Source organism: Lagenorhynchus albirostris, chromosome 19 (assembly GCF_949774975.1).
Source record: "Lagenorhynchus albirostris chromosome 19, mLagAlb1.1, whole genome shotgun sequence".
Taxonomy (NCBI): Eukaryota; Metazoa; Chordata; class Mammalia; order Artiodactyla; family Delphinidae; genus Lagenorhynchus; species Lagenorhynchus albirostris.
This window is the reverse complement of record NC_083113.1, coordinates 5,967,173-6,071,267: the sequence shown is the minus strand read 5'-3', so window position 1 is coordinate 6,071,267 and position 104,095 is coordinate 5,967,173. Positions and strand designations below refer to the sequence as shown.

Below are 104,095 nucleotides of genomic sequence, written 5' to 3'. Positions count from 1 at the left end.
TTTTGTTTTAATACAGCTTTGACTGCATGTTATAAATTTTAGTATGTTGCGTTTTTATTCTCATTCAAATATTTTTAAAATTTCCTTGTGATTTCTTCTTTGACCCATTGCTTCTTTAAGAATGGGCTGTTTAATTTCCTCATTTGGGGGATTTTCCTGTTTTCCTTCTGCTCTTTATTTCTAGTATCTTTTCATTGTGGTTGGAGAAGATACTTTTTATGATCTCAACCTTCTTAAATTTGTTAAGATTTGTTTTGTGGCCTAAGATGTGGTCTTTCCTGGAAAATGTTTCATGTGTGCTCTAGAAGGATGTGTTTTCTACTGTCATTGGGTGGAGTGTTCTGTACATGTCTCAGGTACAGTTGTCGTATATTGTTGTTTAAGGCCTCTGTTTCCTTATTGATCTTTTTGTTTCTATCTGTAGGTAGAATAGGGTGTTGAAGTCTCATACTGATATTGTGCTGCTGTCTACTTCTCTCTTCATCTCTATTAACGTTTACTTCATTTTGGGGGGAGCTCTAATGTTATATGTATTTATAATTTTTATATCTTCTTGGTGATTTGTACCTTATATCATTATATAACAGCCTTTGTTTCATGTCAGTTTTTGTCTTCATTTTGTATGGTATAATATAGTCACCTGTGCTCTCTTTAGGACGGATTATCTCTTCCATCCTTTAACTTTTTGCCTGTCCATCTCCTCAGATTTGTGAACGTTAACTGTTCCAACTCTCTGACACATTTTCTCTGTTTTTCTCACTCTTGTTCTCTGTTTTTCCTGTTATTTCTTCTAGTTGCCTCTACGCAGGCATGTCGTACCGTGGCAAAAGGCAGGAGACCTAGTCAGCCCCCTTCACTCCAGGGTAGTTACAGAGAAACGCATCAAGTGTTTTCTTTTGATTATGGTGTATGGTGAAATGTTCTAGTTAACTCTGTTTTATATTGATTAATACCTTCATATGTCAATTTTAGTGGATAAAATTGTATTTATATTTTTGAATATAGGTATCTATTGAGATCAGAGTTAAAGTATCCTATGTTTTCATGTTAGTACCATTTACTATAGCTGATACGTTTTCATTGTCCCAAAGATGCTGAAATTCGCTTGAATAAAATTGATGATGAAAAAAATGATGCAAAAATATGTCCAGAGACAGCTCTCATTTCAGTTAATTGTGTGTTTACATATTTATGCAAGAGTTTGTGAATGTTCAAGTGCATGGTTTGATAAAGGACATCATGATTTTATTACTGCGTAAAATATCTTTTTCAGTTGAAATGATGTCTTAAATATATTCCATGGCCTTGAATTTTTTCTACACTCTCCTGTTAATGTTTTTTGTTTTCTCTTTCATGTTTTAAATGTTTTTTGGCCACACTGCTCGGCTTGCAGGGTATTAGTTCCATGACCAGGGATTGAACTTGGGTGCTCGGTAATTAAAGTGCAGAGTCCTAACCACTGGACTGCCAAGGAATTCCCTTAATGGTTTAAATAGTAATAATATTACTGACATTTTATGTACATTTTTGTGTGTGCCCACATCTGTAGTGACCTTTCAAGGTTTCTCCAGGAATTCTCTGTCAGTGTACTTTCACTGGTCTTTCTGTTACTAAATTTTCTGCTTCTTTAGCTTCAATTCCAGAGCCCAGCCACCTTAGTTCATATGCTTGCTCTGTCATTTCTTAGCTTCTTAACCTCAGTTGAGTTGCTCAGACTGTCTCTGACAGTTTTCTCCTCTGTAAGATGGGAACAGATCTTACTGTAAAGAGCTGTTAGGTTGATGACAAGCTCACATGTATAAAGCCTTTAGAGTAGTTTTTTGCATATAGGAAGTATTCAACCACTGTTAGTCATTGCTGTTGTCGTCATCATCATAATTTAAGATTTTGACTTTTTTTAAAGCCACTGTGGACTTAAGACATCACTCATTCTATAGCTCATCTAGATATTGAGTATCACTCAGTATGTAAAACATAATATGTAATACTTCTGCATATATATAGACAATCCATTCTTGAATTTTATTTGTATGTATTTCGTATATTTTCCACAAAAATGAAAACTCCACATTAATTGGAAGATACCATAATCTCATGAAAAAGCATAAGAAATTAAAATTAGAGACTGATAATTTGCTCCAAATACCTTTACGTGGATTTGTCAGAACACGTACTTCAACTGAATTCATCCTTACCCCTCTCTTCTTGTCATTTTATGTGCAAATAAGAACTCTCCTCAGGACCCCCTGGTGAAATGTATTTTCATTTCAGGAACAGTTGACATTCAAGGATATTGACATAGAATTCTCTCAGGAGGAGTGGGAATGCCTGGAACCCGCTCAGCAAGCCTTGTACAGGGACGTGATGTTGGAGACCTACAGGAACCTGCTCTCCCTAGGTGAGGATAACTTCCCTCTAGAAGTAGGGATCTTCCCTTGGTATCTTTGCATTTCCTTTGTGTGCCTCATTTGAGCTGGTTTTCCTTGACTGCTATGAAATCCCTGTTGACTCAGATGTGAAACCCTTCATGATATGGCATCAGGAGCATAAACCTACCTTTTCTTACGATGACCTGCGCACTTCATGATGCATCAGGGGTTGTTCCAGAGCTCACGTAGTTACGGCAAGCTTTTGATATACCCACTTTCCTGTTTTCTACCCATGGGCTTTTGACTATGGAGTTCTAGGAAAAGAACTATGTTTCTGCATATTATACTGTTCCCTGTGTATTCAGAAGGAGGCAAGTAGTGGATGAATTTTTGAAATATTTTTCTAGACCCATTGGTAATGTCCTCCATCCTCTGGTGAACAAAGAACTAAGTTTCCGGAAAATCCACAGCTAATCATGTTTCTTTGTTCTTAACTGGAGGAATTTCTGTTTCTCATCTGAATATTTTACCCACTTTGTAGCAAGAGAAAGAGCCCTAGGCTGTAGATAGTGAGGTGAGTGCCTTTGGGATTGTATCAAAGTTTGAATATAGGTCAGATCTCAGAAGGGCTGAGGGGAAGCCTCATTATTGTAATAGTGTTTGAGAAACTCTGAACACTCCTGTTGGAGAGTTCTGTGAGAATACCAATGTTTGTTTATTATTATGAACTCTCAGAGGGAAGTTTTTCTTCTCCATAACTTATCACTCTTTCAACATGTAAAATGCATTCTTTCACCCTGCAGTGGTGCTGCAGCTCCTACAGAGACAAAGGCAAAGTCTTTATCATGATCTGCAACGCTCCGTATCTGGCTCCCGCGAACTGGTCGTTGCTTGACATTGAGGAGTGTGAGGCGGGCTGTTTTTCGTTTCTCTTTTAAATAGTACCACATTTTATTAGTGTCATTTATTGATGTCTGTGTGTTGTGTTGGCAGCAGGGGGAAAAACGGTCAGCTTTCTCATGCATTGAATATGACGGTAAAATTTCCTCAGTGTGCTCCTGCTGGCTAAGGGTGGCCTGTGGTGAAAGTTGAAAGCCAGTTCCCATTCCTGGAACATGCCCAGCATGGGCTAGGAGGCGCTTTGTGGAGGGAGGAATCCATCCCCTCCCTGGCACTCGTATCTTGCCTAGGGATGTTCAGCAGAAAAGGTTGCCAGTCGGGCTGGCAGCGGCCCTGAGCAGAGAAATGCCCACCAGGAGGGTGGAGACCAGGCCGTGAGTCTGGCAGGCTGGCGGTGAGTCCCTGCTGCCCAGTGATCCCAAAGCCTCCCGCTCAATTGAGTGCCAGTTGTCCGAAGCGAGCTGTTTTATTGGGGTTTCTGGCCCCCTCATCTCTCCCTCAGGGCATGATTTTATTGGAAGCTCAGTTCTCAGTCCATATAGGTAAGAGCTGATGCCTCCAGACTCAATACCTGAACCTTTCCCAGTTCCATCCACATTTGATGTTTCTAGGATACGTAATCAGAAGATGGGAGACGCTGGCTGCCCTCTTACTCCATCTGGCACCTCAGAACCTGCATGGAGCTGTCTCAGGCCCTGCCTGCTTATTTAGATCCCTCAGCCATTTCTTGTGTTCTGCTTTTGCCACAAACTGCAGGATGTGTGTAACAGCCAGTTTGAATGGATCGTATGTAACTTTTACTTAGGAAAACTGTAAAGATAATGGACAGAGAGATGCTTTTTTTAATCCCCAATCTTTCATGAGGTGACTATGTGAATATTTCAGGGTTTTACTTTGGCATCTGTGGGTAAAGCTCATGGTTCCATCTGAAGGTCCTATAGAATCTGACACACATATCTTGCATTTTTTCCACTCGTGTACTGTGCTACCTAGTTGGGAAATGTACACCCTTCCTGATTTTGTACTCCTCTAAGTTTGTATGATTGTGCCTCTATAACTCTGTTTTTTTGTTTTTTTTTTTGCGGTACGTGGGCCTCTCACTGTTGTGGCCTCTCCCGTTGTGGAGCACAGGCTCTGGACACGCAGGCTCAGCGGCCATGGCTCACGGGCCCAGCCGCTCCACGGCATGTGGGATCTTCCCGGACGGGGGCACGAACCCGTGTCCCCTGCATTGGCAGGCGGACTCTCAACCACTGCGCCACCAGGGAAGCCTATAACTCTGTTTTTGAAATACATAGTCCAAGGCTCTGAAATTTTTCTAGTTTGTTTGCTGTGATAATCCACCCTTAGTTAATGGACAACTTCTGGTGGACTCTCTATGGAGTGGGTTTACTGGGTAACAGAAAATTCTTACAGAGAATGCTTTTCCTCATATCTTGTAACATTTTCCTGCTACCCACAGAATCACCACTTCAGGCTATTTAGTGGAGAGTTCAGCATGTTCCAGGTTACCATCAGAGCCTGGCCGATTAGTCTTTCCACATTCTTTTTTCTGCTTTTGTGGAGTGACACAAAGGCACGTCTCAAGGGCACTGTGACAGTGTTTTATATATGCTAATGACCATTCCCTTTCAGCCTCAGTTAAATGGTATAGGAATTTCTCCTAAGAAAAGTGTCCAAGTTCACATCCCCGTATTTGTGACACTGTTGAGTAAATTTTTGTTGATGCCATATTTTTCATTACCTGTGTGTGCACCATCGTTCATTCTACGTCTACACCTAATTTTGAAGCATCTTAATGAGAGAGCTTATGAGGTGGAGTGACACCTCCAATGATGAACCAGAAACCATTTCCAGGAGGGATGCCTGAACAACATTTTTAGTTACACAGCTCACGTCTTCTTGCATCTCCTTTGAAGTTTTCTTTTTAAACTCTTGGAATTTTCTGTAATATTACGTAATTTATACTGCTTGTCTGGGTAGTCATGCTTAAGTGATGTTGTCTTAGTCTGTAGGTCTAGGTTCAAATCCTGTTTCTCTCACTACTTTCTGTGTCAGTTGGGATCATGTACAGAAAACTGTGAGTCTTCTGTCCTAATTTGAAAAATTGTGGTAAGTTTCTTCAAGCCATTTAAAGGAAATTATTGCTGTTAGATGCCTTAGAATAGTGCACGTTTTTAGTAAAGACTCAAAAGGTAATTTTGTATATCAAGATCTATTAATAGTGTGTCATGTTTATTGACGTCCCTTTGCATTTTATATCGTATGCTTCTTTTGTTTGTTTGTTTTGCAATTTGTCTCAACGACGTCGTTTCTGAGCGTAGTTAATAAATTTACCAGTTGCTCACTCTTTATTGTGTATATTGTGGAGCCAATGAGCTGGATGTTTAAGGGCACTTCATAGGTTGGGAATTGCTCCATTAATTGGTTGTAAATGTAAATGGAGAATATTTTATTCATAAATATCTAATTTTGATTTACGGATGATTGGCTTTTAGATGTTTTATGCTTTTTCATGGATACATAGTTTTATAGGAGGTACTGAGAAAAATACTTTGTTTTTTAAAAAGTTGTTTTATCAAATTCTTCATTTTCTCTATGCTATATTTGTTTCCCAGTTCTATCTGCAACTCATTTAGATTATTCATCAATATGCTGGTTTTCTTTTTTTCCTTTTATTTTGGCCATGCTGCACAGCTTGTGGGATCTTAGTTCCCTGACCAGGGATTGAACCTGGGCCCTCTGTAGTGAAAGTGTGGCGTCCTAACCACAGGTCCGCCAGGGAATTCCTGCTAGTTTTCTATTACTGACTGTTACAATATATTGTCTGCTATTTAGCAGTTATTTATGAATAATAGGTATGCAGAATATACGCATAGTGTAATGTCTTTTTCTCCTCAGCTATGAGACAGCAGTATGTTTACTGTTAATTGGTGTGTGCTTATACATCATGGTGGAAATATACTTTCTTTGATAGCTAACAGAAGTTATTCCTATGTGAGTATTTTTGGCATATGTTGTTTGAAAGTACAGTACCCTAAAATTAATCACTTTTTCTTTAGTGAAGAATCATTCCTTTTGTGTTCCTAAAAACTTTGTTGGAAAGTTAATAACTGTGGTATAAGTGTTAGTTTTGGTGTAATATCAGGTATTTAACATGAAGCGTTTATTTATGAATTAAAATGAATAGGCTACTTATGGTTCTTTTATCTTCTAGACATCTCTCCTACACACGTGATCAAGAAATTACAACTAAAAGTAAACACTGGTAGAGGAGAAGTATTACAAAAAGTGATGTTGGGAAGACATGAAAGGAATAAAGTGAAATGTTTTAACCTCAGGGGAATCCAGGAAAATATATCTGACTTTGAGTCTCAGCAGAGAGATGAGGTAAGAAATTACAAAGAAACTCGTATGTCCCATAATGAAAATCCTACTGATAAGAGAGATGGACTTGGTAGGAGTGTTGCAGGAATTAAGCCTATTGAAAATAGGCTTGCATCAAGCTTTCGGGATGAATTGCATATATTTAAAAGTGAACAAAAAATTGGTGAATTTAATCAAGCTGACAAGAATATCAACAGTAGTGCCTCATTTTCACCACCTCAGACAGTTACTCCTGTTGTCCAGACAAGCATTTCTGATACAAATGGGAACGATTTTGTGCATCCTTCAGTACTGACACAAGACCAGAGGGCACACAGGGAACAACCTTACAAATGTAATGAGTCTGGCAAAACCTTTCATCAGGTCTCAAACCGCACTCGACATCAGATCATCCATACAGAAGAAAAATTACATAATTGTGATGTATGTGGCAAAGTTTTTAGTCAAAATTCAGACCTTGCAGTTCATCAGAGAACTCATACCGGAGAGAAATCTTACAAACATAACGTGTGTGGCAAAACCCTTGATCATGGCTCACGCATCACTGGACATCAGGTAATCCATACAGAAGAGAAGTTTTATAAATGTGACATGTGTGAAAAAGTCTTTAGTCACAAATCAAACCTTGCAGTTCATCAGAGAATTCATACTGCAGAAAAACCTTACAAATGTAATGTGTGTGATAAAGTGTTTAATCACAACTCGAATCGTAGAAGACATCAGTTAATCCATACAGGAGCAAAACCATATAAATGTGATGTATGTGGCAGAGTCTTTAATCGAAGTTCAATCCTTGCACATCATCAGAGAATTCATACTGGAGAGAAACCTTACAAATGTAACGAGTGTGGGAAGGTCTTTAGTCGAAAAGGAACCCTTGCAAGTCATCAGAGAATTCATACTGGAGAGAAACCTTACAAATGTAATGAGTGTGGTAAAACCTTTTATCACAGCTCAATCCTCGCTCGACATCAGATAATCCATAAAGGAGTGAGAATATATAAATGTGATGTATGTGGCAAAGTTTATAGTCGAAATTCAAATCTTGCAGTTCATCAGAGAACTCATACTGGAGAGAAGCCTTACAAATGTAATGAGTGTGGCCAGGTCTTTAGTCAGAAAGCAGCGCTTGCATGTCATCAGGCAATTCATACTGGAGAGGATCCTTACAAATGTAATGTGTGTGGCAAAATCTTCCGTAAGAGAGCGTACCTCAGGAGTCATCAGGTAATTCATAAAGGAGGAAAATTATATAAATGTGATGTGTGTGGCAGAGCCTTTAGTGTACGTTCATACCTTGCAAAACATCGTAGAATTCATTCTGGAGAGAAACCTTACAAATGTAATGACTGTGGTAAGGTCTTTATTAAAAAAGCAATCCTTGCAATTCATCAGAAAATTCATACTGGAGAGGAACCTTACAAATGTGGTGAGTGTGGCAAAGTCTGTAGTCTAAAAGCATCCCTTGCAAAGCATCAGGTAATTCATACTCAAGAGAGATGTCACATATGTAATGAGTGTGGCAAAACCTTTCATCAGAGCTCAACCCTCACTCGACATCAGATAATGCATAGAGTAGAGAAATTATATAAGTGTGATGTATGTGGCAGAATGTTTAGTCAAAATTCATATCTTGAAAGACATCAGAGGATTCATACTGGAGAGAAACCTTACAAATGTAATGAGTGTGGCAAGGCATTTAGTCAAAATCCAACATTTGCAAAGCATCGGAGAATACATACTGGAAAAAAAACCTTACAAATGTAATTAGTGTGGTAAGGTCTTTATTCAGAATTCACTGCTTGCATCTCTTTGTAGAATACATGCTGTAGAGAAACCTTTCAAAAATATTGAGTGCTGAAAAGCCTTTACTCAGATTTCAACCCTCACTACACATTAGGTAATAAATACAGAGGGGAAACCATATTAATGTAATATAGGTGGGAAGGACTTCCTTGAAAATTGACACTTTAAGTTCATGGGAGATTCATAGTGGTAGAAATCATGCAAATGTCTTCAGTGTGGCGAAGCCTTACCTATGATTGGATAATCCATGCTAGACAGAAACCATAGAAATGTAATGAATGTCTCAAAGTCTTTAGTCAGAATTGATACCTTAATATCCACCGAAGAATTTATACTGGAGAGAAATCTTTCAAATATAATGTGTGGCATATCCTTCAGTTTACTTTCAGTCCTACCTTACCATCAGGTAATCCATACTGGTGAGAGACTTTAAGTGAGGGTTTTAGCAGGTGTGCACATGTTACGCTTCCTTGGAAAAATCACGCTGGAAAGAATCAGATAAACGTATTTAGTATGACCAGGCCTTTGGAGAAGAAATTCATTCACCAAAGAATTCATTCTGGAGATTACCTCACAAATGCCATGAATGGGAAAAACCTTTACTCAGGGCTCACGTCTCACCAATCATCAGATAATCTATACTGGACAGGACATTCCAGATGTAATGAATGTGTCAAAGCTTTTGTGTTGTGCCTTAAACTGAGTGTTCACCAAATACTTCATACTTGAACATTCAGTGAGTATTGCAAGGTTTCAAATTATTGCTCATTCATCACTAGATATCAAAATACTTATCCTGGAAGGAAACCACACAAATGTAATGTGTGTGTCAAGAAATGTAAAGGTTTTCATCAAGTATCAACACCTTTGGTGTAATGATATGGAAAGTTTTTGAGCCCTTCTGACAACAGACTGTATCAGAGAATCCATACTAGAAACAAATGTCTTTAGTTCTTTGAGAGTAATCTGAGATATTGCATACAAGAGAATAATTACAAGTCACGTATGGTAAAACGTATGACATGATGTGTATGACAGGAAGAAGGACATGTGTGGAAATGGCCTGTTATCTTCAGTGTATAAATATTTGTCTTTTCTTGAAAAGGCTATGTTGCTCTTAATGCCTTTCAACCTGAAGTTTGAAGTGTGTTCATTTTATGCCTTAACTACAGGACTTTCAGAATGGTCTCTGGGAAAGAGTCAATAAGATGAGGGGGCTGACTTCATTAACTGTAGTTCATCCACATCCATGTCCCCTGGTAAAAGTGGGACCCTTTACTATCAAATTCAGTAGCGTGTGAATTAGCATTAGTTGGGGGGTGGCAGTGAATAGTATAAAACTGTGACATGACTAATCATGCTTACTATGTTCAGGCCCTTCTGTAGATAGGCCATTACAGGTTACAGCACAGAATGGTCTACCAACTGGCCGTGAACAGAGCAGAAGGGACATTAAGGAACTGGGCTTTTCCCGGGAGGAGAGTGACAGGTTCCTAGGGGCTGATTATGTGGTAGAAACAGTACAAAGGAAAAGCTGATCACTTTTTGCAGTGAATGGGAATAGCTGTTGTATATATGTGTGTTTAATGAAAAATTAGTTTTTTTCCTGGAACTTGAAAGAGAGCAGTTAGTGTGAGAAAAACAGTGTGTGCATGTGTATGATTTACATTTGACTGTTGCCATTACATTTTGCTTTGGTTTAATTCTGAATCAATTGAAATAGGTGTTCTTTAATTAATAAAATCAATCGTTTTTCATAACCCTGGATGAATCATGTTTCTTCCACCAACACAGTTTTATTCCACCTTAATACTTTATAACAGAAGCTAGCATTGCATCATTAGGCTCTCAGGGTTGAAAGAATCTGTAAAAATTTCTTTCCCTGATGGAATCAAACAACATACAATTTATGGATTATATATTCATAATTTGTATCTGATTTATTCTCTGCAAACTCTGCTCCAGAATATTTATGCGGCTATAGTGAAAATACCGTAGGAGTGCATTTCAGACTCTGCCTTCTATTAAAGAACAGAAATTGAACGGAGTAAATTTAAAGAACTAACTGGCTTTCATGAGTGATTTGTGAATCAGTGTGCATCCCATCTAGTATCAATAAATAAAGAGGGGCTCAAAGCAGCTGTACAAAATGCAAATCATTTGTAAATAGAAACCAGGCAGGATAAGAAAGATATTTCCAAAAGAAGAAAGTTTTTTTGGCAAGGTTACCTTTTGCTGGGGGAGGGATTGCAAAGGTCTTTTCCTGTAGGTTACATCTGTAGTGTTGTTCAGGAAATTCCAGAGTGATTGATTTAAGGTCACATTCCTGGAAGGGGTGAAACTGCAAGTAAGTCTTGGTTTGCTGTCCTGGGGGCAGGCGACTCCACATTGGGGCTGTGTTTTTTGAACATTCCTTAAAACCTGCTCCACATCCATGAGTATGCATTACGTGAACGTAGTGCTTCATATTCTTTATTGTGTCCAAGGTAAACCTAAGGCATGCACCTTGATTTACATGACGGGAAAATAACAAATATAGTACGCATATGCAAAATATTAGAAAACTTAAAAATCATAAATCTCTCTTTTGTGCTTGAATCACTCAGTGAAATAATTTGAAAATATTGATGTTCATGCGTTTTCTCTTAAAAATGAACAGTGTACAATGGGAATATTTTTGTTTGATAGATAAACTTGAAATTTCATACATTCACTCCCCAAATATTTTTTGTTGTTGCTAATTGTAATTGTAGCCATTCAGTGGAAAAAGGTGGGACCCCACTAAAGGTCATTTAGATTGATATTAACGTTGAAGTGTTATGAGAATGTGTGTTACATTATTCAGGTTTCTAGGGGGACAGGGGAGACTTCTAAGTTGTTCAAAAAATGATTTGAGACAACAGGGAATGGTCACTGGCTTGGTTTGTTAACGTGATCACTATTTGAGGCTTGTTGGAGGATATGCATATGGTTTGAACTACCAGTTTGCATCGCAGGAGGGATCCATCAGGCTTCCTCATCAGCTTGCCCAGAGAAGCAGAATAGGAAGAGGTTGTGAGACTTAGAAGGTGTCAGTAATCAAGCATCAAAAACTGGAGTCAGACGCTTTAATAAAACACTGAATGTTTACTCCTGAAACTCCTGATTTCTTGGTTAGGATACACCATAGTTTTCTTTTCCTTTTTAAGAAAAAAGTATTTATTTGGCTGCGTTGGTCTTAGTTGCGGAGCGCGGGTTCTTCGTTGCTGCATGCGGGCTCCAGAGCCCGCAGGCTTATTTGCCCCACGGCATGTGGGATATTAGTTACCCAACCAGGGATCGAACTCACATCCCCTGCATTGGAAGACGGATTCTTAACCACTGGACCACCAGGAAAGTTCACCATACTTTTCTTCATGCTAATAATTCATTACAGTTTTCCCCCTGCAGCAGACATACGTTCCGTTGTTCAGTAGGGTTGTTGAAAAAGTTTGTAAAATACTATTTAAATAAATTGCCTAAGATATTTTTACCCTCGTTTAATAAAAGTTAATGCGTGGAACTGTTGTTTAGATAATCTAAGCAATTTACCAGAAGAGCAGTTATCCAAAGGCGATTAAAATTTTGATTATAATCATTGTATTAAGCAATAGGTTACATGGTTTCTTTTCTTTTGATTTTTTTGTTTGTTTTTGTTTTGTTTCTTTGGCAGCACTGCATGGCTTGTGGGATCTTAGTTCCCCGACCAGGGAAAGAACCCAGGCGGTGGCAGTGCAAGCACTGAGTCCTAACCACTGGACCGCCAGGGAATAGCCTACATGGTTTATTTTCCACTGTAATACATATATGTTTTAAATACCCCTTTTCTTCTGCATTATTTTTTCCTTCCAGACATATTCCCCTTTTACACCAAGGGATGTATAAATCTGTGGGTTGTTTGGGGACTCTTGTGACATGAATATGCTCACAACGCAATGACATGTACAAAGTAGGGGCACTATAAACATGATAGAAGAGTGTTCTTTTAGGGGTTCAGTTAAATGGAAGAACTGGAATGGCCAAATGGTGAAGTGAAATCTTTTACCTTGTGAGTTGGCTATGGTCAGGTGTTTGAAAATCAAGTCTGTGGAGTTGAATAAACAGTGAACTTGTTACCGAGTCCAAGCTTGCTCTGTTAGCCACACAACAGGCCAGTAAATCGGGAGACGAGGAAGGTGTTGAGTCAAGGAACAGCAACTCTTTCGGAGAGATGGCAGACTAGTGTCTCAAAAAAACCCATCTTATCGGGGTTTGGATGCCAGTTTCTTTTATAGAAAAGAGAGGCAGAGGAGGTGGGGAAGTAAAGTAAAAAGGCCATAAGTCTTGCGAATATCTCCTGGAATGGCCAGCCTTGGGCAGGGGGTGTGTTAATTTCTTCTTTCTTGCAGCCATTCACAGGTGGACAGGGTCAGGGTGCTTCCCTGAACAAAGGCACTTTGGTTTAACATTCAGGCAGATGGGTAGGGTTCCCTGAGGTAGGCCGTTGTGTATAGACAGTATCCTTTTAGTGAACAAAGGCAACAGGAAGCAAAGGTTAAAGTAAAAGAAACAGATCCAACATGGAGTCAGGATTGACTCTTCCCTGTTACAAACTGAATGAAATTTTAAGGGTGGATAACAAAGATCACAAGATTCCAGCTATAGTTTTTGACAAGGAGACAATCTCCATTGCCAGATATCTAGAAGCCATTCTCAGTGATTGGTATTCACATTCAGAGTCAGTGAATTCTGCAGAGAAAATAAGATTTGTGCTACTCATACCATGACAACTGATACCAGATATCCTCCAGTTAGAATTTGATCCTGACCAAAAATAAGATGTTTTCCTTGGATAAGTGATCTTAATTTTCATTTGTATTATCTTTTCTCTCACAGTTCCAAGTAAGAGTCACTGATATTAAGGCTTTATGCCCAAAAACTTACTGAATTTTCATGTCTGAAAAAAGCACTGACGTTTACTTTCATTTCACAAATGAAGGATTTTAGGGCAAAGACAGATTTAGACCCATTCAGTTCCATCCCAGCAAGTGACTGAATCAGGAATTGAGTCCATGTTGTCCAGCTTTAAAAACAAATCTTTTAATCAAGTTGCTACACTAACAAGGCTAATTATGTCTATCCTTCAACTATTCAACATCTGTGTTTAATTTTGCAACTCTTGCCTTTTTTTTTTTTTTTTGCGGTATGCGGGCCTCTCACTGTTGTGGCCTCTCCCGTCGCGGAGCACAGGCTCCGGACGCGCAGGCTCAGTGGCCATGGCACACTGGCCCAGCCGCTCCGTGGCATGTGGGATCTTCCCGGACCGGGGCACGAATCCGTGTCCCCTGCATCGGCAGGCGGACTCTCAACCACTGCGCCACCAGGGAAGCCCCTGCATGCGGATTTTATACCTTGAAAATTTTCTGAATTCATTCGTTTGTTATATCAGGGTGTTTTTTGCGGAATCTAATGGATTTTCTACTATTAGATTATGCTGGCTCTAAGCAGAGATATTTCTGCTTCTCCTTTTCCTAATTACCCAATTTCCTAATTACCTTTTATTTATTTTCTTGCCTGTTTGTCTTGCTGGAACTTCCTGTTATGTGTTCTTTTTATTTATTTATTTTTTTGGTTGAGTTGGGTCTTTATTGCTGCGTGCGGGCTTTCTCTAGTTGCGGCGAGCGGGGGCTACTCTTCATTGCAGTGCGCAGGCTTCTCATTGTAGTGGCTTCTCTTGTTGCGGAGCATGGGCTCTAGGTGCGCGGGCCTCAGTAGTTGTGGCACGCGTGCTCTAGAGTGCAGGCTCAGTAGTTGTGGTGCACTGGCTTAGTTTAGTTGCTCCGTGGCATGTGGGATCTTCGAGACCAGGGCTCGAACCCGTGTCCCCTGCATTGGTAGGCAGATTCTTAACCACTTCACCACCAGGGAAGTCCCCTATTATGTGTTTTATAGAAATAATGAGAGCAGGTGTCTTGTTTTGTTCCTGATCTTAGAGGAAAAGTTTTCAGGCTTTCACTGAGTGTGATGTCAGTTTCAGGCTTTTTAATATATGTTCTTTTTTGTTCTGAGCTAGTTTTTTTTTTTCTGTTTTTAGTCTATGATTGTTTTTGTCATAAAGGCTTTTAACTAGTCAAATCCTTTTCTGCATCAATTGAGATGGCCATTTTTTTTTTCCTGTTATTTTATTTATTTATTTATTTTTTGGTATGCGGGCCTCTCACTGTTGTGGCCTCTCCCGTTGCGGAGCACAGGCTCTGGACGTGCAGGCTCAGCGGCCATGGCTTACGGGCCCAGCCCCTCCGCGGCGTGCAGGATCTTCCCGGACCGGGGCATGAACCCGTGTCCCCTGCATCGGCAGGCGGACTCTCAACCACTGCACCACCAGGGAAGCCCTCATTCTTTTGATGTAATTATAATGAATTATTTCCATATGTTGAACCATCCTTGCATGCGAAGAATATGTCCTCCTTGGTCATGTTGAATAATCCATTTAATGTGCTGTCAAATTACGTTTAATATTGCTTTATTGATAATTTTTGTGTAAGTATTCATTAGAGATATTGTACTCTGGTTTTCTTGTAGTGTCTTTGTCTCGCTTTGGTATTAAAGTAATTCTGGCACTGTAGATTGAGTTTGGAAGTGTTCCCTCCTATTCAATTTTTTTGGTAGGGTTTGAGGAAGATTTGTCTTGTTTTAAAATATTTGGCAGAACTCTGCAGTGGAACTCTCTGGGTTCCCTTTATTTTTTATTTTTTTTTGCGGTACGCGGGCCTCTCACTGCTGTGGCCTCTCCCGTTGCGGAGCACAGGCTCCGGACGTGCAGGCTCAGCGGCCATGGCTCACGGGCCCAGCCGCTCTGCGGCATGTGGGATCTTCCCGGACCGGGGCACGAACCCGCGTCCCCTGCATCGGCAGGCGGACTCTCAACCACTGCGCCACCAGGGAAGCCCCTTTATTTTTGATTAGTGATTTTCAATTAGTGTTCTTCATGACTCAGTCTTGGTAGGTTGCGTATTTCTAGGAATTTATGCATTTCTTCTAGGTTATTCAACATTTTGGCCTATAACTCTTTGTAGTATTCTCTTCTAGTTCTTTTTATTTCTGTAGAATCAGTTGTAATCAGTCCCCTCTTTCATTTCTGATTTTAGTTATTCAGTCTCCAAGACCCCCTTCAATGAGGATTTTATTCAGTTGCTTTAGCAGCAGTCATGGGTCGGTTAGGGTCTCAGACCGCTAGTCTTTTCCACACACTCAAACTGTGCCTGATGAATTATTCCTCCTTCATGTATGGTATTGTCCTTGGACTGCAGCCCCAGACATGCCCACCTACCCAGATTCCTGATACACCTAACTATACAGAATCTGTCTCTCAGTCTGAAATAGAAAACACTTACAAACTGCTTCCTGCTGCCCAAACTGAGCTCAATATAATGATCAAAACAGCCGAAGCATGTGTGTGAGGGAGGATGCCAGAGCCTGGGATATGGTGTAGTGTTCCTATGACCTCATCTCCTCAAAGAATTTCAATCATCTTTTCACCTTTTTTAAAAAAATATTTATTTGGCTGTACCACGTCTTAGTTGCGGCATGCAGGATCTTTTTCTTGTGGCATGTGGGATCTAGTTCCCTGACCAGGGATTGAACCCAGGTCCCCTGCATTGGGAGTGCGGAGTCTTAACCACTGGACCACCAGGGAAGTCCCAATCGTCTTTTCAACTTGAGTGGCAATGGTGATTCACACTTGAGCATAGGAGCTGGGAATAGTTTTGAAAAACTTAAATTTCTTGAATCTATTAGGAATTTCTAGTGAGCATATCCAAAAGGGGAGAAATTCTTCCTTTTCCATTATTCCTGGTGGCAGACAGGGTATCATGTGGACGGAGGAGGAAATACTGAGGTCTGAGCCATGGAAGACCCACAGAGCAGCACATGTGTCTCAGTGGATTCCCTGCCTCCCTGAGAATTTCCTTTACCCCAAATCTAACGCTTTCTGAAATCTCTGAGGACCCCTGAAATACCACCATTTATGGGCAAACAAATGGAATCACACAATCAAGGACTTTCAATTTTTAAATTTTTCAGTAAGTTCAATGAATTTTTAATTAGCACAAAAGAAAGACAGTCAATAATTGAGATTAGACAATATTTGCCCCATTTCTCCAAATCAATACAAATCAACTGCGAAGCCTAGATGAAATGGACATTTTCTACGAAAATATATTCTACCAGTATTGACTCCAGTAGAAATAGGAGTCTAAACAAATGAATATCCATAGAGGTAAGGGAGAGTTTTATGAGTCCCATACAAATAAAAGCACCAGGGTCAGATTAGCAGGTAGATTCTTCCATTCTTTTAGAGAACAGATAAGCTAATGCTATGTACTCAATTCAAGCCTTAAAGAGGAAGTACAATTTCCAAATAGTTTACATAAATCAAATAAAATGCTGATACTCAAATGTCCTAAAGTTTGTACCAAAAAGAATACTATGGAAAGATCTCACAGCTGCGTACAGATGGCAATATTTAAAATAAAATATAGCAAAATAATAGATGACTGTGCATTTTATGTCTGGAATTCAAGCATGATTCAGTGTTTGGAAATCCATTAATATAGTACATCGTAGTAGTGGTTATAAAGAGAAATCAGAGGATCTTACTCATAGTTACAAAAACATCTATTTGGAAGAATTGAACTTGTACGTATGTTAACTTAAACTCAACACTGGGAATTGATGCATTTTTTCTAACATGTCAAAATGAAGTGATTATGTTGCTCTTTGGGAAGCACTAGAGTTATTCCACTAAGGTTAGAAAACCACACTAAAAAAAGCATATGATCACCTGTTCAATTCATTTCTCATGTGTTGGAGGTTTAGCCAGGGCGATTTAAAATGGCATGAGAATGGGAAAGAAAAATATAAAACTATGTTTGCAGATCATGCAATCATACATCTGGAAACACAAAGGAATTGATAGAAAATCTACAAAAGATAAGTCAGGAAGATCATATAAATATACAAAAACAGTAGCTTTCATAGGTGCAAAAAAGAATCATTTTACAAGTTATAGTGCAAGAAACTTTAATTAGAAAAGCATAACCAGAAATGAAATAAACTAATTGGGAGTAAATCTAACAAACTTTTTAAACCTATGTGAAGAAAACTATAAAACATTCCTGAAATATATGAAAGCGGATATAAACAAATGGAAAATCACATCACATTCCTGGGTAAAAAATTCAGTATTATAACAAGGTCAATTCTCCTTAAGCTAATTTATAAACTTAACCTGTTCCCGATATAGACACTCAGTTTCTGAAGCTAGCAATGTTATCGAGAAAATCTTACAGAATAAAGAACAAGTAAGAATAGCCACAAAAGAGAAGTAAAAAAGAGTGGCTATCCGTAGGAGACCTGTTTATTCATGACTGGTAGATCAATGAAGTTAAAAATTCAGAAATATGCCAAAGTGCGTAACAAAAGTTAATAAGTAGCAAAACCTACAGTGGAGATACTAGTATTCGGGAAATGGAAATTCCTATCAGAATGACAAGAAATGGATTTATTTGTCACATCCTATAGTCAGACAAAGGTCAAAGTAAAAAATAATTAAAATATGGTTGAATTATTTAATAAGGCTTGATTCTCAAGCACCTGAGTGCAGCCAACTCCTTGCTCACAGTCTCCAAAGGAGTCCCTCATACAATGACACATTTGGGGTTGAAAATTTTCCTCTGATTTTTTTTTCCGTGCTGCCGGGCTTGCGGGATCTCAGTTCCCCGACCAGAGACTGAAACCCGCCGGACAGTGAAAGTCCAGAATCCTAACCACTAGGCCACAGGGAAATTCTGATATTTGATGCCTCCAAGTGAATGGGGAACACAAGAAAAAGTTATGCTCTGAAGGGAAGTAAGTATAAAATTGCACATTCCGCACAGGCACAATTTTGTATTTCCTGTCACACTCCAGTTTCCATCACCTACTCTAAAACTCAGGCTGTCGCTTAATTGAAATAAGTTGTAACTGCTCTGCACCTAACCTGGGTCCAGAGGACACCAGACACGTTCAAAGGATCCGAAGTAGAGAAGCAGAGCCTCTCAGGAGAGAAGAGGAACAGACCAGAATCTCCCAGGAGCGGGTCCGAGGGCCAGACCCGGCGTCCGCAGGGCGGCACCACCAGAGACACGGCCTCCACCCTCCGGAGCGTCCGAGATGCGCCCCTAGGCGGCTACGCCCCCTGCCCCGGTGGTGCGCATGCGCACGCGCAATTACCTAGGGACGTGGAAGCGGATCCTGCGGTCAGACTGGCGCCCGCGGGTGAGTGAGCCGGTTTTTTGGTTCGTAAGTGCGCTATGCGATCTCCAAGCCCCGCTTCTGCATACCTGGGTTTCGAGGGTGTCCCAGCAAATTAAAACCCCTGAAGACGCTCGTCTCTCTCGCTCTGAGTCCGCCCCCTTCGCCTGTCGCGGCGTCGCCAGAAGACTCGGTTCGGTCCTGGGAGTCTGGGTCCGGTTCCGGTTAAATTCGTTCTGACGCAGGTACCGGCCCCAACTTTTTGCCTTCAGTCCGTAGAGACACTGACCTCCTGCAGCGACGTTTTCCTAGTCTGACTCCCTTTCTCAAACCTTTGTATGACTCCCGGCTCCCCTCCTTCTCCCCCCGCCCCCCCGCCCCATTCCGTTAAGTCCTCACTCAGGAGGTGGATCGCCCTTGACCTCCCTCCAGGGAGAGCAGAGACGGAATACAAAGGCAGACGTATATGCAGTTAGTGAGGCATCAGAACGTTTGGGGAGAAAGAACGACAGGAATTGCAACAGAGATTTCAACAGAGCGAGGCCTAACAGTCTGAGAGGAAGAATAGAGAGGGAGGGAAACAAAATGATGCGTATGAACAGAGAGGAGGAAACACAGAAATGGACACAAAAGGAGAGGAGAGAAACAGAGGACCCAGGGAGACATATACAGGAAACAAAGCGCGTGGTGGTGGAGAAAGCGGGAACCCAAACCCAGGTGAGTATTGAGTTGATTAAATATGGAATATTAAGTTGTGAAATACTAAGTGGTGTCTCTAAGCTAATCTCTTTAACATTTTTTGACATGTTTAAATTATGCAGAAGAGAATGACAGTTGCAAAAGCAGGTGTTTGAGGCGTCTGCATTTTCTAATCATTGCTTCAGATGATAACTCCATTTGCAAGCCCCGTTCTTCCAGAGGGCGGATTCTTAGGTCAGTCAGTTCAGGGTCATTCTCTTCCCTTCTAAGAAATGGGGGGAAGTATTTGTGCCACCACACCGTGCTTTTGTACTGTTGCCTTACTATGGCTCATGTCAATCTTTTTAAGATTTGATATATCCTCACACTTGTTTTAACTTTAATCTCAGAAGCGATTGGGTATGTTTTAAATGTCCAAATTATTTTCACTCTAAATTTCATTGTTCAGATTATGAGGTTTATACGCTTTCTACTGTATCCTGTATTGGAACTATTCTTTGATGTCTGCTAAATAACTTCACTATGCATGTGGTAAGGGTGGTGATCGTCTTTTAACACTCAAAACCTAGTTTAACCAGTTAGTTTAGTACTCAGCAGCTTCTTTCTTCTCTCAGGTGATCTGCTCAATTAGTGAGCTCTGAGTTTAAGTGTCCAACTAAGTAGATTATCCCCCCAAGTCCCCTTTGTCCTTTCTGTGCAGATGTTAACTGATGGGCTGGATTTGTTACTGACCTGGGTTCTTGGACTCTAATCAGTAGAAATTGATAACAGGCCAGACGAAGAATTCAGGCAAAGCTTTATTGGGACTCGTGCTGCAGCACAAGTGAGCGAGAACAAGAAACAGGTGCCCTTGCTCGCCCCCTGATGGGGGGTGGTGGTTTTGCTCTCAGCACCTCAGAAGTGGCAGTTGGGTTTTGGCCTTTTTGTTTCTTATTGTTCATAAGCTGTTTGCCCAAGCTGTGCATGTATGCAGTTATTTTTAGTGCCTTATGGCTTCTTTGTATTCTGTGTTCAGGACACAGCTGTCCAGGTGCAGGCACTGTAGTCAGGGGCCCCAGGTTCCAGCCTTTTCTAGATTGATGTGAAACTTTGTTCCCACAGAACCCATGTGTTCATGATGAAGAGATTGTTAGGGCTTATCTCCACAGGTGACCCTCTTTCTTGTTTTTCTGGAGGAATAACTATTTGTAATTTCATATTTTTTGACTATAACGTTTTCTGGAAAAGAGGAATTAAATGTTTGAATTTGATCAAACCATGAAAGAGAAGCTTCTCTTGGTCAGGAATATGAAAGGTAATCTGGAATTAGGACAAACTTTTTCTATTTAAACCTATCCAGGCTGCCACTTCCACCTAGTTCTGTTCATTCAACTCAGACTTCTTCAGGGTAACTTGGTAAAATTACTCCCCCTCCGAGCCTCAGTGTACCCACCTGTGACATGGAGAAGATAGAGGAGAGCAGTTTGCCTGGTTATAATTGAAATTTTAAACATATTCCAGTCCTCCAGCAATTATGGAAAATGCTTAAAAAAGAGGCCAGGGGCATAGGCCCAGAGATGGAGGCATACCTTTTTCTCAGCTTGTCTGTATCAGGAGTAAATCATAAGTTTGATTGCATCATCTCTTGGCATTAAATCTTTTATGGATTCCCATCACCCTCGGGACAAATTGTTCAATATCGCTCCAGCAGGGAGCTCTGGAGCTGGGGTGGCCCCTCCAGAGTTGCTCCCAGTTAACAACAGGGACAAGCTTCCACATCCTGTGCCGACCGGTCGCCGGACGCTGGCTGCCTCCGGAAGAGCAGGACTTGGAGGAGGCACTGTCCTTTGGATTAGTGCCAGGTGGACAAAGGAGGGAGCAGTTGCAGTCAAGTGGGCGTTTTGGCAGCAAGGAGGGCTTCCTGAAGAAGTGGATGACAAGCTCACTAATTGATCTTCGTGTAGGAGTTTATTGTCCCTGTATCCCTCGTGTTAACAGCTGGCAGCAAAGGACTGTCTTTCCCCCACGTTAAGGTTCTCCTTCTGGTAGCTTTGTGGCGGATGCCAGAAGGGGGGTATGTTGGTTGTAAGCATTAAACAGCGTATTTCGCTCCCACAGAGTCATCTTACCTGAAGAATCTAACAAGAAATTCAGAGGAGGAGGAAAGAAGAAGGAATGGAGCTTTCACAGGTAAAAGTCGTATTCTTTGTTGATTTGTTCTCTCCTTCCTAAAATGACACAGTTTGGGCTCATTAATCTTCTCTGTCTCTGAAATGTCCGATTTACTCACACACAGGGCCTTCCCTCAGTCTCCTCTCACCTCCCTGCAGATTCCATGTCACTGTGACCCAGTGAAAGGGGAACTTGGGCAGAGCCCCCTTTCAGGTGGTCACCCCGTGAAAGGTTTTATGCTCAGGCGTGGATTGGAGATGGGGAGTCGGCTCTGTGGTGTCAGTGAGGTAGGGCGTGAGGATTGTGTAGTGCACCCTTCTGAGTGCCCCTTCATCTCCACGTAAACCAGGATGAAAGCGACTACATATGTAAGTGATGTACTACTGTGCACAGATACCTGAGGAGGTCTGGGAAGGAAGACTGATATGGGGAAACTTGCTTTGTCAGATTTTATAAGTGTGTTGGAAGTTAAAGAAGTCAGTCAGTGTGTGTCTGGCTCTAAAATATGAACACTTTAAAATAGAATGGGAAGTTTCGAAACAGACCTAAGGAATGGGTAGGGTGTCATCTAACAATAAGCGTTCTTTAAATTATTTACAAAACATTCATCTCACAGAGCCTGTAGTGTTCACATAGGGACTCTCATGCAGCAGGTGTTTTAGATAAAAATGGTTATAATTTAGTCAAGACATAAGAGCAGAACTTTCTGTCATCAGAAAGGCTGGAGGCGAATTATAATTTTACTAGTTCTTGTTCAGTGTTATTTTTTTGTATTAAACATCTCATGTATATATTTTCATGGTTCAGCGACACACAGCGATGCAGTTTAGAGACTAAGAAGTAAAATATCCCCTTCCCTGTCGCATCTTACACTGTCACTTACTGTCTCCATCAGAAACCACTGTTAATCCCCACTGCAAATCTTACAAAAATGCATTTATATATGGTAGTGTGATTTTAGAAAGTACTCCTTAATAAAATTTTGTTATGGTATTTTATTCTGCACATTTAAATGTTTACATACCATATATCTTAGACTTGTTTTCGTGTTAATACACTTAGAGTTGACTTTCTTTTTTTGTATCCTCATGGAGCATTTTCTTAATGAAGACACATTGGTCCTGTACAGTTTTTACTGTGATAAAATAAAAGGTCACAGTGGCTGCTTCTGAGCATGCCGACTTTACTACAGATTTCTAAGAATTTCTCCAGAATCGGAAGCTTGAGCATGATTATCGGGTTAATGATGGTGTTCATAAGGAAGCACAGACACTACAGTTACTAAACAGGATTTTAAATCAACTGTCTTAAATGTACTAAGAGACTTAAGGGAAACCATGGAGAACGAACTAAAGGAAAGTAGGAGAACATTGTGTCAAGAAACAGAAAACATCAATAAAGAGATAGAGTTAGAAATTCTAGAGCTGAAAAGTACCAAAACTGAAATTTGTCAACAGCAGATTCTAGAGCTCAAAAGTACCAACAGCAGATTGACAATCAGAATAAACAGTTAGTGAACTTGGGGCTTCCCTGGTGGCGCAGTGGTTAAGAATCCACCTGCCAGTGCAGGAGACACAGGTTTGAGTCCTGGTCTGGGAAGAGCCCACATGCTGTGGAGCAGCTAAGCCCATGTGCCACAACTACTGAAGCCCGTGCGCCACAACTGCTGAAGCCCACGGGCCTAGAGCCGGTGCTCCGCAGCAAGAGAAGCCACTGCAATGAGAAGCCTGTGCACCGCAACCAAGAGTAGCCCCCGCTCTCCGCAACTAGAGAAAGCCTGTGCACAGCAACAACGACCCAATGCAGCCGAAAATAAAATAAAATAAATAAATTAAAAAAAAAAGAACTAGTGAACTTGAACATAGGTTAATTGGAATTATCCACTGTAAACAGAAGAAAGGTGAACTCCTTTACCTCCTATACCTCAAGAACACCTGTACCTCAAGAACCGAAATACAAAGAATCTAATTATAAAATAGAGGACTTTAATAGACCTTTCTTCATAGAAGATATAGAAGTAATCAACAAGCAAATGAAAAGATGTTCAACGAAATTCGTAAAATGCAAAATCAAAACCACCATGAGATATCATTTTACACACGATAGGATGCCTATAATAAAACAGAAAAGAACAAGTTTTGGTAAAGATGTAGAGAAGTTAGAATCCTGATACATTGCTGGTAAAATGTTGTAGCCACTGTGGAAAACAAAACCATGTGACCTAGTGATTCCACTCCAAGATAAATACCAAAAAGAATTGAGAACACGTATTCAAACACATACTTCTACGTGAAACTTCCAGCAGCACTATTAATATTAGAGAAAAGGTGGTTATAACCCAAATGTCCATCAAAGGATGAGTGAATAATCTGTGGTTTACTCATACATTGGAATATTACTCGGCCTTGAAAAGGAAAGCAGTACTGATACCTAACTATAGCATGGCTGAGCCAAAAAAATTATTCACAGTGAAAGAAACCAGACAAAAGGTCACATTTTATACCATCCCAGTTACATGGAAATATCCCAAACAGGTACATCCACTGAGACATTGCATTACTGGTGTCCAGGGACTGAGGCAAATGGGGGAGAAAGAAGCAACTGCTTAATGGGTAAAGGATTTCCTTTGGGGATGATTGAAATATTTTTGAACAAGAAAGATGATGTTTGTTCAACGTTATAAATGTACTAAGTGCCACTGAATGGTACTTTAAAAATGGTTGACTTTATGTTATATGCATTTCACCTCGGTTACATAAAGAGAAGCGTAACTTGCTCAAAATTATCTTACATGGATCAGTCAGAACATTCACCCCAGACAAGTCAGTCCTTACACGTGTCTGTTTCTGTAAGTTTGTGTGAAACTCAGAAATCTCTCCTTGTCCACTTGGTGAAATGTGCTTTCCTTTCAGGGACTGTTTACGTCCAAGGATGTGGCCATCGAATTCTCTCAGGAGGAGTGGGAATGCCTGGACCCTGCTCAGAGGACCTCGTACAGGGACGTGATGCTGGAGACCTACAGGAACCTGCTCTCCCTGAGTGAGGATAACTTCTCTCTGGAAGTCGGTAACTATGGGAGTACCTAACATGCTTTTGGATATATTTCCAGAAGTGGTATTGCTGGGTGATATAGTAGTTCTATTTTTAGTTTTTTGAGGAACCTCCATACTGTTTTCCACAGTGGCTGCACCAATTTACATTCCCACCAACATTATAGGAGGGTTCCCTTTTCTCCACATCCTCACCAGCATTTGTTATTTGTGTTCTTTTTGATGATAGCCATTCTGACAGATGTGAGGTGATATCTCATTGTGGTTTTGCTTTGCATTTCCCTGGTGGTTAGCCATGTTGAGCATCTTTTCATGTGCTCATCAGCCATCTTCACTTCCTCTTTGGAAAAATGTCTACTCAGTTCTTATGCTCATTTTTTAATTGAGTTTTATGTTTTTCTTATGTTAAGTTGTATAAGCTGTTTATATATGTTGGATATTATCCCTTATTGGTCATATAACTTGCAAATATTTTGTCCCATTTAGTAGGTTGTCTTTTCATTTTGTTTATGGTTTCCTTTGGTATGCAAAAGCTTTTAAGTTTAATTAGGTCCCTTTGGTTATTTTTGCTTTTATTTCCATTACTTTAGAAGACAGATCCAAAAAAATATTGCTGCAATTTTTCAAAGAGTGTTCTGCCTGTGTTTTCCTCTAGGATTTTTATGGTTTATGGTCTAATATTTAGGTCTTTAATCCATTGTGTGTTTATTTTTGTATATGGTATTAGAGAATGTCCTAATTTCTTTATTTTACATATAGCTGTTCAGTTTGACCACCACTTATTGAAGAGACTGTCTTTTCTCCATTGTATATTCTTCCCTCCTTTGTCATACGTCAAAGTCCATATTTATGTTAGAGTTCACTCTCGCTGTTGTATATTCTATAGGTTTAGACATATACTGACATGTTTGTAGCATAATAGTACCATAAAAGGTAATTTCATTATTTAAAAATACTCTGCTCTACCTATTCATCTCTCCCTTCCTCCCAAAGTGCAGTTGCTTGGTTATGTGGTAATTTTCTGTTTAATCTTTTGAGAAACCCCCAGACTGTTTTCCAAAGCAGCTGCACCATTTGACGTTTCCACCAGGAGTGAGTGTATGAATTTTTCAGTTTCTCCACATCTTCACCAACACTTGTTATTGTCTCTTTGATTACAGCCATTTAAGGGGTGTGGAGCTGTATCTCATTCTGGTTTTGATTTGCATTTCCCTATTGAATAATTATGTTAAACATCTGTTTTTTGTGTGTTTATTGGATATTTTTCTATATTCTTTGGAGAAATATCTGCTCAGATCCTTTGTCCATTTTTAAATTGGGCTATTTGTCTTTCTACTGAGTGTAAAAAGTTCTTTATATCTTCGAAATATAAGTGCCTTGTCAGATATATATACGTATATATATATATGGTTGGCAAGTATTTTTTATATTCTGTATGTTTCCTGTTCACTTTTAGGGTGCAGAGGTTTAAAGGCTGCAGGAGATATTATTTATTTAGATTTTTTTTTGTATACGAGGTTTCTGTAGTATCCACAGTTAACAGTCCCAAAATGGATTTTCATGACTGGGAGGCCTTCAGGTTAGCCATATGAATTCCTGAGTCTTAACTTTCTGGGATGAAAGGTGCTTAGGCCCACTTGGGAGTGCTTTCTCTTCAACTAATATCAACCTTACCTGCAGCCTCTGAGAACTGTGTTTGCAGAAATAATCATGTTGGTCACAACACCCATGCTGCTCTCCTTAGATCCCGCCATGGCTACTCTCTACTGGCCACATTCATCTTGGCTTTACACTTCCTGTTTACAAAAGTAATTTTCAACATATAATACCTATTTTGACCAAGATAAAAATGTTTCACTCCCAGAAACCTTGGTCTAGGGGGCACAGTGTCACCTCATTTGACAGGAAAGCCACCTTCCATTGACTTAATCCTTTGGGAAAGATGATAGTGTCTTAGTTGATCCTTTTCCTAATATCTGTCTAATAAAGTGGAGCTAAAGTGTATTTGTTTCTTTTTTGTCCATCCTGGCTTGTTACCAGGATGCATTTAGTAGGAAAATTCATGATGGTGAATAATGCCAAAAAGTGAAAATTCAAAAATTAGATGTAGTTTGCTTTAAATACAGCACTGGTTATTGATATCTGTAATTAGCTTTTCTGTAAAAAACAAACAAAAATGCATCATTTATTATAAATACGTTTTTTGAATTCCTAGGGTATAGAAAATAGAAAGCAGCACATTAACAACTTTTTAAAAACTGTTTGATCCCCTTTGTCCATTTTTCCCAACCTCCCCACCCCACGCCTTAGTTAACTACAAATCTGTTCTGTGTCTTTAGGTTTTTTGTTTTTGTTTTTTAAGATTACACATGTAAGAGAAATCTTAAGGTATTTGTCTTTCTGCATGTCACTTCAGGTAGCATAATGCCCTTCATGTTGTCACACATGTCAAGATTTCATTCTTTTTTTTTTTTGCGGTGCGCGGGCCTCTCACCGTTGTGGCCTCTCCCGTTGCGGAGCACAGGCTCCGGACGCGCAGGCTCAGCGGCCATGGCTCACGGGCCCAGCCGCTTCACGGCATGTGGGATCTTCCTGGACCGGGGCACGAACCCGTGTCCCCTGCATCGGCAGGCGGACTCTCAACCACTGTGCCACCAGGGAAGCCCAAGATTTCATTCTTTTTAATGGCTGAATAATATTACATTGTGTATAGATACACATCTCACAGTTTCTTTATCCATTTATTTTTTTATGGACACTTAGGTTGTTTACTCATCTGTTGTAAATAATGCTGCAGTGGGACTTCCTCGTGGTCCAGTGGTTAAGACTCAGTGCTCCCAATGCAGGTGACCTGGGTTCAATCCCTGGTCAGGGAACTAGATCCCGCATGCTGCAACTAAAGGAGCCCGCATGCTCACAACGCAAGATCCCACATGCCACAACGAAGGTCCCGCGTGCTGCATCTAAGACCCGGCGTAGCCAAATAAATATTTTTTTTAAAATGCTGCAGTGGGGCTTCCCTGGTGGCGCAGTGGTTGAGAGTCCGCCTGCCGATGCAGGGGACACGGGTTCGTGCCCCGGTCCGGGAAGATCCCACATGCCGCAGAGCGGCTAGGCCCGTGAGCCATGGCCACTGAGCCTGCGCGTCCGGAGCCTGTGCTCCGCAACAGGAGAGGCCACAACAGTGAGAGGCCCGTGTACCGCAAAAAAAAAAAAAAAAAAAAAAAAAAAATGCTGCAATGAACCAGGAGATGCATATATCTTTTTAAGATAGTGTTTTCATTTTCTTCATGTAAATACCCAGAAGTGGAATTGCTGGATATTATGTTAGTTCTGTTTTATTTATTTGAGGAACATCTGTATTGTTTTCCATGGTGTCTGTACCGATTTACATTCCCACTAACGGAGCACAAGGGTTCCCTTTTCTCCACATCCTTGCCAGCACTTGTTATTTCTTATCTTTTTTTTTTTTTTAAAATAAAAGTCATTCTAAGAATTGTGAGGTGATATCTCATTGTGGTTTTAATTTTCATTCCCCTGATGATGAATGAAGTTCAGCGTCTTTTCATGTATCTGTTGGCCATCTGTATGATTTCTTTGGAAGAAAGTCTGTTTGGATCTTCTGCCTAATTTTTAATCAGAATTTTTGTTGTTTTTGTTGTTGAGTTGTGAGTTCTTTATACATTTTAGATATTAAGTCCCTTATCAAATATATGATTTGCAAATATTTTCTCCCAACCTTTAGGTTGCCTTTGCATTTTGTTGATGGATTCCATTGTTGTCCACAAACTTCTTAGATTGATGTAGACCTACTTGTTTATTTTTGTTTCTTTTGCTTTTACTTTTGATTTCAGATTCAAAAAATCATTGACAAGATATCAAGGAGCTTTCTTTGTTTTCTTCTAGAAGTTTGTTTTTCAGGTGTTACACTCAAGTATTTATTTCTGTTTTGAGTTAATTTATGCATATAGTGTAACATAGTGGTCCAGTTTCATTCTTTTGTATGTGCCTTTCAGTTTTCTCAATACTAATTATTGATGACACTGTCCTTTCCCTCTTGCATATTCTTGGCTCCTTTGTTGTGGATTTATTGATTGAATATGCGTGGGTTTATTTCTGGGCTTTCTATTCTCTTCCATTGACTTATGTGTCTGTTTGTTTTGTTTGTTTTTTTTTTTTGCGGTACGCGGGCCTCCCACCTCCGTGGCCTCTCCCGTCGCGGAGCACAGGCTCCGGACGCGCAGGCCCAGCAGCCGTGGCTCACGGGACCAGCCGCTACGCAGCACGTGGGATCCTCCCGGACCGGGGCACGAACCCGCATCCCCCACATGGGCAGGCGGACTCCCAACCACGGCACCACCAGGGAAGCCCCTATGTGTCTGTTTTAAGGCCAATAGCATGCTGTTTTGATTATGATACTTTGTAACATCATTTGAAATCAGGGAATGTGATGTCTTCACCTTTTTTATTCTTTTTCAAGATTGCTTTGGCTATTTGGTGTCTTTCTGGTTCCATACAGATTTTAGGATTATTCGTTCTATTTCATGTGCATGTTTTTGCATGCAGAGAAGTTTTTGGCTCATTTGTGTAACTTCCAGGTGGTGTGATTGCTAGATCATATTTAAGATTATGTTAGTTTTGTAAGAAACCACAGACTCTTCCAAAGTGGCTCTACCATTTGGCATTTTCATCAGTAATGAATGAAAGTTTTTGCTGCTCCACGTCATTTCTAATGTTTGGTGTTTTCCATATTTTGGATTTTGGCCATTGTCATAGGTGTTTAATGGTATCACATTTGTTTTAACACATATTTTCCTCAATTAAATCTATGGCATTTTATAAATAGAGAATTTTTCATATCTTCAGAACATACTTTTAAAATTTAGTTATTGTCTTAGCCACAGAGATAACATTCAATTGACTTGCCAGAGTTTTCTACCAGTAAGTTTTTAAAAAATATTTATTTATTTATTCGGCTGCACTGGGGCTTACTTGCAGCATGCTGGATCTTCATTGCTGTGTGCAAGATCTCCATTGCAGCATGTGGGATCTTTTTACTTGTGGCATGCAGGCTCCTAGCTGCAGCATGGGTGGATCTAGTCCCTGACTTGGGATCGAACCTGGGCCCCCTGCATTGGGAGCATAGAGTCTTAACCACTGGATCACCAGGGAAGTCCCTATAAATAAGTTTTGATTTCTATTTTAATTTCAATGTTTGGGGATTTTTGCTACAAATAATTTATTCTAATAATTATTCTCCCTGTCTAGATTCTTCTTGCACATCATGGTATACTAATATTTAAATATCTCATTTTATTTAAGGAAGTAGGTAATTTTTGTACACTCCATGGTTTCCTCATTATTATCGCTTCTAACACTTATTGTTTCCCAGAAATTTTCTTACATTCTTTGTACTACATATTTCTAGGAAGCCTCTTTTTTCCCAGTTGTCTTTACAGTTTTATCAAAAGTCACCTGGTCCTTGTTGATATACATCCTATTATCGTCCTGTTCTTCAGGCTGTTAATTGGCTGCTTATGTTGTCAACCACATCTCTGCACATAGAACTCTGCCATGGATCAACATGGCACTCGCAGAATTGTTTCTATGCTTAAACCCTGCTGTGAACAACACTTGTCCATACAAATCATTCTGTGCTCTGGGTCATTTAGTAATGCTCCTTCAGGGTACCGTTTTCTGTTGCTGTTTCTGAAGTCAGAATTCATTACTTTTGGGGACTTCCTTGGTGGTGCAGTAGCTAAGAATCCGCCTGCCAATGCAGGGGACGTGGGTTCGATCCCTGGTCCGGGAAGATCCCACATGAGGCAGAGCAACTAAGCCCGTGCACAACTACTGAGCCTGAGCTTTAGAGCCCACGAGCCACAACTGCTGAGCCCGTGTGCCACAACTACTGAAGCCCACACGCCTAGAGCCCATGCTCTGAAACAAGCCACCACAATGAGAAGCCCACACACTGCAATGAAGAGTAGCCCCCGCTTGCCGCAGCTAGAGAAAGCCCGCATGCAGCAACCAAGACCCAACACAGCCAAAAAAATAAATAAATCTATTTTTTTAAAAAATTCATTACTTTTGGATAAGTACATGTTATTTTCTATTGATTCATTATAAGAGTAAATATTATCTATAGTAATAATATAGTAAGAGCACTTCTCACCTGATGTCTGTTTTATGTTTGGGATTGGAATGTTAAAAGATCCAAAGATATGATTTCAAATACTTTAAAAAATTCCTGCAAAAGAGATCTGTTACTTTTATATGACAAAGCTGTTTGCAGTAAAAAACTTCATGCTAAAATTGATATTCTGATTTAAAAATGTATAAGTAGTTTAAAAGTTATTCTTACCAAATATAATCACATCCACAGAGGTTAAACCTTGGCAAAAGCCTCCTGCTAGCTTTGTTTCCACCAGTCAACCTGTCGCCCCTGCCAAGAGATCATCATCCAGCAACCATGATCATCCTCCATTGCTGTACCCTTGAGAGGGTTTTATTGCATCCACATGTGTTCACACAGAGTGAATTCATTCATTCTCCAGGTTTTGCTTTTAGGTCCCGCAAAGAACATTCTTGTACATATCTTCCGGAACAAATAATACATGACTAGGAACGGAATTTGTGGGATACTCAGCTTCATCATGTTTAGAGCAAATATTGGAATAGATGTAAACCTACAGTCTTCCCATAACAGCACTCTCTGTCTTCCTAATATCTTCCACATTTCCTTCATACCAACAATAGAGTTTCCATAGAATGAGTCATGTTTATGCTTCTTGCTACGACAGTTCTTTTCCCAAGGTTAGGCCTTCATCTGCTGCAGTACAGTCCTCTTCCCATAGATTTGCAAGCACAAGCAGTGCTCCCACATTGCCCACTACTTCACTCTTGCTTTGTTAAATCCCAGTCCTGGCCTTCCCTCAGATTTTCGTGGATCTAAGTGAACTCTATTGGTACTTCTTAGTACTGTGTCAATATTTAGCACTTGGGCTCCCCAGTTCCCATAAGACCCCACCCCTCCCCATACCCCACACACTGCGTAAGGAAGGACCCCTACTTGCACACAGTACAGTTTGCTCAGATCAGCGACTCGGTCTGGTCACTGTGTACATCAACATGTGCTGGACGTGACTCCTATCATCTGGGAATGGTAGAACAGTCACAGTATAAGTGACACAACTCACTGCCCTTATCTTCCTAGAAACATTTCTAAGAAACTGGTATTACCTGGGACCTCTTAAAATCTGTACTGCCTGGATGGGCGGTGCTGCTTAATACATATGAACATGTCAATGTTATTCTGCACATCCAGGTTCAAACCTTGGCCTTTGAATTTCCTTTCTGAGTTAGGGATAGATGTGTAAGCATTTTGGGTCCTTTATTTTTATTTATTTAGGCTGCATTGGGTCTTAGTTTTGGCATGTGGGATCTTTGTTGCAGGATGTAGGCTCTTAGTTGTGGCATGCGGACTTCTCACTTGGCGGCCTGCAGACTCAGTTGCAGCATGCGAGATCTCAGTTGCGGCATGTGCACTTCTCAGTTGTGGCATGTGGACTCTTAGTTGTGGCATGCGTGCGGGATCTGGTTCCTCGACTGGGGATCGAACCTGGGTCCCCTGCATTGGGAGCATGACGTCTTACCCACTGGACCACCAGGGAAGTCCCAGTGTCCTTTATTCTTGTTTCTACTTTTTTTTTTTTTTAAGGACATGCCACGTGACATGCAGGATTTTAGTTCCCTGACCAGGGATCGAACGCATGCCCCCTGCATTGGGAGCATGGAGCCTTAACCCCTGGACTGTCAGGGAAGTCCCAGGCGCTTTATTTTTCTATGAAAATGTGTGATAACTTAGCTCAAGAATAATTAATTAATGCTGTTATGGGGTTTGAAATATTGCATGGCATATAGTAAGGGCTGTAAAGTTACCTTTAGTTAATAACATATGTCATTTTTTTGGTCATATTTATTATGAGATTGACCTTGGCTTACATTATATTTTGGCTGTTGTCTTTTTGTAATTTTTTTCCATACAGATGTTCTCTCTGACTTTAGATAACAAAATTTCAAAGCATGGATTATATACTATATATGCATATATTTTTGCCATATAACTATAATTAAGTGATAGTAGGTAGTTGAACTATGTACTGGCTGTTATAGAACTGCAGGCTTGACATCATGATTGAGATTTCAGACAGTTTTCCCTAATTCTTAAATTTCATACATATGTGTGTTGACCTGAAGCTGATGTTTCAAAATTCAGTGCTTATCAAGATATTTTTTAATTTTTCCTATCGTGTGTTCCTTCTGGAATGAAAATTCTTTGTTTTTTTTTTGTTTTTGTTTTGGTGCTTACTCAAATCTTTTAAATTCCAGAGACTATTATTTTGTTTTGTTTTTTTTGTGGTACGCGGGCCTCTCACTGCTGTGGCCTCTCCCGTTGCAGAGCACAGGCTCCGGACGCGCAGGCTCAGCGGCCATGGCTCACGGGCCCAGCCACTCTGTGGCATGTAGGATCTTCCCGGACTGGGGCACGATCCCGTGTCCCCTGCATCGGCAGGCGGACTGCACCACCAGGGAAGCCCCAGAGACTATTATTTTGTATAACGGTGGTTACTTACTAACTTACCTGCTAGATTTATCATGGTTTACAAAAATGTTTTATCAAGTATTGTTTTGATGTACAGATTCGTAAAAATATTTTTTCTTGCATCATATTCATGTTATTAAACATTATTATAAATTTAAGGATTAGGGAAGACAGTCTCAAATCTCAATTTTGATTTTATGCTTCCACTTCTATAAGCCAGTACGTATCAATAGATAAGCTTTCTAATTATGGAGGATCATTTAATTATCCAGTTATCTGGCAAAAAATATGTGTAGTACATTGTGTGTGTGCTTGAAATTTAATTATCTAAGATCAGAGAAAACATTAATATGGGAAAATGTATAAAAAGAAAACTAAAAAAAACTGTATCACAGTAGTGTTTGAAGACCATGCTTGAAGAATTTCTTTGTTCATTGTATTATTTTTTGTATAATTATCTAATTCAACATATTTTCCAACTCTATATAATAGGAAGCCATTCTGCTGGATTTGCAATCAAGGAATTATCACCAAGAGAGGACATTACTAAAGGAGAATTATGTCATCTAGTGACATTAGAAAGAAGTAAAAGTCATGGCATCAAGGATTTTGACCTCAAGGAAGTCTGTGCAGATGTGCAGGAGTGTGAGAGTGAGTGGGGATGTGATGCAAGAAATGACAAAGAAGAACTTTTGACCCATAACAAAAATCTCACTCATGGAGAAGATCACGATAAGAAGTCCTTAATTAATTTTCCTCAGAGTGTTTCTGTAAGAAGTAATGCACGTGAATATTTCACGCACGACAAGCCATTCATAAGAAGTTCGTTAACAACGAAAAATAACGTCAGCATTGCTAGAAACAGAGATCTCAAGTGTTTGGAAAGTAGACCTGGAGTGAGGCTGCAGGCCCAGGCGGCTCAGCTGCAGAGATGTGCAGCTGAGGAGAAAGTGTATGCGTGCGGTCAAGGTGAGAAGCCAGTCAGCAGTGGTTCCTCAGTTTCACCACTTCACAGAGTTCCTCCTAGTGTGGAAAACACTTTGTCACCTGCGCAGCACAGGAGTACACACACTCGAGAAAAATCTTACAGCTGTAATGACTGTGGGAAGGCTTTTAGCAAAAGCTCAAACCTCAGGAATCACAGGAGAATTCATTCTGGACAGAAACCTTACAGATGTAGTGAGTGTGGCAAAGCCTTTAACCACCAGTCACACCTCACAACACATTAGAGAGTGCATACAGGAGAGAAACCTTACAAATGTCATGATTGTGGCAAGGTCTTTAGTCGAAATTCACACCTTGCAAATCATCAGAGAATGCACACTGGGGAGAAACCATATAAATGTCATGAGTGTGGCAAAGCCTTTACCCAGTTTTCACACCTTAGTAGACATCAGAAAATGCATGCTGGGGAGAAACCACACAGATGTTATGAGTGTGGCAAGCATTTTACGCAGCGTTCAAACCTTATGGCACCCCAGAGAATTCATACAGGAGCAAAACCTTTTAAATGTAATAAATGTGATAAGGCTTTTATTGAACGGTCACAACTTTGAGGTCATGAGAGAACTCATACTGGAGAGAAACTTTACAAATGTGATGAGTGTGGCAAAGCCCTTACAAGACATTCATATCTTACTCAACATAAAACAATCCACACTGGAGACAAACCTCACAAATGTAATGAGTGTGGCAAAGCTTACACTCAATTAGCAAGCCTCACCAGGCATCTCAAAATACATACTGAAAACGAACGTAAGCCTCACACATGTGGTAATGCTGTTATTCAAAACTCAAAAGTTTAGGGATCATCCGATTTCATAGTAGAAAGAAACTTTCAAAATAAAACGATTCAGACAAAATTTATGCGTGTATTCAAGCCTTACTCAACATATGGGACTCTATCAGGGAGAAAGAACACATACAGATGGCCAGCAGGTGCATGAAAAGATGCTCAGAATCACTAATCATCAGGGAAGTGCAAATCAAAAGCTCAACGAGGGCTTCCCTGGTGGCACAGTGGTTGAGAGTCCGCCTGCCGATGCAGGGGACACGGGTTCGTGTCCCGGTCCGGGAGGATCCCACATGCCACGGAGCGGCTGGGCCCGTGAGCCATGGCCGCTGAGCCTGCGCGTCCGCGTCCGGAGCCTGTGCTCCGCAACGGGAGAGGCCACAACAGTGAGAGGCCTGTGTACTGCAAAAAAAAAAAAAAAAAGCTCAACGAGATATCACCTCACACCAGTTTCCGATGGCTGTCATCAGAGAGACAATAACAAGCATTGGCAGTGGTGTGAAGGAAAGGGAACCCTGTGCACTGTTAGTGGGATTGTAAATTGGTGCAACATTTATGGAAAACAGTATAGAAGCTCCTCAGAAATTTAAAAAAAAAAAAAAACCAATGAAAACTAACCTGTTATATGAGCCAAGTATTGCCCTTCTGGCTCTTTGCTGGAAGAAACGGAAAACACTAATTTGAGAAGATACCGGCACTTGAATATTCATTGTAGCATTATTTCCAGTAGCCAAGACATGGAAGCAACCTAAGTGTCCATCAATAGATGAATGCTTAGAGGAGATACAGCGTGTGTGACACACACACACACATACACAGAGGAATCTTGCTCAGCCATAAAGAAATCCAGCCATTTGCAACAACATGGATGGATCTAGAGGATATTACACTAAGTGAAATAAGTTAGACATAGAAAGACAAATACTGCGTTATCTACTTATATGTGGAATCTAAGAAAAAAAAACAAAAGAGAATGAAGACAGATTCACAGATATGAAGGACAAATGTGTGGTTGTTGCCAGAAGGAAGGGCGGTGGGGCGGTGGGTAAACTAGGTGAAGGGGATTAAGACGTACAAACCTCTGGGTATTTAGATAAGTCATGGGGATGTCATATCCAACGTTAGGAACATGTTAAAAAATATTGCAGTAACTGAGGACAGATGGCTACACATATCATTGTTATCATTTCATAAAGTAAACGTTACCTCGTGTGTAGTACAGCCGAAACGAACAATGTTATAATCAATTATATTTCAATAAAAAGAGACTCTACCGTAGAGAGAAACCGTATAAAACTAATGTATGTGATCTTTAATATTTACTCAATTGAATTTTTGTTACAAACACTAAACCTGCAGACATCAATAGGATAGGGACTGTTACAAAAACTCTATACACACATGCTTGACAACATACATGAAATGGTAAAAGCGGAACTGACCACAAATCACCCGTGTGAAACAGATCATTTGAATAAATACTTTGAATTACAGAGTGAATGTGTATTTTTGTCTGTATAGGAATTACTGCGATGTGAAATACAAAACTCTCGTTGGTTAGAATGAGCAATTTCATTCGCACACCCTACAGCACAGCATTTCTGTTTCTATTCACCATTGTGCTCAGTTGCAGAGACTCATAAGGACAAGACCTGGGGTTTGAGGCTTGGAGGACTATGGCATGTGTTACTTTAGGTCACTAACCATTGCTTTAAAAAGAGCAATGTTTAAAATTTTTTTTTTTATATAAATTGCATTGTTCTTTATTTTTTGCTTAGGCATTTTACTTATTTGCCTTTTTAAAACCATCTTTCCCTCATCCCAGTTTTATAATTGTCATATATTAACTTAAAACTACAGCAGAATGGTCTTACATATGTTGTGAAATGATTGCCGAAACAAGTTTACTTAGCATCCATCATCTCATATCGGTACGATGAAAAGAGAAAAGAAACAAAAATTTTTTTCCTTTTAATGAGAACTGTATTGTTTAAAATACTTTATTCCACACTTGTGATGCATTACATTCAAATACCTTTGAGAAAAACTTGTTTACATCATAATATACCTAAATCAGTAATGAATGTCTAAATGTAATGTAATTTCAGATTATACATTCATTTTGAGGGTAGACAGTTTTATTTTTAAAATTGTAATGTATCTTAGCTCTTTTCTCTGTTCTTTATCTCAGAAAGTTTTGTCAAGTGTGGATAATAAAGCCTGTAAAACATGAAGTCATTGGGATTTATTTTTACCTAAAGTATTAATGAAGTTTGCAGTATTTCTGCAAGGGCATTTTGTAGGGAAGTATATTCTCTTTAATATGAACTCTATAGAAAGTAAAACTAGATTATCAACTATCAAATAATTTCATTTCTATCGTCAGGAATTTTTATGGCAGTATCTGTCACTTAACATCTACTAGGTATGTTTTCTCACATCCTTACATGTGAAAGATTTCATGTGCAGGAAATGGTAATCATTTGAAATGTATTGTTTGGATAGGCTAAGTAGCGTATTTAAATATTTTCACATAAAAATGAGCAGAATGTCTTGGCATGGCACACATGAATAGAAGAAGAAATGTCATCACATTTATAAAAGATCTAGCGACTAGGATAGACTTTAGGATCTTTATAAGGTAGATTACTTTGTATTATGTAATATTGCTAACTAGTCATCTTGGCAAGAAAGGCATTTCAGCATGGAGTTGATAGTGGAATTTTTCAGCAAACACAGAACACTACAGGAGAAACTAATTATAGGCAGAAGTCATGAATCCATTTTGTTCCTGGTGAGTTTTGTTTTAATAACAATTTCAAGGCAGCAAAATGGACATATTCACAAGAAAAGGACATGTCCTCAATCACAATAGATTTTGAAACGTCTCTGGTAATATTAAGGAACAGATGCAAATTATTAATGGTCAAAAATGTGAAAACACAACGATCTTGTTTGACCTGTGTATATATATTAAACCCTGCGCTAGAAAACTAAAGAGTATACAGTTTTGAGCACAGATGGAACAACTAAAATATTCACCACTGTCAAATTTAGGTAAAGAGATTTTATTCCAAAGGATTATGACAGTAGAGAGAGTGCTGCAACCACAAAATCTGAAGTCTCAACAACCAGACAGAAAAGAACTTTTCATTTATACTGAGGGCTAAACAAGTCTAGGAAAAAAATCCCATATGCAGAATAAATGAGCAGGTGGCATGACGCACAGTTGATCAGGGAACGTTTTACCCTTAAGTCACCTACTCTTGGGAGTGGATGGTGTGGCAACAGGCTTCTTCTGAATTACAGTGCTCAAGCGTGGTCCAAAATTCAGGGGCCTTGGGAGAGGAGAAAAACGTAAGTAAATGTTGCTTAAATCATGTTTACAAGCATTGTTCTGAGTGATCAATGAGGACAATTCAGTAATCGTTGACAAGGCAAAGGGTGGGATTTTGGAGGGTCTGTATCGGATGGTTCCTAAGTAAACAAAGGGGCCAACGTTAAGTCTCATTGAAACTAATGGGGAAGAGTGGTTCTTAGTAAGCTGTTAAAAGGGGAAAGGAATCCTTTTACCTTTGCTGTTTTCCAGAGTTACAGAATTAGACTGAAGTCCAATGTCACTATATAATGACACCAAGGAAAATTCAAAAGATAATGTATGTTAATTTTGAAAATTTGAACATTAGACAGTTTTTGAAGCTAGTGATGTTATCGAAAAATCTTACGGAATAAAGAACAAGTAAGAATAGCCACAAAAGAGAAGCCAAAAGAAAGTGGCTATCCATAGGAGACATGTTTATTCATTACTGGTAGATCAATGAAGTTAAAAATTCAGAAATATGCCAAAGTGCACATGAAAAGTTAATAAGTAGCAAAACCTACAGTGGAGACATTAATATTCGGGAAATGGAAATTCCTGTCACAATAAGAAAGGGTCTTATTCATCACATCCTATGGCAAGATAAAGGTCAAAGGGTATAAAAAATAAAATATGGTTGAAACACACCATTATAAAGCAATTATGCTCCAATAAAGATGTTAAAAAAAAAGACAACATGAAGAAGGAGGAAAAAAAATACGGTTGAATTATTCAGTAAGGCTTGGTTCTCAAGCACCTGACTGTGTAGCCAGTTACTTGCTCACAGCCTCCAACAGAGCCCCTTAGACAATGCCAGGTTTGGGGTTGAAAATTTTCCTCAGTGATTTTTGATGCCTCCAAGTGAATGGCGAACAGAAGTGAAAATTATGCTCTGCTGGGAAGTGAGTGCAAAATGGCACATTCCGCAAGGCACAATTTTGCCTTTCCTGTCACAGTCCAGTTTCCATCACCTACTCTAAAACTCAGGCTTTCGCTTAATAAGAACGTATTAACTGCCTGGGGTCTCAGAAGTTCCCGGATCAGGCCACGCCCACAACCTCGAGCCCCGCCCCCTCCCCGGTCCCAGAGCTCTCAGCGCCTCGCTGCTCAGAGGACCCTCGTCTTTGCTCGAAGAAACGTTCTCACCTCTCCGCTTCTGCACCTAGCCTGGCTCCAAAGGACACCAGATCAGTTCAAACGATCCAAAGTAGAGAAGCAGAACCTCTCCGTTGGGAAGAGGACCAGACCAGAATCTCCCAAGTGCGGGTTCGAAGGCCACACCCGGCGTCCACAGGCTGCGCCCAGCCATCAAACACCGCTTCACCCACCGGAACGTCCTTTGACGCGCCCCTTAATGGCCCCGCCCTCGACCCGCCTCTTTGCGCACGCGCAGTGAGGTGCAGACCCAGAACGAGGGGCGCTCTCTCGCGAGTGAGTCTCGGTTTTTCGGTCCGAAACTAACGGCGCTATGCAATCTTCAGGCCCCGCTTCTCCACACCTCGGTTTCGGGGGTCTCCCGGTAAGTTAAACCCCCCTGAACGCGGTCGTCGCTCTCGCTCTGAGTCCGCCCCTTTCGCGTCTCGCGACGTCGGCAGAAGACTCTGTTCGGTCCTGGGAGTGTGGGTCCGGTTCCGGTTTAAATCGCTCTGAGGGAGGTGCCGGCCCCAACTTCCTGCTGTCGGTCCGTAGAGACACTGGCCTCCTGCAGCGACGTTTTCCTACTCTGACTCCCTTTCTCAAACCTTTGTGTGACTCCCGGCTCCCCTCCCCACCCCCACTCCTCAGTACTGTTGCCATCACCCCCTTTCTTTGATGGCTCATTGAGTCATGACAGTTGATGTATCCTCACACTTGTTTTACCTTTAATCTCAGAAGCCATTGGGTATGTTTTAAATGTCCAAATTACTTTCACTCTAAATTTCATTGTTCAGATTATGAGGTTTCTGCTGTATTCTGTACTGGAACTATTCTCTTATATGTGGTAGATAACTTCACTATGCATGTGGTAAGGATGTTGATCACCTTCTAACACACAAAACCTAGTTTAACCAGTTAGTTTAACATTCAGTAGCTTCTTTCTTCCCTTAAGTGATCTGCTCAACTAGTGAGCTCTGAGTTGAAGTGTCCAACTAGGTAGATTGTCCCCTTTGTCCTTTCTGTGCAGGTGTCCTTTCTGTGCAGTTAACTGATGGGCTGGATTTGTTACTGACCTGGGTTCTTGGACTCTAATCAGTAGAAATTGATAACAGGCCAGACGAAGAATTCAGGCAAAGCTTTATTGGGATCCGTGCTGCAGCACAAGTGAGCGAGAACAAGAAACAGGTGCCCTTGCTCGCCCCCGATGGGGGTGTGTGGTGCGAGCTGGTCCCTTAAAGGGGGTGAGGGTAGGGGCAGATCGGTGGGTCGGGCCTGAGGTGTAGCTTGGGTGGTCTGCCCACCCCCTTGGTGGTGCTGGGTGCAGGGATCATGTGCAGTACCCTGCTTTTGCTCTCAGCACCTCAGAAGTGGCAGTTGGGTCTTGGCCTTTTTGTTTCTTATTGTTCATAAGCTGTTTGCCCGAGCTGTGCATGTATGCAGTTATTTTTAGTGCCTTATGGCTTCTTTGTATTCTGTGTTCAGGACACAGCTGTCCAGGTGCAGGCACTGTAGTCAGGGGCCCCAGGTTCCAGCCTTTTCTAGATTGATGTGAAACTTTGTTCCCACAGAACCCATGTGTTCATGATGAAGAGATTAAGGCTCATCTCCACAGGTGACCCTCTTTCTTGTTTTTCTGGAGGAATAACTATTTGTAATTTCATATTTTTTGACTATAATGTTTTCTGGAAAAGAGGAATTAAACGTTTGAATTTGATTAAACCATGGAAGAGAAGCTTCTCTTGCTCAGGAATATGAAAGGTAATCTGGAATTAGGACATTTAAACCCTTTCTACCTAAACCTATCCAGGCTGCCACTTCTACCCAGTTCTGCTCACCTAACTCAGATTTCTTCAGGGTAACTTGGTAAAATTTCTCCCCCTCCAAGCCTCAGTGAACCCACCTGTGACATGGAGAAGATAGAGGAGACCAGTTTGCCCGGTTATAACTGAAATTTTAAACATGTTCCAGTCTACCAATAATTATGAAAAAACACTTTAAAAAAGAGGCAGGGGCATAGGCCCAGAGTTGGAGGCATACCTTTTTCTCAGCTTGTCTTTCTCTGTATCAGGGGTAAATCATAAGTTTGATTGTGTCATCTCTTGCCATTAAATCCTTTTATGGTTTCCCATCACCCTCGGGACAAACTGTTCAATATCGCTCCAGCAGGGAGCTCTGGAGATGGGGTGGCCCCCCAGATTTGCTCCCAATTATTGTATCAGATGGTAACTCCATTCACAATCCCTGTTGATCCAGGGGGCAGAGACTTAGCTCAGTCAATTCCACGTCCTCCTCTTAGCTTTCAAAGAATGGGGGAAGAATTTCTGTCACCACATGGTGCTTTTTAAAATGGCTATTATTAACAGTACTATTTTCCTCTCCCCCTTTCTACTGTGGCTCATGCCATCCTTTTCTAAATTTGATGTATCCTCACACTTGTTTTAACTTAATCTCAGAACCCACTGGATATATTTTTTAAAATATTTATTTATTTGGCTGCGTCTGGTCTTAGTTGCAGCACATGGGATCTTTAGTCGTGGTGTACGAACTCTTAGTTGCGGCATGTGGGATCTAGTTCGCTGACCAGGGATCGAACCCAGGCCCCCTGCATTGGGAGCACGGAGTGTTAGCCACTGGACCATCAGGGAGGTCCCTGGATTTTTTTTTTTTTTTTTTTTGCGGTACGCGGGCCTCTCACTGTTGTGGCCTCTCCCGTTGTGGAGCACAGGCGCCGGACGCGCAGGCTCAGCGGCCGTGGCTCATGGGCCCAGCCGCTCCGCGGCATGTGGGATCTTCCCGGACCGGGGTATGAACCCGTGTCCCCTGCATCGGCAGGCGGACTCTCAACCACTGCGCCACCAGGGAAGCCCCCTGGATATTTTTTAAATTTCCAGATTGTTTTCCCTCTAAATTTTATTGTTTAGATTATGAGGTTTATATGCTTTTTATCCTAACTTGGAACTATTCTTTGATGTCTGGTAAATAACTTTACAGTATTTCACTATGCGTGTGGTTAAGGATGTTGATAATCTTTTAACACTCAAAACCTAGTTTAACTAGTTTAACATTCAGTAGCTGCTTTCTTCCCTTAAGTGATTTGCTAAATTAGTGAGCTCTGAGCTGAAGGCTCCAGCTAAACAGATGCTCCCCTCTAATCCCCTTTGTCCTTTCTGTGCAGATGTTGAAGGATGGGCTGGATTTTTTGTTTGTTTTTAATTTTTTGGCCACGCCACACGGCGTGTGGGATCTTAGTTCCCTGACCAGGGATAGAACCCGCACCCCCTGCAGTGGAAGCGTGGAGTCTTAACTACTGGACCACCAGGGATGTCCCAGGATGGGCTGGATTGATGTGGAATTTTGTTCCAACAGAGCCCATGTGTTCATGATGAAGAGACTGCTCAGAGTTCATCTCTACAAGTGACTCTCTTTCATGGTTTCCTGGAGTAATAACTATTTATAATTTTGTATTTTTTATTCTGTTTTTTTGGGGAGTGGAGGAATTAAATGTTTGGGTTTGATTAAACCCCTGAAAGAGAAGCTTCTCTTGCTCAGGAATATGGAAGTTAATCTGGAGTTAGGACAAACTCTTTGTATTTAAACTTATCCAGGCCACCACTTACACTCAGTTCTGCTCACTCAACTCAGACTTCTTCAGGGTAACTTGGTAAAATTACTTCCCCTCTGAGTCTCATGTGCCACCTGAACCATGGAGAAGATAGAGCAGACCAGGTTTTCAGAGTCTGAGCAAATGGGATCCCTGAAATGATTTTGAAAATTGGTCTTGTGTTTGCATTTGGCAGGTTTTTTGGATGTGTGCCCAGTTATCATTAGAATTTGAAACATGTCCCAGTTCTCCAACAATAATGAAATCCACTAAGAAAGAGGCAGGCGCATAAGCCCAGAGAAAGAGGCATGACTATCAGCTTCTTTCTCTATCTATGAATCGTGGGGTAAATCTTTTTTCTTTTTTCTTTCTTTGAGACTTGTGATGGTTTCATAGCATATGCAGATGTCAAATCACTGTTTAGTATATTTGAAACATGTATTGTACATCAATTATACTTCAAAAAAATAGAAAAAAGCTAATGTGACTTAAGAATACATTGATATAAATGCAACATTCGGTATCAATATCATAAAAACAGATGGTTGGTTCTTCATCTCTTCAATAGAATATTCTGTTTTGGACTTTGGGCCAAATTTTAGGAAGAACCTTTGACAACGCAGGATGCCTATATGAGAAAGCAGAACCGGGCCAAAGGACCTGAGACAACTTTCTGAATAACTGCTTGATTACAATCTTCACATAAACACTGGAGCACTGTAACTGAGTTCAAGAAACAATATTTATTGGCTTATGATGTTTGTCATAAAAAAATACACAGTATGTTTTACTGAAGGCAGAGGTTATGAAGAAAAGATTAGACCATGTGGAAACTTGTAGTGTTGGATGTGTTGCTGTGTGTGTCCACGCTAATCAGTATCAACGAGAGTATGAGTGGGCAGGTAATGCAGTCAAATGGAGAACAGTTCCTACTCTGATTACATTGAGGGGGTAAGAAGGCTACTTGTTGAAGATAGAAAATACCTCATCAGTGTGGACTACCCTAGCTCCTTAGGTATTATTATATCCTCATATTTAATGACCTGGGTCCAGGCCCAGCTGGCATAAAATCCACTTTTTAAATAGTGCTCGAGAGTGAACTGATGAGGATGATTATAATTTTTGTGACTTTCTGTTTGAATTTAAAAAGTCCCACAAGGACTCAGAGGCAAAGAATATTCAAATCAATTTTCACTGCAAAGTAAAGGAGCTGTTACAGTGGAGGATTCCTGGACTGAATGTCAATATTATGACATAGTGTGAGTGTGTTTCGTGTTTGGTAATGCAATCATTGTTGCTTCTGTTGTGGTCATCCATTTCCAATGCCTGATGTCAGTTTATTTATCTCTTGTAAAAATAAAATACAGTGTGTATGTGTGTGTGTGTGAGAAAAATAAATAAATAAAAATAAATAAATAAATAGTGCTCGAGGTTGCACCAGTGGATGTGTTGGGAGCCACATCCTTGTACCTTCTGGTATACAGACAAATTTTAGCACTAGTAATCCAGTAGGAAGGTAATAAAATGATATTCATAATAAAATGATATTACTATGAAATAATATTGCTGTAAACACAATGACATCTTCCAACTGGTGTATGCTTACTTCTGCTTCTGCACTTATACCTCTGCTCATTCAATCTCAACAACTTATTTTCAGTGAGACACTGAAACACAGATATTTCTTTCCTAATAATTATGCTTTCATCAAGGGTTACATGATTAAGGATATCGTCTTGGGAGTTCCCTGGTGGTCCAGTGGCTAAGACTCCGCACTGCCAGTGCAGGGGGCCTGGGTTCAATCCCTGGTCAGGGAACTAGATCCCTCATGTTTCAACTAAAGCTTTTGCATGCCGCAACTAAAAAGATCCCACGTGCCGCAACTAAGACCCGACGCAGCCAAATAAATAAATAAATAAATACAATTTTGAAAAAAGGATATCGTCTTACCACTCAAACGCCTTGTTTCAAATGGCCTATAAGCAGACCCCACCGAATGATGAGGAGCTGGGTAAGTCAGTTACCATAAGGTGGGCTTTCAAATTATGTTCAGAAGAGATCTCAGGAGGTGGCTGCCAGCATGTGGAACCGAATGCAAGCTACCAGAGTGGAAAACATGTTCCCTGTTACACAGAGCTTACATTCTTTTAGGGAAAATAGATATGTGAATATTTTTAAACATACCTTGTTAAATGACATAACAGAAGCATGCGTAAACTGCGGAGGTGAATGATTCTGTCTGTGTGGGATTAAATGGGACCGTTAGGGGAAGAGAAAGAATCAGGAGAGGCAGCTCTTACAGCCATTTCATCTTAGTTTATTTTTATTGTTCAAGTTGGATTTAAATAGTTTATATTAATTCAACAGCTAATGAAGGAGAAGCAGCATTCCAAAATAAAGAAAGTAAGTGTATTGTCAGGGTGGAGAAGAGGATATTAGCATCCTGCAATGTTGCTTGGACGCAGAGCGTGACGCAGAGAGTGAAAGAAATGCAGGCAAAGCAGGGGTCCTGTCACCAGGGGACTCACGACATAGTCTCTCCTAAGGAGCTTGATTTGATCCTGTTGACACAAAGAGGTCATTGAGAGGCTAAAACAAGATACTAATAGGTCAGTGTTGCATTTTAAATAGTGAACTCTCGTAAGTATGTGGATTATGGATTGAAGGAAGAAGAAATCACAGGCAAGGGAAACTTCGCAGATCTTTGAAATTATCTGAGTGACACGTGAGGATGCGTGTGGGGTAGAAAGCGTCATATGAAAGGAAAGGATGAATTTGAAACCTATTGAGAAGGTAGAGTCTGTGTCATTTGATGATTTACCAGATGTAGGTAAGAGGAAAGGACGGAGTAATTGAAGATGATACATTGTTCCCTGGAAGAATAGATACTGTGCCACTAATTAAGTTGAAGAAACAAGTATAATTACAGGTTTTAGGGTAAATCTTAAGTTTAATTGTGTCATCTGTTGGCATTAAACCCTCTTAGGGTTTCCCATCGCCTTCAGGACAAAAATCTAAAGTCTTCAGTATAGCTTCAGCAGGGAGCTCTGGAGCTGGGGTGGCCCTTCGGAGTTGCTCCCACTTGTGGGATGGGGCAAGCATCCTATCCTGCATCAGCCAGTCACTGGATGCCGGCTTCCTCGGGAGGAGCCAGGGGCTGGGACGAGGCACTTGCCTCTGGCTGAGGGCCAAGTGGACAAGGACGGCGCAGTTGCAGCGCTGGGCGTTCCAGCAGCAGCAGGGAGGGCTTCCTGAGGAAGTGGGTGACGGGCTCACCGACTGGGCTCCTTACAGGAGGTTATTTGTCTGCATCCCTCCTGTTGCTGTGGCCCTTCTCTCCCCTGTATTAAGGTTCTCCCTGTGTGTATACTTGTGGCGGCGGGGGGAGGAGGTATGTTGATTCTAAGCATTTAAGAACGTATTTTTGTCACACAGAATAATCCTACCTGAGAAAGAAGCTCAGAGGAAGAGGAAAGAAAGGAGAAGGAATGGCCCTTTCCCAGGTGAAAGTCATACTCTTTGTGGACTGTTCTCTCCTTCCTAAAATGACACGTTTTGGACGCGCTGAGCTTCTTGGTCTCTGAAGGTTCCTGTCTAAAATATTTACTCACACACAGGGCCTTCCCTCAGTCTCCTGTCACCTCCCTGCAGATTCCATGTCACTGTGACCCAGTGACGGGGAACTTGGGCAGAGCCCCCTTTCAGGTGGTCACCCCGTGAAAGGTTTTATACTCAGGTGTGGATCGGAGATGGGGAGTCGGCTCTGTGGTGTCAGTGAGGTAGGGCGTGAGGATTGTGTAGTGCACCCTTCTGAGTGCCCCTTCATCTCCACGTAAACCAGGATGAAAGCGACTACATATGTAAGTGATGTACTACTGTGCACAGATACCTGAGGAGGTCTGGGAAGGAAGACTGATATGGGGAGACTTGCTTTGTCAGATTTTATTAGTGCCTTTGAAATAAAAGGAGTGAATCAGTGTTTTTCACTCTAAAATACCAGTACTGTAAAGTAGAATGGGAAGTTGAGAAACAGAAATAAATAATAGGGTGTTATCTAAGAATAAGGTTTTAAAAATTATTCACAGCACGTTCGTCTTACAGAGAGCCTCCTGTTCACGTAGGGACTCTCATGCAGCATGTGTTTTATTCGTTTATTTATTTATTTATTTAGGCTGTGCCAGGTCTTCGCTGCAGCATGCGGGATCTTTGTTCCAGCATGCGGGATCTTTGGTTGCAGCATGTGGGATCTTTTTTAGTTGCGGCATGCATGTGGGATCTAGTTCCCCAACCAGGGATTGAACCTGGGTCCCCTGCATTGGGAGCGTGGAGTCTTACTACCCACTGAACCACCAGGGAAGTCCCAGCATGTGTTTTAGATAAAGATGGTTATAATTTAGCCAAGACATAGGAGCACAAATTTCTGTCATCAGATAGACTGGAGCCAAATTATGATTCTACTGCTTATTGTTCAGTGTTATAGTTTTTTGTTTTAAACACTTCATAGATACAGTTTTGTAATTCAGCTTCACACAGCGATGCAGTTTAGAGACTAAGAAGTAAAATATCCCCTTCCCTGTCACATCTTAACACCATCACTTACTGTCTCCATCAGAAACCACTGTTCATTCTCAGTGCAGATCTTACAGCAGTACATTTATATATGGGAATGTGATTTTAGAAAATATTCTTTACTAAATATTTTGTTATGGTATTTTATTCTTCAAATTTAAATATCTACATACCACGTATCTTAGACTTGTTTTCATGAACAGACATAGAGATGACTTTCTTTTTTGTATCCTCAGTGGAGCATTCTCTTAATGAAGATAAATGGGTCCTTTACAGTTTTTACTGTTATAAGAAAAGGCCGGGACTTCCCTGGTGGTCCAGTGGTTAAGAATCCACCTTCCAATGCAGGGGACGCAGGTTTGATCCCTGGTTGGGGAACTAAGATCCCATATGCCGTGGAGCAATGGAGCCCCTGCACCACAACTACTGAGCCTGTGCACTCTAGAGCCCATCCGCCACAACTAGAGAAGCTGCGTGCCACAACAGTTGTCCGTGTACCGCAACTAAGACCTGATGCAGCCAAATAAGTAAATAAATTTATTATTATTTTTAAAAAAAAGCCACAGTGGCTGCTTCTGAGCATGCCGACTTTACTACAGATTTCTAAGAATTTCTCCAGAATGGGAAGCTTGAGCATGATTATCGGGTTAATGATGGTGTTCATAAGGAAGGACAGACACTACAGTTACTAAATAAAGATTTTAAATCAACTGTCTGAATCGTACTCAGAGACTTACGGGGAACCATGGACAGAGAACTAAAAGAAAGTAGGAGAAAACTGTTTCAAGAAACAGAAAATATCAATAAAGAGAATTAGAAATTCTAGAGCTGAAAAGTACCACAACTGAAATTGAGAATTCACTAGAGGATTTCAACAGCAGATTGACAATCAGAATAAAGAATCAGTGAACCTGAACATAGGTTAATTGGAATTATCTACTCTGAACAGAAGAACGGTGGTAAAAAGAAACATGAACAGAGACTAAGAAACTGTTGAGACATTCCCAAGAATACCAGTATACACATAATAGGAGTCCTAGAAGGAAAGGAGAAACAGGAAAGGGCAGAAATAATATCTGAAGAAATAAGAGCTGAAAAACCTCACAAATTTATTAAAAATGTGAACCTGCAAATCCAAGAAAGTCAACGAACTCCAAGTATGATAAATTCATAGAGAGCTTGGGCAAGACACATAGTCAATTGTTAAAATACAAAAAAAGAATGTAGAGAGTAGCAAGACAGAAATGACTTCTCATGTACAAAGATGCTTAAAAAAATTAACAGCCTCTTTCTCAGAAACTGTGGAGGCCAGGAGGGAATCTGATGATACATTTAAATTTTGAAAGATTAAAAAAAAACTCATTATCAGGCAAACTATCCTTTAAAATTGATAATGAAATTTAGAGACTCCTAGATAAACAAAAGCTGAGGAAGTTCACACTGACAGACTTATACTACATGAAACACTAAATGGAATTCTTGAGGCCAAAATGAAGGGCTACTAGCAGTACCTCAAAGGCACAGGAACAAATAAAGAACAGTGGTAATATAACTACATAGGTGTATATAAAAGGCAGTATTACTGTATTTTTTGGTTTATAACTCATTTTTTAACCTGAATTAAAAGGCAAATATGTAAACAATCATTATAAATCTGTTATTGAATGCAAAATGTATAAAGAAGTAATTTTTGACAATAACAATATAAAGGGAGACAGGATATATATATAAAATATATAATCTGCAGGGTGACCACTAAGAAAATAATTTTAACATATACAGAAATGTGAATATGAAGGGAATCAAAATGTTATGCATGTACAGACATACACAAAGAAGGAAACAAGAGGAATTACAAGACCAAGAAAATATTGGACATACAGAAAGCAAATAGCTAAATAGCAAAAGTAATTCCTCCCTTGTTTATTGGGTACTTTTAATATAAGTAGATCAAACTCTTCATTAAAAGTCAATGATTGCAAGAATTTTTATGAAATGATTCTACTGTATCTTTCTACAGAATGCTTGATTTAAGATACTCAAATAGGTTGAAAGTGAAAGGATAGGAAAAAACATTGTGGAAATAGTTACCAATCTTAGCTACACTAATGTCAGATTAAATAAACTTTAAGTCATAAAATTGTTACCAAAGAAGTTCAAGGATATAGATATATATATATATATATATATATATATATATAATTATATATATGTATATACATATATATAAGGTACATGTAACGTATATGTATTTATATACATAAAAGAGTCAATTCATCAAGAAGATGAAACAACTGTAAACAATATATACATAAGTACAAATCCCCACATTTTTTGAAGCAAAATTTGAGGAGAGATAGACAGTTCAACTATAATAGTTGGAGACCTCAAAATACTCTCCTTTTAAACTTTTTTTTTTGGCTGTGTTGGGTCTTCGTTGCTGCGCACGGGCTTTCTCTAGTTTTGGCGAGCGGGGGCTACTCTTCATTGCGGTGTACGGGCTTCTCATTGCAGTGGCTTCACTTGCTGCTAAGCATGGGCTCTAGGCACGTGGGCTTCAGCAGTTGCAGCCTGCAGGCTCAGTAGCCGCAGCATACGGGCCCTAGGGCAGGTGGGCTTCAGTAGTTGTGGCACGCAGGCTCAGTAGTTGTGGCTCACGGGCTCTAGAGTGCAGGCTCAGTAGTTGTGGTTGCATGGGTTTAGTTGCTCCACGGCATGTGGGATCTTCCCAAACCAGGGATTGAACCCGTGTCCCCTGCATTGGCAGGCGGATTCTTAACCACTGCACCACCAGGGAGTTCCCTCAATACTCTCCTTTTAATAACCAGACAGGAGCTCAATAAGGAAATAAAGGACTGAGCAAAACTGTAAACCAAGCAAACACTGTAGACCTAAGAGAAATATACAGAACACTCCATATAACAAAAACAGAGTGTACTCAAAACTAGGAATAGAAGGGATTATCTTTGGTCTTAAAAAGGATATTTATTAAAATCTCACAGTTAACATCATACTCATTGTTAAAGATGGAAAGCTTTCCCATGTAATCAGGAAGAAGCAAGTGTGGGACGCATTTTGGCACTATATGTCAACATTTTACTGAATATCTAGCCAGATAAATTAGACCCAAAAAAAGAAAGAAAGAAAAGTCAAAATTAAAAAAGAAGTCAAATTATATTCACAGAAAACATGCTCTTATATGTAAAAACATCTGAACAATCCTTAAAAAGACCATTAGTGATAATAAACAAATTCACTGAGGTTATAGAATACAGTATCAGTACCCAATATTCAGTAGTATTTCTGTACACTAGCAATAAACATATTGAAAGTAAGTGAAACAATTCCATTTACAAGACCATCAAAAAGAATAAGAATATAACCAAGGAACTGGAAGATTTGTACAATGAAAACTAAAAGTATTGCTTAAAGAATTGAAGGAAAATTTAAATAAATGTCAAGATATCCTTTGTTGATTGTAAGACTTAGAGTAGTTAAGATGGCAGTACTCACCAAAGTGTTATAAGGACTGACAGCAATCCATGTCAAAATCCCCGCAGCCTTTTCTGTACAAGTGAGAACCTGACCCTTAAATTCATTTTGAATTAGTATGGACCCCAAATACCCAAAATAAGTGTGAAAAAGAGTAAAGTTGGAGGACTTACACTCCCAACATCAAACCTTACTGCAAACCATGGATAAACAAAACTGGTTCCAGCTTGAGAAGAGTAACATAGATGAAAATGACAGACTGAGAGTCCACAAATAAACCCGTATGTCTACAGCCTATTCCTTTTTCACACGGTGCCAGAAACATTCAAGCAAAAAAAGTTGTCTCTTAAAAAGTAGTCTCTCCAGGTGTACTGGGACAACTGGATATCCATGTGAAAGAGAGTGAAATTGGACCTGTGCCTCTCACCATATAAATCAGTCAATTCAAAATGAATCAAAGACTAAGCATAACAGGTAAAACTATAATACCCTTAAGTGGAAGCACAGGGATAAATCTTCATGATGTGAACTGACAGTGGATTTTTTTTTAGATAGGACACTGAAAGCAAAAGATAGAAAGACAAAATAGATAAGTTGAGCTTCACCAAAATTAGTAATATTTGTACACTGAAGGACACTGTCACATAACTGAAAACATAATCTACCAAGTGGGAGGAAGTATTTTCAAATCACATATCTGGTGTCTATTATCTAGCATATATGAAGAACTCCTATAAGTCAAGAACCAAAATACAAAGAACCTAATTATAAAATAAGCAAAGGACTTTAATAGACCTTTCTTCACAGAAGATAGAGAAGTAACCAAGAAGCAAACAGATGTTCAATGAAATTAGTCATTAATAAAATGCAAAATCAAAACTACCATGAGATATAATTTCACACCTGATATGATGACTATAATAAAACAGAATAACAAGTTTTGGTAAAGATGTAGAGAAGTTAGAATCCTGATAAGTTGCTGGTAAAGTGTTGTAGCCATCGTGGAAAACAAAACCATGTGACCTAGTGATTCCACTGCTAGATAAATACCAAAAAGAATTGAGAACAGATAATTCAAACATATACTTCTGCATGAATGTTCCAGCAGCATGGGGCTTCCCTGGTGGCACAGTGGTTGAGAATCCGCCTGCCAGTGCAGGGGACACGGGTTCAATCCCTGGTCCGGGAAGATCCCACATGCCGCGGAGCAACTAAGCCTGTGCACAACTACTGAGCCTGTGCTCTAGAGCCTGCGAGCCTGAGCTACTGAAGCCTGTGTGCCTAGGGCCCGTTCTCCACAACAAAGAGAAACGACCGCAATGAGAAGCCTGCGCACTGCAATGAAGAGTAGCCCCTGCTTGCCACAACTAAAGAAAGCCCGCACCCAGCAACAAAGACCCAACGCAGCCAAAAATTAATTAATCAAAAAAAAGAAAAAGAAAGTTCCAGCAGCAGTGTTAGTAATAGACAAAAGGTGATTATAACCCAAATGTCCACCAAGGCATGAGTGAATAACCTGTGGTTTACTCACGCAGTGGAATATTACTCGGCCATGAAAAGAAATGTGGTGGTACTGATACATAACTGAGCATGGCTGAGCCAAAAAAATTATTCACAGTGAAAGAAACCAGACAAAAGGTCACATTTTATACCATTACAGTTACATGGAAATATCCCAAACAGGTACATCCACTGAGACATTGCATTACTGGTGTCCAGGGACTGAGGCAAATGGGGAAGAAAGAAGCAACTGCTGAAATGAGTAAAGGATTTCCTTTGGGGATGACTGAAATATTTTTGAACAAGAAAGAGATGATGTTTGTTCAACATTATAAATGTACTAAATGCCACTGAATGCTACTTTAAAAATGGTTGACTTTATGTTATATGCATTTCACCTCGGTTACATAAAGAGAAGCGTAACTTGCTCAAAATTATCTTACATGGATCAGTCAGAACATTCACTCCGGCCAAGTCAATCCTTACGTGTCTGTTTCTGTAAGTTTGTGTCAAACTCAGAAATCTCTCCTTGTCAACTTGGTAAAATGTGCTTTCCTTTCAGGGACTGTTTATGTTCAAGGATGTGGCCATCACGTTCTCTCAGGAGGAGTGGGAATGCCTGGACCCTGCTCAGAGGGCCTTGTACAGGGACGTGATGCTGGAGACCTACAGGAACCTGCTCTCCCTGGGTGAGGATAATTTCCCTCTGAAAGTCGGTAACTACTTTTGTATATCTTTGCATTTCCCCTTGGGAGTCTTTTAGGAGCCCCTAGCATGCTTGCGAGAGTTTCAGATCCCTTCAAGAGAGTGATTGAAGCTGTTTGTATTCAGAATGAAAGGCTTCATAAAGTGGCTTATGACTAACTTCCCCTTTCTTCAGAAGTTTGGCACATGCTTGATTAGTGGTGGTTTGTAGAATATTAGCAGTCTGAACGCCTTATGGCAAATTAAAAAAAATTTCAATCTGTGGTTTTACTCTTGAGCTTCTGATTCAGTGGTTCTTGGAAGGGTGCTAGATGTCTACACATTTTAAATCATCTCTAAACATTCAGGAGGCAGTCGGTTACTTTTTGAAACACTTTTCTAGATCCATCTATAATATCCTTTCTTCTTAGCTGAACAAAGCACTGAGTATAGCATTATCATGTTGGGTTTTTTTTTATAAATTGAAATCTCTTTTGAGGTGAACAGTATTTTCACTATGGAACAAGGGGAAGAGCCCTGATCTGTGGAAAGTGAAGTGAAAATACGGAAAAATACAGAGAGGTCAGGATGTATTACTGTTGTTATTTTTTTTGGCCTCACCATGCTGCTTGTGGGATCTTAGTTCCCCGACCAGGGGTTGAACCCAGGTCCTCGGCAGTGAAAGCACAGAGTCCTAACCACTGGACTGACAGGGAATTCCTGGTCAGAATATATTTAGATGTGAATTTAAATGAGAGCTCAGATGGGCACAGAGCAAGCTTCTTCATTAGATATTCTTTGAGAAGTTCTCCTCAAATGGGAAAGAACCATGGGAAAATAAAAGTCCATTTCATATGAGTTCTCAAAGGAAATTTAACCCTGCACAAGCATCCTTTATCACTGTGTTACTCAAATATATACAAGTTTAAACTCGCACTCTGCTATGGTACTCCAGCTCATTCAAAGCCAAAGCAAAGGCTTTATCATGACCTATAACACTCTACTATCTGGCCCCTCCTACCATTTTGATGTCTTGGTTTGAGAGGGATGGAAAGCCCTCTTTCCCCTTCATCTCTTGGTTTTCAGTTAATACATATCAGAGCTAAGTCCCCTATAGTTCTGACCCCAGGACCTATTTGGTTTCCTCCACATTTTATAGTTTTGGGAGAACTTCTCAGGGGATAGACAAAATAGCTGGTCTTCCACTGTATCTGGGGTGCCATGCATCTTCTGGGGCTGGGTCAGGCCTTCTCTGCCTGTTCAGGCTCCTGAGCCATTTTTTCAGTTTGCCACATGTATGTAAAGAGGAGTGGGGTGCACATTTTGAGGCTGTTACTCGGAAGTAATATAATGACTACAGCCTGAGATCCTCTCTGATCCCAGCTGCTACATGGTAGTATATCTGTCTTTCAGGCGTTCACCCTCCTACAGCCTGTGGGTAGAGCATACCACCCCTTCTCAAGAGGACCACAATTTGACCCTGTCATTTTTTTCTCGTATCTTGTATTTTTCTCCCTCTTCCAGCTCTCTGCCTAGTACTGGGACATAGAAAGACCTTAGTCGTTCTGACTTCTTTCTCTCTTCTAAGATTTTGCCTCTGAAACTTTTTTTTTAAATTTTAATTAAAAAAAAATTATTTGGCTGTGTTGGGTTTTCGTTGCGGCACGTGGACTTTCTCCAGTTGCAGCGAGCGGGGGCTACTCTTCGTTGCAGTGTGAGGGCTTCTCATTGTGGTGGCTTCTCTTGTTGCGGAGCACAGGCTCTAGGCATGTGGGCTTCAGTAGTTGCAGCAGCAGGCTCAGTAGTTGCAGCACGGGGGCTCAGTAGGTGCGGCACGTGGGCTCTAGGGTGTGGGGGCTTCAGTAGTTGTGGCACATGGGCTTAGTTGCTCCGCGGCATGTGGGATCTTCCTGGACCAGGGATCAAACCCATGTCCCCTGCATTGTCAGGCAGATTCTTAACCACTGTGCCACCAGGGAAGTCCCTGAAACTTGTTTTTTAAACACACATTCCAGGGGTCTAAAGTTTCAATCTCTCTTTGCGCCTTTAGTTCATAGGCAGCTTATGGTGGACACTTTGATGCAGGGGGTTTACTGTTTAAGAGAAGATTCTTGGAGCAAAACACTGAACAATATGTTACAATATTATCCTGCTCTACATGCAGAAATGTTTCTTGAAGCCACTGGATAGAGTGGTCAGCATGTCCAAGAAACTAAGGTAGAAAGTATCAGGAGACCCTGACCGATAAGAACCTCCAGTTGTCCTTCTAGTTCTTGTGGAGTTTAACAATGCCTCTCTAGGGCAGGGTGACAGTGTGGGTAGGAAACAATATGGTCATCAACTTTGAGGTGGCAATAAAAGGTGTAGGAACTTATCCTAAGGAGAACAGTGTCCAAGTTCACAACCTCATACCTGTGAGACTAATTAAACTACTGTTCATGCCACATTGTTAATCCTGTGTGTGCCATCCTTCATTCACTTTCAACAAATATGATTTTGACATGTTTTATTGAGGAAGCTTATAAATTTGGTGCTGACATGTTTTTTTTAATTGAAAAATTTTTTTAAATTTTATACAATTTTTAAAGGCTACGTTCCATTTACAGTTATTACAAAATATTGGCTATATTCCCCGTGTTGTACAACACATCCTTGAGCCTATCTTACACCCAATAGTTTGTCCCTCCCACTCTCCCACCTCTATATTGCCCCTCCCCTGCTGTAACCACTAGTTATATCTCTGCATCTGCTGCTTTTTTGTTGTATTCAGTAATTTGTTATATTTTAAAATTCTACATATAAGTGATACCATACAGTATTTATCTTTCTCTGACTTACTTCACTTAGCATAATACATTTCAAGTACATCCATGTTGCTGCACATGGCAAAATTTCATTCTTTTCTATGACTATTATTCCAGTGTGTGTGTGTGTGTGTGTGTGTGTGTGTGTGTGTGTGTGTGTGTGTGTGTGTGTGTGTGTGTGTGTGTGTGTGTGTGTGTGTGTGTGTGTGTACAGCACATTTTTTTAATCCATTTGTCTGTTGATGGACCCCGAGGCTGCTTCCATATCTTGGCAATTGTAAATAATGCTGCTATGAACATTGGGGTGCATGTTTTTTTGAATTACTGTTTTGGGGCTTTTTTGGATATATACCCAGGATTGGAATTGCTGGGTTATATGGTAATTGTAGCTTTAGTTTTATGAGAAAACCTCCATACTGTTTTGCTAAGTGGCTGCACGAATTTAAATTCCCACCAGCACTGTAGAAGGGTTCCCTTTTCTCCATATCCTTGCCAGCACTTTCTCTGTTCTTTTTGATGGTAGCCATTCTGACAGGTGTGAGGGGATATCATTTAGTTTGGATTTGCTTTTCCCTGATGGTTAGCGATGTTGAACATCTTTTCATGTACTTGTTGGCCATCTGCATTTCTACTTTAGAAAAATGACTGTTCAGTTCTTGTGCCCTTTTTAAAATCGGGTTGTATGTTTTTTTGATGTAATGTTGTATGAGCTGTTTAAATATGTAGGATATTAATCCCTTATCATTTATATATCATTTGCAAATACTTTCTCCCATTTAGTAGGTTGTCTTTTCCTTTTGTTGATGGTTTCCTTTGTTGTGCAAAAGCTTTTAAATTTAATTAGGTCCCATTTGTTTACTTTTGCTTTTATTTCCATTACTTTAGGAGATGAATCCCCAAAAATACTGCTGCAATTTATGTCAGAGTGTTCTGCCTGTTTTCCTCTCGGAGTTTTATGGTATATGGTCTTATATTGAGGTCTTTAATCCATTTTGAGTTTATTTTTGTATATGGTTTTAGGGAATGTACTAATTTCATTCTTTTACATGTAGCTGTACAGTTTTCTGAGCACCACTTGTTTGAAGAGACTGTCTTCTGCATTTTACATTCTTGCCTCCTTTGTGGTAGATTAATTGAACATGAGTACCTGGATTTTTTTATAGGCTCTCTCTCTTGTTCCACAGATCTATGTGTTTTGTTTTGCCAGTGCCATACTGTTTCAATTACTGTAGCTTGTAGTATAGTCCTAGGGAGCATGATTCCTCTGTCTCTGTTCTTCTTTCTCAAGATTGTTTGGCTATTTGGGGTCCTTTGTGTTTCCATACAAATTAAAAAAATTTTTTTTCTAGTTCTGTGAAAAATGCCATTGGTGTTGTGATAGGGATTACATTGAATCTGTAGACTGCCTTAGGTAGTACGGTCATTTTAACAATATTGATTCTTCCAATCCAGGAACACAGTATATCTTTCCATCCTTTTGTGTCATCTTCAGTTTCTTTCATCTGTGTCTTGTAGTTTTCAGAGTACAGGTATTTTGCCTCCTTAGGTACGTTTATTCCTAGGTTTTATTCTTTTTGATGTGATGGTAAATGGGATTGTTTTCTTAATTTTCTCATTCTAATACTTCATTGTTAGTTTATAGAAATGCAGCAGATTTCTGTATATTAATTATGTATAACTTTATGTAATTCATTGATGAGCTCCAGTAGTTTTCTGGTGGTCTCCTCAGGCTTTTCTATAGACAGTATCATGTCATCTGCAAAGAGTGATAGTTTTACTTCTTCCTTTCCAACTTGTATTCCTTCTATTTCTTTTTCTTCTCTGATTGTTGTGATAATTTATTCAAAATTATGTTGAATAAAAGTGGCCTGAGTGGGCATCCTCCTCTCATTCCTGATCTTAGAGGAAATGCTTTCAGCTTTTCACCATTGAATATGATGTTAGCTATGGGTTTGTTATATCTGGCCTTTATTATGTTGAGGTATGTTCCCTCTGTGCCTGCTTTTTGGAGAGTTTTTGTTTTATCATAAATAGATGTTGAATTTTATCAAAAGGTTTTCCAGCATCTATTGAGATGATCATAAGATTTTTATTCTTTTTCTTATGATCAGTATTTTATTATTATTAATTCATTTATTTATGGCTGTGTTGGGTCTTCGTTTCTGTGCGAGGGCTTTCTCTAGTTGTGGCAAGTGGGGGCCACTCTTCATCGCGGTGTGCGGGCCTCTCACTATCGTGGCCTCTCTTGTTGCGGAGCACAGGCTCCAGACGCACAGGCTCAGCAATTGTGGCTCACGGGCCTACTTGCTCCACGGCATGTGGGATCTTCCCAGACCAGGGCTTGAACCCGTGTCCCCTGCATTGGCAGGCAGATTCTCAACCACTGTGCCACCAGGGAAGCCCTATGATCAGTATTTTTTAATTGAAGTATAGTTGATGTACAATGTTGTGTTAATTTCTGCTGTACAGCAGTGATTTAGTTATTTATAGATATATATTCTTTTTTTAATGTACTTTTCCATTATGGTTTATCATAGGATATTGAATATAGTTCTTTGTACTACACAGTAGGACCTTGTTGTTTATCCAGTCTATATATAAAAGCTTACATATGCTAACTCCAACCTCCTACTCCACCCCTTCCCCAACCCCATCCCCCTTGGCAACCACTAGCCTGTTCTCTATATCTGTGATTCTGTTGCTGTTTTATAGATAGGTTCATTTGTGTCATATTTTAGATTCCATATATAAGTAATAACATACGGTATTTGTCTTTCTCTTTCTGACTTACTTCACTTAGTATGATAATTTCTAGTTGCATCCATGTTGCTGCAGGTGGCATTATTTCGTTCCTTTTTATGGCTGAGTAGTATTCCATTGTATATATGTACCACATCTTCTTCATAAATTCTTCTGTTGATGGACATTTAGGTTGTTTTCATGTCTTGGCTATTGTGAATAGTACTATGGACATAGGGGTTCATGTGTCTTTTTGAATTATAGTTTTGTCTAGATATATGTCCAGGACTGGGATTGCTGGATCATATGGTAATTCTATTTTTAGTTTTCTGAGGAACCTCCATACTTTTTTCCACAGTAGGTGCACCAACTTACATTACCACCAACAGTGTAGGGTTCCCTTTTTCCATACCCTCTCCAGCATTTGTTATTTGTAGAATTTTTAAGGATGGCTGTCCTGACTGGTATGAGGTGGTACCTAATTTTAGTTTTGATTTGCATTTCTCTAATAATGAGCGATGTTGAGGATCTTTTCATGTGCCTACTGGCCATTTTTTCTTTGAAGAAATGTCTATTTAGGTATTCTGCCCATTTTTCAACTGGGTTGTTTTTTTGTTGTTGAGTTGTATGAGCTGTTTGTATATTTGGAAACTAAGCCCTTGTCGATTGCATTGTTTGCAAATATTTTCTCCCATTCTGTAGGTTGTCTTTCCGTTTTATTGATGGTTTCCTTTACTATGCAAAATCTTGTAAGTTTGATTAGGTCCCATTTGTTTCTTTTTGCTTTTATTTCTATTGCCTTGGGAGACTGACCTAAGAAAACATTGGTACAATTTATGTCAGGGAATGTTTTGCCTATGTTCTCTTTTAGGAGTTTTATGGTGTCATGTCTTATGTTTAAGTCCTTAAGCCATTTTGAGTTTATTTTTGTGTATGGTGAGAGGGTGTGTTCTAACTTCACTGATTTACATGTGGCTGTCCAACTTTCCCAACACCACTTGCTGAAGAGAATGTCTTTTTCCCATTGTATATTCTTGCCTCCTTTGTCAAAGATGAATTGACCATAGGCATGTGGGTTTATTTCTGGGCTCTCTCTTCTGTTCCATTGATATATATGTTTGTTTTTGTGCCAGTACCATGCTGTTTGATTACTGTAACTTTGTAGTATTGTCTGAAGTCTGATGATTATGCCTCCTGCTTTGTTGTTTTTCTTCAGGATTGCTTTGGCAATTCTGGTTTTTTTATGGTTCCACATTTATTTTATTTGGGACTCTCTTTACTTCCTGTACCTGGATATTTGTTTCCTTTTTTTGCATTTGGAAATTTTTCGGCCATAATTTCTTCAAATACATTTTCGATCCCCTTTTCTCTTTCTTCCCCTCTGGAATCCCTATTATATACAGATTGGCACACTTTATTATATCCCACAGATCTCTTATATTGCTTTTATTTTATTTTTTCATTTGGTTTTCTGTCTGCTGTCATGATTGTGTGATTTCCATTATTCTATCCTTCAGGTCACTTCTTCTTTCTTCTGCATTATTCATTGGGCAGTTGATTGCCTTTAGCTCAGCTTTCGTATGTGCAAATGAGTTTTCTAGTTTTTATTGGTTCCTCTTAATAGTTTGTAGTTCCTTTTTACAGTACTCTGCATTTCTGTTGATAGCCTTTATTAATTCCTTCAGTATTTTCAGAATCTTCTTTTTGAAGTCGGTGTCTGTTAGACTGAAGAGATCTGTTTCATTGTTTGTTGTTTCAAGGGAATTCTCTTGGTCTTTTAACTGGGAGTGGTTCCTCTACTTTTTCATTTTAATTATATTTGTCTTTCCCTGTGAGTTTAGGAGAAGCAACTGTCTACTGTGGTCTTCGAGGGCTATTTGTATGTGGGGGTTGTGTGGGCTTAATATATTTGGTGCAAGGGCTGTTTTTTAGTATGGATGCCTGTCGCGTGTGTCATCAGTGTGTGAGAATCGTTACCTTCTTGATAGGAGATGTGCAGGTGAGGTGTCTGGTGTCGGGTCCTGGGGTTTTAGGCAGCGGTGGTGGCTCACGTGCACCCCCTGAGCATGTAATGGGAACGGAGGTGGCTTGTGACCATTCCTGGAGTCCAGGTGGGTAGTGGTGGCAGCTCCTGACCACTTCTGGAGTCTGTGAGGGTGGCAGAGGCGGATCATGACGAGCCCTGGAGCCAGCACAGGTGGTGTCCTGTTCTCTGAGAGCAGGCACGTGCACAGGGAAAAAGGGTATGATGGTGAGTCACCCCTTCCCTCGCACACCCCTCAAACAATGGTGCCTGGCCTCTAAGGCACCCCGGGCTTCCTCCACATACATCCTCAGTTGTGGTTGCACCAGAATCCAGTCTCCCCGTGCCCCCCCCCCCAGGCCTGTTTCCACACAACCATCCCCAGTCCTCTTCCCAGGCCTGATCACCAGGGCCTGAGTTCCAGCTCCCAGGATGTGCATCTCAGGCTGGGAAGTGCAGGGCAGTGGCACTGACTATGTGCTTCTCCCTCCACTCTGGCTGCCTCAAACCATCTGCTGCGTTCTCCTCGGAGGCTCTGAAGCTCCCCTTCTGTCTCAGCAGATCTCCCTGCCAATGAAGGGGCTTCCCAGGGTGCAGGAACCTTCCCTCTTTCACAGCTCCCTCCCAGGGGCGCAGGTCCTGTCCCGACTGCTTTCTCACTTCCTTTTCTTTTTTTTTTTTCCTACCCAGTTATGTGGAGATTTTCTTGCCCTTTCAGCAGTCTGAGTTCGTCTGCCAGCATTCAGTAGATATTATGTGAGAATCGTTCCCCATGGAGATGTATTTTTCATGTATTTGTGGGAGAAGGTGAGCTTCACATCCTACTGCTCCACCATCTTGGTTGCTCCTTCTGGTTTTTATTTTTCAGTTTGTTAATGTGTTGTATCATATTGATTGATTTGCAGATATTGAAAAATCTTTTCATCCTAGGATATATTCCACTTGATCATGATCTATGATCTTTTTAATGTATTGTTGGATTCGGTTTGCTAGTATCTTGTTGAGCATTTTTGCATCTATGTTCATTGGTGATACTGGCCTGTAATTTTCTTTTTTTGTGATATCTTTGTCTGGTTTTGGTATCAGTGTGATGCTGGCCTCATTTTTTTTTTTAATTGACGTGTAGTTGATTTACAGTGTTCTGTTAATTTGTGCTGTATAGCAAAGTGATTTGGTTATACATATATGTACATTTTATATTCTTTTCCATTAAGGTTTATCACAGGATATTGCATACAGTTCCCTGTGCTATAATAGTAGGACCTTGTTGTTTACCCATTCTATATACAATAGTTTGCATCTGCTAAACCCAGATTCCCAGTCCATCCCTCCTGTGCCCCCTCTTCCCCTTGGAAACCACAAGTCTGTTCTCTATGTCTGTGAGTCTGTTTCACAGATAAGTTCATTTGTGTCATATCTTAGATTCTACCTACAAATGATGTCATATGGTATTTGCCTTTCTTTTTCTGACTTACTTCACTTAGTATGATAATCTGGAAGTCCATCCATGTTTCTGCAAATGGCAAAATTTCATTATTTTTTATGGTAGAGTAATATTTCATTGTATGTACATACTACAATATCTTTATCCATTCATCTGCTGATGGACATTTAAGTTCCTTCTATGTCTTGGCTATTGTACATAGTGCTGGTATGAACATTACAGTGCATATATGTTTTTGAATTATAATTTTCTCCAGATATATGCCCAGGAGTGGTATTACAGAATCATATGGTAACTCTATTTTTAGTTTTTTAAGGCACCTCCATACTGTTTTCCGTAGTGGCTGTACCAGTTTACATTTCCACCAACAGTTTGGGAAGGTTCCTTTTTCTCACACCCTCTTCAGAATTTATTATTAGTAGACTTTTTCATAATAGCCTTTCTGACCGGAATGGGGTGATAACTTCATTATAGTTTTGATTTCCATTTGTCTAATAATTAGTGATGTCAAGCATTTTTTCATGTGCCTTTGGCCATCTGTATGTCTTCTCTGGTGAAATGTCTATTTAGACATTCTGCCCATTTTTTAATTAAGATTTTGTGTTTGTTTTTTTTATACTGGGCTGTTTGTATATTTTGGAAATTAACCCATTGTGGGTCACATCTTTTGAATATATTTTCTCCCATTCTGTAGTGTTGTCTTTTCGTTTTGTTTATGGTTTCCTTTGCTGTGCAAAAACTTAAGTTTAATTAGGTCCCCTTTGTTTTTATTTCCATTGGTCTAGGAGACAGATTCAAAAGATACTGCTGTGATTTATGTCAAAGAGTGTTCTGCCTATGTTTTCCTCTAACAGTTTTATAGTATCTGGTCTTAACATTCAGGTCTTTAATCCGTTTTTAGTTTATTTTTGTATATGGTGTTAGAGAATGTTCTAATTTCATTCTTTTACATGTAGCTGTCCAGGTTTCCCAGCACCATTTATTGAAGAGATTGTCTTTTCTCCATTTTATATTCTTGCCTCCTTTGTGGTAGATTAATTGACCATAGGTATGTGGGTTTATTTCTGGGCTTTCTATCCTGTTCCATTGATGCATGTCTTTTTTTGTGTATGCCAGTACCATACTGTTTCAATTACTGTAGTTTGTAGTTTAGTCCTTAGGGAGCCTGATTCCTCCAGGTCTGTTCTTCCTTCTCATGATTGCTTTGGCTATTTGTCTTTTGTGTTTCCATACAAATTAAAAAATTTTTTTTCTCTAGTTCTGTGAAAAATGCAATCGGTAATTTGATACGTATTGCATTGAATCTGTAGATTGCTTTGGTTAGTATAGGCATTTTGGCAATATTGATTCTTCTAATCCAGAAACATGGTATATCTTTCCATCTCTTTCTGTCCTCTTCAGTTTTTTTCATCAGTGTCTTACAGTTTTCAGAATACAGTTCTTTTGCCTCCTTAGGCAGGTTTATTCCTAGGTATTTTATTCTTCTTGATGTGATGGTAAATGAGATTGTTTTCTTAATTTCTCTTTCTGATCTTTCGTTTTTTGTGTATAGAAATGCAACAGATTTCTGTGTGTTAATTTTGTATCCTGCAACTTTACTGAATTCAACTAGTAGTTTTCTGATGGTGTCTTTAGGCTTTTCTATGTATAGTATCATGTAATCTACAAACAATGACACTTTTACTTCTTCCTTTCCATGGATTTCTTTTATGGCTAGGACTTCCAAAATTATGTTGAATAAAAATGGTGAGAATGGGCATCTTTGTGTTGTTCTTGATCTTAGAGGAAATGCTTTCAGCTTTCCACTGTGGACTGTAATGTTAGCTGTGGGTTTGTTACATATGACTTTTATTATGGTATGTTCCCTCTATGCCTGCTTTCTGTAGTTTTTTTTTTTTTTTTTTTTTTTTGCGGTACGCGGGCCTCTCACTGTTGTGGCCTCTCCCGTTGCAGAGCACAGGTTCTGGACATGCAGGCTCAGTGGCCATGGCTCATGGGCCCAGCCGCTCCACGGTATGTGGGATCTTCCTGGACTGGGGCACGAACCTGTGTCCCCTGCATTGGCAGGTGGACTCTCAACCACTGCACCACCAGGGAAGCCCAGTTTGCTAGTATTTTGATGAGTATTTTTGCATCTATGTTCATCAATGTTATTGGCTTGTAATTTTCTTTTTTTGTGATATATTTGTCTAGTTCTGGTATCAGGGTGATGCTGGCCTCACAGAACGAGTTTGGAAGTGTTCCTTCCTCTGCAGATTTTTGGAATAGTTTCAGAAGGATAGGTGTTAACTCTTCACTAGACGTTTTGTAGAATTCAGCTATGAAGCCACTGGTCCTGGACTTTTGTTCTTTGGGAGTTTTAAAATTACTGATTCAATTTCATTACTGGTAATTGAACCATTCATAGTTTGTATTTCTTCCTGGTTCAGTCCTGGGAGATTGTACTTTTCTAAGAATTTGTACATTTCTTCTAGGTTGTCCATTTTATTGGCATATACTTGTTCATAGTAGTTTCTTATAATCTTTTGTATTATGGTGGTGTCTGTTTTAACTTCTTTTTCACTTCTGATTTTATTGATTTGGGACCTGTCCCTTTTTTTTTTCATGTTTCTCAGAAAAGGTTTATCAATTTTATCTTTTCAAAGGACCAGCTTTTAGTTTTATTGATCTTTTATTTTTGTCTCTTTCATTTATTTCTTCAAATACATTTTTGATCTCCTTTTCTGTGTTTTCTTCTGGGATCAGTATTCTGCATAGATTGGCATGCTTTATATTATCCCATAGGTATTGTATACTGCTTTCATTTTTTTTCTTTTGTTTTCTGCCTGCTGTTCTGAGTGGGTGATTTCCATTACTTTATCTTCCATATCACTTAATTCATTCTGCATTATTCAGTTTGTGATTCATTGCCTTCAGCTCAGCTTTTGCCTCAGCAAATGAGTTTTCTAATTTTACTTGGTTCCTTTTTATAGTTTCTAGTTCTGTTTTACGGGAATCTGCATTTCTCTCAATAGCCTTTCATAATTCTTTCAATATTTTTATCTCCTTTTTGTACTTGGAGTCTGTTAGACTGGAGAGTTCTGTTTCATTGTTCTTTCAGGGGAATTCTCATGATCTTTGATTTGGGAGTGGTTCCTTTGCTTCTTCATTTTACTTATATTTCTCTGACTCTATGATTTTAGGAGAATCAGTTATCTTCTGTGCTCTTGGAGGGCTGTTTCTGTGTGGGAGCTTCCCTGTGTAGCCTGTGTGAGTCTAATATTTTTGGTGCTAGGGCTGTTTTTAGTATGGATACTGTGCACGTCTCTCCTCACTGTGTGCTGTCCGTTATCCCCTTGATGCGGGTGTGACTGGTTTAGGGGTGACTAGAGCCTACGATGGGTATTGATTAGGCACTCCTTTTTGCTCTGTGGTTGTCACAGCCCTGTTGGGGCAGGGTCTGGTCCCCCGTTGTTGGAGTAGAATTGCACATCTGTTTCTGAGCTGCCATGTGAGGCAGGCAGGACTGGAGCACCCGCATTGGGAGAGGATCCTCTGAGTATTCCTCCGCAGGAGCTGCCCACCGGTGACTGTGTTGTGTGGTCGCCCGTCACGTGTCGTGTGGGCTCAGAGTAAAGTGTTGTCAGCACTGCTCTCGGCCCTGCCTCAACCGTGGGAATGCAGGCAGTAGGCCCTGTTGGCCCTCAGATTCTCTGTTCATGAAGCCACCAGCACAAATCAGTAGATACAGATATACTGAAGTCAGGTACCAGGATCACAGCGCAAGCTACGGAAGCTGCTGAGACCCTGGCCCTGCCTCTACGTGGGTGTACCCACAAAGCCCGCAGCTGCTGATGCCAGACGTGCCCCCGCCATGGGAGCCCCCGTAACCCACTTGGGTGTCCCACAGATGCTGAGTTTATAAGACCTGTGGGGCAGCGGTGGCAGAGTAAGCCCACAGATGGCACAGCTGTGGGGAGAGGGCTCTAACGTCAGCCCCACGTCCACGGGTGGGCAGCCCACACTTGCGTGCTCCGAGAGCTCGTAGAGGCAGAGCCGTGCCTGCCGTGAGCGTGCCAAGAGTGGGGCTGCTGTGGTGGGCACCCCCCTTCACATGCCTGTTGAGGGTAGCACTTCTCACGCAGGTCCGGGCCCTGTCTGGGTACACCCCTGGCTGCAGCCTGTGCCACACTCCAGCTGCTTCAGGCTGTTTCCATGCAGCCATCCCGTCCTCTCCCAGGGTCTGTCCGCCGAAGCTCGAGTTGCAGCACATAGGTGACACAGGCCTTCTGTGCTCATCCGTCTCTGTCCTGCCTGCCGCAGGCTGCTTGTTGCCCTTTCTCCCCGGAGGCTCCCTTCCCGTCGTGGCTGATCTCCCACCAGTGAGGGGGGTTCCCAGGTTGAGGGAACCTTTCCTGTTTCACAGCTCTCTCCCCAGAGTTCAGGTCATGTCCCAATTCCTTCTTTGTTTTTTCCTTTGATCCTGCCCCGTTATGTAGTGATCTTTCTTGCAATTTCAGTTGTCTGACACCTTCTGTCAGCGTTCACTAGGTATTCCGTGAGAATTTTTCCTCATGTATTTGTGGGAGGAGGTGATCTCCACGTTTTTCTGTTCTGCCATCTTGATTCCTTCCATTTCCTATTGTTTATTTAGTCTCTATTTTTGTTCTGATCTTTGTTATTTCTTTCCTTCTGCCAACTTTCGTTTTTGTTTGTTCTTCTTTCTCTAGTTCCTTTAGGTGTAAGGTTAGGTTGGGTTGTTAATTTGAAATTTTCCTTGATCCCTGTATCGCTGTAAACTTCCCTCTTAGAAGTGCTTTTGCTGTCTGGATCGTCATGCCTTCTTTTTCTGTTTTTCTTTAGGCTATTGTCTCCAGGTATTTTTTATTTCCTCTTTGATTGTTTCAGTGGTCCATTGGTTACTTAACAGCATATTGCTTAGCGTCCACATCTTTGTGTTTTTGCAGTTTTTCTTTTCTGTAGTGGATTTCTAGTCTCAGTGCTGTAGTTGGAAAAGATGCTTGATATGATTGTAGTCTTAAATTTACCAAGACTTGATTTGTGGCCTGGCATGTGATCTATCCATGGTGAATGTCCATGTGCACTTGAAAAGAATGTGTATTCTGCTTTTGGATGGAATGCTTTCTATATACTTATTTATTATTATTATTTTTAATGTTTATTTTTAATTTTTCTTTATCTTGGTTGCACCGGTCTTAGTTGCAGCATGTGTGCTCCTTAGTTGAGGCATGTATGTGGGATCTAGTTACCTGACCAGGGATCGAACCTGAGTTCCCTGCATTGGAGGGTGGATTCTTAACCACCGCATCACCAGGGAAGTCCCCCTCTCTATATTTATATCAAGTCAGTTTAGTCCAATTAAGTCAGTTTAGTCTAATGAGTTATTAAGGCTTGTGTTTCCTTATTGGTGTCTGGATCATCTGTCCATTGAGGTAAGTGGGGTGTTAAAGTTCTCTGCAGTTATTTTGTTACAGCTGAGTCCTACTCTTATGTCTGTTAATATTTGCCTTATATATTTAGGTGGTCCTATGTTGGGTGCACGTATATTTACAATTGTTATATCTTCTAGAATGATCCCTTGATCAATATGTAGTGTCCTTTATCTCTTATAACAGTCTTAATCTTTTTAAAAAATTATTTTTGGCTGTGTTGGGTCTTCACTGCTGCACGTGGGCTTTCTCCAGCTGCGGTGAGCAGGGGCTACCCCTTGCTGCAGTGTGCAGGCCCCTCATGGGGGGCCTCGCCTGTCATGGAGCATGGGCTCCAGGCATGTGCGCTTCAGTGGTCGTGGTATGTGGGTTCAGTAGCAGTGGCTTATGGGCTCTAGAGTGCAGGCTCGGCAGCTGCAGCACATGGGCTTAGTTGCTTCGCAGCATGTGGGACCCTCGAAGACCAGGGCTTGAACCCATGTCTGCTGCCTTGACAGGCGGATTCCGAACTACTGTGCCACCAGGGACGTCCCAGCAGTCTTAATTTTAAAGTATATTTTGTTTGATACAAGTATTGCTGCTGTGGCTTTCTTTTGATTTCCATTTGTATGGAATACCTTTTTCCATCCCCTCACTTTCAGTCTCTGTGTTTTTAGTTCTAAATTGAGTTGCCTGTAGGTAGCATATATACACGTCTTGTTTTTATATCCATTCAGCCAGTTTATGTGTTTCAGTTGGAGTATTTAGTACTTTTATGTTTGAGGTAATTATTGATATGAATGTTCTGCCATTTTGTTAATTGTTTTGGATTTGTTTTTGTAGGTCTTTTTTTCCCTTTTGTGATTTGCTAACTATGTTTAGTGTTGTGTTTGGACTCCTTTTTCTTGTGTATATATCTATTATAGCATTTTGGTTTGCAATTGCCATGAGGTTTTTATATAGCAGTCTATATATACATGATTAAGTTGCTGATCTCTTAATTTCAAATACATTTTATAAACCCTGCATTTGTACTCTCCTCCTCTCATGATTACTGTTTCTGATACCATATTTTACATCTAATTGTTTTGTGTATCCCTTAATTACTGTGGATATAGATGATTTTACTACTTTTGTCTTGTTACCTCCCTGCCCTGTTAGCTTTGTGTGTGCATGATTTCCTACCTTTATTGTACGTTTGCCTTTATTGGTATACAAACTATTTTGTAGTATTTTTAGTTTCTAGTTGGGGTAGATGCTGACATTTAAACTCTACTGTTACTCGTTTTGCTTTTAGACCACTGATAACTTTCATCTCGCAAATTTCATTGTTATAACTGGCCTTCATTTTTCTTTATTCAATCATCAGTTCTGTATTTTTTTTTTTTTTTTTTTTTTTGCGGTACGCGGGCCTCTCACTGTTGTGGCCTCTCCCGTTGCGGAGCACAGGCTCTGGACACGCAGGCTCAGCAGCCATGGCTCACAGGCCCAGCCGCTCCGCGGCATGTGGGATCCTCCCAGACCAGGGCAACGAACCAGTGTCCCCTGCATTGGCAGGCGGACTCCCAACCACTGCGCCACCAGGGAAGCCCAGTTCTGTATTTTTGATGATATTCTTAGTGTTCTTTGTTTTATATCTACAATTTGGGGTTTGGAATGAATATTTCTTTAATATTTTATAGGATTTGTTTTTTGAGTGTTTGCCTTAACTTTTTTATTTTTTTTGATGTGGACCATTTTTGAAGTCTTTTATTGAATTTGTTACAGTATTGCTTCTGTTTCATGTTTTGGTTTTTTGGCCACGAGGCATGTGGGATCTTAGCTCCCCATCCAGGGATCGAACCCACACCGCCTGCATTGGAAGGCGAAGTCTTAGCCACTGGACTGCCAGGGAAGTCCCTGACTTAATACTTGTTTCCCTGAAAGCCTATGTATAACCTCTAGAAATTTTTGAAAAGGTAGTCTATTCTTTTTACTGTTTCATATTAGTTAGTACCTATTATGAACCCATACACCTTTGTTTCAATGGGCTATCTTTTTTAAAGGAGTTTTAGGTTCATGGAAGAATTAGGTGGAAGTTATAGAGATTTCCCATGTATTTTCCACCCCGGATATGCAGACCCTCCCTCATAATCAACACCCGACAGAAGAGTATGTTTGTTTCACTGAGGAACCTACATTGACATGAATTACCCCCTCAAAGTCCACATTTATGTTAGAGTTCACTCTAGGTGTTATATATTTTGTAGGTTTGGGCAAATGTATACTGACGTGTGTACCATAATAGTACCATAAAAAGTAATTTCATTATTTAAAAATCCTCTGTGCTCTACCTATTCATCTCTCCCTCCCTCCTAACTGCTGCAATGACAGATCTTGTTACTGGCTTCATACATCTGCCTTCAGCAGCATGTCATCTAGTTGGAATCAAACAATTTATATAGCGTTTTCAGATTGTCTTCTTTGACTTAGTTATATCCATTTAATTTTCTCCATGACTTTTCATAGTTTGATAGCTCATTTCTTTTTAGAGGTGAATAATATTTCCCTTGCCTGGATGTACCACAGTTTATTACTCCATTCACCAACTGAAGGACATTTTGGTTCCTTCCAAGTTTAGATGATATGGATAATGCTGCTATAAATACTTATATGCAGGGAATTTATTTCTGCATGTTTGTTTTTTGTTTTTGTGGCATGTAATAGTTCCTCATTCCTTTTTGTTGCCTTGTAATAGTCCATGAACGAATACAACATTTTGTTTATCCATTTGTGAGTTGTTGGACATTTGGGTTGTTTCCACCTTTTGGCTATTGTGAACAATACTGCTAGAAACATTTTTGAACATTTTTTGTGGACGTATATTTACATTTCCTTTTGCATAAAGCTAAAAGTGCAGTTGTTTGGTCATGTGGTAATTTTCTGTTTAATCTTTTGAGGAACTGCCAGTGTCTTCCAGAAGTGCTGCTGCACCATTTGACATTTCCACCAGGAGTGAGTGTATGAGGGTTCCAGTTTCTCTATATCCTCACCAACACTTGTTATCTGTCTCTTTGACTACAGCCATTGTAAGGGGTGTGGAGTTGTACCTCATCCTGGGTTTGACTTGCATTTTTCTATTGAAAAATTATGTTAAACATCTTCTCTGTGTGTGCATATTGGCTATTTTTCTTTGTTCTTTGGAGAAATGTCTGTTCAGGTCCTTTGCCCGTCCTAAAATTGGGTGTTTTTTTTGTTGAGTATAAATAAGTTCTTTATATCTTCTAAATGCAAGTGCCTTGTCAGATATTTATGATTGGTGAGTATTTTTTATTGTTTTGTAGGTTTCCTTTTCACTTTTAGAGGGTAGAAGCTTAAAGGGTGCAGGAGATAATTGAGATTTTGTTTTTAAACTAGGTTCTTATAGCATCCACAGTAACAGTTCCAAAATGGATTTTCGTGACTGGGAGGCCTTTAGGTTAATTATAAGTATTCCTCAGTCTTAGCTTTCTGGGATTAAAGGTACTTAGGCTCACTTGGGGGTGCTTTTGTTTCTACCTGCAGCCTCTGAGAACTGTTTGCACAAATAATCATGTGGATCACAACACCCATGCTGCTGTCCTTAGACCACGCCCCCTCCACCCATGGCTACTGTTTTCTGACTACATTCATCTTGTTTTTACATTTCCTGTTTTTACAGAATTAATTGTCAATGTATAAGACATATTTTGAGCAGATAAAGTTTCACTCCCAAAAACCTTGGTCTAGAAGACAGTGTTACCTCATTTGACAGGAAAACCACCTTCCATTAACTTAATCCTTTGGGAAGATGATAAGTGTATTGTTGATCCTTTTCCTAATAATATCTGATAATAAAGTGGAGCTAAGTCTACTTGTTATTTTTTTGTCCATCCTGGCTTGTTACCAGGATTCATTTAGTAGGAAGAAGTCATGATGTGGATAATGACAAAAATTGAAAATTCAAAAATTAGATGTAGTTTACTTTAAATACAGCATGGCTTACTGATATGTCTAATTAGCTTTTCTGTAAAAAAAAAAAAAAAAAAAGAACCCCCCCCCCCCAAAAATCCCCCATTCATCATTCAGTCATAAGGTGTTTGTCTTTCTGTGTGTCACTCACTTCAGGTAGCATAATGCCCTTCATGTTGTCACACATGGCAAGTTTTTTACACTATATATATTTAGACATGTCACAGTTTCTTTATTCATTCATATTCATTGATGGACACTTAGGTTGTTTACTATTGTAAATACTGCAGTGAACAGGGGGATACATATATCTTTTTGAGATAGTGTTTTCATTTTCATCATATAAATACCCAGAAATGGAATTGCTGGATATTATGTTAGTTCTATTTATTTGCAGAACATCTGTACTGTTTTTCGTAGTGTTGGCACTAAGAGAACACAAGGATTCCCTTTTCTCCACATCCTTGCCAACACTTGCTTGTCGTATATTTATGTCTATGTTAAAGCCATTCTAAGAATTGTGAGGTGAGATCTCATTGTGGTTTTAATGTTCATTCTCCTGATGATGATGTTGAACATCTTTTCATGTATCTGTTGACCACCTGTATGATTTCTTTGGAAGAACATCTATTCGGATCTTCTGCCCTTTTTTTTTTTAATCAGAATTTTTGTTGTTTTTGCTGTTGAGCTGTGAGCTCTTTATGTAATTTAGATTTTAAGCCCCTTAAATATGATTTGTAAATATTTTCTCCCAACCCATATGTTGCCTTTGCATTTTGTTGATAGATTCCATTCTTGTGCACAAACTTTTTAGATTGATGTAGACCTACTTGTTTATTTTTGTTTCTTTTGCTTTTACTTTTCATTTCAGATTCAAAAAATCACTGACACGATATCAAGGAGCTTACTATGCTTTCTTCTAGTTTTTTTTTTCAGGTATTACATTCAAGTCTTTACTCTGTTTTGAGTTAATTTATGCATATGGTATAAGAGAGTGGTCCAGTTTCATTCTTTTGTATGTGCCTTTCAGTCTTCTCAGTACTAATTATTGATGACACTGTTCTTTCCCCCTTGTATATTTTTGGCTCCTTTGTTGTAAATTTATTGATTGCATATGTGTGTGTTTACTTCTGGGCTTTCTAGTCTCTTCCATTGACTTACATCTGCTTTAAAGCCAGTAGCATTTTAGTTTCCATTCTTTGTAACATCGCTTGAGATTAGGGAATGTGATGCCTTCACCTTTTTTATTCTTTCTGAAGATTGCTTTGGCTATTCGGCATCTTTCTGGTTCCACACAAATTTTAGGATTATTTGTTCTATTTCATGTGCATGTTTTTGCATGCAGAGAAGTTTGTGGCTCATTTGTGTAACTTCCAGGTAGTGCGATTGCTAGATCATATTTAAGACTGTAAGAAACCGCAAACTCTTCCAAACTAGCTGTACCATTTAGCATTCCCATCAGCAATGAATGAAAGTTTCTGCTGCTCTGCATCATTTCTAATTTTTAATATTTTCAGTGTTCTGTATTTTGGCCACTATCATAGGTGTTTAGTGGTATCACATTTGTTTTAACACACATTTTCCTCAATTAAATTTTTCTTATTAAGTAAGTTTTAGTCACAGGTTACCATTCAATTGATTTGCTGTAGTTTTCTATAAGGAAGTCTTGATTTCTATTTTAATTTCAATTTTTTTTTTCTGCAAATAATTGTTTTGCTGGAAGTTTTACTTTCATTTTGGGTTCGTAGGATTTGCTGGCAAAATAACCACTCTTACATTCAGTTAAACAAGAATTCAGAGAGTTCATTGAATTAAAAGATTACAGTGTACTAATTAAGAATAATATAACTAAGAAAGTATAGTAAAGACAGGTTTATTACATCATGGAATTGGGGAAGCACCTACATCCAGATCCAAGCAGCACTGGGAAGTCCCTTCAGCAGCAATCTGGAATCCCAGCTGGGAAGGCCCGGACGACAGTCAGTCAGCCTGCGTGCAAATTTGCAGCTCTGGTTATTGTCATAAATGCCTTGGTTTTAAGTCATAAGTGCCTTGGTTTTAAGTCATAAGTCTTGGAGTGTTCTCTGATCCCTGGGGGCTGGCCAGGCCCTCAGGGTGCAAGAAGGCCCCAGACTTACACCCTATCTTATCTAATGATTTACAAGGTGTGCTGCCTGCAGGGAGCTCAGCAGTTTGGCATGTAGCCAGCTTTTAGGGTCATTGCCCGGTCAGAGAGGCCTAGTGCTGCCTCTGAAACCTGAACAAGACTACTTTACTAGCTTCCCCAACATTAATTTATTCTAATAATTATTCTCCGTGTGTAGATTCTTCATGCACATCTTGGTATGCTGATATTTAAATAGCTCATTTTATTTAAGGAAATGTAGGTAATTTTTTTATACGCCATGGTTTCCTCATTATTACTGCTTCTAACGATGTTTCTCAGAAATTTTCTTACATTCCTTGAATTACATATTTCAATGAGGCCTCTTTTGTTCCCTGTCCTCTCTTTCAACTAAATTTCATCAAAAGTCACCTGGTCTTTGTTGATATACATCCTATTATTGTACTGTTCTTCAGGCTGTTAATTGGCTGCTTATGTTGTCGACCACATCTCTGCACATAGAACTCTGCCATGGATCAGCTGGGCACTGCCAGAACTGTTTCTATGCTTAAACCCTGCTATGAACAACACTTGTCCATACAAGTCGTTCTTTCCCCTCTAGGTTGTTTAGTAATGTAAGGTTACTATTTTCTGTTGCTGTTCCAGAAGTCAAAATTCATCACTTTTTGTTAAGTGCATATTAATTTCTATTGATAAGAGTAAGTATATCTTTAGTGATATATCTTTAGTGATATACATACAGTAAGAGCACTTCTCATCTGATGTCTGTTTTATGTTTGGGATTGGAATGTTAAAATATCCAAAGATATGATTTCAAATACTTTAAAAAATTCCTGCAAAAGAGATCTGTTACTTTTATATGACAAAGCTGTTTGCAGTAAAAAACTTCATGCTAAAATTGATATTCTGATTTAAAAATGTATAAGTAGTTTAAAAGTTATTCTTACCAAATATAATCACATCCACAGAGGTTAAACCTTGGCAAAAGCCTCCTGCTAGCTTTGTTTCCACCAGTCAACCTGTCACCCCTGCCAAGAGATCATCATCCAGCAACCATGATCATCCTCCACTGCTGTACCCTTGAGAGGGTTTTATTGCATCCACATGTGTTCACACAGAGTGAATTCATTCATTCTCCAGGGTTTGCTTTTAGGTCCCGCAAAGAACATTCTTGTACATATCTTCCAGAACAAACAATACATGACTAGGAATGGAATTTGTGGGATACTCAGCTTGATCATGTTTAGAGCAAATATTGGAATAGATATAAACCTACAGTCTTCCCATAACAGCACTCTCTGTCTTCCTAATATCTTCCACATTTCCTTCATACCAACAATAGAGTTTCCATAGAATGAGTCATGTTTATGCTTCTTGCTACGACAGTTCTTTTCCCAAGGTTAGGCCTTCATCTGCTGCAGTACAGTCCTCTTCCCATAGATTTGCAAGCACAAGCAGTGCTCCCACATTGCCCACTACTTCACTCTTGCTTTGTTAAATCCCAGTCCTGGCCTTCCCTCGGATTTTTGTGGATCTAAGTGAACTCTATTGGTACTTCTTAGTACTGTGTCAATATTTAGCACTTGGGCTCCCCAGTTCCCATAAGACCCCACCCCTCCCCATACCCCACACACTGCATAAGGAAGGACCCCTACTTGCACACAGTACAGTTTGCTCAGATCAGCGACTCGGTCTGGTCACTGTGTACATCAACACGTGCTGGACGTGACTCCTATCATTACCTGGGAATGGTAGGACAGTGACGTGACAGTGTAAGTGACACAACTCACTGCCCGTATCTTCCTTGAAACATTTCTAAGATACATTTCCTTTAAATTTTCTTGAAATCTGTACTGCCTGAATGGACGATGCTGCTTAAATACATATGAACATGTCATGTTACTCTGCACACCCAGGTTCAAACTGTCTCTTAAATTTGCTTTCTGTGTGAGTTAGAGATAGATGTGTGTTTTTATATGAAATACTGTGATAATTTACCTCAAGAATAATTAAATAATTAATGCTGTTATAGAGGCTTGAAATATTGCATGGCAGATAGTAAGTACTGTAAAGTTACCTTTAGTTAACTAGATCTGTCATTTTTTGGTCATGGTTATTATGAAATTGACCTTGGCCTATGCTATATTTTGGCTGTTGTCTTTTTCTAATTATTTTCCATACAGATGTTCTCTCTGACCTTAAGATAACAATTTTAAAGCATACATTATATACCATATATATATATATTTTTTTTTTTTGCCATACAAGTGTACAATTAAATGACACTCCACAGTTAGGTAGTTGAACTATGTAGAACCACAGGCATGACAATGATTGAAAATTTCAGACCGTTTTCCCTAATTCTTAAACTTTATACATACATTTACCTGAATCTGATATTTCAAAATTCAGTGCTTATCAAGATATTTTTCCTATTGTGTGTTCCTTCTGAAATGAAAAATTTTTTTGTTGTTGGTACCTACTGGAGAATCTTTTAGAATTCCAGAGACTTATTATTTTGTGTAAATGTGGTTATTTATTACCTTACCTGCTTGATTTATCATGGGTTATGTAAATGCTTTATCACTTATTGTGATATACAGATTAAAAAAATTTTTTTTTCTTACATCATACTCACATGTGATTAACATTATTATAAAGGTTAAGGATTAGGGAAGACAGTCTCAAATCTCAATGATGATTTCATGCCTGGATTTTTATAAGCCAGTACATAGGTAGACATTCTAACTATGGACTATCATTTAATTATCCAGATACATTGTAAAATATATATGTAGTATGTAGTGTATGGTTGAAACTCTATTATCTAAGATCAGAGAAAACAGTAATATGGGAAAATATAGGAAAAGAAAATTAAACTGTATATAACAATGATGTCTGAATACCATGTTTGAGAAAACTGTTCATTGTATATGATTTTTTATGTAATTATCTAAGTCAGTATAAAATATTTATTTTCCAACTCCATTTAATAGGAAGCCATTCTGCTAGACCTGCAATCAAGGAGTTATCACCAAGAGAAAGACGCTGATAAAGGAGAGTTATGCCATGTAGTGGCACTGGAAAGAAATCAAAACCACGGCATCAAGGATTCTGACCTCAAGGAAGTCTGTGCAGATGTGCAGGAGTGTGAGTGAGTGGGGCTATGATGCAAGAGATTATGAAGAAGTGCTTTTTACCCATAACAAAAATCTCAGAGAGAAGATCAAGATAATCTCAGAGAGAAGATCAAGATAATAAATCCTTAATTAATTTTCCTCAGAGTGTTTCTGTAAGAAGTAATGCACGTGAATATTTCACCACGACAGGCCATCCATAAGAAGTTTGTTAACAACGAAAAATAACGTCAGCGTTGCTAGAAACAGAGATCTCAAGTGTTTGGAAAGTAGACCTGGAGTGAGGCTGCAGGCCCAGGCGGCTCAGCTGCAGAGATGTGCAGCTGAGGAGAAAGTGTATGCATGCGGTCAAGCTGAGAAGCCAGTCAGCAGTGGTTCCTCAGCTTCACCACTTCACAGAGTTCCTCCTAGTGTGGAAAACATGTTGTCACCTGCGCAGCACAGGAGAACACACACTCGAGAAAAATCTTACAGCTGTAATGACTGTGGGAAGGCTTTTAGCAAAAGCTCAAACCTCAGTAATCACAGGAGAATTCATTCTGGACAGAAACCTTACAGATGTAGTGAGTGTGGCAAAGCCTTTAACCACCAGTCACACCTCACAACACATCAGAGAGAGCATACAGGAGAGAAACCTTACAAATGTCCTGAGTGTGGCAAAGCCTGTGCTGAGCATTCAAGCTTCAACAGACATAAGAGAGTCCACACCAGACAGAAATCGTACAGATGTCTTAAGCATGGCAAAGCGTTTACAGTGCGCTCATATCTTACTCAACATGAGACAGTCCATACTAGAGAGGAACCACACAGATGTTATGAGTGTGGCAAGCATTTTACGCAGCGTTCAAACCTTATGGCACACCAGAGAATTCATACAGGAGCAAAACCTTTTAAATGTAATAAATGTGATAAGGCTTTTATTGAACGGTCACAACTTTGGGGTCATGAGAGAACTCACACTGGAGAGAAACTTTACAAATGTGATGAGTGTGGCAAAGCCCTTACAAGACATTCACATCTTACTCAACATAAAACAGTCCACACTGGAGAAAAAGCTTACAAATGTAACGAGTGTGGCAGAGCTCATACTCAATTAGCAAGCCTCACCAGGCATCTCAAAATACATACTGAAGACAACATAAGCTTCACATAAGTGGCAATGCTTTGGTCCAAAGCTCAAGGTTTAGGGGTCACCAGAGATTTTATAACAAGAAAGAAACTTTAAAGCGATTCAGACAAAATTTGTGCATGTATTCAAGCCTTACTTAACATATGGGAGTCTATCAAGGAGAAAGAAGACATATAGATGGCCAGCAGACACATGAAAAGATGCTCATCGTCACGGATCATCAGGGAAGGGTAAATCAAAAGCTCAAAGAGGGGGCTTCCCTGGTGGCGCAGTGGTTAAGAATCCGCCTGCCAATGCAGGGGACACGGGTTCGAGCCCTGGTCCAGGAAGATCCCACATGCCATGGAGCAACTAAGCCTGTGTGCCACAACTACTGAGCCTGCACTCTAGAGCTCGCGAACCACAACTACTGAGTCTACAAGCCACAACTACTGAAGTCCGGGTGCCTAGAGCCCGTGCTCTGCAACAAGAGAAGCCACCGCAATGAGAAGCCCACGCGCTGCCACAAAGAGTAGCTCCTGCTCTCAGCAGCTACAGAAAACCTGTGTGCAGCAGCGAAGACCCAATGCAGCTAAATAAATAAAAATTTAAAAAAAAAAAGCTCAATGAGGTACCACCTCACAACCTGTTTACAATGGCTGTCATCAGAAAGACAACAAGCATTGGCAATGGTGTGGAGAAAAGGGAACCCTGTCCACTATTGCTGGGATTGTAAGCTGGTGCAACATTTATGGAAAACATTACTGAAGTTCCTCAAAAATTAAAACCGTCAGATGAACCAGGTATTGCACTTCGAAGTATTTACTGGCAGAAAAGAAAAACAGTAATTTGAGAAAATATAGGCATTTGAATATTCATTGTAGCATTATTTCCAGTAGCCAAGATAGAGAAGCAGCCTAAGTGTCCATCAATAGATGAATGCTTAGAGGAGATGTTGTATGTCCATTCCACACAGTAGAGTATAAGTCACCCTTAAGAAAAGGAGTCCAGCCATTTGCAACAACATGGACAGATCTAGAGGATTTTATGCTAAGTGACAGAAGTCAGGCATAGAAAGACAAATACTGCACGATCTTACTTATACATGGAATCGAAGAAGCAAAAGCACAAGACAAGGAAAACAGATTCACAGATAAAGAACAAATGTGTGGTTGTTGCCAGAAGGAAGGGCAGTGCGGTGGCAGGTAAAGTAGGTGAAGGAGATTAAGAGGCACAAACCTCTATGTAATAGATCAGTCGTGGGGATGTAATATCCAGCATAAGGAATATGTTTAAAAGGAGCATGGTAGTAGCTGAGGAAAGATGGCTACACATATCATTGTGATGATTTCATAAAGTATGCACATGTTACCTCATATAGTACAGCCAATACTAACACTGTTGTATATCAATCACATTTCAATAAAGAGAGACCCCATCGTAGAGAGAAACCATACAAAACTTACGTGGAAAAGCCTATAACTAGGGCTCATGTCTTACCTTATATCAGAGTATACATCTTTGAGAAACCAAGCAAATGTCATGTATAACTGCATAGCAGGGTGATAATTAGTTGGAAATAATATACGTTAGTGCAGCTTCTATCAGAAATAATTTGTCCCTTCTTTGTTCACACAAAATATATCCAACCTTGTATGTTAAGGATAGAAGAAAAGGAAAGGAGAAAAAGTTCTACCAAAACATGACTCCAGTCACACATGAGGATTTCATAAGTTTCATGAGATTCCTCTTGAGTCAGAGTCCTATATGGAGTCCTCATCACTCATAACACATTAGGCTGAAACAGAGAAATAAAACTTAAATAAATCCTACCATTTATTGAAGAAAAAGGAGGTACCCAGTGGTCTTTGGTCCACAGCAAATGTGCAGTTTTGCTGAGCAGATGTTCTCAGGTCCCTATTCCATACGGCCAGGAATGGGAAATGATCTTTTCTGGACTCTTGTCTTTTCCCCTAAGAATGGATATCCAATATTTTGTGTTTTGTTGTTCTTCACTTAACCTACTAACATCCAACAGAGTATTACAAACTATGCCTTCCTTGAGCAATAAGCACTTTTCCCCAGTACCTTCCCAGGACCTTTAGCCCATGTGCCACAACTACTGAAGCCCACATGCCTTAGAGCCCGTTCTCTGCAATGGGAGAAGCCACCACAACGAGAAGCCTGCGCACCACAAAGAGGAGTGGCCCCTGCTCGCCACAACTAGAGAAAGCCTGCGTGCAGCAACAAGGACCCAATGCAGCCAAATAAATAAATAAATAAATAAAATTTATTAAAGAAAAAAACTACAATGAGATATCACCTCACACCCCTTAGAAGGGTTATCATCAAAAAGCCAAGAGATAACAAGTATTGAGCAGAATGTGGGAAAGAAAAAGGATCACTAGTGCACTGCTGGGAAGAATGAAAACTGTTGCAGCCACTATGGAAAACAGTATATAATTACCTCAAAATATTAGAGAAAAAAACTATCAAATAATGCAGCAGTTCCACTGCTAAGTATATATCGGACAAGATAAAATCACTGTCTTAAAAAGATACCTGCACTCCCATATTCATTATACCAGTATTCACTATAGCCAACTCAGAGAAACAACCTAAAGTGTCCAAGAGATGAATGGATAAAAAAAAATCTAGTAAACATACACAATGCAATATTATTCAGCCATAGAAGAGAAGGAAATTCTGTTATTTGTACCAACATGTATGGACGTTGAGACTATATGCTCAGTAAAATAAGTCAGACATAAAAAGTAATACTGATCTCACTTATATGTGGAATATACATATATAGAAGAAAAAAGACAAAAGCTAACAGAAGTAGAACAAAGTAGATTAGAGATAAATGAAACAATAAAAAGTACAGAAAACTACAACCCTACAATATGGTTGTTTGAAAAGGATGAAAACACTGACAAACACCTAGATTTACTCACAAAGAGAACACTCAAACTACTGAAATCAGGAATGAAAGAGGGGACATCACAACCGTTTACAAATGATTCTACAGAAATCAAAAAAATTCTAAGAGAATACTAAGAACTATTCTACACCTAAATGTTGGATAACCCAGAAGAAATGGATACTCTCCTAGAAAATATAACCTCTCAAGACTGACCCATGAATAAATAAAAAAATGTGAACAGACCTATTCCTATTAAGGAGATTGAAATCACTAATTGAAAACCATACAACAAAGAAAAGCCAGATAGCTTCACTGCAGAATCCTTCTCAACATTTAAAAACAATTAAGAGCAATCTTGCTTTCACTCTTCAGAACAACTGAAGGAAAGGGAACAGTTCTAAACTCCCTCTATGAGGCCAGAGTTACGCCAATAACAAAGCCAGACAAAGACACTACAAGAAAACCAGAGGCTACAATCTCTAATGAATAATGATGCAAAAATCATCAATAAAATAATAGTAAACTGAAACCAACAGCACATTAAAAGGATTATATACTGTGACTAATAGGGATATATTTTTGAAATATAAGGATGGTTCAACATATGAAAATCTTTTGATGTAAAACAGCACATTAACAGAATGACGGGAAAAAAACTACATGATCATTTCTACTGAAAAGCATTTGACAAGCATTTCATGGTAAAAACACTCGGTAAACTAGAAATAAAAAAAATACTACCTCAGGCTTCCCTGGTGGCACAGTGGTTCAGAGTCTGCCTGCCGATGCAGGGGACACGCGTTCGTGCCCCGGTCCAGGAGGATTCCACATGCCGCGGAGCAGCTGGGCCTGTGAGCCATGGCCGCTGAGCCTGCACGTCTGGAACCTGTGCTCCGCAACGGGAGAGGCCACAACAGCGAGAGGCCCGCGTACCGCAAAAAAAAAAAAAAAAAAAAAAAACTACCTCAACATAATAAAGACCATATATTAACAGCCCACAGCTACCATCACACTTGATGGGGAATGACTTAAAGCTTTTCCTCTAAGATCAGGCACAAGAGAAGGATACCTACTTTCACTATTTCTAAAAACATTACTGAAAGTCCTAGCAAGGACACAGAGGCAGAAATATAGATAGAAGGTATCCGAATAGAAAAGGGAAGAAGAATTTTTTCTGTTTACAACCTACATGATCTAATGTGTAGAAAAAACTGAAGATTCCACAAAAAAAAATCCTGCTGGAACTAATGAATGAATTCAGAAAAATTAGAAAAATAAAATATGTAGGTATAACCTTATCCAAGGAGGAAAACATTTTTACACTATAACCTAAAAACACTGCTGAAAAATATTAGAAAAGATACCAGTAACTGCAAATATATCCCGAGTTCATGGGTTGGTAGGCAGTACTGTCAAGATGTCAATACTACCCAAAATGATCAACAGATTCAACACAATTCTTAGCAAAATCCCAACAGCATTTCTTGAAGAAATACATAAATCCATCCTAAGATTCATATGCAATCTGAAGACCCTCAGAGCAAAAACAAGTTTGAAAATAACAAAGTTGGAGGTCACACAATTATTTCAAAATTATCACAAAGCTAAACTAATCAAAGTGGCACAGTACTGGCATGAAGACAGACCCGTGGAACAGAATAAAGATGTCAGAAATAAACTTGTGTATACGGTCAAATGATGTTCCACAGGGTGTCAGTACCACTCAGTGGGGGAAGGGCAGTCTACTGAACTATGCTGAGAGGAGACCAAGATGGTGGAGTAGAAGGATGTGGAGCTCCTCTTCTCCCACAGATACACCAAAAATACATCTCCATGTGGAACAAGTCTCACAGAACACTTACTGAAAGCTGGCAGAAGATCTCATACAACGAAAACTGCAAGAAAGATCCCCACTTAACCAGTGAGGACAAAAGGGGGAAGAAAGGAGTCGGGATGGGACCTGCACCCCTGGGAGGGAGCTGGGAGGGAAGAAAGGTTCCCACACCCCGGGAAACTCCTCGACTGGCTGAGAGGTCCGCCAGGACAGGGAGGGGAGCTTTTGACGCCAGAGAGGAGAGTGCAGGAGCTGGCTTGTGGCCAGTAGGGTAGGGAGAGAGCAGCACAGCCAGTCCTTGCCATGCTGCTGCACTTCCCAGCCCGAGATGTGTGCCTCCTGGTGTGCACAGCAACTGGGTGCTGAAACTCAGGCCTCGGCGACATACTCGGGGAGAGAATTCGGTTTTGCTGTGCAGAGATGGCCCAAAGGTCCTGGAGCATGGTCTGGGCCACAGCTGGGGCTGTGTGCAGGACAGAGTGCAGGTCTGCAATAGGAGCCCACTATCAATGCACAAAGAGAGGGGCGTGGGTCTGCTATAGCAGCCTCATTGTCAGGGTGCTCAGGGGGGCACAGCTCTGGCCGTCGCAGGCTTTGGGAGTGCGCATGGGTGGCAGGTTTGGGGAGCGCACACGTGTCACTGGAGGGGCGTCTGACCCGATTATTGGCACTCTGGCAGCAGGGTTGAGTTGGGGAATGGCACCAGCAGCAGTGGACTTTGTGGGCTCACACACGTGGAGTTGGGCTGAATCTGAGCCTATTACCAGTGCTCCTGCAGTGGAGGGGGGTCTGGGGGCAGCACCAGCAACCGTGGACTCTGTTGGCACACACACAGCAGGTAGCAGGCGGTGTCACAGAGTCACACGTCCCAGTGGAGGGCTACTGGGGAGGAACACATCATAGCTCCTTTCCCAGCAGGGTGATCAAATCCTGCCTACCTCATGTCACAGCTTAGAATTGGACCTGGGGGCTTCTACCCCAACCAGTACTTCAACTACAGGGCTGTTACAACCACCAAGCAAAGAAGAGGCCCTGCCAAACATCCACTGCAGGCTCTGGTCACCACCACAACAAACATACCACCTATCAAGAGGACAATGGGGGCTTCCCTCGTGGTGCAGTGGTTGAGAGTCCGCCTGCCAACGCAGGGGACACGGGTTTGTGCCCCGGTCCAGGAGGATCCCACATGCCGCGGAGCGGCTGGGCCCGTGAGCCATGGCCACTGAGCCTGCGCGTCCGGAGCCTGTGCTCCACAACGGGAGAGGCCACAGCAGTGAGAGGCCCGCATACCGCAAAAAAATAAATAAATAAAGAGGACAATGGCCAGCACACCCTGACGAAAGATGTGGCAAGTGTCCATACCAAAAGAGCCCTTGCACCAAAAATTCTGGACTCACACAGCCTATTCAGGGATGCTCCCGCATAAAAGCAGCCCTTCAACAGTAGGTAACTGTTGCTCCTAAATTCACAGAGAAATATAAATAAAATGAAAAAGCAGAGGAATACTTCCAATTAAAAGAAGACGATAAATCTGAAACAACAAAAAATTAAACAGACCTCTTCAGTCTATAAGCCCCAAGTTCACAAAGGAGGTAATAAAAATGCTGAAGGTATTAAGAAAGACTATCAAATAGAAATGCAAATCACTGTAGCAAGGAACTAGAAAACATAAAGAGGAGCCAAACAAAACTAGAAAACTCAATCGCCAAGATAAAAACCGAACTAAAGGTAATGAATAAGGAGACTAAATAAGGCAGAAGAACAAATAATTGATCTGGAAGACAGTGTAACAGAAATCACACAATGAGAAGAGCTGAGAGATCTACACCAAGACATATTAAAATGGCAAAAGTTAAAGAGAGGATTCTAAAGGCAGCAAGAGAAAAACAAAGGGAACCCCCATAAGGCTATCAGCTGACTTCTCTACAGAAACTCTTGCAGACCAGAAGATAGTGGCAAGATATATTCAAAGTCCTGAAAAGGACAAACCTGCAACCTAGAATACTCTACCCAGCAAGATTATCATTTAGAATAGAAGAGGTAAAGAATTTTTCAGACAAGCAAAAACTAAAAAAATACAGCAATCCTAAACCCACCCTAACAGAAATATTGAAAAGATCTTCTCTAAATAGAAAAGAAGAATCTATAGGAAAGGGAAAAATCACAATACAAAAGGCAAATATACAAAAGGATTGAAAATCACATAAATGAGCCAATTTACAGATTAAAAAACAATCAAAAAAATTTTATGAAAGCAATTATAACTACAACAAACAGCAAAAGGATAAACATGAAGATGTAAAATAGGACATCAAAATCACAAAATGTGAGGGTTAACATCCTTGAAAACCAGGATAACCACAAATCAAAAACATACAAAAGAGTCACAGAAACCAAAAAGAAAGGAACTCAAGCATAATGCAAAAGAAGACTATCAAACCACAAAAGTAGAACCAAAAAGACAAAAGGAACACTGAAGAAATACAATATCAACTGGAAAACAAGGTTTAAAATGGCAGTAAGTACATACTTATCAAGAATTACTTCAAATGTCAATGCACTAAATTCTCCAGTCAAAAGACACATAGTGGCAGATCACAAAATAAAACAAGAACCTACAATATGCTGCCTATAAGAGACCCACTTTAGGGCAAATAACACATACAGATTGAAAGTGAGGGGATGGAAAAAGATAGTTCACACAAATGGAAATGACAAGAAAGTGGGGGTAGCAATACTCATATCAGACAAAATAAACTTTAAAACAAAGGCCATAAAAAAAGACAAGGACACTATACCATGATAAAAGGATCACTACAAGAAGAGGACATTACACTTATTAACGTATACGCACCCAATATAGGAGCACCTAAATACATAAAACAAATACAGATATAAAGGGAGGAATCGAAGGGAATACAATAATAATAAGATGCTTTAATACCCCACTAATATTAATGGACAGATCTTCCAGACAGAAAAACAATAAGGCAACAGAGATCCTAAATGACACAATAGAACAGTTAGGCTTAATTGATATCTACAGGATATTACATCCAAAAAACCCAGAATACACATTCTTTTTCAAGCGCAGATGGAATATTCTCTACAATACACCACATACAAGGACAAAAAATAAATCTCAACAAACTTAAACGGATAGAAATTATTTCAAGCATCTTTTCTGACCACAACAGCATGAAACTAGAAATTAATCACAGAAAGAGAAATAAGAAAACGATTACATGCAGACTAAACAACATGCTACTAAAAAACCAATGCATCAACGATTAAAGCAAAGAGGAAATCAGAAAATATGTTGAGACAAATGACAATGAAAACACAACCATAAAAAAAAAAAAATCTATGGAATGCAGCAAAAACAATCCTAAGAGGGAATTTCAGTGATAGAGGCCTAATTCAAAAAAGAAGAAAAATCTCAAACAACCTAAACTATCACCTAGAAGAATTAGAAAAAGAAGAACAAAACCTAGTCAGCAGAAGGAAGAAAATAATAAAGATCAGAGAGGAAATAAAACATAGTGATAAAAAAATGGAGAAAAATTAATAAAAACAATTGCTGTTTTTTTGAATAGATAAAAATTGACAAACTTCTGACCAGCCTCATCAATAACGAGAGGACCCAAACAAACAAAAGAAGAAATGAAAGAGAAATAACACCTGATTCCACAGAAATACAGAAATTCATAAGACAATTCTATGAAGTTATATGCCAACAAAATCAACAACCTAGGAAAAACATACAAATTTCTAGAAACATACAGCCTCCCAAAATTGAATAAAGAAGAAACATAATTTGAACAGACTGATCACTAGAAATGAAATAGAATCTGTAATTAAAAAAAAACAAAACAAGAGGGGCTTCCCTGGTGGCACAGTGGTTGAGAGTCTGCCTGCCGATGCAGGGGACGCGGGTTCGTGCCCCGGTCCGGGAAGATCCCACATGCCGCGGAGTGGCTGGGCCCGTGAGCCATGGCTGCTGAGCCTCCGCATCCGGAGCCTGTGCCCCACAACAGGAGAGGCCGCAACAGTGAGAGGCCCGCATACCACAGAAAAAAAAATAAAAAATAAAGTTGGGTAGAAGACCTAAATAGACATTTCTCTGAAGACATACAAATGGCCAATAGGCACATGAAAAGATGCTCAGAATCACTAATTACTAGAGAAATGCAAATCAAACCTACAATGAGGTACCACCTCACACTGGTCATAAGGACCATCATTAAAAAGTCTACAAGTAACAAATGCTGGAGAGGGTGTGGAGAAAAGGGAATGCTCCTACACTGTTTATGGGAATGTAAGTTAATGCAGCTACTATGGAAAACAGTATGGAGGTTCCTTAAAAAACTAAAAATAGAGTTACCACATGATCCTGAAATCCCACCCCTGGGAATATATCTGGAAAAGATGAAAACTCTAATTCAGAAAGGATACATGCATGCCAATGTTCATAGCAGCGATATTTACAACAGCCAAGACATGGAAGCAATGTACATGTCCACTAACAGATGAATGGATATGGTGGAATATTACTCAGCCATAAAAAAGAATGAAATATTGCTATTTGCAGAAACATGGATGGACCTAGGGATTATCATACTAAATGAAGTAAGTCAGACAAAGAAAGACAAACATTATATATTACTTATATGTGAATCTAAAAAATGATACAAATGAACTTATTTACAAAACAGACTCACAGATATAGAAAACAAACTTACGGATACCAAACAGGAAAGAGCGGGAAGGATAAATTAGGAGTATGAGATTAACAGATACACAAGGATAGTTCAACATATATATACTACTATATATAAAATAGATAAAAAACATATATATACTACTATATATAAAATAGATAAAAAACAAAGATTTACCATATAGCACAGGGAAGTATATTCAATATCTCATAAAAACCTATAATGGAAAATAACCTGAAAAAGTGTGTGTGTATATGTATGTATCTGTATATATATAAATATAAAACTGAGTCACTTTGCTGTATGCCTGAAACTAACACAATATTGTAAATCAAGTATAATTCAATAAAATAAGCAAATGAACAAATAAATAATTTGTAGAGTGAATTAAAAAAAAAGATGTTGAGGAAACTAAATATCCATATGCAAAGAATGTAGTAGGACCATTATCTTACACAATATACAAAATTAATGGATCAAAGACCTAACATAAGACCTGAACGTATAAAACTCCTATAAGTAAATACAGGGAAAAACTTGTTGACACTGGATTCAGCAATGATTAATTGGACATAACACCAAGAGCACAGGCCACAAAGTAAAAACAGATAAACTGGACTACATCAAAATCCTAAACTTGTTCATCAAAGCACACTCAATCAAGTGAAAAGACACTATGAAATGGGAGAAAATATTTGCAAATGATATAACTGAGTATAGGTAAAAATTGAGAATACATAAAGACCTCTAAAAGGGTCTGATCACCAGTTCCACCAAGGCAGGGGGCCTTTCCCCAATTCAATCTTCAACACTAATATCATAAAAAATACAGAGCTGATGACTAAATAAACAAAAATCAAGACCATACATAATGCACAGAAATGTACAAAATGAAAGTAGCAGTGCCTTAAACAAAACGAACTATATAGCTTATCACTGAAGGTATAACACCAATTCATAAGCTTTTATTAACATGCTTCAAAATTAGGTGTTGAGGTAGAATGAATAAAGGCACACACAGGTGACAAAATATGTAGCGTGAACAACAGTTTAGTCAACAGCCTCACAGATATGAGGACGAGAACCTGGGCAATGTTATTCGTAGGAGAAATTCCTATACCATTTACTGAAGTTCATAAAGGATGGTCATTAGTATATGTAAGCAACATTGTCACAGTGCCCTTGAGACATGCTTCTGTGACACTCCTCAACCAGAATAAAAACCTGGAAAGACTTATCAGTTAGGCTCTCATGGTACTTTCCATCTCACATTGTAGAACATGCTGTCCACTCCAGTAAGCAGCTTCAAGTGGTGGTTTTGTATGCAGCTAGAGAATATTGCAACATGAGGGAAAGTACTCTCCATAAAAACTTTCTGTTGCCAATAAACCCACTCCATAGAGTCCACCAGAAGTTGTCCACTAACTGAAAGTGGATTATCACAGTAAAAAAACTGGACAGAATTTCAGACCCTAGGAATATCTATTTCAGAAGCAAGTTTTAGAGTCAAATCAAGCAAACTTAAAGAACATATGAAATCAGGAAGTGTCTACATTACCCAACTAGGAAGAGCACTCCAAGAGAGAAAAAACTATAAGATATGGGGGTCAGATATGATAGGATCTTGAGATGGGACCATGTTCTCTACCCACAGACGCCAAGCTAAGAGCCTGAAAACGTTCACATATGCTCCTCTTGTAGGACTGGGGATCAAAGAGAGGACGTCTGTCCATGGTCCTTACAGTTTTCCTAAGTAACAATTACGTAAGGTTCAGTCAACCTGGCCGCCACTTGCATCACTGAAGTATGCAGCAAAAGCAGGATGGAAGAAATGGCTGGGAAATCTAACTAAGCAGACAGGGCTTCAGACAGCTCCATGTAGGTTATGAGGTCCAGACGGAATTAAAGAACAGCCAGTGTTTACTATCTGTTACTATCTGTTGATTACATCTTCTCAGAACATCAAATTGGGATTAAACTGACATAGGTTCAAGGCTTGGACTCCGGAGGCATCAACTCTTATCTCTACGGACTAAGAACTGAGCATCCAGTGGAATCAAGACCCGAAGGAGAGATGAAGGGGCAAGAGACCCCTTTAAAACAGCCCGCCTCACGCTTCCTAAAGTCAAGAAAGACCGAGTTCACAGAAGGCATATAACAAAGTGCTGTCGATCAAGATATAAAGACTGACTTTATCTTTGTTGCAGCTGCAGCACCACTGGAAGGTGAGGGGGTAAATTTCACACGTTGAAGCACAGAGTGACAAGTTGCAGAGAAAAATTTCCTCTGAGAGTTCACAAGAAATAAACTTTTGTTTTCCCAGAGAACTCTCCCAACAATGGGAGAGTTTCCCAATGCCCTTCTGATATCTGACCTGTGTTCACACTTTTGCTACTTTCCCACTCATTAGGTTTACTGATACTTTCATGTCACTCTTGACAGTCCAGGGCTCATTCTCTTGATTCAAGATGGAGATAATACTCAGATCAGAAAGAGAAATTCCTGCTTATTAGAAATAAGAAATGTGAAGTGCTGTGGCTCTTCCAGAATCCCAGCTCTTTGTTCAGCTGGGTAGTAAAGACATTACAGGTGGGTCTGCAAAAACATTTCACAAGTTCATCCACCGCCTCCTTTTGAACGCAGAGGGAACAGTGTAATACGCAGACACCTAGCTCTCTTCCTAGAACTACTGAATCTAAAGCACAGGGGTAGAAAACACAGGAAATTGGGTATTTTAAAAGTTTCCCATTGTGCTTTATAAATACTCAAGCTCTGGAACAACCCTCGACGTATCATGAAATGGGCAGATCACCTGAAGAAAAGGACAGTTTAAACTACTGACACTGCACATCCTGAAGCATTTCATGTCCAAGCCAACAGGGATTTCAGATCAGTCAAGCAAAACAGGGGCTCCCAAGAGGCACACAGGAAAAATGCAAAGATATCCAAGAGCAGATCCCAACTTCTAGAGGGAGGGAAGTTATCCTCACCCACAGAGAGCAGGTTCCTGGAGGTCTCCTCCATCACGTCCCTATACAAGGCCCTCTGAGCAGGGTCCAGGCGTTCCCACTCCTGAGTGAATGTTACGGCCACATCCTTGAAGGTCAACGGTGCCTGAAATGAAAACACATTTCACCAAGGGGCCATGAGGAGAGTCCTTATTTTTACACAATGTGAGAAGGGGAGACAGGTGTAACAATCAATCTGGTTGAAATATGTAAATGGCAAAGCTATGTAAAGGTATTTGGAGCAAATTATGTGTCTCTAATTTTAACATCTTATGTTTTATGTAAGAGTATGATATCTTCCAAACAATGTGGATTTTTTCATGTTTGTCAACAATACATGGAATACACACAAATAAAACTGAACACCAGATTGTCTATACAGATATTATGTTCTACACACTGAGATATTCAATCTCTAGATGAGCTACATTATGAGTGGTGTTTTCAGAGATGACAAAGTCCAGAGTGGATTTAAAGAAAGGTCAGAATCTTAAATTATGATCAGTAACAACCGCAATGACTAAAAGGGTCTGAGTACTTCCTATATGATAAGCAGTACTCTAAATGTTACATGTATTAACTTGTTATCAACAGAATAGCTCATTAGAGAAAGATGTGTTCCCATCGTACAGGGGAGGAAACGGTCAGAGACACTGAGAAACTCGACTCAGGTCAACAGATAAGAAATGAGACAGCAAACAGCTGAACTCAGGTGGCTGGGATCTGGAATTGAAGCTAAAGAGCGTCAAAGAATTGGAACTGTTACAATTCACAAATCTAAGGACACGTATAGGCTAAAAGGATGGAAGAAGATATTCTATCCACAGAGAGTAAAGGTGGCTACATAATGTGAGACAAACTAAAAACAAAAACTGACACAAGGGACAAAGGACATTATATAATTAAAAATGGTCGATTCAATAAGAAGATTCAACAATTATAAATACACACACACACACACACGCACACACATCTAACATTAGAGCTCCCAAAGATGTGAAGTAAAAATTAACAGAAATGAAGAGAGAAATGGACAGCAGCACAGTAATAGTATGACATTATAAGACCCCAGTTTTATTTATGGATGGAACCATACAGAAGATCAATAAGGAAACAGAGGACATCAATAACACTACAGACTGACTGGACGTAACAGACACGTACACATCACAACCACCCAACAGCAGAAAAGACATTCTTCCCAACTATCCACGGAACATTCTCCATAACAGACCACATGTTGGGGCACAAACTAAATCTTAAATTTAAGAAGACTGAGGTCATAAAAGCATCTTATCTAACCACAATTAAATGAAAATACAAATAAGCAGACGGGGAAAAAAAGACACCAAAAATGTGGGGAAAAAAGCCAAAAACCAATGGGCCAAAGAAGAAATCACAAAGGAATTTTTAAAATATCTGGAAGAAAATAAAAATAAAACATACCAAAATTTATAAGATACAGTGAAAGCTACACTGAAAAATGCTTATAATAAAGAAAAGATCTCAAATCAGAAATCTATTTTTACACCTAAAGGAAACAGAAAAAGAAGAAAAAAACTAAACCCAAATTTAGAAGAAGAGGTAAATCAGAAAGATGAGACCACAGATAAATGAAATAGAAAATAGAAATATATAAACTAACAAACCAAGAGTTGGTGTTTTGACAAAATTTACAAACTTTTAGCTACACTATGAAAAAAACAAGATTCAAATAACTAAAAACAGATATAAAAGGGGAGAGATTGCAACTGATGTCACAGAAATTTTTTACAGGATTATAAGCGAGTACAATATACAATAATAGGCCAAAAATTACATAATATAGAAGATAGAGGAAAATTCTCAGAAACATATAACCTACTAAGCCCTGATCACTGAGAAAAAGTCTGAACAGAAATATAACTGAAGAGATTCAAGCAGTAATCAAAAACTTCAAAGAAAAACCTAGGATCAGATGGCTTAACTGCAGAATTTTACCAAATATTTACGGAAGAATTACCTCATATCCTAATAAAGATCTTCTGAAGAGTTGAAGAAGGAACACTGGCAAACTTGTTCTATGGAGCTGGCATGATTCTGATACCAAACTCAGAGAAAAACACAAGAAGGAAGGAAAACTACAAACTAATATCCCCGATGAATACTGATAAGAATATCATTAGCAAAATACTAGCAAACCAAATTCACAGCAAATTAAAACAATTTTACATCATGACCAAGTGGAATTTATAAGGCAAGGATGATTCAACATACAGAAATCAATTAATGCAGTGCACCACATTAACAGAATAAATCAACCCATGATCATCTCAACTGCAGAAAAAAGCATTTGACAAAATTCAACAACCTTTCAGGATAAAAACCTCAACAAACTAGGAACAGTAAACTATCTCAACATAAGAAATGCCATATATGAAAAGAACACAGTGATCAACACATGCTCAATGGTGAAAGAGTGAAAGCTTTCCCTCTCAGATCAGGAAGGAGTCAAGGATGCACTCTCTGCGCTACTGTCCAAAAAAGTACTGAAAGCCTTAGCCAGAGTAATTAGACCAAAAAAAAAAGAAAAAAAAAATCAAAAAAGTAAAATTATCTTTTTTAGTAGATGATGAGGTTTATAAAACTGTAAAACTGTAAAGATTCCACAAGAAAACTGCTACATCAAAAAACAATTTTAGAAAAGTTGCAGGATATGACAACATGCAAAAATCAGTTGTACTTCTATACACAATGCACAAAGTCAAATGAAAATTAGAAAACAATCCTATTTCTATAGCATCAAAAAGAATTAAATACTTAGGAACAGATTAGCCAAGGAGGTAAAAGACTTGCACACTGAAAACTACTAAATGTTGCTAAAAGAAATCTAAGATGATACAAATAAATAGAAAGACATCCTATACTCATGGATTGGAAGACTTAAAATACCCAGAAAATCCTAAATGTTTTATAGATTCAGTGGAATCCCTATCAAAATTCCAATGGCAATTTTTGCAGAGATAGAAGAAAACATGGTAAAACTGATAGGGAATCTCAAGGGACCCCAAATAGCCAAAATATTCTTGAAAAAGAAGATGGAGGCCACCCTCCTTTAGATTTCAAAACATAGTACAAACAAAGTAATCAAGAATGGTGTGGTATTGGGGCTCATCTGGCGGTTCAGTGGTTAGGACTCACTCTCACTGCGGAGGGCCTGGGTTCCATCCCTGGTCGGGGAACTAAGATCCTACAGGCAGCAAGGCTTGACCAAAAAAAAAAAAAGATGGTGTGGTATTGGCATAAACACAGATACTTAAACCAATGGAACAGATTAACTCAGAAATAATTCTTGGAATATATGTAAAGTGTATTTAAATATATATATATATAAAATTTATTTATTTTTGGCTGTGTTGGGTCTTTGTTGTTGCACGCAGGCTTTCTCTAGGTGTGGGAAGCAGGGGCTACTCTTCGTTGCGGTGCACGGGCTTCTCATTGCGGTGGCTTCTCTTGTTGCGGAGCACGGGCTCTAGGCACACGGGCTCAGTAATTGTGGCACACAGGCTCAGCAACTGTGGCTCGCAGGCTCTAGAGTGCAGGCCCATTAATTGTGGCGCACAGGCTTAGTTGCTCCGCAGCATGTGGGATCTTCCTGGACCGGGGCTCGAACCTGTGTCCCCTGTATTGGCAGGCGGATTCTTAACCACTGTGCCACCAGGGAAGTCCCTTAAAATGTATTGACAAGGGTACCAAGACTACAATAAGGGGAAAGGACAGTCTAACAAATGGTGCTGGGAAACCAGGTATCTACCAGCAAAAGAATGAAACTGGAACCTTACCTGCATCAAACGCAGAAACTTCTTTGTGTCAGAGGAGGCAATCAACACAGTGAAAAGAAAACCTCTGAAGAACGGAGGTGATCCAAGTGATTTAAAGAATTTCTAAAATCAGTGATGGAATAAAACACCCTCTATCACTGATCTCTATCACCTCTATCACTCTATCACTCTAACACCCTCTATCACTCTAACACCCTCTATCACCTAAACACCCTCTATCACTCTAACACCCTCTATCACCTCTATCCTGAACTTTCCATTCCATTCTCAATCATGAAGACTTTGAAGTCAGTGACTCACTCATTTAAATTCAACTGCATTAGAAGAAGTCAGAGCAAATTTCTACTTACTGGTCTCTTTTCTAGCACTTACCAGGTATTGTGCATATTAATACCATCACTTCCATGTGCAGCTTCTTTATCCCGGTTTACAGAGAGCAGACAGTGCATCCTGATGGCGCCCTAAGAAATCCTTGCTGCCCAGTAGCACTGACACATCTCCAATCCATGGATGTGAAGCCCTGCCCAGTGGGGACTCCTCACAAGTTCCAGGTCACTGAGTCATGGGGAGATAGGATCTAAGTGGAGATGACAGGCCCTGAGGGAAGGACCCGGGTGAGTATGAACGTACAGGTGTCAGGCAGGATAGTTCAGAGTCAGAGATTAGCGAGTCCAAAGAAGGGCATTTCAGGAAGGACAGACAGAAGAAACAACTGAGAATATGACTTTACCTGAGAAAGAGCCATTTCTGACTCCTTTTCTTTCCTCTCCCTCCTCTTCCGGGCTTCCTCCTCAAGCAATAGGAGTCTTTAGAGGTCTATCCTGAAAGTTGGAAACAGGCTGTTTAATGCTTGGAATCAACACACCCCCTTCCTGAGTCACCACCACACACACAGGGAAGCCCTCAGCATGGGGAACAGACGGTCCTCTGCTGCCCACTGTCCCAGGAGGGACTCAGGACAGTAAACTCCCACATAGAGTCTAACAGGTGAGTTTTCCCACCCTTTCCTTCAGACCTCGCTCCCCTCCTGGTGAGGCCCTCACGTACCCAGCAGCAGCGGGCACCTCAGCTGGACCCGACGATCCCCTGCAGGTCACAGACCAGCCCTGGTCCAGCCCCACGCAGAGCAGAGCCCTCACCCTCAGCCCAGATCTCAGCCCTCAGGAACGGGGGACTCAGAGTCACGATGCTCAGTGACGGATCCAGATTAGAGCCATCTGGGGCACCTTAAATATTACTGAGGCTGGGCCTCACCGCAGCTATTTAAAGGGGAATCTTTGGTCGGGGGCACAAAACATGTATATGCAAAATGCCTCACTGATCTAATGGGAAGCCTGGGTTGAGCACCACTCAGAGGAAAGCCCAACACACCTTCTTTTCCTTTTCCAGCTTAATCGAGGTGTAACTGACGAATAAAAATGGTGCACATATAAGGTGTACAATGTGATTATTTGACAGATGTATACACTGTGAAATAATTATCACAATCAAGTAATTTACACTTCCATCAACTCACAATTACCGTTTTGTGTCTGCGTAGTGAGAACACTTAAGTGATACTCCCTCAGCAAATTTCAAGTATATAGAAACACAGTATGGATAACTATAGTCAGCATGATGTATATTAGATCCCCAGAACTTATTCATTTTATACCTACGAGTTTGTACCCTACGACCAACATCTCCCCATTTTCCCCACCACCCAGCTCCTGGTAACAAAACAACCTTGCTATTCTGTTTCTATGAGCTTGACAATTCTAGTTTCCACAAAGAATATCTTTCTCTGTGAGGCTTATTTCACTAGCGTGTTCTCTAGGTTCATTTATTTTGTAATAAATGGCAAAATCCTTCATTTTTATGGCTGAATAACATTTGTGTGTACACACACACACACTTTCCTTATCCATTCTTTCGTCAACAGACATTTTGGTTCTTTCCACATCTTGGCTGTGGCGAATGATGCAGTACTGCTCACAGGAGTGCAGGTATTTCCCTCAGAATAGCAGTTTTGTTTCATTAGCTATCTAGCCAGAACAGTCTTAGATAGACTGTGTGCCTGTTCTTTTTTTAATTTACTGAGGAACCTCCACATCGTTTTCCATGATAGTCGTACCATTTACATTCCCACCATCAGTGCACAAGCGTTCCCTGTTCTCTGTATTGTGTGTGCGTGCGTGTGTGTCTGCATGTTTTGGGACAGAAAGGGAGAGGATAATAGAGTAACCAGCACTGGCCTGGCAACAAGAAAGTCTCATACAGCTTCCCAAGGATGAGCCTCTGGACCGCAGATCACTGTGGTGTTCCTGCCCTCTGATTCTTGGAAGAATCTTTCCCTACATCACAGGACTTTGTCTCCTGTTAAGTTGTGCCCATAGACCCATACATAACAAGACCTCCCTAACGAAAACCTCCTGCCATTTGAAGCTTAGTACTCATAATTTCCCTTCTGGACTCAAACTTACAAATTCTCATGAGGTCCAACACACTCTCCATGTACCCGATAATATCCCCCTCCTATCCTGCTATAAAATACCAGAAAACATTCCAACCTCTAATAACTGTGCATTCATGCTGGAATAATATATATGAAGACACCTAAGGACCCTCTAGACCCAAGACACTATATTTTAATATAAAGCATTATTTTTTTAAATTAATTAATTTATTTTTGGCTGTGTTGGGTCTTCGTTGCTGCCCGCAGGCTTTCTCTAGTTGCAGAAAGCGGGGTTTTTTGTTTGTTTGTTTTTTGTGGTACACGGGCCTCTCACTGTTGTGGCCTTTCCTGTTGCGGAGCACAGGATTCAGACGCGCAGGCTCAGTGGCCATGGCTCACGGGCCTAGCCGCTCCGCGGCATGTGGGATCTTCCCGGACTGGGGCACGAACCCGTGTCCCCCTGCATCGGCAGGCAGATTCTCAACCATTGCGCCACCAGGGAAGCCCCGGGGGCTACTCTTTACTGCGATGCACAGGCTTCTCATTGCGGTGGCTTCTCTTGTTGTGGAGCACGGGCTCTAGGTGCGCGGGCTTCAGTAGTTGTGGCACTCAGGCTCAGCAGTTGTGGCGCACGGGCTTAGTTGCTCCGCAGCACGTGGGATCTTCCTGGACCAGGGCTCGACCCGTGTCCCCTGCAGTGGCAGGCGGATTCTGAACCACTGTGCCTTGGAACCAGGGAAGTCCCAGGACACTAATACTTTAATTCACAGTGCCCCTAGCCCAAACAATGTCATCTCCAAATCTAATAATAAAAGCAAGATGTCTCCAACGATGCACATGCCTCAATGAGAACATACATCTTCCAAGGAAACACTCCAACTTCTCTTTTGTATCTTTCAAAGTACATCTAAAACTTTCTTCACTTGCAACCCAAAATACTCAAAAATACCAAAAGTAACCCAGAAAATGATTTCTGAAACTTTCCCTATATTACTCCATGGGTTGCATGATGATGACGCTTGCCCTCCAAAAAACCCAACGAAAGTCAGCGTGTGGAGTGGATGCTGGGGGGCACCCTCTAGATCCAGCACCTCGGGACTAAGGCACCCATCCTCCTGCACCCACAGCTCCCTGTGGGCTCAGCTCAGGCCTTGGTTCTACCATCACTGCACGATATTTATTTCCCTCTGCCTATTTCCACGCCTTACATTCCTCCTCAGCTGTGATCATGACTTACCCAATTAAAACCAGTACATGCAAAGCCATTTCAGCACGTGTGTCCCAGGCAACCTGAGTTGACACCAGGGCACCCCAAACCATTCCATGCAGCCCACAACCACCCATAAACCCACTTGCAGATGCTCCAGCCAGAACTGAGACATGCCTTCCCAACATTCCGCACACCCACTGATCCCACAAAGAACAGGAGCACGCAGCATGCACTGGGCTCTTCTGTTTGACCACACCTGCTGCCATACCCCTCCTGCAGACCCCTCCACTTCCCCCATTTTACTACCTCTCCTAAGGGCATGGCTGAGCAAATAGGGCTAAAAGGCACAGAGGCTTCTGGGCACAGACACCACAGTAGGAATGCTGCCACCCAAAGGACGCTAGGTATTCTGTATGAATATCAAGAAGTTGGCCCTCCTGGGAAAACTTGCCAGCAACTGGGGACGATATAGAGTCCAGTCACAAAGGCTACTGAGTTCAGTGAGGAAGTCTCCAAGAGAGAGGGTCCCCAGGTCTCACTGTGTCCTGATCTCCCCACGCACAGCTAACTGCAAGATACCCTAGCTCTCTACGAGGGGCCTCCTTCACGCCCCCTTACGTTCCTGACTTTCTGCCTGCCTTTAACACAGTGAAATCGGTATCCCCGACTCTGAACAGATGAACTGCTGGAAGGCAAAAACCTCTCGTCAAGGTGGCAACTGGTCCCTGGATGTTCAGAGCCTGGAAGACCTGAGAACTATAGTGGATCAGTGACACAGCGGACTACACGTGAGGACACCTCAGCACACTGCCTGCGGGTACCAGTCTAAAGTGCTTACTAGGGTTCTCTAAATCGTTTTGTTCTTATTTTGAGTAATAAGCAGCCACAGCGGATAATTAAAGTTGAAATTTCCAAAAAGAATTACCATATGATCCAGCAATCCCACCCCTGGGCATATATCCAGACAAAACTATAATTCAAAAAGATACATGCACCTCTATGTTCACAGCAGCACTATTCACTATAGCCAAGACATGGAAACAACCTAAATGTCCACCGACAGATGAATGGATAAAGAAGATGTGGTACATATATACAATGGAATACTACTCAGCCACAAAAAAGAACACAATAATGCCATCTGCAGCAACATGGTTGCAACTAGACATTATCATACAAAGTGAAGTAAATCAGAAAGACAAAGATAAATACCATATGATATCACTTATATGTGGAATCTAAAACATGACACGAACCTATCTACAAAAACAGAAACAGACTCATGGACATAGAGAACAGACTTGCAGTTGCCAAGGTGGAGGGGATTAGGGGAGGGATGGAGTGGGAGGTTGGGGTGAGCAGATGTAAGCTTTTATATATAGAATGGATAAACAATAAGGTCCTACTGTATAGCACAGGGAACTGTACTCAATATCCTATGATAAACCATGATGGAAAATAATTTTTTTAAAAAAGTTCAAATTTCCAGAACAAATACGCAAACCATCATCATCACTTGTCCAAGTCCCTTGGTCTGCCCTGAGGATTACTCAGCCCAACCCACAGTCCTAGCATCTAAACACATTCTCAAAGTGATGTACTGCAGTCATCCTGGGAAAAAGAGGAACGCTGTGTGCACTTCAAAGGAGGGAAAACGGGAAAGACTCAAAATAATCAACGGAGAAGGGCATTTCTGTTGATGACAATTGATAGAGGCAGTAAAACCTGGGTAACCTGACAGAGATTGTCAGCAGGGGATGGGGAGACCTCCCTGAGCCTAGACCTGAAGGAGCACAAGGGGCCTGAGCCATGGTGACTTCAAGGCCAAAGGTAAGAACAGGAACTAAGATCCGACACAGAAAAGGTGTTGGTGTTTGGAAACAGAGAACAGGTGAGTATGACTGGGGCACAGTGAACCATGAGAAAAGCTCCCAGGATGAGGCTGGGGACACTGGCAGGGCCCTGATGACACGGGGCTGAGCAGCCACAGGGAGGAGTCGGGGTTTTGTCCTGAAGACAAATGGAGGCCATTGGAGGTCTGAGTGCCAGGACCGACATAAACTCCCTTCAGGTTTACACTTAATGCAGAGAAGGGTGACTGACTACGGGCTCTCTGACTCGGAGCCTAGCTTCCGGCCTCCATCCTAACACTTTTGTTTTTTACTCTGGGAGGGCTGGGACCAATTTAAAAAATTCTAATTACAACTGCACACTCTTTCCAAGAACCGCCACACACGGACACACACCCAACTTGGCCAATCTTTTCAGGGGTCACTGTTGCTCAGACCAAGAATTTCTGGTCTAGTCTGTCATCTCATCTCATCTCCTTGAGGCCTAGAGGGGAGACATTTCTGAGAAGGTCTAAGTTTACAGAACAGACCAGGTGGAACTGAATTCTGAAAAGGTCACCTGAAGGGCCAGTGGGCACAGTTTGTCCTTATCACCTGTCCCATTTATTTATTTATTTAATCACAATAATGAAAGGGACACTTTTTTGGAGAAGTGCAACAATTAGAAAATTCCAGCTTGTTCTTTTTTTTTTTAATGCTTAGACAACAACTTCTTAATTTGCACAAGTCCAGAGACACTCAACCCACAAGAGGGCAGAACCCTCTGAATTCTTCCTAATAAAATGAAAGTCTGTTTTCCCAGAGTACTCAAAAATATTTATGTGAATGAAAGAGAAAATGAATGAGTTATTGTTATACTGAAATAAGCCCTTACAGAATTAAATAATTTGCTTTATTAAATTTTCATCAGTGTATTTCTTCTCCCTAAAACAGGCAGGAATTGAATAGAAAGGAAGAAACAGAAGTGGGTTGTTATGTTATATTCTTGGAAATTACATAAACATGCCAAAGCAAGGGAATGATTAATAAGTAAATCTCCAGCTCCAATCACTCCCTGATTCTGGATGCTATTATGGGTTGAACTGTTTCTCCTCAGAAAAGATATGTTGGAGTCCAAACTCCTAGTACCTCAGAATGTGACCTTATTGGAGACAGGTCTTCATAGAGATGATCAAGTTTAAATGAGGTCATTAGTGAGTATGCTAATCCAATATGACTGGTATCCTTGTAAGAAAAGAAAATTTGGACACACAGGGAAAATGCCATGTGAAGATGAAGGTTCTTCTTAGGCAGAAAAATAACTATGCCAAGGAATGACAGTGACCATCAGGAAACCACCAGAAGCTAGGAGAGAGGCAAGTAACAGAGTGTCCCTCGCAGACCTCAGAAGCGACCAACCAGGCTGACACCCTCATCTCCGATTTCTCGTCTCCTCAACTGTAATGCAATACATTTCTGTTGTTTAAGAGACTCAGTTTGTGGAACTTTGTTGCAGCAGCCCTAGCAACCTCATACAGGAGCCTAGAGACCTAGTTATTTTTCTACATGAAAATACTTTCCTCTTAATACTATTTAATTTCTTTATGAAATAATCAACAGCGATATTTCTGGAAGAAAAGAATTCATCAAAAGGTCAAAAGTTAGAAACATCTTACTCTCAATTTGCTTTTATATGTAACTATTAAATCTATTTTTGAAGTTTCTTTTACGAAAATAGTGTCATTTTCATAGGAAAAACAATTTCGCTATTTCATCATTATATTCTAGGTAATAAAATGGCAAACGCCATTTTGATTCTAACAATTATAAAAACTTTTATACACAATGTATTCAATTTCAGACCATGAGCTTCAAGAAACTATAACAAAAATAAAGTTCTCAGAATTAGAAAAATAGAGAAATCAATGTGGTGTTATAACATTAAATTTAAATCAATTACACATCCACTTACCTAACACAAGGGATATAACATACAAATAAAAAGAGAATTAATAAGAGAATTGTTACAGACTTGCAGGATGATCTTCAGAGGATGACTAAAATAGAACTGTATCCTGTATTTATTGATGCCATGATTTTCTCCCCATCTTCATCTTGGGAATATATATGAATAATTCAATCAATAGTAAGTTCTACTGCTGTGTGTTTTAAAATATTTTCCTGGTTCAAAATGTTTAACAACAGGGTTCATATATAGGATGCCAGACTGACTGCCATCAGCAAGAAAATAAAAAACATTTTCTTTGGAAATCTAATCATTAATTTGGATTTGACCGTGGCAGTTACCACATAAAGATTAAGCACTCAACTAATAGATAACTATTATCTTTCGTCCCCTCTTAGCAACAAGCTACTAAAGCATAAAAGTGTGTATAATTTGAGTGAAATTATTTTCCAGTTTAAAAGTGAGTTGCGGGCTTCCCTGGTGGCGCAGTGGTTGAGAGTCCGCCTGCCGATGCAGGGGACACGGGTTCGTACCCTGGTCCGGGAAGATCCCACATGCCGCGGAGCGGCTGGGCCCGTGAGCCATGGCCGCTGCGCCTGCGCGTCCGGAGCCTGTGCTCCGCAACGGGAGAGGCCACAGCAGTGAGAGGCCCGCGTACCAGGGGGAAAAAAAAAAAAAAAAAGTGAGTTGCATGTGAGTACCTGATAGAGCTGTAGCAGCAATAGGATTTGTTTTTAAATGTTTATCAGAAACCTTTTTGTTGTTTAAATCTACCAGCTTACTAAGACAGATGTGTTCGTTCAATTTTCAGAAGAGAGCGCAGATGCTCAAATTCAAAAATAATGGATATGGCTGATTTTAAATAGCAAAGATGAAAGTTGATTTCCCAATCTTATTTTCTTGCCAAGCAGCTGGGCAGCCATAAAGCACGCTTACCTAATTGGTGCCAATTAATTACCATGTGGGTTCAGTTTAGTGCTGAATCCAACACTGGTTCAGAAGTCTATACCATTCAGGGACTCATCAGACACCTTCAGAAATGCTACAAACATACTACTTTTCAAAATGCGGGTGGCAACTCCTTTAATGTCTCACTGTTAAGGGAAATATGTATTTAATAAAATACTGCCTATGAGATCAAAGCCCCTAGCACCCATCCCTCTCACTAATTACAATAGTAAATTTGGATACATTACAAAAGAAAACAAACACTATGAGGACTCTGGAAGGTAAACAAGAGCAGAGAGGTGATGGGAATGAGCCAATAGTTGGAGAAGCAGCCCAGCCGCATGGTTTTGCACCAAGGGTAGACACCACTCGCATAGTGGCATGTAGCACGTGCACCTAAAGCTCTGACAGAAAATTTGGATATTTCTGGCCAGGGAACAATGGAACAAAGTCAGTTGGTTAGACCAGAGTATGGGAAGAAAATCCTAGAGGAGAGGAAGCTTGAAAAGAGGCACCAGCATTTCTGTGCAGAAGCCCATAATACTCCCAGCCTAACATGTGAACCACACGTGCTTTGCACAAACGCAAATCAGCATAGCAACAATTTTGAACACTCAGCTGACATTTAACCACTTGCAAAATCTCAGCCTAACCTCAGCCTAATCCCTGAACCTCAAAGGAGACAGGCCAAATCAGCATGACCAAGGTTTTGAGACAACAACTGAGACTTGAGCCACTGCAACAAAAGGTTAAACACAACTGGCAGTCTGAACAAAATAAACTCGATCTCCTACAGAAACAAACCATCAACATTCTTCAGAGGATTATAACAAAGCCCAGAGTCTGCACAACTCACAACATCCATGAAATAATAAAACAACAGTTAACATACCAAAACTGAGGAATATAGGAGTCATTCTCAAGGGAAAAGGCAACTGAGAGACATCGATTCTGGGACGACTCAGATGATAAAGTTATCAGATAAAGATTTTAAAAGCAGCTATTATAAAACCATGCTATATGTGGCAAAGAAACATACGTGAAAAAAATTAAAAAGGTAGAAATTTTAAAGAAATACAAAATTTTATAAGAAGGACAAAATGGAAATTTTACAAATAAAAAAATATTATTTAAATAAAAAACTCCCTGGCAACTCCATGAAGACATGCCAATTTGTCTTCAAACTGTATTTTAACCAGCACTAGTAACAGTTTCTGCTCAGAATAGGTCCATGAAAATACTTAATGAATA

The 104,095-nt window shown here is 40.1% G+C and overlaps 3 protein-coding genes, 2 long non-coding RNA genes and 1 pseudogene across 8 annotated transcripts; 4 read left to right on the top strand and 2 right to left on the bottom strand.

Annotated features, from left to right (window-relative positions):
• The first annotated feature begins 6,683 nt into the window (after positions 1-6,683).
• LOC132510219 (zinc finger protein 836-like) lies at positions 6,684-7,635 on the top strand. Its single transcript, XM_060132024.1, is given in 2 exon segments — positions 6,684-7,553; positions 7,555-7,635. Coding segments are annotated over 2 exon segments (951 nt in total).
• An 11,078-nt stretch (positions 7,636-18,713) lies between these two features.
• Positions 18,714-35,229, top strand: LOC132510218 (zinc finger protein 677-like; annotated as a pseudogene).
• A 2,872-nt stretch (positions 35,230-38,101) lies between these two features.
• Positions 38,102-40,669, bottom strand: LOC132509851 (uncharacterized). The gene is made up of 2 exons (XR_009537148.1): positions 39,554-40,669; positions 38,102-38,387 (listed from the first exon to the last, which is right to left on the bottom strand). It is a non-coding gene; the product is annotated as an uncharacterized LOC132509851 (long non-coding RNA).
• Positions 39,814-77,132, top strand: LOC132509833 (zinc finger protein 677-like). 3 transcript variants are annotated; one of them, XM_060131352.1, is made up of 4 exons: positions 39,830-39,926; positions 46,581-46,648; positions 53,269-53,418; positions 76,899-77,132. In XM_060131352.1, the coding sequence occupies exons 2-4, from the start codon at positions 46,634-46,636 to the stop codon at positions 77,058-77,060; spliced, it is 327 nt and encodes a 108-aa protein (XP_059987335.1). In that variant the 5' UTR covers positions 39,830-39,926; positions 46,581-46,633; the 3' UTR covers positions 77,061-77,132. The 3 variants fall into 3 exon arrangements, 2 of the variants coding, with proteins under 2 accessions (XP_059987334.1, XP_059987335.1); XR_009537136.1 differs by lacking the exon at positions 46,581-46,648 and having other exon boundaries at positions 39,814-39,926; positions 53,269-53,395; positions 76,899-77,029; XM_060131351.1 differs by lacking the exon at positions 46,581-46,648 and having other exon boundaries at positions 39,814-39,926.
• LOC132509843 (uncharacterized) lies at positions 40,929-95,256 on the bottom strand. Of its 2 annotated transcripts, XR_009537139.1 has the most exons (5): positions 95,188-95,256; positions 94,830-95,054; positions 90,619-90,742; positions 79,981-80,120; positions 40,929-41,226 (listed from the first exon to the last, which is right to left on the bottom strand). It is a non-coding gene; the product is annotated as an uncharacterized LOC132509843 (long non-coding RNA). The 2 variants fall into 2 exon arrangements; XR_009537138.1 differs by lacking the exon at positions 40,929-41,226 and having other exon boundaries at positions 78,990-80,120.
• On the top strand, positions 77,142-78,756 carry LOC132509818 (zinc finger protein 677-like). Its single transcript, XM_060131315.1, has one exon. The coding sequence runs from the start codon at positions 77,461-77,463 to the stop codon at positions 78,190-78,192; it is 732 nt and encodes a 243-aa protein (XP_059987298.1). The 5' UTR covers positions 77,142-77,460; the 3' UTR covers positions 78,193-78,756.
• Positions 95,257-104,095: the final 8,839 nt, after the last annotated feature.

Coding starts and splice junctions, on each gene's coding strand:
- LOC132509833 (XM_060131351.1), top strand. CDS start 39,876: ATGCAATCTTCAGGCCCCGCTTCTCCACACCTCGGTTTCGGGGGTCTC. Junction 39,927..53,268: donor TCGGTTTCGGGGGTCTCCCG/GTAAGTTAAACC, acceptor CTTTCCTTTCAG/GGACTGTTTATGTTCAAGGA. Junction 53,419..76,898: donor AGGATAATTTCCCTCTGAAA/GTCGGTAACTAC, acceptor TCCATTTAATAG/GAAGCCATTCTGCTAGACCT.
- LOC132509818 (XM_060131315.1), top strand. CDS start 77,461: ATGTTGTCACCTGCGCAGCACAGGAGAACACACACTCGAGAAAAATCT.